Genomic DNA, 144,179 nt, shown 5'->3' with positions numbered 1-144,179 from the left:
GCAGGAGTTTAGTCTCAGTCGATTCATTCTTCGCTTTTCCAAAATAGGATCCATTGGATTCTTCGGTTTTCTTTGAGGCTGGAAATTATAGGCTATTCTGGGTTCCTCTACCGATGGAGGCTGTCCAGCACCACTCCATGCTCTGCACGCTCCCGGGACAAACTCAGTGACACTGGGACTTGCCCAGGACACAAACCAAAATGAGCTGTTTGGTCAACGGTGTGGGATAGGAGGTGGCGTCTCGGTAAAAGGCCTTGGATCCTTGCCTCATGGAGACACAATGGCGTATGGTCAGTTTGAGGGCTGAGTTGTGTGGGCTGTATGAGACACTCCCAAACCGGGACAGCTCCAGCCCACAGCTCATTTGTTACCTCAAAGTCCAGAAATGAATGAATCAGACTTTATGGGCTGAAGAATATGGAAATTGGAAGAAAATGGAAATTTGCATCCTCAACATGGCAGCCGGCCCTTCGATGCCCTTTTGACTAAGTTGTCACGTATATAAAACTCTACTAATCAGACCCTGAAAGTTTGGGTTAGGAAGGGAAAGGAGAGGTGCGGAAGAGTCACTGGGCAGTGGCTCTGGGTTGTGGTGGGAGCAGTGCATGTTGGGATAGCCCAGAGCTCACACCGGCTGAAATGGAAAAGGGGTCCCTTTGAATGATCCACGAACTCATTTTCCAGGTTTTTGCCTTCTGGTTAGGCCACATCTCATATTTTCTGTTGGATCCCAGGTTTAAATCAAGGTAAGGTCAAGTTTCATATTTGGGTGGCCATTTGCCCATTGTCCAACTGGTCCATTCCCTGTCCAGTAAAGGACATTTTCCAGTGCGCCTTTGCGTCTGTTTTTGTTGTTTTCAGGGCCCAGGCTCCCTCAATCTCAGCTCCCACCCCTGAGTCCTACAATTTGGAAGCGGTGCCCATATTTAGGGGAAACCGGGAGGAGAATTTAATGGCTTGGGGGCAAGGACCCGGGTCAGGGCTCCCCTCTGGGAACACATTCTAGTTCTTGTGGATTTCCATAAAAGATTCCATATGACATCAATCAATTGGTATTCATTGAGTGCTTACTGGGTGCAGAACACTGTACAAAGCATTTGGGAAAGGGCAATATAACAGAGTTGATAGAATTGATCCTTGCCCTCAAGGAGCTGACAGTCTACAGTTACTACCTGACAATGCATGGCCTGCATAACACAAATAATGTACCCCACACACATCGGTTGCTTCCTGGTGGACAAAGACTTCCTTTGCTGTTGAGGGCCATTAAGACCACTGTATTTCTGAGCCTCAGCCTGCCTCTTCCCCCGTAAGATAATTGTGATCTCTTTCTCTGCAGCTTGGACAGCCAGATGAATTCACTTTGCAGTAGTAATAATGATATTTATTGAGTGTCCGTGCAAACGGGGCACTGTACTAAATGTGTGAGAAACACAAGACACCTTCTCTGCCCACAGGAGTTTACAGTCTAATGGGAGAGACAGACATAGAAATAATCACAAGCAGTGGAATCAGAATAAATGAAATTGAATGTTCAGTGGAATTTCATTTCCCGAGTGGAATTCTAAGATGCTTCCTTTAAGCCTGTACAGGTAGTAAGCAGCATGATTTTGAATCACCACTGTGTGCGCAACCCTGCTGGCTGGTGATTCCCAATAATAATTACGGCGTATGTTCAGCACTTCCTATGTGCTTAGCACTAAGGTACATAAAGGCGATGGGGGTGGATTCAAGTCCCTGTCCCGCACAAGGCTCAAAATCTAGTTTATACCAATTTCACAGATGAAGAAACTAAGGGTCAAGAGGTTAAGTGGTTTGCTCGAGTCATGCAGTATGCAAGTGGCAGAGCTAGAACTCAAACCTAAGTCTTCTGACTCTCAGTTCCATGTTCTGTCCACTCTCTATGATCCAATATCACCTTCCCTCTTGTTTCTTCCTTCTAGTCCTTGCTAGACTTTCAGTTGGACTAAAAGAGGAAGGATATAAACATTGCTCAATTTTGGGTGGGGAGAAGGGAGTGAAGGATTACAGAGAATCAGAGTGGTCACTGGGTGACCATTCTGAGAACCACCGTTCCTCGTGAGAGACTCTACTTACTGTTGATGAAGCACGAGCGTTATTTCGTTATTCCAATCAGATCACCGAAGGAGCTTGGGGCAAATGGTCTACAGTGATGAACGTAATATTGTCTCAAATCATCTGAAGAGTGGGTGAGGGGCTTCGGTACAACGGTGTCAGAACGTAACTATCTTAATCCAGATGGGATCTCCAGATGGAACTGTATGAAGGATGTTTAGACCAGAAATAATAAAACAAGTTGGAACAAATTAAATAACTTGTTGGATAATAAATGTAAGACCCCCTATGTATTTTCAATATTGTATTAGGAAATGAGATTTCCATCAGTCTAATTGCTATTATGATTCAGAGCATCTGCGGCTGCCTGGAAATCCTTCATGTTGCTATGGTAATCGACAGACCTGATTGACTGCCTGAGAAGCCAATCGGATTGGATCAGCTTTTGCAAATTTCACCAGAGGTTGTCTTCTCAACTCTACAGTCAGGGTGCCAGCAGATGGTAATCAATTTATTTGGCATCCGTTAGCAAGAGAGAGAATGAAACTACGATACTTTAAAGCCATTTGTTACTTTATAGTAGACAGGGTTTAAACAAGACTGATAATTATATGATTATTGAACTAAAACATTCCACCCACACAAGTTTGCTAATAAGATGCAACTTCAAAACAAGTCTGTTGAATGAGTATGGATTTTTGTTTATTAAAATATTCATTATACTGATTACTGTATGCCATCAGATGAGCCTTTCTTCCCTTTGAGCAACAAACGAAAAATATTGGTTCTAGTCTCCTAATCTTGCCTCAATTCTCTTAAATGCTCAAGTCTCTCTTGGGATTACATTAGTTGCTTTAAGGAGGTTTTTGATGAGCTTTCAGTTGCTATGTTTCCTGTAGCAATTATGCACTAAAATCAAAGCTTTAAGACACTTCATACCATGTTGAAGTTCTATAAGACAGTTGTAGTGTCCAACCTTCTATATGGCTAAGAGGTCTGGACTTATTTCACAAGACACGACCTAGTTTCCTCATTCCTAGTTTTCTCAGTTTCCTCATCTGTAAAACGGCTATTCGATATCTGTTTTCCCTCCTGCTTAGCCCGTGAGACGCGTGTGGGACAGGGACTGCATCTAATCTGCATATATCGAATCTACTTTATCACTTAGTACAGTGCTTGGCACATAGTAAGAGTTTAACAAATACCACAGTTATTACCATTAATAAGACACAGCCAGCTCCTGGAGAAGTTTCATCAGTGTTATCCACTGGTCATTCTGAGCATCCAACAATAGTACAGGATTTGTCAACCACGAATCAGTCAGTTCTCAAGCACGGAAGCAGTGATTCACTCGTCCAATCTTATTTATTGAGCACTTACTGTGTGCAGAGCACTATACTAAGTGCTTGGGAGAGTAGAATATAGCAATAAACAGACATATTCCCTGCCTGCAGTGAGCTTATAGTCTAGATGGGGAGAGAGACCTTAATATTAATAAATAAATCACAGACATGTACTTAAGTGCTGTGAGGCCTGGAGGGGGGAATGAAAAAGGGAACAAGTCGGGGTGAAGCAGAAGGGAATGGGAGAAGAGGAAAGGAGAGCTTCGTTAGGGATAGTATCTTGGAGATGTGCCTTCAATGCTCATGGCAACATGGCTATGTGGGATAAAACATGTGAAGAGAAATAATGACAGCAGGATATTCCAGCCACTGCTTTATGGAGAATCTAATGAGAAACATTTGGAAAATGGATCTAAAATGTAATAGGAGCAATACGAGTTAGGTCAGAGGAAGAACTCCCTGGGGGTAAAGAAACTGGTTACCAAAGGAAATTCTGGAATGGAATCTCTAGTCATGGAAATGGTTGATCAAGTATAGGACCAGCACCCATCTTTCATCCCTGGAGAAAGAGGAATGGTTTGATTAGCTGACCGCTGGCACTCCCTTCCAGCAATATGAAACTATAAGGAATTGGGATTTTATTGGTGTGCAAAATGGACAAAACGGATCATTTGTTGTGCCCTATACTAAAAAGTACCAATCCGCAATTATATTTTAAGTGTTTAAACACCTATTAGGTCAACTCTGGGTTTTTATAGTAAATGTTTTTATCAAGGAAACACTTATAGGGCAGAGTTTTGTTTTTCATTCAATAATATAGTGACTGCCCCTTATGGAAGGGGTTAAATAATATTAGAATACTTTACTGAAAGAGTGACAATAGTATGCTTTACTATGCTGAAAGTTTATTTTACTTTGAAATATATGGTGAAACCAGCTAAATTAAAGCCTTAAAATGTTGTCTACCGGGGACATTCAGAATTAGGGTTTGACCTTCCTGGTAACCATAAGATGTCTTTGGCCCATGAGGACGTGAGTTCTGACCATTGGGAAGCAGCATGGCCCGGCTCCGCCACTTCTCTGCTTTGGGATTTGGGGCAAGTCATTTAGCTTCTCTGTGCTTCAGATACCTCATCTGTAAAATGGGGAATAAGACTGAATGGGACAGGGACTGTGTCCATCCTTATCATCTTGTGTCTATCCCAGCACTTGGCACAGTACCTGGCACATAGTAAGCACTTAACAAATGCCATAAAAATAATTGACTCCACTGATGGAAATGAGAAGAGACCAGGGCGGCACCTGTTTCCTGTGGATTTTCCCCCAGGTTTGCCAATCCAGCCAAGCAGTTTGCAGAGATGGTGGAGCTTTGCCTCTATGTCCATTCTGCAGGACTGAGATAGCGGTGACGTTGTCAGACCCGATCAATCAATGTTATATATTTTGCACTGTGTGCCGAGCGCTGTGTTGAGCACTAGAAGGGGCAGTGACAGTAAAGGGGAATGCAGCAGTTCTGGGAGAAGAACAAGACACCTTTGGAGTGCTTAGTACAGTGTTCTGCACCCAGTAACCGCATAATAAAAATCACTGATTGCCTGGAGCGAGGGAGAGAGTCAGGGAATTCCATGTCAACCTACTCTTAATTTTTATGGAGTCTTGAAAAGATCCTTTTTGTGTATCTCTAAGATGCCATCATGTTACAAGATTTATGCAATGTTAAGCAACGTAATTTATATCTATTGCTTCTGGGTCTAATATATTCTACTCCCTTCAGTGACCACCTTATAAGTCACCACTATGCTTAAGCACATTCCTCAAACTCAAGTCATTTTGGTACTCTGTGGATACATTGTTGTAAAATAGCAGTGGGCCAAGGATTAAGAAAACAAACCAAAGTCTACATTCTGGGCCCGCTTCCTGACCTAAATTCAGGAGATAAAAAGTGAGATCTGAAAATTGTGGGGCTCCGACTAAATTGCAGAGCATAAAACCAACCCTGGACTTTCAGTGACTTTCTCCATTTGGGACAGAATAAAGCCCCTCCTTGTGCTCAACCTTACCCAAAGTTTGGGCTCAGGTTCCTGGAAGGTTCCCTGAAGGGATTCTGACTCACCTAACCACTCCCAGTGAAGAGATATGAGTCAAAGAGAAATACGGTAAATTATTAGGCTGCCTAAGAGACTGGATGGTCATCATAGGATTTTATTATAGTCTGTCTGGAGTTGAATAAAGAATGGGTGCAGTCTCTGGAGATTACTGGGAGAAGGCAATATGATGCTTTCAGTGAGGGGAAAGTGTAGATGTGGATTTTGGAATCAAGTTCAACCATACTGCTAATACAATTTGTTTAGCGTGGCTCAGTGGAAAGAGCACGGGCTTTGGAGTCAGAGGTCATGGGTTCGAATCCCAGCTCGGCCGCTTGTCAGCTGTGTGACTTTGGGCAAGTCACTTCACTTCTCGGTGCCTCAGTTACCTCATCTGTAAAATGGGGATTAAGACCGTGAGCCCCACGTGGGACCACCTGATTCCCCTGTGTCTACCCCAGCGCTTAGAACAGTGCTCAGCACATAGTAAGCGCTTAACAAATACCAACATTATTATTATTATTATTATTACTAAATAGATCTCTTTTTTTGTGGCATTTGCTAAGCACTAACTATACGCCAGGCACTGTAATAAGCACCGGGGTAGTTGCAAACTAATCGTGTTGGACACCATCCATGTCTCACAGGGGGCTCATAGCCTTAGTTCCCATTTTAATAATAATATTGGTATTTATTAAGCTCTTACTATGTGCAGAGCACTGTTCTAAGAGCTGGGGTAGATACAGGGTAATCAGGTCTTCCCACGTGAGGCTCACAGTTAATCCCCATTTTACAGATGAGGGAACTGAAGCACAGAGAAGTGAAGTGACTCGCCCACAGTCACACAGCTGACAAGTGGCAGAGCCGGGAGTCGAACCCATGACCTCCGACTCCGAAGCCCAGGCTCTTTCCACAGAGCCACGCTGCTTCCCCAGCGTGGAATTTTACAGCAACACCCTCATCCACATCAAGGCAGTTGATATCCAATTAATTAATGGTATTTAACAATGATGGCATTTGTTAAGTGCTTACTATGTGCCAGGCACAGTACCAAGTCATGGGGTTAGGAAATTGGAAATCGGGTTCAACGCAGTCCCTGTCCAATCTCCATTTTACAGATGAGGTAACTGAGGCCCAGCGAAGTGAAGTGATTTACCCAAGATCACACAGCTGACAAGAGGCGGAGTCAGGTTGAGAACCCACAACCTGACACCCAGGCCTGTGCCACTGTTTCAGAGCACTGCGTTAAGGACCTGGAAGAGTATAACAGAGTTAGTAAACGTGATCCCTTCCGTCCAGGAACTTAACATCCACCCAGGGAGTCAGACATTTATCCAGACAGAGCAGGTATAAACAGACACATATTAACGGAGGTCTGGCCTGTCTGGTCCCCCAGTACATATCTGTTAACTTCCTGTCTCTCCCATCGATTTCCCGTGGCACATTCAGACCCTTCGTTTCGACCGCAGCGGATGGAAACCTCTCTCGGGGGTCGTCTACCTGCACTCCGGGCCCACGAAGATGGAGTGTTCCTCAGGGGGCTACCCCGCCTCCAAAATCAGCTGCACCGATTTGGCTTTTCTCCAAAACCACCCCCTCCTGGTTTCCAGCGCGGGTTGTCAAGTGCTGAAGCTGTTGAACAGTATTTTAAATAACAAGTGCACTCCACTCTGTTTGAACAGAATGGCCCTGTAAAATCACCGTCTGCTCCCATTTCAGATGCTTATTCTGTGCTTATCTCCGGCTCGGATTCATAAGTACATCCCGGATGATGTGTTCAGGCGATGGCCTCTTCATAAATTAGTTGTACAGACACCACACACTTGGTGACTGAACGTTCTTAATCCATTTGATTTACTGATGAGAAGTCATTTGTTTTAAAAAGTTGCATTAGTAATCATCCAAACCACCTATAAGAGAGGGGAAAGTAGCATTTTAATCCTGGTTGGTCCCCAGAGCTGAGATAATCAGTTCCAGTTCCTTTTAACTGACCTCAGCCAAGAAAGCGTCATCCTCTAAGTTGCCTCCGGTGCACCGTATAAGACGTGCGGCGGCGTCTCAGACGGCAATGTCTATGCCTCTTTGTAACAAAGCAGCAGTGAGGTTTGCAGTGGAAGTGACATGATCCATGAATCAAGGGGGAGATGAGGCTTGTCTCATCACAGTTGGGCTGGGAGGAACATGGAAAGAGAAATATCTGGATAGATGCTGGTCTCACGTAGTTCAATGCACTGTACGAAGCACTTGGTGAAAGAAGTGACATGTTCTCTGCCCACAAGGAACTTACACTCTAAAGGGCAGTGTAGTCATAAGAGTATTCACCAGTAGAGTAGGGAAGATAAATAATTGAACGTCCAGTTGGGTCCACACATATACAGAACTGCTGAGACTAGGTAAAAATAAGTTCAGAGGAGCTAGTGATGGCTAAGTACTTGATATCCACCTCCACTCCCAGCCTCACAGCAGTTATGCACGTAGCTATTCTCTGCCATTTCCCCTATCTGTAATCTCCTCCTCTAGACTATAAACTCCTTGTGGGCAGGGATCGTGTCTACCAACTTCTATTGTTTTGTACTTTCTCTAGGCATTTAGTACGGTGCTTTGCTTTGCACACGGTAAGCGCTCAATCAATACTGGTGATTAATTGATTGACTGATGGGATGGTTGATAAGGTTACCAAAGTACTGGGTCAGACAATAGCAGGCACAAGAAATTTCTTACAATCTCAAAAATGCCCAGTCTTAAATGCTATTTAATAATAATGGTGGTATTTGTTAAGCGCTTACTATGTGCAAAGCACTGTTCTAAGCGCTGGGAGGATACAAGGTGATCAGGTTGTCCCACGTGGGGCTCACAGTTTTAATCCCCATTTTTTTTTACAGATGAGGTAACTGAGGCACAGAGAAGTTAAGTGACTTGCCCAAAGTCACACAGCTGACAAGCGGCAGATCCGGGTTTCGAACCCCTGACCTCTGACTCCCAAGCCCGGGATGTTACCACTGAGCCATGCTGCTTCTCATCTGATTGTTCTGATCAACAGCCACAGTCAGATGATTAGATTTGAAGTTTCTTGATTCACAGCGATAATTTCTATAAATTCTATGATGCCTGGTTCAGTGTTCTGAACCAGCAGACCCACAGTCGATAGTACTGATCGATTAGATCTTCCTGCACAGGGCAATAAGGAATGGCATGGCTTTTTGGAACAGAGTCTTCAGGATGATGGTGAAACCAATACATCAGATCAAATCAGGTACCAGGCAGCTCTGGTAACTAATAATAATAATACTAATAATGGCATTTGCTAAGTACTTATTACGGGCCAGACACGGTTCTAAGTGCCGGGATAGATACAAGTTAATCAGGTTGGACACAGTCCCTGTGCCACATGAGGTTCACACGCTTAATCTTCATTTTACAGATGAGGTTACCGAGGCCCAGAGAAGTTAAGTGACTTGTCCAGGTCCTTCTGACTACCAGGCCTGCGCTCCATCCACTAAGCCACGCTGCTTCCCTAATGCAACAATCCAATAATGCGGATGATTTTTGTGCGGGTTCGATGTTTCCGGGCTCCCATGGGTGCCATCAGCCGCCAGTGAACACACACACAGATAACCTGCAAAGTTTTGCCACAACACGTGAATTCTCTTTGCATATTGGCTAGAATATTATAGGGAAAGAGGAAATGCCTGTCACCTGAGTTGAAACAGTTTGTCTGCACTTGGAATGGCGTCAGACACAATGAGCGCACACCACCAATTTTCCTTATCACGGGGTTCTGTGTGAATGCAGCCTCCACATAATAAGAAAACTGTGTGTAGAGAAGCAGCTAATATGTATATAAAGCAATAGCACTTCTCTAGTTAGTACAGTCATATATAATAATAATAATAATGTTGGTATTTGTTAAGCGCTTACTATGTGCAGAGCACCGTTCTAAGCGCTGGGGTAGACAGGGTAATCAGGTTGTCCCACATGGGGCTCACAGTCTTAATCCCCATTTTACAGATGAGGTAACTGAGGCACAGAGAAGTGAAGTGACTTGCCCACAGTCACACTGCTGACAAGCGGCCGAGCTGGGATTCGAACCCATGACCTCTGACTCCAAAGCCCTTGCTCTTTCCACTGAGCCACGCTGGTTCTGTATTGCATAGTCTTACGTAATTAATTTTTTTCTGCTGTTTCATCCTGATGTGTTCCTTCTGCTTCCTACTTAGACTCACTTTTCTTCCAGTTTTCATAATCCTTAAATAATTTCTGTCCCCCACATTAGATTGTAAAAATTAAGGTCAGGAACAGGTGATTTACTGGGTTGTGAAGAGAAGCAGCGTGGCTCAGTGGAAAGAGCACGGGCTTGGGAGTCAGAGGTCATGAGTTCGAACCCCGGCTCTGCCACTTGTCAGCTGTGTGACTGTGGGCAAGTCGCTTCGCTTCTCTGTGCCTCAGTTACCTCATCTGTAAAATGGGGATTAACTGTAAGCCTCACGTGGGACAACCTGATTACCCCGTATCTACCCCAGCGCTTAGAACAGTGCTCGGCACATAGTAAGCGCTTAACAAATACCAACATTATTATTGTACACTACCCTGAGCTTAGTACAGTGCCAGTGTTTAGTTGTTGCTCAATAGATATCCACTGATTGGCTGCCCAAGCAGATTTTAAGAACGCGGAATCCCCTGGCCAACCAAAGAAAATAATTTAGTTTTAATTGTCGATTTCTAGGAGTTGACTGAGAAAATAAGGTTATTTTATAGGCAACAAATAACGATCTGGCATGTTCAGAGCAGATGTGGGAGAATAATATTGACTTCAGAAACTTTGCTGTGAAGGGAACTTTTCCAGTTTCTAACTTATGGATATTAAGCACCCACAGAGTGCATACGTCCATGAGAGGAGGAAAGCAAGAGCACACACACCCAGTCACAGACCCAGCACACTCTCTCCCCTCTACCCCTCCCTCCCCCACCTTCAGTGGATTCCCCTTTCGAAAACTGACGTCAGTGAATGCGTTTCACTATGGAAAGCGGCCCGAGGTTTCTGGGAAGTCTGTTTAAATTGTAGCTCTGCCAAAGAAATCAGAAATGATTCTGTGTTGTAGAGAACGCAAGTTATAATTTGGGAGTTCTTCCCGGTTGCTTCACTCAGAAATGAAAACAGTGGAGAGGAAAACTCCAGAACTCTGAATAATTCATGGTGGTGTGTGGTCAAGGTATCTATTGTACAGTTCAGGATTCTATTTTGCCCCTTCACCTCTCTCTATCCTTCAACTTCTTTGTCTTTTCTTTATTTTGGCCCTAAAGGAACTCTTTTTCGTCGACCCAACTCTACACTATCTGAGTTGATTCAAGTTCAAGGCCCACAAGTCCCAAATCTCCTTGACCCATCCATCAATTGGCTAAAATGATCAAATGATTAAAATGATGATATTTAACAATTCTATTGGGTAAATCAATCAATGGGGAATGTGTCTTTTATATTGTTATAGTGTACTCTCCCAAGCACTTAGGACAGTGCTCTCACGCAGTAAGCACGCAATAAATATAATCGATTAATTGATCGAGCACTTAATGTGGGCAGAGCACTGTACTAAGCACTCTGGAGAGTACAATAAAATTGGTAGGTCCCTGAACTCAAAGAGTTTACAATTTTGCAGGGGAGACAGAAACTAAAATAAATTAGTTACAGATAGTGGAAAGCAGCGTGGCCCAGAGGAAAGAGCACAGACCTGGGAATCAGAAGAACCTGGGTTCCAGTCTCTGCTCCACCATTTGTCTGCTGTGGGGCCTTGGACAAGTCACTTGACTTCTCTGTCCTCAGTTACCTCATCTGTCAAATGGGGATTAATACCAGGAGCCCGGTGTGGGACAGGGACTGTGTCCAACCTGATTACCTTGTATCTACCCCAGTGCTTAGAACAGTGCTAGTCACATAGTAAGCTCTTAACAAACACCACAATCATTATTATTATTATTAGTCACAGTAGTAATGGTATTTATTGAGCACTTTCTGGATGAAATGTATGTGCAAAGTGCTTGAGAAGGTACAACAGAGTGAAGAGACATGGTCCTTGCCCTCAGCGAGCTTACACTTATTTACAAGAAAGCAGATCCAAAGAAGGATGATGGCGATGACATTGTCGGTTTATTTATCTAGACCCATCTGTAAAAGAGATAATCTTGAAGTTCATATCCCTAGCATAAAGCAGGTTCAGCTTGACTTCCTGCAGCAGGAAAAACTCCTTTATTCTTGACACAATGGTAGTCCTCTGACTCTTTCCAGATGTGCTTGCTCCCTTATACAATACGTAAAAAAATTTATTTTTTCTTCCTCCATCATTCCTACCTCCCCCTCCATCCCCATGCAGTACATAATCCTATGTTGGTCTCGGTTCCAAATTTTTAAAAGTTATTTCACCTTATTATACCTTTAAGCTCCCTTCTTCACCCTCCCCAGTACCCCATCCCCACCCAGTCTAGCAGACTTTAACTATCCATCTTCAAGAGAAAAGTCCCACTTCTTCCAGGAAGCCCTCCCTGCTTGGTTCATAGCACCCCAGTCAAATCAACCCAACATGCCCCCTTAACAGTCACAGCATTTTATTTCTATTCTCAGATTTTAAGTGCAGATGTATGTTTCTTGGCGATAATTTTTTACCTGTCTGTCTCACCCATTAGAGTGATAATGTACTCCTGAATTTGGGTGATAATACTAGGTTTACATGTCTGCAGGAGAGACAGGCAGATAAGACTAGACTGCACCAAAGTTCCCATTTTCTCCAAATTCAAAGGTATCCAATCGCTTATGGGGTTCTATACACTGGCAGCATGGCTCAGTGGAAAGAAAACAGGCTTGGGAGTCAGAGGTCATGGGTTCGAATCCCAGCTCTGCCACTTGTCAGCTACGTGACTGTGGGCAAGTCACTTCACTTCTCTGTGCCTCAGTTACCTCATCTGTAAAATGGGGATTAAGACTGTGAGCCCCAGGTGGGACAACCTGATTACCCTGTATCTACCCCAGCACTTAGAACAGTGCTCTGCACATAGTAAGCGTTTAACAAATACCAACATTATTATTAGGAGCAGTAAGCCAACCCAAAATGATATTAAACATCCCTGTCCAATCCAGCTTTATAATTTCCATGGAGAATGTGCCAACTCTACGGATATCTATTGGTCAGGTAATACTGTAGATCGACACCTTTCCTTGGCTGTGCCTTTTGACCGACCTGGCTCAGGTGAGTTTAGGTTGTTTCCGGCCTCCGAGTGCTAATTCTTGCAGGTGGATTACGGCATCGGCAATCAATAGGTGAACGTAAGGGTTCTCTTCCCGGATTGACAGTGTCCATTCTAGTGAAACCACCGTGGTAGCAATGGCTTCTGTTAAGCCTGAAAAGCAGAGGCCTAAGCCTCATATTCGTTCAATCGTACTTATTGAGCTCTTACTGTGTGCAAAGCACTGTACTAAGCGCTTATGTAAAGGTGAGCCAGGCCTTGGCAGTTTCATTCAACCAGTTCCCTGCTTGCGATGATATGTTAGGGAAACAGCTAGGATGGTATCACTTCATGGGTGGACTGACTCCTCTTTAGGTCTGCCAGAGGATAATAATAATAATTCTGTAAGATCATTATGAGCAGGGAATGTGTACCTTACTGTCCCAGGTGCTTAGAACAGTGCTCTGCACACAGTAAGCCTTCAATAAATGCCATTGATGATGATGATGATGGTGATAGTATTTGTTAAGTGCTTACTATGTCCCAAACACCGTACTAAACACTGGGGGAGGTAAAAGGTAATTAAATTGGGCACAATTCCGGTTCCACAAGGGGTGCTCAGTCCAAATAGGAGGGAGATTGGGCATGGGAATTTCCATTTTACAGATGAGAAAACTGAGGCACCGAGAAGTTAAATGACTTGCCCGAGGTTACTTGAGAAGATATTCTAGTGTGCCAACTTCTTTTCCAGTTCCGTTCTGGAGCTTTAAGGTTTAAATGATTCTTCTGGTTCACTTAACTAGCCTAGGAGAAAGAAAAATACCAGCCTTTATTTATTAAACATCCTCTGGAGGAAAGCAAAAAGTGTTGTTTATAGGGGAAAAAAAAAGAGACAAAAATGTGATTTACCCAGATGGTCCTGCTATGTTTTGAGCATCTGATCTGAATAAAATCTGTGTGGTAACTGACAGTGTTTTGTCCTTGAGGCAGTGAAAGAACTTATTAAATAAAATCTCAATTTTCTCTAAAGAAAAGAGACTTTTCAAAAATCACAATTCATTTCCACCCATCCCACTCCCCGAAAGACCTAAGTGAAAGTTTGGAGTGTAATGTCTTTGACTCTGTCTCTTCTTGAACTCCAAAAGCATTGTTTTACCTGATTTTCATAATGCATAAGATCAAATAAATGTTAACACTAATCCTAATCTGTGTGGTAACTGACAGTGTTTTGTCCTTGAGGCAGTGAAATAACTTATTAAATAAAATCTTAATTTTCTCTAAAGAAAAGAGACTTTTCAAAAATCACAATTCAGTTCCACCCATCCCACTCCCTGAAAGACCTAAGTGAAAGTTTGGAGTGTAATGTCTCTGATCTGTCTCTTCTTGAACTCCAAAAGCATTGTTTTACCTGATTTTCATAATGCATAAGATCAAATAAATATTAACACTAATCCTGGGTGGGAGGCCTTACAAGCCTTTCAAAAAGCCATGCTGGTTTGAAAGCCGTCCCCTAACAATGAGCTCACTGTCAAACTTAAATAACCCAAAAGGAATGAACTTAAGCAGGAAATGCTAGTAGGCCTGGCTACAAAGAAGTGTTTCAACCTCCAGATCAGCTTGCTGTATTGGAAGCACTTAGAGACAGTTTCCTCGCTGCATAGAGGCTAGATTCTTGCCAAGACCTCGGTGTCCTCCAAATTGCCTTGACTCTAATGACGAAAGGGAGAAGCTTCATTCACGTAGGAGCAGAATCAGAGTGATGGACCCGATAAGCCTGAGTGATTTTCCCCAAACAATTCCTTCTTTTTATTTTTGCCGATGTTCAGTCAGTTCATTTGCCGTTTAAGTCATGCTGTTGGTCCAGTGGATAGGGCACTGCTCTAGAAATCAAGAGATCTGGGTTGTGGTCCCTCTTCTCCCTGTAGCCGGTTAGTGTGGGTGAAGACCACGTACACCCGCTACTTTGTTGCCCTCTGTCTCTCAGAGGAAACATGGTTGGCGGGGTGAGAGAGTGGGAGAGGAGGTGGGTCAGTCACTATCTCTACAATCATTTCCTCTGGGCCGCTTCTCTACCCTAAGTTCTCAGGACTGAGGCTTCTGATGGACCACCATCCTCATAGTCAATTTGCCATTCAGCCTAGCAGTGAATTTAGGGCCCTAAAAGGTGGTACTGTGGATGGGGTAGATCCCTGTTTTTTCTCCCAAGTGCCATCATGCTGATGATCTCATTTAATAATAATAATAATGATGATGATATTTGTTAAGAGCTTACTGTATGTCAGAGCCAGATGTCGTACTAAGCACTGGGTACAAACAAGCAAATTGGGTTGGGTATGGTCCCTGTCCCACTTGAGGCTCACAGTCTTAATCCCCATTTTCCAGATGAGGAAACTGAGCCCCAGAGAAGTGAAGTGACTTCCCCAAGGTCACACAACAAAAAGGGGCAGAGCTGGGATTAGAACGCATGACCTTCTGACTCCCAGGCTCTATCCACGCAGTCAGGCTGCTTCATCCCCCTGAGATGAGGTAGGGAAGGGCAAGAGCTTTACACATGGGGAAATTGAAGCACAGAGAAGTTGAGAGATTTGCCCATTCATTCATTCAGTAGTTTTTATTGAGCACTTACTATGTGCAGAGCACTGGACTAAGTGCTTGGAATATACAAATTCGGCATCACATAGAGACAATCCCTGCCCAGTGACGGGCTTACAGTCTAATCGGATACACAGCGAGCCACTGACAGAGCTGGGACTAGAACTTGGGTCTTTTGATGCCTATGCTCTTTCCACTAGACCACACACTCCCTCCTCCTCCTTTGTCCTCATTTTACAGATCCCCTCTGATGATCTCAACATCATAGTCCTAAAACAGAAAATCCCCAAATTCTTTTCTGAGGTAGCATCCTGGATGCAATGGAAATTTGGAACCTTGCCAAGGCAGCTGAAATCTTATTAACCTTCTGTTTCTGATTAAAGTTTTTACAAATACTCAATTATTAAATCAAAGGAAACTCTCTCCCTCCCATAGTCCAAGGAAACCATCAGAGGAGATAGGAAGCACAGATAAGGGTGACCCAAATGGAGTATTGTGCTTATGGAGATTAATAGAGGTTGAAATTTTGCCTTCAATTGGCCTTCAATTGGGCATTCAATAAAATGTCCTTATTTTTATAACCCTGACAGTATTTGTGAAAATTCCAGGTCAAAATTGTTTGCTTAAGAAATAAATCACCCAGCATTAGGGCTGTAGTTAAGTTTGATCTCTCTAGTATGCCATGGACATGGAGATTTTTCAAATTTTCCATTTTGAAGTTGCAGTAGCACTCTAACAATTAGAGTAACTGCAAAATATGGCCTCACAGTGGTCGATAGTGGCATTTAAATTGCTCTAAGGATGCCCACTGTTTCTTACCACTGGTAAATGAAGTAATCTATTCACTTAGGGGAAGAATCACTCTGGCAGAAACTAGTTTGGAAAAGATAGTGGAAAGGAGAAAATTGCTATTTTTGAGACATTGGTGACCTCTTTGTTGAGAGAAATTATTTCCAAGACATCGATCAGATCATCGAGTCGATCCTGTGAATTTTTTTTTTCTAGTTAACATTTTCAGGTGAAGAAGACAATAGGGAATTAGAGCCGACTCTCCGAAGGAGGGCAAGGATTAGAGAATCATTTATAATATTATCAAAGATCTGAAACTCCATTTTGTCTATTCCATTAAGTCTAAAGTTCCTTCCTAAAATATCTTCCTTGGGTAAATTGGAGGAAGACTGTGTGGCCTAGTAGAAAGTTTCTCAAATTCAGAATCAAGAGACCAGGCTTATAGTCCCCTGACTCTGACACTGGCCTGCTGAGTGGCTTGGGATAGTTACTTCACCTCTCTCGGCTTCAGTTTCCTCATCTTAAAATGGAGATAAAATCCTTGCTTTCCCTCTCCTTCTGTGATTTTTCACCCATTTGGGGCGGGCATCTACATTTGATCTTATTGTTTTTTAACTATCACAGCACTGAGCACAGGGATAGGCTCACAGTAAACACATAATCAATATTATTGATTGATTTAGATAGGTGGTCTAACGGATTTCTGTCCTCAAATGGCTCTACACAGACAATCTGAGGATTGATGGGGGATCATTTTGGAACAGCAGGAAGCAAAGCCCTTCTTTGGAAGTTTTGTTTGATCCAGAAAAAGAAATAGATCTTTTTGGTGAAACTCTAAAGGAGAAAGTTAGGAAGTTAATATAAAGCCTGCAAAACTTTGGACCTGATCCATGGATGTTTCTCAGGGTAAAAGACTCCAAACATTTTTCCTCGGCTGAAGGCAAAGAAAGCACCTCGATTCTCGAATTTTTAAACCATTGACTATTTTTTACATTTCCTTATCCTCAGGGAGGATTCGCTCCCCTCACAACCATCCCATTTTGGACGAGTGGGATGAACAGGAAAGCATCAGAGAGGAGGGTGTAGGTCTTGAATTAAATTATTAGTGTCCAGTTATGCCTCAGTCCTAGCTGAACATCTTCATTTTCATGTCACTTTTCTAATTGTTTTTTCAGATATTGAGACCAATACTGGTTTTCTAGGATAAATAAAGCATTATAAAACCAGTAGAATTCAATTAGCCAAGAAGCAGAATAGGAATTAACCCTAACCTCTATTCCTCTCTGGGCTAGTTAAGACATTTGTCTTGATTATTCTAGTGCGTTGGGTGACTCCCAGGCACTGAATAGACATTTTGAAAATGATACTGGGGAACCACTTACTATTTCTATGGGGCATTCACTTCTACAGTCTGATCAGCTGATCTCATGGGGTTGCATGAGTTTATGCTTCTCTCCAAGGGCCTAACTCCCTAATAAGGACTAGCTACAGACACTGGGAGAATCGTGTTCAGTCATTGGAGCATCCGTTAATGACATGGCAGTATAACTGAGGATTAAACCACTTCTTTTCATGATTAAAGGTGACCACAAAACTCTTGAGCTGTAAAGCAAAAGAGCCACAAGCTATTATACCAGGTCATGCCCCTCCTGAATGAAAAGAAATGGACTATTCCAGTCTCCTCATGCTAAGTGTTAGATTCATCCCTCATTTTCCTCTTCTTATGGCTACTGAGAAGCTACAAAACCTTTCAGTTAACTGTAGCTGATGGTGGCTTAGCCGTAACATTAATTGTAGTTTGAAATCTCTCCATGATCATGAATTGGGATCCTGGTTTAGTGTTTCATTAAGATAAAAACACCACTACAAATTAATACATAGCTTTGAGTTGGTACATTATTCGGAGTCTATGGAGAGAAAAAAGGAAACAAAGAGAGGGCAAATTGTCACTCAGTGAATCAGTGACCAATCTGCGAAGAGTTTAAGAACGCTGAGTGATTCTCAATCCCCTATTCCAACCTCTAAAAACACTTGCTCTGCACTTGTCCACCCCTATTGTCTCACTTTGGAATGGGTGAACAACAACACACAAAAGAGGCTTCCCTTTGACCTTTGTTCAGTATTCAGCCCAACTCTTTTATTGAGGTTAAAAAGTATTGCCTTGATGCTTTGTTGTGCCTATCTTTGATGCTACCCTGTGCTTTCTGGTTTGGGCTAGAATCAGAAATGATTAGGCTTTGTGTTCGGTTTGGTAGCTGGAAGATTATGGACATTCAGAAAAATGAGTAATGGAACCAGTAACACTCATAGAATCGTAATGTTTCAATAAAGAACACTATGTGGCATTCCTGACCTAACCAGAATCGAATGGGAGAATTCCCGGCTATTGTATGATTCCAATTCCTTAAGTACTCTCTGCCCATATTAAAAACCAAAGAATTCTCAGAAAGTAAAATTATGCATTTCCATCTTGGGTGATTATTCACAAATTTGGGATGTTGGCCATTTGCATTATGTCTATCACTATTTTCACTTCGGAATGTGTCATTAACATCCATGCTTCACTTTATCGTGGCTCTAACTTCTGAGTTTTCTTAATGATTTAAGGACTCTTGCCCTATTGGCCTTATGCTATTCTGACAATGATATTCCTTATTATATGGCTGATATTCAAGTTTGAAAATGCCACTATTGACTGTGAGATTGTTACTTATGTGAGTATTTCAAAAAAGGGGGTACATGATAAATCTTCAGCTTGTAATCTACAACTCTCATGACAGATAAAAGACATCTGGGAAACCTTTGTTATTCAGAAAACCCCAGCAAACCCTTCCGCTTTGTCTGTGCCAAGATGGCTCCTTCCTGCACAGTTGCATTTACATCATTTTTCTCTCGCTCTTCTGGTGGCATGATCTGTTGCTGTCCCCTATTATGTTACGTCATTGAGAATTTCCTCCTTTGTGTCTTTAAAAGTGTTTTTTTCTGTCCATTCTGTTAGCAGACAGCTTATTTCATTTTGCCACAGTTGTTGGGTATCTTTTTTTATGGCATTTGTTAGGAGCTTACTTTGTGCCAGGCACTGTAGTAAGCACAGGGGAAGGTTACAAGCTAATCAGGTTGGAGACAGTCCATGTCCCACAGGGGCTCATAGTCTTAATCCTCATTTTACAGATAGAGTAACTGAGGCCCAGAGAAATTAAGTGACTTGCCGAATGTCACACAGCAGACAAGTGGTGGAGCCGTGATTATAACCCTCTCACAACCAGGTCTGTGCTCTATCCACTAGGCAGTGCTACTTTCCCAGCTGTATCCTGCTGTTCATTCACCCTACATTGGCTATTTCACTTAGTGCAAATAGGATCTGATGAGCATTGCTTTGAAAGTCACTGTGCATGTAGATAATACTCACTGAACTGCAGTGTAACAGCCCGCACCAAGGGAGACAGACACACAACATTAATACTGGCAATACAAAACAGCTGTGGCAGAATTCTGCTACCTAGACAGCATGCTAGCCAATGATGCAGTGAAACATAGGGAAACAGAAAATGAAATTAAGAAGACCAGCTGATTCTGTGGGAGACTGTCGAAAAGAGGGTGGCGACAAAGTGGTATCAAGCTTCGGAACAAAATGAAGGATGACAGAACTGTAATGTCGTCTAATGTTTTCTATGGCTGTGAGACCGGGTTTGATAGAGATGACAAAACTAGCTCCTTGTGTTGTCCCTCTAGAATCAATTATGGGTCAGACTCAATATCAGAAGACAAGACAAGATCACAAACAAAATTCTGAGGTGAAGTCAGTCTTCTGGTACAGAAGCTATGCTCATTCTAACAGTGTTTATAGTGACTAACCTTCTTTTTGGCCTGGATTTAATATAGGCATAGCATTCAACTTTTAGACCAATCCCACATTACACCTTACATCAAAAAAAAAAAAAAAACCAAACTATGCTAAATTGCCAGTATCCTTATGAATAGCGTAAACATTACCCAAAAGACATATTGCATATCTTTAAGTAATAAAAGCAACATTCTTGGAATAATTCCTCCACTGAAATAGTGTAGATATTAAGTGATAATTGTAATTTTCTGGGAAACTACAGAGTTCTCTATGCCCATCCTCTCAATTGAAAATATTATTTATAATAAGTTATGCAATTTTATTTTTAATTTCCATATTCTCTTCATTGCAGTTGGAAATACACTAGCCCTCATATGAAAATAGATCTCTATGAAAAAGGCATATCAGAACAATGTTCGAATAGTTGGAAACGGTTCAACGGTTGAAATATTTATTGGAATTTAAACTCAGAAGTATCAAGACAACCATTCACTTAGCTCTACCGAGGCAGCATTTGGAAAAAATCCAGCATGAAGGTGAGCAAAAACATAACCAAAACCGAAAGCAGTCCACACTGACTTATTCCTCGCCTCTCTTCTTTCAACTTTCCTCTGAGGCATCATGATCCCACCCACCGGCTTCGCCCTGTAAGACGGAGTCTCACCGTAGAGCAGGTCCAGTCAGTTTAGTCCTAGAAACAAGTCTCCCGCCTTGCTGAACTTTGCAAACCTTGCAAGCCTTACCAAAGGGGGAACCCTTTGCCACTATTCATTTTACAACCAGTGCCTTTGATGTCACAGCTGGCCTGACTAGCCTCATTTCCTCCCTCCACAATGTGCGTCTGATGCAATTTTGGCAAGCTCTCCCTTTATCCACTGTGGCCCGTTCTGAGCCGAGGCCAAGTGCAATGTTTAATGTGAGTGTTTGACTTGGCCTAAATTTGGCCAAATCATCTGTACTTTGTTTCACTTGCAAACCATACTTTTCCCCCTCCTCCTTCTCCAAATAGTTCAATCCATATGTTTTCAATTTATTCTTTTGTGGTCTGCTCCACCCAGTTCCTAAATCAGTAAATCATCTTCATGCTCCTACCCAAATTTAAGGCAGGCAAGTTCTTAATTAGAGGGGAATACTGGCTGTCGTTTTTCTAGACTGCATCTTTTAGGGGATTTTGGACTTCACTCACCTTTTCTTAACACAGTGAAAATCTTAAACTGTGGAGAACAGCCTGGCCTAGTAGATAGAGCCCAGGCCTGGAAGTCAGAAGGACTTGGGTTCTAATCCCTGCCCCACCACTTGTCTGCTGTGTGACCTTGGGAAAGTCAATTCATTTCTCCGTGTCTCAGTTACCTCATCTGTAAAATGGGGATTAAGACTGTGAGCCCCATGTGGGACAGGGACTCTGTCCAACCTGAGTACCTTGTATCTACTTAGAGCTTAGTACAGTGTCTGGCACATAGTAAGCGCTTAACAAATACCATTTTTTTAAAAAGGGCAGCTTATCTGAAGGCATCATCATCAGTGAAGGCATCATGGAGACATGCCATCTCAAGGTCCTAGGTTGCTAAAGATTTGTCTTCATTGAGTGTACTGACCTGCCCTGCAGAATCAAACAAGCACATCATCATCACCATCAATAACATTTATTTCTGGAGAAAATAAATCTACATCAACCAAATCTGATTTGTGAGAGAGTTAGGACAATTTGAAAGCACTGAACATATTTATCATACCTGATATTTCTACTGTGGATAATAGTTAATTATAATCATGATGATAATTATATGTTTCCTCTAGACTGTAAGTTATCTGTGGACAGGGACTGTGTCTGCTAATTCTGTTGCATATACTCTCCCAGGTGCTTAGCACAGTGCTATGCACATAGTAAATGTTCGATAAATACGATTGATTGATTGATTGGTCAAGGCTTATTGTGTGCTAAGTGGTATGGCACATAGTAGGTTATTAAATTAGACCCAGTCCCTGCCTCATATGGGGCTCACAATCTATTTTATCCCCCATTTACAGATGAGGAAATGGAGACTCAGAGAGGTGGTTAAGTGACTTGTCCACAGATATATAGCTCTGTCCAGTGGCAGAGGTGGTAACAGAACCAGGGTCTTCTGACTCACAGGCCTGAGTGTAATCTTTCTGGTAGACCACCACACCTCTGGCTGTGGACCCACAAGCCCTCCAAAAATATCAAGAACAGACTGAGAATAGGAGATGAGGAGGATTTTAGTTAGAGTGGAAGTATCCTAAGGTTTGATAGAGAATCCTGGTGAGTGTGGGACTGTACCGTTGCTCACCCCAAGTTGGGAGTTGGAGTTTGGAGGGAAACAGGAACCATACTGTGTGGATTTGGAAAGAGTGGATAGAAGAGACACATGTGACTTGTGAAGATGAGAGGAAGGAGGTGGTTTGGAGTGTGACTTGGATCATTTGGAAAACCCCATCTTCTAGGGTGTGTGATTTTCACCTCAACCGATAGCATACAAGGTCAGAATAGTGAGGTTTTTTAGGCAAATTTCTAAGTTGAAGTTTACTGAACACACTCCCCAGTTTTCCAGGACAAATCCCTGGCTTACCAACCTCACCCCCGTTGGTAGGTAAAATAGACAGCAGGTAGTGGTATTGAGAAACTGCAAACGTAGATTACAGTTTGGGGGTCTCATGAGCTATAGACTGTATCCTATGCTTGGGAATGTGGTCCAGACTATGAAAAAGTAAGCTCCTTGTGGTCAGGAAACATGTGTTGTTCTTGTGTTGTACTTCCCAGGTGCCTGATACGGTGCACTGCATTCAGTAGGTGGTCAGAAACTAAAATAGCATTATCATAATAGTTAAAAATCATTACAGTACTTGACACACTGTAAGAGCTATAACAATTCATATAATTATTACCCCTGCCATTGAGGAAGTCATAATCTAGTAGGAAAGGCAAAAACTAATATAAACTACAGGGCCATCAAAGATTGGGTGACTTTTTTTTGAGCAAGAGTATTAGAAGCCCAGTGATGCTTAGGGGCAGAGAGCAAACCAAGACAAATTCTGAAGAAAAAGGCAGAGCTAACACAGAAAACGGACTGCGTTCTCAGTGGAGATGAAATCACAGCTCAGGCACTGGTTATTTTAGCCACATTCACTCACCTACTGAGCAACATTATCGATGGCATCAAAGAGTAGTGGGAATCCATAGGAAACCGGTCACTTCCTTACCTTTCAATGGTAACCCAAGTGACAAGCAGAGTTAATTTTAATATTAAATAGTGGAATGGCTTTCAGAACTACCTTTCTACTGGTCACAAAATAAATGGGAAATAGCAAGCTCCCATCTTTTCATCTCTATCACCACTCTAAGGACTCACTTGAATCTCCTTGACCTTTGATAGAAAGAAAATCTAGACAGCCTATCTTCCCTCTGCCATGTACAGCAGATCTGAATTTGAGGGATTTGTCCTACACACAATCCCATTTTGAGCAGGTGATGATAATAACAATTACAGTGGTGGTAGTAAAAATTATGTTAAGCAGGTACTAGATATACTGTACTAAGTGCTGGGGTAGATGCAAGATAAGATAGACCAGGGTTCTAATCCTGCCTCCGGCGCTTGTCTGCCGTGAGACCTCGGGGAAGGCACTTCTCTGTGCCTCGGTTACCCCCTTTGTAAAATGGGGATTAAAACTGTTAGTCCTATGTGGGACAGGGACTGTGCCCAACCTGCTTAGTCTGTGTCTACCCCAGTGCTTAGTACAGTGCTGGCACATGATAAGAGCTTAACCAATACCACCAAAACCCCAAAAACTTGTGATTGTTTGACTGTCTTTTCTCTCGTAGTGGGAAAATTGTATTTGTTGTTTACTCTGTGCAGAGCACTGTACTAAGCACTTGGGAGAGAACAATACAACAGAGCTGATAGACACACTCCTTGCCCCCATTGAATTTATAGTCGAGATAAATATAGAAGTATTTGAAGGCTTATTAGTTGCTGATTCAAATTTCTCCAGTCTTCCAGTCTGGCTAAGACATTTTAGCCAAAAATATAAGGAGAGGCCACTCCATCAGTGCTTTAATATTTCTAATGCTGGTTTTGAGTAGAGGCCAGGAAAGAACACTCAAAACCTCACAAGAGCATGTTCTATTTTACATCTCTTGGAACATTTCTGGAAGTTCCTTATTCCTCTGAATTCCTCTGCCCCAAATCCTTTTATTTCCTCTATTATTTGGTGTCTGTCAGCAGAAAAATCCCCATTCTGTCTTCATCATTATCAACCAAGTAACTATGGTATTAATACAGGACTGTAAATGAATATTTTTCAGCAAACACATGTCTTGATCAGTCAAATCCATCAATACAGGCATTTGTCAACTACTGTTAGTCATTCTCTATTATTCTTGTGATTGGCAATCTACATATCTTGTCATTTGAAAATTAGAATGTTTCAATCCTTTCTATTCAGCTTCTGTTTTGTTTTGTCTTTTTCACAGTTTTAATTTTAGTGATGTTTGATTTGGCATGGTTATGAGAAGAATGTTTCCTTTAACTTTAGAATATCTCTCAGCTCCTGCAGAACCATCCAGTTTATGTCTGCTTTGGGTGTTTTCGATGCCAAGCCCATTGTCTGTTCTGTCATGTCTGGTAATCTATTGAAGTTAGTTGGCTTCACTTTAGTTTCTGGTGGATGCATAATCACATCATTAAAACCACTCTAGCAATTTGCATTAATAAGCAGCTTTAATGACAGCCTCCCGGGAGAAGTTAGAAATTGGAAAGGCATGGAGAATTACCCAGTTTCTTCCCGCTTGGCCTCAGCTGGGGAAACCTGAATGGACAGTGTTGGCAATATTGGCTATATATTTCTGGGGACATTCAAAGGCTTCTGATGACAGGATTTTCTGCCCAGAACTCTCCCTATGTATTCTACCTACTCCACTCTGTATGCTTGAAAATACCCGGAATGCCTGCTGAAGGTTCAGGGAAGATGCTTAAGTTGAAAGTCTCTGTCAAAGGAGTGATAATGGTTTGGAAGCCCGCTACATGGCTAGCTCCTTAAAGGCAGGAAAAACAATAATAGTAACAAGAATAATAATGATAACTGTGGTATTTGTGAAGCCCTTAATATGAGCCAAACATGAAACTAAGTATGGGATAGATCAGTGTGGTCTAGTGGATAGAGCACGTGCCTTCAAGTCAGAAGGATGTGTTCTAATTCTGGCTCTGCTATATGTCTGCTTTGTGATCTTGGCCAGGTCACTTCACTTCTCTGGGCCTCAGTTACCTCGTCTGTAAAATGGAGATTAAGACTGTGAACCCCACTTGGGACGGGGACTGTGTCCAACCCAATTTGCTTGTATCCACCCCAGCGCTTAGTGCCTGGCACATAGTAAATGTTTAACAAATACTGCAATTATTATTAGCTATAATAATGATAATAATTTGCTTGTATCCACCCCAGCACTGAGTGCCTGGCACATAGTAATTGCTTAACAAATACCACAATTACTATTAGCTATAATAATAATAAATACAGTCTTGGTCCCACTTGTGACTCATAGTCTTAAAAGGGAAGGGGAACAGGTATGTAATTTCCATTTTACAGATGAAGAAACTGAGACAAAGAGAAGCTAAGTGGCTTGTCCATGGTCAGGCAGCAGGCAAGTGGCAGAGTAAGATTTAAAACCCAGATCTCCTGACTCCCAACCTCTTCCCACTAGTCCATGCTGTCATACGGTACTTCCCCAAGGACTTAACATGGTGCTCTGCCCACAGGAAGTGCTCAGTACATCCTAAAGATTGACTGATGCCTATTTGCATTTCCCACTTCGAATGAGGATCGCATGGCCTCGCGTGAGTTATTTGCTCTTGATTGGACTAGTCTAGCCAGGCCCAAGAGAAAGATTTATAGTTCCAAGAAAACTATTAAGGTATTTGTTTGCTACCATGCCCAGTGCTTTCAACTCTTAATGAATCCCCTCTCTGGGAGAGTGGAGAGGCCAGAACATCTTGTATCACTTCAACTTAATATTCTTCATCTATCCATGCTCCATCAGTCTTGCGCTATATTTGTTTATTGAATTTATGGCCCACAATACATTATCACGAAGATGGCTTCAATTGCCACTCAGCCTCTGGACAGAACATTGTCCAGCTTCTTTACCTTAGACTTAGCCATAAAACTTTTCTGAGGGAGCATGACCTAGTGGAAGGTTCACAGGACCTGGACTCTAATCAGAGTGCAGCCACTGGTTTGCTGAGTGACCTAGGACAAGTGACAAGTCAACCTCTCTGGGCCTCAGTTTCCTCATCTGTAAAAGGGGGATAAAATACCTGCTCTCCCTCTTAGATTATAAACCCACCTGGGAAAGGAAAGTCATCCAACACCTTGCATCTAATCTTGTATCTTCCCCTATGTCTAGCATAAAATAAGCACTAAATGATCAAGATTCTGTGAGAAATTGCTGAATTTATACCCTGACAGTTTGAAGCTGGGAACGAGCATTTTAGGCAGCTAATTCTTTACCTAGAGAGGAGGTTTTGACTGTTGTGTGGGTGAGATGGATTCTGTCCTTTGCCATAAAGTAACTATGTTCTCACAAGCAATGTTAAATGTACAGCACAAAATCCAAATGGGTTGGGCATGAATTGACACTTCTGCCTAATGGCATAGGAAACTAGCCTACTAGAAGAAGCCTGACTTTACTAAGTTACTTGCCCTGGCATGAATGTGTATAATAGTGTCACATGGAAAGCAGGAAGGGAAGATAAATGATATATAGACACAGTGAAGTGCAATCTCAGATGATGCAATGGAGCGGCAAATGAAGATTCTAATCCTGGTTCTACCACATGCCTGCTTTGTGGCCCTGGGGAAGTTACTCTTCTTCATGCTTCGGTTTTCTCATTTGTAAAATGGGGATTTCAACTATACTCTCCTTCCATAGATTGGTTGTTCCTGGAAGGCCGGGATCATATAATAATGTTGGTATTTGTTAAGTGCTTTCTATGTGCAGAGCACTGTTCTAAGCGCTGGGGTAGATACAGGGTCATCACGTTGTCCCTCGTAGGGCTCACAGTCTTCATCCCCCATTTTACAGATCAGGTAACTGAGGCACAGAGAAGTGAAGTGACTTGCCCAAAGTCACACAGCTGACAAGTGGCAGAGCCAGGATATCTGCCATGTTCTGTGTTCTCCCAAGTACTTAGTACAGTGCTCTGCACACAGTTACTGCTAAATAAATATCACTGACTGAATGATTGACTAATTCAATCAATGTGGAACAAGAAATGTTCCTGACCTGATGCTCTTGAATCTAACCCAGCGCTTACTACAGTGATTGGCACATTGTCATGCCTTAAATACTGCAACTCTACATTATTAATATTAGCTAGGTATTAGCATACATAAGCATTTTTAACATATATACTTCGTAATTGCCTTCTATGAAATTCCACTCATCACCCGGGATTAGAGGGGGAGTTTACACACTAGCTTCTTTAATGTCTGGAAGTGGCATAATATCCCTTCCTATGCTTTGCACTCAGATGTCCCTATCTACCCATCACCTTTGTTGAAAATTAAACGGATGGTGATATTAAAAAGAAACACCCAAAATTTCAGGTATTCTTTTGGGAGATAGAAAAAGATTAAAAATCCCTCCCATGTCAATGACTAAAAGATTAATTCTGTAATCCAGGTGGTTATCTCTGGTTTACCTCATCTTTGCTAATGGACATCCGTCTGCTGGCTGAGGCGACTCATAGATACAGGAGCTGGCTCTAATCTTCAGTGGGGTAAATTCACAACCTGGAAAAAGCACAGACCTGCTAGATTTTCTCCAACTGCTTCTATAAGCATCTAGCTGGAGGAAGCGACCATTAGGGCCTCTTAACTAATCTTTTCCTGACTGTTTTTAAATCCATCTGATTCTTCAGCGGGTGTGAAGTTGTCTTTTTAAAAAATTTCCTATGGAGGAAAATCTTTTTAGCAGCCTCTCCTGTGAAGGAGGTGACTTTCATTTATTCAATCTTCCAGAAAGTATGAAATTAGAATAAAATGACAGGATGCCAGTTGTCTTATGGAAGATCCCTATCGACTATTTGCCTCATTTGGTTATTTATAGAACCTTTGATCAGGCCTGCAAGAGGCAACCTTTTTTCTAAGAAAATGGAAGCCAGGACATTTAATGCCCTGGGGGTTGAAAATACTCATATTAAGTAATTATCTACTGGTTTTCAGACTGCCTTGGATATACAATCAGTAAATGGGAGCCAGTGTTACGTCATGAAAGATTTGATTTTTTTCACTTAACTATAGCATGTGGATTGGGAAAGGAAGAAAGAGAAAGAATAGGGATCAGGTGTTCTTTCTATGACACCTAAGGCTGTTAGTGTTGGATAACACCAAAAATAATCCAATCAGAAGAAAAGAATCCTATCAGAAAAGATTTCAAACCCAATTTATAGGTAGATTTGGGTAAATGGTAGTGAAGCAGCATGTCTTAGTAGGTAGAGCATGGGCCTGGAAGTCAGAAGGACCTAGGTTCTAATCCCAGCTCTGCCACTTGTCTGCTGTGTGACCTTGGGCAAGTCACTTAACTTTTCTGTGCCTCAGTTACCTCATCTGTAAATGGGGATTAAAACTGTGAGCCCTATGTGGAACATTATCTCCAACCTGATGAGCTTGTATTTACCTTAGCGCTTAGGACAGCAAGTGACACATAGTAAGTGCTTAACAAATGCCACTAAAACAAAAAAGTCTTGGAGCAGCTAAAATCCCATTCTGACCTGTAAATTTGTTTAATTTGTAAAATCCAGGTGCCCATGATGGATTTCCTTATGAAGAATGATAGGTGAGGCTCAATCCTGAGATTTTAGGTATGAGAACCTGTGTGGAGCAATGGCTTATAAAGCTAGTGATTATGTATGCATACTCTTTCATCCTCACTATCTGTGTTTCTTCTGGTGCCCCCAGTGCAAAGGGATTGCTCAGAGACCTAATTTTAACCCGCCTCTTTCATTACCAACTCATTCAAGTATAACCATTTTTTTAAAGCAAGAGTTGCAACCTTCACATTTTGGGGAATCCACTGCCTCATCCAGAATGAAAGGCAGGGACAAAAGAATCCCAGTGACGCTGCAAGCAGTTTTCCTGCATGAGTCTTAGGGGGACTGAAGTCTTTGCACCTGAAGCAAAGTGAGTCCACTGCTAACAAAGTGAGACTCCAGCACCTTCACTACCTGAAGTGCCTTGCTACAACAGATAATAAATATCCATCGGTTGTACTAATCAAGCAACTAATGCCTGCAGAGAGCTGTACTAAGCATTTGGAAGAGTACAATACACAGAATTTGCAGATATTTTCCTTGCCCACCAGGAGGTTACAGTCTATTATTTGCTGCCAAACTTTTTAAAGAATTTCCAGCAGAGACCTAATGTGTGTTTCTCTCATTTCCCCATTCCTGCTTTCTGTTGGAGAGGCTCGCGAGTGGCAAACAGGTAAACAGCCCTGTAGTAATGGGTAAAAGGAAAAGGAAGGGGTGTAGATAGTGCCGAGACAATCATAGGTTGGCTGTAAAAATTAGTTTATGGCTTGGGTTTTGGGGGCCCAAATGATGCTTAGGCTCTTAGAAATCCACTGCTTGCAATGGTCTTGCCTGTTCCTTTGCTATGTAACTTACCAGGAACGTCCAAGCACTGATGCAGTTGAACAACTGAAATGATCAACATGAAGCCTGAAGTGATATGACCCACTGAATAATAATAACTATGGTACTGTTAATCACTTATTAAGTATCAAGCACAGTACTAAGTAGTAGAGTAGATTCAGTATATTCATATCAGAGGCAATCCCTGTTCCAAATGGGGCTTACAGCCTAAATGTGAAGGAGAACAGGTATTGAACCCCCATTTTACAGACAAAGAAACGAGGGCACAGAAATGTTAAGTAGCTTGCCCAATGTTACCCAGCGGGTGAGTGACAGAGTCAGCATTAGAACCCAGGTCCTCTGACACTCAGGCCCAGGCTCTTTCCACTAGACCGTGCTGCTTCTCCTGAATCCCCTTTTCAGGCTCGCCCAGTCTCTATCAGGATAGTTCAATTAGATGAGCAGTCCATTAGAGAACAAACGTTGAAACTGCTACTAAGATCGGAGAAACCTTAAAATCTTTGCCATAAGAATCATTTATCGCTCAATCTATTAATAGTATTTATTGAGCACTTACTGTGTGCAGAACACTCTATTAGACACTTAGAGAGTACAGTAGAGTTAGTCTATATGATATCAGTCTTCCAGGAGTTCACCATCTAGCTGGGGACACGGACACTGAAATAATTTACCGAGTACATGACAGGGGTGGTAATTGCCTAAGGAGCAGTTGTTCGGATTACAGATGGCTTGCCCCATCTGAACATCCTCCAGGTTGGACATCCTAAAGGGTTGATTTACAGCCAGCTAATGAGTCACGTCATCTGAATGGTTCCCGCAGAAGGGTCTGATTCGGTCGGAACATCTGCCCATCCAGCGATGCCATTTACAGTTTACAGGTAGGAGGAGGAAGAAGTGGATATGTATGTCAGAGCTTAATTAGTAGGGTGTGTAAATTAATTCATACTTAAGTGTTAGTGGAAAAACACCAGAAGATTAGGGAATTGAGATGCCCATACCCGGAGAAGATCTCAATACCTTTCCAGTGTGCTCCTGTTTCTATTAGCAGCTAATTTGATACATTCATTCAATCATATTTATTGAGCACTTGCTGTATAAAGAGCACTGTACTAAGCACTTGGGAGAGTACGATACAACAATGAACACACACATTATCTTAAACAGACCATTTCCTGGCCTCTAGACCGTAAGCTCCTTGTGGACAGGAAACGTTCCTACCAACTCCGTGGTACTCTCCCAAGTGCTTAGTACAGTGCTCAGCACACAGTAAGTGCTTAATAAATACCACTGATTTGATTCTAATGCAGGATCAGAGGGCTAATGAGGGCTAGGGAAGAATTTTTAGATTTTGAAGAATACCAGTGTGTAGCATCTGGGCTTTATTTGGCCATTCACTTAATTAGGTTCTCTTGGGTAGCGTGAAGATGAGTCATGGTATATTAGCAGGAGGAAAGACTCTGGTCTTCCCAGACAGCGATACAGCCTGGAAAACGGAAATGAGCTTCACCACAAGGAATGTTAAATTACGGACAGTGTTTGAAGGGTAAACTCCAAAAATAATATCATTTTACCATTCAAAATGTAATTTACCAAGGGAGTAATCATTCATGCTCTTCAGGGGGAACGTTAAATGTAGCAATAAGTGTGTGAGTGATGTTATGTCCTCTGAATTTATTATCATAATTAAAAGCAAATTCGGCGCTTCTCTCCTCAGCAGTCTCTCCTCTGAGTAAGGAGTCAGAATTCAACACACAGAATCCCAGATTTTTAGGTGACTCTTGTAAATCATTTAAGAAGGAGGATCTGAAAAGCTAAGAGTTTTTAAGAAAAAGAGTCTGCATGGGGAAAGAGAGAGTGTGGCCTAGTGGAAAGAGCATGGGCCTGGGAGTCAAAGGATCCAGGTTCTAGTTCTGACCCCGCCATAATAATAATAATGTTGGTATTTGTTAAGCGCTTACTATGTGCAGAGCACTGTTCTAAGCGCTGGGGGAGATTCAGGCTCATCAGGTTGTCCCACGTGGGGTTCACAGTCTTAATCCCCATTTGACAGATGAGGTAACTGAGACACAGAGAAGTGAAGTGACTTGCCCACAGTCACACAGCTGACAAGTGGCAGAGCTGGGATACGAACCCATGACCTCTGACTCCCAAGCCCGTGCTCTTTCCAATGAGCCATGCTGCTTCTCTACTGTGTCTCTACTTGTGACCTTAGGCAAGTCACTTAACTTCTCTGTGCCTCAGCTCCCTCATCAGTAAAATGGGGATTCAGTATTTGTTTTCCCTCCTACTTAGATTGCGAGCGCCATGATGGATGGGGAGTGTGTCCAACCTAATTATCTTGTTTCTATCTCAGCACCTAGTACGGTGCTTAGCATATAGAAAAAAGCACAATTTTATTAGACGGAATTAATAATTATGGCTTTTATTAAGCTCAGACTATACATTAAGCCAAGGGGTGGATAAAAAGATTTTCAGGTTGGACAAAATCCCTGTTTCATATGGGGATCACAGTGTTCAGTGCTGGGGAGAAGAGAAGCAGCGTGGCTCAGTGGAAAGAGCCCGGGTTTGGGAGTCAGAGGTCTTGGGTTCAAATTCCAGCTCTGCCACTTGTCAGCTGTGTGACTGCAGGCAAGTCGCTTCACTTCTCTGGGCCTCAGTTCCCTCATCTGCAAAAAGGGGATTAAGACTGTGAGCCTCACGTGGGACAACCTGATTACCCTGTATCTCCCCCAGCGCTTAGAACAGTGCTCTGCACATAGTAAGCGCTAAACAAATACCAACATTATTATTATATCCTTGATCCAAAGTCAAGGAAACTGAATTCAAAGGGGCTGACCTAACTTCTGTGGTAGCCTCCCTATACAATTTTGTCATAAGGTGGGGTTGGACTTCAGTTTAAAAGAAGGGGAAAGGATATGTTTGGGCCCACTTAGACCTCTTCAATCCAATCAGTCATATTTATTGAGCACTTACTGTGTGCAGAGCTCTGTACTAAGCGCTTGGGGGAATACAATATAACACTATAACAAGATTTGGTAGACACGTTCCCTGCCCACAACAAGATCACAGTCTTGGGTGGGAACGGACATTAATATAAATTACGGATATGTACGTAAGTACTATGGGGCATAGGTGGCAGGGTGATGATTATAGGGAGCAAATCAGGGAGATGCTGAAGGGAGTGGGTAAAGAGGAAAGGAGGGCCCAGTTAGGGAAGGCTTCTTGGAGAAGATGTGCCTTCAATAAGGCTTTGAAGGTGAGCAGAATTATTGTCTATAGAATATGAAGAGGGAAGGCGTTCCAGGCCAGAGCCAGGACTTGGGCAAGAGATCGGCAGCGAGATAGATGAGATCAAGGTTTAGAAAATAGTTTGGCATTAGAGGAGCGAAGGATGCAGTCTGGGAGTCTGGGGAGTCAAAATCCAGAAATGCCTCCAGTATTTCAAAGGACATACTTTTATTTCTGAATCCATGATATTGCTTCTGTATTTACACCTATTCTTGGCAGTTGGATGTTTATTTATATTTGATATATTTCTTATCATTCCCCTGATGCTAACATTTTTTATGTTTGTCTCCCCCAATAGAGTGTTATCTTTCTGTGGGCAGGGATTGTGTTTCGTGTTTCTGATGGATTTTCCCAAGCTCTCGATGCACTCAGTAGATATCAAATGCCCTTTCTGCTACTATTTCTACTGCCAAAAGTCATAAAGCCAAACGTTATAATTCTGCCTGACATATTTCAAATGAATCCTGATCTGGAGCCAAGATACTGTAGTAGATGACACTTTGAGGATGCCACATTTTTATTGATCAACCAATCAATGGTATTTACTGAGTGCTTACTGTGTGCCGCGTTCTGTATTAAGCACTTGGGAGAGTACACCACAACAGTATAACAGATGCATTCCCTGTCCACAGCGAGTTTAGAGACGAGAGGGGGAGACAGACATTAATATAAATAAATAAATTACAGATATGTACATAAATGCTGTATTTATGGAGTGCTTCCTGGGTAGAGAGCACAGTACTGAGTACTTGGGAAAGTACAATCTAACAGAGTTAGTAGAGAAGTTCCCTGCACATGAAGAGTTTACAATCTAGAAAGATTGACAGACATTAATATAAATAAATAAATTACGGATATGTACATAATGATGCTATGATTTATAATGCTGTGATTCTATGCTCAGGGGTTTTTTGTGCTGGAGAAGTCAGAGAAAAGGATAAGACAGGATCTCCTTTCCGAAAATAAACATGAATTAGAGCTCCTATTCCTTGTTACTATGGAAATATCACAGCAGAGGGCCAAGACCTATCTTTCCAAATCATGAGAATTCCCACAATATTGTTAGAGATGGAATCTGAATGAAAATACTCTTGGCTACTCCAAGATGAAGAGGATGTACTAGTCAAAGAGGAGGAATGTGGAGGCTTTTGGCTTCAACAGTGGGTACTGACCTTTCCTGGGGAAAAGGCAATGTTAGGGGTGGGAGCTGGTACAACATGACTTGTAAGAAATGAAGGAAGTGCGATAGCTTGCATTTCACAGTTTTCATACACCTGCCCACCCACCTGAAATCCTTCAACCTCACCCAGCACTGAAGTTCCTGGAACTTGATGAAATTGTGTCTTTGACCCCTCCGATCAACATGACCCAATGGGCTAGGTGCCCAAAAGCCAGGCTGGAGAACACCTCATACCATACTTCCTTCCAGTAATTCAGTGACTCAAAAATCACAATTTCACAGGGCAGAATAGACTTAAATTGATATTGGCTTCCTTTTTACTCTGATGTGGGTTGCAAAGCATTCCACTAAATACTTGGGGGAATAACACAAAAGGAAGGAACATGCTAGTTGCTGCCTTGAAGGAACTTACAGTCTAATTGAAGACACTCACTGCAAAAAGTGATTCACAGAGAATAGACTTATATTGATATTGGCTTCCTTTTTACTCTGATGTGGGTTGCAAAGCATTCCACTAAATACTTGGGGGAATAACACAAAAGGAAGGAACATGCTAGTTGCTGCCTTGAAGGAACTTACAGTCTCATTGAGGACACTCACTGCAAAAAGTGATTCACAGATTGTCAGAGCATGATGAAGACTAAGGATATAACAGGGAGTAGTAAAAGTATACCGGGAGAGAGACCTGCAAAAGCAATGGAATTTATGAACAAACATGCATGTGCTCATGAGTGCTGAGGAGAGGCAAAGAATAAGTTAAGAGCTCAGGATGACTTCTGGATAGTCAGAGACAATTCAGGGGAGATGAGGGCTTTAAAAGAATTTCCTGGAACCCTTCTGGGAAAGAGAAAAAAGGGAGACAATTTCTGCCCTGGTCCAGTCGGTTCTCAATTCTTCTGGGGTCCCACAGTAGAGTGAATTGGTGAATTTCTGGATCTCCACATGGGATTGTTGGGCTCCTCCTACAACGCTTCTTCCACAACCCAGCCCTCACACTTCGCTCCTCTAGTGCTAACCTTCTCAATTTGCCTCGGATCTTGCTTATCTCACCTCTGACCCCTAGCCCACGACTTGCCTCGCGCCTGAAACGCCCTCCTTCCTCAAAACCAACAGGCAGTTACCGTCCCCTCTTCAAAGCCTTACCAAAGGCACATCTCCTCCAAGAGGCCTTCCCAGATTAAGCCCCGGATTTCCTCTTCTCCGACTGACCCTGCGTCACGCTGACTTGCTCCCTTTGTTCTCCCCCTCTACCAGCCCCACGGCATTTATGTACATATCTGTAATTCATTTATTTGTACTGATGCCTATCTCCCACCTTAGACTGTAAGCTTGTTGTGGGCAGGGAATGTATCTGTTTGTTGTTATAGTGTACTCTACCAAGCGCTTAGTTCAGTGCTCTGCACACGATAAGTGTTCAATAAATACGACTGAATGAATGAATGATTGCGTTAGGGTGAATTTGCCTCTCCCAAAGTCAGATGAGTACAATGAGATGGTTGCTAAATTGTAGTAGGAGGTGAAAGGAAGCGGGGGGAGGAAGAGTTGCAGATGTAGTGTGAGAGTTGAATTCAAACACAATCCTAACAGGAGCAGCCCCTGTCCCAGTGGAAGAGGGGGCCTATGGTGGGAGGAGAAACTGCTGATAAGCAAAAGGAGGGAACAAAAGCCGTGTTCAACACATTTCTCTCAGTTACGTAGTGGATAGAGCACGGGCCTGGGAGTCAGAAGGTCATGGGTTCTAATCCCAGCTCCACCCCTCTTCTGCTGTGTGAATGTGGACAAGTCGCTTCATTTCCTCCGTGCCTCAGTTACCTCATCTGTAAAACGGGGATTGAGATTGTGAACCCCACTTGGGGCAGGGACTGTTTCCACCCGATTTGCTTGTAACCACCCCAGTTCTTAGTCCAGTGCCTGCCACCCAGTAAGCGCTTAACAAATACCACAATTATTATCATTATTATTACTGTATGTCTAATGTACTAAGCACCATGGAGAGTACAATTAGATGAGTAGATGCCATCCCACCCCCAAAAGAATTTACAGTCTAGCTGGGGAGACAGACACAGAATAATTACAGATTGAAAGAAAAGAGAATAGAAGGATGGATATGTGGGTGAAGTGGTTAAATAGTAGGGTGTGTGAGTCCATGTGAAAAGAGGTGCTAATGGGTGATTTGGAGTGGTTATGTACATATCTTTAATTTTTTCATTTATTAGTAGCTGCCTCCCCACTTTGACTCTAAGTTCCTTGTGGGCAGGGAACGTGTCTGACCAACTCTGTTACAGTTGTACTCTCCCAAGGGCTTAGTTCAGTGCTCTCTACAGAGTAAGCGGTCAGTAAACACCATCGACCGATTGACTGTGAGTGCATAAGTGTGGAGGTGATTAAAAAAAAATGTTGAGATGGTAATTGGGAGGATATGACCTGGGGAGAAGAAAATTAAAAAATGGACAAATTCCTACAGGTAAATTGCTGTGCAGTGTCTGAAAGTCTGATAGAAATAGTTTGGGCAGAGAAGCTAATTTGCTGTGACGCTTCGCTTCCTGGATATGACTAATGGCTGACCGACTTGGCCGGCTTGCCAACCACAGGCTTTTCAGTTTGGAGATTATCAGGACCATCATAAAGGGTGGGTGACACAGGCAGAGGGGTGTGCAGAACATGGAAGGATACCAGCTCCGCTTAACCTAAGGTCACACAATCCTTCTGCATTAGTGTCTCTTCCCACCCTGGAAGATTTGAGCAGGAGGGATCAAGGCAGAAGGGGTTGAAAAGCAGCGCTGATGGAACTTCCTGTCTTCAAACCATGACCCCCCACATTTCCTGCAGTGCAGTCCTCCCCGCCGCCCGCCAAGCTCCAGGGGAGGGAGAGAACTTCCGTGCGCTCGGACAAGGGTGGAGAGGTTACGCATTAGTTTAGCCGAGGGATGGCTCGTGACACAGTCATACCCTTCCCTGCTATCAATGTGTTACTGTCCTCAGAAAATATTTGCTGAGTAAAAGTCAGACAGACTTGGAACTTGTACTAGAGGAATTCTTTCCTTTTGCAGCAGTGGGAATTCAGTGTGGGAACACAATGTTTTCTTGAAACACTTTCAAAGCTGAAGCACATTTTAAACTCTTTGGAACTTGACATCTCGGGAAAAAGCAGCTCATCGCTTTATGTTTCCCACATCAATTACGAGGCAAATGGGAACACACCGCCCAGCAGAAAATGGAAAAGTTGTTAATGCAGCTGGATTGTGAATTTCATTCTCTGATGCTTCGACACTAGCATGATAAAGCTTGTGAGTTGAAAATGAAAACCCTGATGGACTTCTACATGGACAGAGAAATACTTGGCCTAATTAGTGAAAAAATCATGGGACTGGGAGTCAGAGGGCCTGGGTTCTAATCCTGGTTCCTTGGCTGCGGCACGACCTTGGATAACTCACTTCACTTCTCTATGCCTCAGTTTCCTCACTTGTAAAATGGGGATTCAATATCAGTTCTAATAATAATAATAATAATAACGGTGGTATGTATTAAGTGCTTACTATGTGCCAAACACTATGTTTAGCACTAGGGTTGGTCCCACCTGGGGCTCACAGTATAAATAGAGGGAGGGGTATTCTCTCTCCTATTTAAGCTGTGAGCCCCATGTGGGACAGGAACTGTGTCCAACCTGATTATCCTGAATCTATCCAGCGCTTGAGATAGAGTAAGCACTTAACAAATGCCATGAATATTTTCAAATGTAGGCCTTTCTGAAGGTTTTGCACTTAGCTCAGCGCTCAGCTCATGGTAAGTGCTTAATAGATACTGGATTCTGTTAAGTTTGCTGCAAACAACATCACAAGCTGTTTCTCAGTGAGGCAAAAGATGTCACCACATACAGCAAATCCCACATGAAATCTCAACACCTCCATCCACTGGGCATCTCTTCAGGGATGTCATAATTCTCCTCGCATTCATTTATGAATGGCTACTCTGAGGATCATCCAAGTCAACGAAACAGTGCAGGGCAGTTTTCTTCTCCAATTTCCTGGGGACTATCCCCCACAGTGTGAGAGATTGGGAAAGGTTTAGTAAAAAGCAGGAAACGCCCAAGGAAGGGCGTCTGAGTCAGGTTGATAGTGGGAATGTAGGGACGACTGAAGAGAACAGGGGATTGCTCAAGATCTTAGCCAAATCAATGGACAGGTGAACTCTTCCAGGCCTTTTCCTAAGTCTCCAAAATACTACTTTTAACAGGGAAGGGAGCGCAGCCCAGATTGATGGGCTGGGGATTTATCATTCGATCAACCGATAATATTGAGACTGAGAGTCCTTCTGATATTCAGAGCAGTGTATTAATTACTTGAGAGAATACAATTCCCCTATCCCTCCCTCCCCACATCCACCCTATGCTCTTGACTGTGTATCCCTTGGGCACTTTGATACTCACCCCAACCCCACAACACTTGGATAAATATTTTTAGACTCTATTATTTTCCCTTTGTAATTTATTTTATTGTCTTCCTCCCCCTGGAGACTGTCAGCTCTCTGTGGGCAGGAATCACAACTACTCAACCTATTTTATTGAACTTTCCCAAGCATTCAGTATCGTGTCCTGCAAATCTGGTCACATCAGTAAACACCACTGATTGATTGTTACAATAGGGGTAAAAGATACAAGCCTCATCCTCATAGAGTTTATAATCTACTATGTAATCTATAAGTCTGGGTCACAGTCTGGTTCAATAATGACTTGCACCATGCAGTAATTTCACCATCAGTAAAATAAGACTACAGTTGACTTCTACCTAATGATGGTATTAACTGCTTACTATATGTCAAGAACTGTTTTAAGTGTTGGGGTAGATACAAGTTAGTCAGGTTGGACACGGCCCCGTCCAATCCAGAACTCCTAGTCTAACGCTCTGAAAAGCCCTCCAAAATTTGTCTCAGAGGTCATCAGTGACAGAACAGAGGCAGTCGAAAAGGATGAGCTGTAGTAGTGGGAGATGCTAGTTGTGGACACGGAATGTGCCTGCCAACTCTGTTATGTTGTACTCCCCCAAACACTCAGTACAGTGCTCTGCACTCAATAAATACCATTGATTGGTAGACGGAGAAGAGGACAAGCGATATTATCTTTCACACTGATAGTGTGCCCCTGCCTGCCAACTCGCTTATTTCACCCTTTGCCTCAGCAAGAAAACTACTACCAGTTGCAAGAGGGAGAGTTAGTGAACATCGCCCAAGCCAGGAGCACTCTAATCAATTCCTCCACACTGGTTCTTGGATCCAAAATCTTCGTAACTGAACCAAGGCCTCATCCATCATTTATGGCAGGCGACTCGATCACCGTGAGAATCAGTGTGGCCAGTAAACAGAGCTTGGGCTCGGGAGTTAGAGGACCTGGGGTCTGATCCTGGCTCCGCCACCTGGAAGCTGGGTGACCCTGTTTCTATGCCTCAGTCTCCTCATTTGTAAAATGGGGATTAAATACCTATTCTCTTCCCCACCTCAGTCTGTGAGCCCCTTCTGGGACACAACCTGACCTAATTTTCTAGTATCTACACTGCTGCTTATTACAGGGCTTAGTATAGTATGAGCACTTAACACACACCACTTTATTATTACTATTATTATCATCTTCATCTCATCTCCCCCACCCAAAACGGCATCCCCAAAGAGTAGAAATGACTCCAATCAATAAAGGCAAAGAAGAGACTTTAAAGAGATAGCAAATCACTCTTCCACACTATCTACCAATGAGGATGATCATCTATGAAAAATGATTCTCCCCCCTCACTCCTGAAAGGGAGATGAAAGGCTGAAAGGAACAGAAATCCACTAGAAATTTTAAAGAACGAACAGCAGCAGTTCCCTTTTTTTCCCTCCAGGGTTTTCTCAACATGTATTTTCTCTATTTTCCCTTACTAAATGGTTTGAAATCAGACCTAAGGTCATTTCTCACACAACTTCATCGGATTTGTCAACCATTTCCTGTTACTGGTCACACAGTAAGAGAACGGGGATTGCTTGGGAGAAGTATTCCCAGTTTTTAATAAAGGGATTAAAAGAAATACCAACATTGGAACAATTAAATGTGTCCTCTGGAGACTGAGGGAAATTAAAGTTGACTCAAATATAATTTAGTAAGAGACATCCGCTATGGGAGTGTGGTTGGGTATCCTGTCTGAAAGCATCAAAAAGGATGCCTATATAAAGCCATCAATCACCTTGCCTCTTAGTACAAAGGAAATATAAAGCCAAGTCACAAATAAATGACAGTTAAGCTACCTGCACTTCTGAGGTTTATCTCTAAAGTTCTTAAGCACCGTGGCAACACTGCACAGTCGTCTGACTGTTTGTCTGAGATGTCAGGGAGACTGGAGGAGGAAAAAGAAAGGGTCAACCTGAGTCTCACTTTTGTGTTTTACAGCATTTTTCCTTTCTGGAGGTGAAGGGGAGACAGCCCTTTCTTCACTCCACCTACTAGAATCTGTCTTCTGAATAGGCAGACACCAGGGTAAAATTCACTCTCCATGTTTCCTTTCATTGAGAGTACATCTCCCCGCTTCTCCAGCCCACCGACCCCTGCCATGATTACTGATATTTTCCCACATCAAACCAATACTCTTGATAGTCAAGAAGAAGCAGCAGAAGCAACGTGGCCTAGTGGAAAGAGCACAGGCCTGGGATCAGAGGTCCTGCATTCTAATCCTGGCACTGTCATCTGCCTGCTGTGTAATCTTGGGAAACTTACTTAACCTCTCTGGGCCTCAGTGTCTTCTTCTGTAAAATGAGGATTCAGTATATATTTCCCTCCTACTATGAGTCTCATGTGGGACAGGGAAGGTGTCTGACCTAATTATGATTATCTTGAACCTATCTCAGGACTTAATATAATGCACGTCACCTACTAATGGTTTAACAAATACTACAATGATTTTTATTATTATTCTGAACTCTTCAGCAGCTCTCTCTCACCTGTCCACTCTCTTCTGTCATTACACCCCAACTCACACTTTTTGCTTCTCCTAAACTCACCTTCTAATTGTGCCTTGCTCTCAACTTTCTCACCTCCGACCTTTCCCTCAGGATGAAACTCCTCACAGCTCCCAAATCACATCCATCTCCATTTTCAAAGCCTTGCTAAAAATTTCTCTACCCAGAGCATCGCAAGCACTTAACCAATACCATAAAAAGCAATACAAAATGCCAAACAAACAAGAAGTAAAAGAGTGTAACCAGAAAAGACAAAAACAGAAGTAAATCTTAAAATCAATAAGTACCTAATAATGAGCAGGTAAATTAAAGGGAGGTGGCTAGGTGGCTGGGCTAGGAAAGAGGGGGTGGGGGATTGTTCAGATATACATCTGGGAAGGATTTGTAGCAATCTACCTCTCTTTTCATAACCAATCCACAGTGGTTTATCTCAAGTTTAATGTTAATAGTAAGTAGCAATTTGCCCATAGAACCAACTACTGCTTGGAAAAAAATGGGGACAAATATTTGACCTTCCACTTCCACCATATCAAAACCCCAGACAAGCCTTTACTCCCCCCACCACCCTCTCCCCCTAAACTCTACTTTCAGCTGTGAGATTGCTGATAGAAATGATTATCAAAGGGTTTTGAAATGTTCAAGATTCATGGCCGTCTCCCTTCAAACAAATCCATGGTAATCCACATCCAATAAAATCCCTGAATGGATGGGAGGTCAAGACAGCCACCTGTTTTGCCTCATCTAGGTTATGACACCCCAGGGAGAAGCCCACTTCAAAAGTGTCGACCACTATTTTGTGGGCCAGATGCTATAACTTTCCCTGAAGATGGTTGGCTCCTGGTTCCTTGTGAAAACACCATTTGATCTTCAGGAGGGTTTAAGGACTGCCCTTTGGAGGGTACTGCAATCTAGATCATTTCCCCAGAAAGGACCAACCTTCCTCCTGCCTCTTCCCTAAGAAATAAGATCAATCAAGAAAGCAGGGACTGAGATCAATACACATAACTTTCCAAGATTGAAAAATTGAACTTGCCATCCTCTAATGGGCTGTCAAGAGGTTATCTTGGAGATTTGCATATTTGATTAGTTTGTTAATACCTTAGCTCCTTTTCACGGCAGTTATTTGGGAATTACTTGTCCTAAACTGGTCACCCCCGGGGCCTGGCTTAACCTCTGCTTCGGAAACTAGCAAGCTGATTTCTTAATAATTTAGCCCAGAGTTCCATGTGATATCTCACATTACCTCTGCCCATTTTGTATTACTAGGTCCAAATGGAATGATCCCCATTTGAGTCATTGCTGGGTAAAAGTTGTGTATTCAGAAGGTCCTGATGAGTTTAACTCTTTGGGCCAGAGGCAGAAGAGCCCAGACACAAACACTTTGATTCCCTGATTCCCCCACACCTGCCTTTTAAGGCATAGTGTGGGGAATGGAGACATCTTCCTCTAAATCCTCCCAGCTCCCTGGACTAGCTGGGCTTAACTGATGACCTTGTGGAAAGAGCATAGGCAGGGAGTCAGAGAACCCGAGGTCTATTCCCAGCTCTGCCACTTGCCTGATGTGTAACCTTGGACAAATCATTTGATTTCTCTGTGCTTCAATTTCCTCATCTGTAAAATGGATTATATGCCAGTTATCTCCCCTACTTAGATTGTGAGCCCCATGTGGAACTAGAGCAGTTCTTAGCAAATAGTAAGTGCTTAACAAATACCACAGTTATTATCACTGTTATTATTATCCTGATCAAGGAAAATCAGTTAACTCTGTCAGGGAACAGTGGTCTCCATTCCTTCCTCCCTGCCCTCCCTTTTCCCAATCTTATGTAATTGTTAATTCTGAAAGTGAATGGTAAAGTAAAATGAGAAACAACTGACAGAAAACCAGATATTTCTTGAAGGAAATCCTTTGACCTGTACCTGAAAAACCATTTAATAGAGCATAACACATCTCAGCTGATGGAGCCTTGCACTGTTACTCCCCAGTTTTGGTTTAACAACCAATTTTCTCCATCCCCCACTCTAAGAAGGGGAAAGCTAAACTGGCAGAAACTATCTTGAGATCCTAGGGATGAGAAAGATAAATGCAACTGTGTCACCTTTATATAAATTGTGATTTTGTTTTAGTGTGTCTTTAAGAGGATGTTGTTGAAACCTTCCCACTGATATTTTGTTTTATGGGATAATAACTAGTGTCTTTGAAAATATGGGCATATTTAATGTCATTCCAGGATCACAATTTTATATATGGTTGTTCTTGAAGGCCCTATCTTTTAGCAGGTTGAATCACTCTATTATCTATCAGTTGTTTGAACAGTTCATGTGAACTAGGTGATATATATAATCAGCCTTATTTTGATTCACATCGTTGCTGCATGATAGGTAGAGAACATCTCATGTCCTTACCACTCCACCAGTGAGAACACCGGAGTGAAGGCCAAGGTCACCTTGCTTGACGATGGTTGATAGGGTCAAGGTGTCTTAGACTCCCAGTCTGATGCTCTTTCCTCCAGGCTACTCTTAGTGAACATGAATTGCTTTTTTGAAGTGGATGGTGTCAACGGAAATACCTTCTCAGGACTGAGATTTGTAGCTGCAATCCCGTGGCTTCTACCACATTTCACTTGTTGAGTTCTAAATAAAACGGATGGGAGGTATTCTTGCTAATTGCCACTTGTGAAAAGATAATTATATTTGGTGTCTTAGATAATGTACTGTGGCATTTGTGACTAGCTCAGCATGACCCAACCGACCTCTGCTGTTGTCGATTCTGGGGTGACTGGTGCGGAAAAACAAGGAGTAATTGAGCCTTCTAAAGTAGAGTGCAGTCCTTGATTCAGTCAGGTTTTTTAAAAAATGTCATAGCTAACACAAGCAATGAAAGATGGTTTTATACCTAACCTTTGCAACAGTCAGAGATGGATTCTTGGAAGGTCTTTGTCCAAGACTAGTTAGTCTTTCATTTGTTGACTACTTAATTAACTCCTCTCTCTAGTAGAATTGTCAAATTCTTTAAGATAATTATTTTGGTGCTTCATAGTAAATCTGTCATTCATTTGCCATTAGGAATACAGGGAAAGCAGCGTGGCTCAGCGGAAAGAGCCTGGGCTCTGGAGTCAGAGGTCATGGGTTCGATTTCCTGCTCTGCCGCTTGTCAGCTGTGTGACTGTGGGCAAGTCACTTAACTTCTCTGTGCCTCAGTTACCTCATCTGTAAAATGGGGATTAACTGTGAGCCTCAAGTGGGACAACCTGATTGCCCTGTATCTACCCCAGTGCTTAGAACAGTGCTCTGCACAATGTAAGCGCTTAACAAATACCAACATTATTATTATTATTACTAGGGTTGTGAAAAATAATAATTTGTGACTCACTCATTGGTTTTGTGGACAACTGTAATGATTTCACCATGCAATATTGCATTATGTATTTTTCTGGGCTCATGGGTTGCCCTGAATAGTGAAATTTGCTTTTCAAAACTCACCACACCTTCTCCCTGTCTCAAATTTCTCTACGTTAGAAAGAGGATGAGTAAGTGGAGGAGGAATCTGCTATGGAAAATGACAGAGGAGGGTTTTGTCCCAGAGTTCAGAATGGATAACCCAAGCATAGGAATTGCTGGCAGAGCAAGATGCTTGTGCAATTCCAATGACACTTTCTCAATCTTGCCAATCATATTCCTGCTGGAGCCCTGAGTGCAACAAGTGAGCAGACGGGCCGGGTGGCAGCATATCGTGAAGTGGATGTATGGTTTTGGCCCAACTTAACCAGCCAAGGGAAAAGCCAGAACTAATTAGTTAATTAATTAATGATGGCATTTGTTAAGCGCTTAGTATGTGCAGAGCACTTTTCTAAGCATTGGAACCCTGGTCTTCTTATTCCCAGACCTGTGTCTTACATCAGGGTGTTAAAATGGGAACCTCTTTACCCGTGACTTTCCAGTGTATTTCAGTCCTTAACTTCTTTATAATATTAATAATAGTAGGGCACTTGCAATGTGTCAGGAGCACTTTTCTAAGCACAGGGGTAGATTCAACGTAAGTCACATACAATCCCTATTCCACATGGATTCAAGTCTGAGAGGGAGGGAGAACAGGTATTTTATCTCCATTTTACTGATGATGTAACTGAGGCACAGAGACGTGAAGTCACTTGCCCAAGGTCACACAGCAGGGAACTGGCAGAGCGAGATTTAGAGGCCAGGTCCTCTAAATCTCAACCCTATACTCGTTCCATTAAGCACACTGCTTTATTTAAAATTAAATGCAATGTTTTTATAAATATAAATTAGACATAATTATATTATCTATTACTTGCAAATCATCCCTAAAACTTCTGTCCTGTCACAGAATATAGTTTTCCCCACTTCTCCCCTGACCCTAATCAAAGGCCCTAGGAAACAGTTTACTCCAGTCTGGCCTCTTGCTAAGGAAAAGATACAAGAGCAATTCAACCTCACCCTTAGAATCTGAAAGATGCTCACCTTAAATGGCAAGGCACCAGAAAATGTTCCCCAACTGTATTCCCATGGGCACAGCATGCAAAAGATTCCCTTTTATCCACACTCTGCCTCGTGGATACAATCTCTCCAATAGCAGAGACAGCTTTGAAACAACAGAGAGCTCAACAATTCCTTTATCTCTAACAAGGCATCATGGAGAATGAGAGTCCAACTTCTTGAGGAATATATAGCTCAATGGTAGAAATCGGAATGACAGACAAGATGTAATCACGATGAAGGGATTGGAGGTACACTTGAGGGAAAAGGGTGTGTGTGTGTGTGTGTGTGTGCCCACTTGTTCAAGCATTCCTAATTCAATTTCATCATTACACAGATCTCTTCCCAATTATTTCAAATTCTCTCTTTTCGAATTTTATTTAGTAGCAGTAATAGTATGTACCTGATGACTAAGAATATATTGTACTGTGCGCTTAAGGACAACAGGGTGTATTCCTTGCCCTCAAAGAGCTTACACTCCACAGAGGAGGCAGACATAAAATATTTTCAAGCAGTGGAATCAGAGTTCATTTATTCTTTAAATTAATTGATCATTTTACCTGAAACCTTGAAAAGATTTTAAGCCTGACATGCTTTTTTTTTTTTTTTTACATTTCTCTATTTTTCATTCTTAGCCGTTGTCTCCTTTCTCTCTCTCTCTTCTTTCCGCTGACTCCTCCACGCCTTAATCTTTCGTTGTAGATCAAGGACCCCTGATGCCTTATTTGAGGTATTATTTGAGGTCATTAGAAAGTCTCGAATTTTGATGAGGAAATTCCAGAACAATGGCTCTAACCAAAGTCACAAGTCAGCAATCTCCCCACCTTCGCCTTCTGTTGCTTTTCCTAGAGCAGTGACTGCTTCCAGCTGTGCTGCGCTAGTCTCCACGTTAATAAATAGAGAATCTGTGGGTGGTAGCTTGTACCCCGCTGACTGGTTTATGAGCTCCAGCCAGCCTCTTCGGAAACCACTTCAAAAGATGCCACCACAACAAGTAAGTAAAATCAGATGGACACTGACTCAGCCTGGTTTGTTTCAAAACAGTTCCCAAAAATCTAATCCCTTGCAAGAATATTTAAGGGTGCTGCTTCTGAAAGTCAAATTGAGTAATTATGGGGGTCTTTTATCCAGACATCTATTTCCTAGCAAGATCTTTTCCCTCGTATTTAAAGCAAGAGAAGTGGAGAGTAATTCAGTTAGAAAACAGTGATCTTTCCCTTGGGAACTCCATCAACAAATCGGTCGATGAAAATCATCTATGGAGCACCTATTGAGTAGATAGTGCTGTACTAAATGCTTAGGAGAGTCCAACAGAAGAGACACGTATTCTCTGCCCTCGGCCAATCAATAGTATTTATTGAGCACTGACTCTGTGAGGAGCACTGGACTGAGCACTTGGGAGAGTACAGTATGAGTTGGCAGACAAGATCCCGGCCCTCACCCTAGTGGGGGCCCGAGGTTGGTAGGAGGGGGGGGATGGTACCTTACAGGGGGTAGATTCCGAGTTCTTATTTGCTGAACAAGAAGTTAAGTAACCTAGCTGGCCCCTCCTCCCTCTCCCAAAGTGAATCCCATGAGATTTAAGACCTATGATTTCTCCCTGTGGATTGAGATCTTCTTAATGGTATTTGTTAAGCTATTACTATGTGCCAGGCTGTAGTCTTTGTGGGCTTATACTTTTTGGGGACAATAGACAAGAAAAAAAGCACCATCATCAAATAGAATAATTGATATCAGACTCAAAATTGTTCAAATGAGTCCTTGAACATCTTTCTTTTCTCTCTACCATAAATTGGGTGAACAGCATCAAATGTGGCTGATGTACTTTCCTCCCCAGTCGTTCCAAATTCACGTGTTTCCTGATGAAATTCACCAAGTTGGAGGAAGAATCTTTTAAGACCTTTGAATACCACCCACTGACAAGGTGCAGGCCTGCATTTCCGATAGAGGATTTTTCTCTCATTTATATAGTCACCCTTTGTTTGTACCTCCACCTTGTAATCTCAGCCCTGCCACCCCTCAAAGTGATATATGGGCATCAGTTATTCACTGGGGCGAATCGCCAGCCCAACCCACCAAACATCTGTCTTCTGAGGTGGGAAGGTGAGTGACCTGGTTCCCGAACAAAATGCAAAAGAAATGGGTAGAAATTAGAGCTGCTCTACACTCTGCCTTTCCATGAGGTGCTCTAAAAGACTGCTACATTCCAATTCCTACTTCCTCTGAAGTGTCCTAGTGGAAGGAGTCCAGTCCTGAGAGTCAGAAGACCTGGATTCTAAACCTGGTTCCACCACTTACCTGTTGTATGACCTTGGACAACTCACTTTGCTTCTCTGGGCCTCAGTTCCCTCATCTGCAAAATGGGGATTCATTTCCTGTTCTCTCTGCTTTTTAGACTGTGAGACCCATGTGGAATCACATACCTTCACAAATACTCAAATCAGTAAGCAGCAGTTGCTCTAAGGCCCTCAGGATCAATGAATTGATTATACCAGAGCTAGTCATGCCATCAATCAATCAATCAAATTTACTGAGCTCTAACAGTGGGCAGAACACTGTATTAAGCAATTGGGAGAGTACGGTATAGCCGATTCGGCAGAAACATTCCCTGCCCAGAAAGAGCTTATAGTCTAGAGTGGGGAATGAGTGCTGAGAAATCCACTGAGACACTCCAAAGGCAGCGAAGTTGGACCGTGGCTGAAGTTTACAACAGAGATCCACTGCAGGTGGTATTTCTGAATTTTGGCCAATTATTCTCCCTTTCACTGGTCCCGGGCGAGGGAGAAAAGGGGGCCCCACTTCATACATAGCCCCTGAGATCGGTAGAAGTTGGAGAGCCATTCCTAGACAGCAAGATGCCACAGATAAAATCACAGCTGGTCTGAAGCAGGCAGCACGACAGCCTCTTTGCCCTTTTCTGAAAAACACCTGTGCCTCCAAGCCCCAGGATCCATCTTCTGCAAGCTGTGAGAAATAACCATGAGAACTGATTCTCAAAACGTCCTCCTAGCTATTATCTTGACACAATCGCTGTGTTCTGGGTACTTAACTGGGGAGATTAAATCTTTATGCACCGGTGCGGAAAGATCAAATCCTTGTAATTTTTCATATATATAATTTCTCAGCTGCCTTAGCTTAAGCCTGTCATAGTTACGGCCCAACTGTAATTTAGGGGAACACTTAAAAGCGCCAGTCTCAAAGGACATCTCTGTTGAACTGCGACTGAGAATGCTGCTCTGAACAAGTGTAGTGGACTGTGGTGAAACTGATCATTCCAGTCAATTATGCTTCTTGGCCATTCACTTCTTAGTGTTCTGCAAGAGGGGAAGAAAATCATTAGGACGCTTGAACTGATAAATTTCCACCTTACTGTAGGGTAAAGAGGAGGAAACACCAAGGGGCCCATATTTTACTCCATTTTCTGCAGAAGTGAGCGAGCTGCAGGTAATTCACTTCAGACTCGTGGAAATAAATTTGGTATAAAGTGAAGGGTTGACGAGGCCATTTTAAGAGTTAGCCGTCCAGAGTCCGATAGCAGAGACGCGGAGGGCGGGGGCTTGAGGGGATGCAAACTCAGAAAGAGAAGCCTCAAAACTGCAAGAACAAAGCATGTTGTGGGGATAAAAATAGACTAGAGAGGTCGGAGAGTTAAAGGATTTGCTCTTTCAGGAAATCAGAGGAACTTTTTAGGATTCTGCCCAAAGACAGTATTTGGAGCTACAGTCACTTTAAGGAGTCTATGCAGCTTCTTAGGTACCAACTGTTTAAAGGGTGAGTAGAGTGGATATGGAGAATCTGCAAGGGACTGGCAGTCAGGAGACTGGGCTCTAGCTTCAGCTCTGCCACGGGCCTACTGTGTGACCTTGGGTAAGTCACTTAACCTCTCTGGGCCTCAGTTTCCTCCTCTGTAAAATGCTGCTAAAATACCTGCAATCCCTCCCTGACTAACCCCTCATTTCCCCACTCTATTTGCCCTCCTTTCTGCATTGCTTACACACTTGGGTCTGTACCCCTTAACACTTAAGGAGATGCTTATTCCACCTCAGTCCCACAGCGCTTATGTACATATCCTTCCAAACTGTTGTTTCCCTTATCTGTAATTTCTTTCAATGTCTGTCACTCGCACAACTCTGTAAGCTCTTTTAGGGTAAGGATCCTGTCAACCAACTCTTTTGCACTGTATTTTCCCAAGTGCGTAGTACAGTATTCTGCCCAGAGTAAGCACTCAATAAATACCGTTGATTATGATGCCTGGGTAGGACAGAGACTGTGTCTTATCTGATTTTCCTTTATATACCTCAAAGATTAACATGAGGCTTTGACAAATAATAAGCACTTATTGCTATAGTAAAAATAATGACAATTCTTGTCTTCCACATTATGACAATAATGGAATTTAGGAAGTTTATAGTTCTCCAAGCGTGATAGAACTTTCTTATATTCAGGGGGTATTCATTCCAGCTTTGTCCCCATTTCTGTAACCAGGCACTATGAGAAGCAGTGTGGTGTAGTGGAAAGATCACGGGCCTGGGAGTCAGAAGGCTGTGGGTTCTAATCCCAGCTCTGCCACTTGTCGCTGGGTCACCTTGGGCAAGTCACTTCACTTCTCTGTGGCTCAGTTACCTCATCTGTAAAATGAGGATTAAGACAGTGAGCCCCAGGTGGGACAGGGACTGTATCGAACTTGATGGTCTCGTATCTACCCGGATGCTTAGAAAAGTGCTTGATGTAATAAGCACTCAACAAATACCGTTATTATTACTTATTAAATCCATAGTCACAACTGAAATGCCACAGCTCATCGGTGAGACACATAAGTGATTTTCTAAGTAACCTTTGGCAATCCTTAGTGCCACCATGCTTAATTTTGTCACTTAAAAGTGACATCTTTTTTGAATTGCAGCTTGGTGTAGCTCGGACTGGTAGTCAGGACCCCTGGGTTCTAGTCCTACCCCTGGCAGTGGTCTGATGTGTGACCTTAGACAAATGATGTAACCTCCCTATGCCTCAGTTTCTCTACAGTTCTGGTAATAATACCTGTGACTTCCAATTTCATAAATACCTCAAAGTGATGTATAAAGTACAGATATTATAATTTATCATTTGCCCACTGTGAGCCCTTTATTGTTCTAAGCCACACAGCAGTCAGAAGTCGATCTCCAAGCATCCTTCCTCTCCCTTCCTTGGGAATTGTGTTGGAGGCGCAAGGAGCATATATAGGCAAACTTCTCTTTCAGGTCAGGTCTTGAAAGTTTGGAATCCAAAAGCCTCTTCCTGCCTCTGGATCTCTCAGAGGACAGAGGTTTTGGGATCAGCCTCTGCAATCCTGGGAGCTGATGCTAGCTTTCTGCAGGGACAAAAGGGGAAGTTAACATGCTGGAATAATCTGAGGCACTAAAGTTACAGTTGTAGACCTGAGTTTCTTTGCAAACCGCCTAGCACTGAAATCAGTTCAGTGATGGACTGCCTTTCTGAAGAGAGTCAGGAATCCCTATGGAGAAGGGTGATCTGGTTTAAATAAATTAATCCTTGCCCCAAACCTATCCTGTGGATTGAACATGTTCCATGAACTGTTCTTTTCTTGCTCAGCAAGCACTGCACTTCCTGCTGCTGGCCAGAACCTGAAGCTGAAAATTCCTAAATACTAACAGGAAGCCCATACTTGTGGTCTCCTTTCCTGCTTGGAAACATGAAAAAGGGGAAAAAAAAATACACGTGAACGCCTGTCCTCAGGGGATATCCAGCCCCGACACACAGACCGAAGAGGTTCACCAAGCTAAATCTAATTCACGTTGACCATCGTGCTTGTCAGTGACTTTTCAAGGTTAGGAAAGGCTGTAGGAATGTGTCTCCAAGTCAGATTTTGGAATCTCCTCTTCTGGATGACTTGAAAGCCAGAGAGTCTAATCTTGCAGGGTGGCATAAGTATGGTACTTCCTGAAAGCAAAGGGATGGGCTAGTTGACTTTCAAGGGTTTTATAACTCTAGTCTCATGTGCTGCTTTCAGAACACTTCAAAAGGATTATGGGTAGAAGAGAATCCTAATCGGCTGTCATACGTTCCCACTCTGCCTTTTGAGTGGGGAGTGGCGGTGGGAGGTAAAGACTGAGAGCAGAGTTTAGAACGCAAACATGTGAAACAGACCTAGCTCAGGCTTTGAAGAGCCACTGGGCCAGGTAAATCCTAATTATGAGCTTTTTCATCTCTGTATGATGAAAATTATTTCATCTGAGCCCTTACATAATTATGGTTTCTGTGAAGTGCTTATTGTGTGTCAAGCACTGTTCTAAGCGCTTGAGTAGATGCAGGTTAATCAGGTCAGAAACAGTCCCTGTTCTACATGGGTCTCACGATTTAAATAGGAAGCAGAACAGGTGTCGAATCCCTATTTCTACAGTTGGAGGAAACCAAAGTGCAGTGAAGTTAAGTGACTTATCCAAGGTCATACAGCCGGGAAGTGGTAGAGCCAGGATTAAACTCAGGTCCTCTGACTCCCCAGTCCATGCTCCTTCTACTAGGACACTCTGCTTCTCTTCTAGAGCAACTTGGAAGCTTTTGGGTCTTGTCAGAGACCTGGGGTGAGCAAGGCAGAGTGTCTCCCTGAAAACAGTCCAGGTGGGCAAAATGGCTTGGCCTCCACCTCTGGAAACCAATCAATATATAGAGAATAAAGCAGAGGCCTGGGAGTTAGAAAGATGGAGCAAGGGCTTGGGAGCCCGGGGTAGTGAGTTCTAATCCCGGCTCTGCCATTTATTAGCTGTGCCTCTGTTACCTCATCTGTAAAATGGGGATTAAGACTGAGCCCCTCATGTAATAACCTGATTACCTTGTATCTACAATAGCTTAAAACAGTGCTTGGCACTTAATGCTTAACAAATACCATCATCATTATTATTATACTGGCTTGGCCATTTGTCCACTGTGTGAACTTGGGCAACTTGCTTCTCTTCTCTGCTCCTCAGTTACCTCATCTGTAAAATGGGGATTGAGATTGTGATCCCCATGTTGGACAGGGATTTTCTTCTATCTACCCCAGGGTTTAGAATAGTTCCTGGCAAAAAAAGTGCTGAACAAATACCATTAAAAAATGGTATTTACTGAGCACTTATTGTTTATTAAGCACTTGGGAGAAGACAATACAGTTGAGTTGGTGAAGACAATTCCTGCCCTCATGTAGCTCAATGGAGGCCCCTCCCTGGAGCTGGCCTCTGGCTACAGCCCAGGGGACTTTTCACCAGTTGACCCAGCAGCTTTGATTCATTCATCCTTAGCTAGTGGTTAACAAGCACTTTGTAACTCTGGATATTACTGAAGCACTGGAGCGTGTTCTACAGAGTTGGGACAAGAAGCCATTCAGTACCTTTTTCTGGTGGGAAACTCAGTGCGTGGGGCTTGAGACTGAGTCTCCGGAAGATAAATGTGGCTTCGGGAAGCGAGATAAGAAGGAAAAGGCTATCGGTGAGCTTTAATCAGGGGATTTGGTCCATGAAGTGGTAACCATAGCGATGCAGCATAATTGGAAGGATGTCCAGTCTAGAGACTCCCTGGGTGGGTCTGTCAATGAAATGGACTTCTGGGAAGGTGAGGTGTTGCTCTGTAATTGATAATGACTTTAACACAAGGCACGGTTGGGGATTAATGGCTGCCTGGCGTGGATGTTTAGGCATCGGGCCATAAACTCCAGGCACTTATAATCCCCAGAAAATCCTTTGCCAGGAGATCAGCTCTCTTCTGGGAAGTTGAGGATGAAAAATGGGAAGACTCTGGACTACTTTCGTGGGTGGGGAGGTTTCACAGGGCATGATCAAGGCAGTGCCAGGGATTGAATGATTTGCCCAGGAAGCAACCACATTTTTGAATGATTCCCTCCCTTTTCATCTGTTTTACCCATTTCCATTATCAGTCCACACCTGTCCCCCATAAAAACAGACTGTGTCGGGTGTATTCTGCTTAGAAATAGCCATATCCATCAGCAGGAAGGGCATAGAGCATTATCCTGGGTATGTAGGGAATATATAGAATTGTTTTTGTCCACCATCCAGGCTGATGGGTTGCCCAACAGCTGAAGCCTGTTCCCTCTCCCCCGGCTTTGCTTCCCCAACGAAGGAGCTGGATTGGAGACTCTAATTCAAATGCCTACTGGGCCGTCTTCACGTTTGCTTTTCTGGTTTCTCCAACGTGAAACACCTCTTTCCTTTCTTTAGCTTGCATCTCCCCTCTCCCAAAGCTCCTGCCTATTCCCTCCAGAGCAGTGAAGCAGCAGAACAGAGACCCTGCCATTTCGATTTTGCACTGCGTGTGGAAACAACACTGAAGCAATCATGTGAAATTAGCACCAGGGAGCAGTAGTCAGCTTAGGACAATGCCAAGGGGAAGAGGTTTCCAGAGATGGAAGATACCTACCAGCCTCACCATTCATCTTTAGAACTCCTTCAATATTCTTAGCTAGGCACTACAACCAGACTGGGGACCAGGAAGCCACTGGGGCTTTACAGACAGTGATCCTGGACTGTGTTTCTCTCAGGCCGACCTTGGGCCCAGGACACAATCCCTTCCTGAAAAAGCCCTCTTACAGTTGGAAGGTGGCGAGTCAGAACATTTTTCTTTAAGAAATTGGGACTAGGTGAAGGACTGGGTCCTGAAGGAAGATACCTTTTGATCAAAATAACCCCGGCTTCTCAATCAGTCATAGATGATTAAAAGAGCTACATTAATGTATTTATCCTGGGCCATAAAGGATTCGTGATAGGGTAGCTGACTTGTATTTCATTGGAAGTAAATGGACGTCTAGATTCTTCCTGGTAATTTCTGTCTGGCAGATGGGTAACACTTCTCTCCTTGTCCCCCTCCCTGAATTTAGCCCTCTCCTTCCCAACCTTCAGGTCCACACTGGGATTGTGTCCTACCCCAACACTCAGACAGCCCCAGAATTAGGACTTAAAAGAGACTGCCGAGGTAACTTTGAATCTGACTTTTTGTAAAGCTGAACCACGGTGGGGCTAAACTTGCAAATAATAACTGTCAAGTGCTTACTATGTGCCAAGAACTCTACTAAGCACTGGAGGAGATACAAGATAGTCACATCCCACAGTCACAGTCTACACAGTCTAAGTAGGAGGGAGAACAGATACTGAATCCTTATTTTGCAGATGAGAGAACTGAGGCACAGAGAAGTTAAACAAGTTGTCCAAAGTCAATCAGCAGGCAGTGCCAGAGCTGGAACTAAAACCCAGGTCTTCTGACTCCCAAGCCTGTGTTTTGTCTACTAAGTCATTTTGCTTCTCTTAGAAATGTCCTACCAGCCTTTCACCTCAACTTGAAAAACTCTGAGGTGAAGAAGGTCTGCATTCCCATTATTCCTCAAAAGTACAACATAATAAGAGACTCAAATTAGCTCTTTCTAGTTACTGGGGAGAGGTGTGGTGATATCATTTCGTAGTGTCACGAGGGCTTTCAAATCTGACCTTTCCTAGGGAGTTTCAGATTAGAACAGGGCTAATGTGGCAACTCAAAGCCGACAGCATCTCAGAAGGCTTGCGCTGCGAGCTGGGTAACCGAAGCTCAGTATGACATTTATGCTTGCATAGCAGCGGGGACCTAGTAGATTCCATTATCACCACAAGGACATATTTCAGCCACACAATATAATTGGACACAGTTAAGGGATAGAATTTACTCAGAATCCCTGACCTAGCCAAGGCCCAGCAATGCAAAGGAAATAAAAAAAAAAGATGGAGCAAAGACGACTGGTCTAACTGCAAAAGGGTGTTTACCAAAATCCCAGCAGGGATTGTGCTCAGATACTAGTCGTGCATATTCACTGTAAACTGTAGTCATCAGAGTTGCCTGTTCTTCTATAATACTCTTGCTCTAATGCAGCTGTTTCCCTGCAGGGAACTCAAAATAGAGGTGGTGTATTTTTGCTTTAGCCATCTTTGCATCGAGAGCTGAATGATCTGGAAACGTTCTGCTCTTCACTTGGCTTCGGCTGAGAGAAGAGGGAATCTCATCTGTTAAATAACCGTGATTCCGAAGGGTTCGTAATACAGGTATGATGACCAATCTATCTTTATAGGAAATGGGCTTGGATTGCAGCCAGAGACCTGGAGAAGAAATAAAGAAGAATCCCTTGCCTTTAAGGGTAACTGAGCCCTGGAATAGGCTATCAAGGAAGGCTGTGGACCTTCAAAAAGTGGAAGTAACCATCTGTTCAGGGTGGCCCGGACTTGATCCTAGTGGGAATCGAGGAGTGCTTCCAAATCCCTGCATCTCTAATTCCATAATTAATAAGGATTGCTACCTGTTCAGATTTTGTAGGAGTCCCACTGGATCCTAGAACACATTTGACCTTCAGATGCACCTTTGGTCTCAGGAACCCCTGCTCTGGGACCGGGGGCCAAGTGCAAACTGGTAGGAACAGAAGCAGGGCCCTTTCTGGAGCCAATCAATAGCCTCCTCAGTCCCGAACTCTGACTCCTCCAGTGGCAATAAGATGTTTAGTAGACCAGTTGGTTTCTGGGTCAAACCCACTTGCGTAGTCAGTCCATCAGTCGTATTTATCAAGCACTTACTGCCACTATACTCGGTATAAATGTTAATATGTAAACATTTGAATCCACAGAAGGCAGTGAAACTTGAACTGGAATCTGAAGGAGAAATAGGAAGACTTTCCTGAAAGCATTCTCCTTCCTGGAAGCTGCACCATCTTGGTGAAATACATTGCCCAGAATCCTCTGGGAGATTGAGTCTTCTGGGTAGCAGTCTGGCTAGTAGAAGCCCTGGCAAAGCTCATCCAGTCAGCTGATTTTTTAAAATCCCAAAAACAAGAGGAATGGGAATCCCCATTTTCTCTCTTCCCCACCTTCCTTTCTTCCTGTCTTCTTTCCTCTGACAGCAGCCCCAACTGAAGGTATTTACACCCAAACACAACTGTACAGGCCCAAGAAACTGTGTTGAATATAAGTATGTATTACAGTGTTCTGCACACAGTAAGCACTCAATAGTTGTAAGAAACTGGATTTTCTCTTTCTCTGAATGGCATCTAAATTTCGAGGTCTGTCTTTTGTGGTTGATTTGAGACTGCTCGGAGCCATCCTAATTTTACCAGGGTTTCCCCACCATTAGTGGGGGATGGACTTACTCTCTCAAAATGCCGCCAGGAGTTTAGCTAGGAAGGGCCTGAGGCTGTGATTAGAGAGGTTTTTGAAGAACCCCAAGTCTAACTTAGTCACCCTCCATTCTGAAGATTATGGATGCACCTCTAGAATCCTTAACTTCTCCTAACTTTCCCCCACCTAACCCATTCAACCGAAACGTAGCACACACAAAGAGTTGGTGGTTAATCCCTTTTCCATTTGATTGAAAATGAAGCAGGAAACCTCAGAGCCGAGAAGAAACATGCGCATTTGAGGTTGACTTTATTTGGAAACCAATGTTTGCTCTCTGATACAGAGTCAGCAGCCGAGGGAGCTCAAAACAAAAGCCTCAAATGAGATTCTTTATGAGAAGCAGCATGGCGGAGCGGATATAGCATGGGTCTGGGAGTCAGAAGGACCTGGGTTCCAATCCAGGCTTTGTCACTTGTCTGCAGTGTGACCTTGAGTAAGTTATTTAACTTCTCTGGGCCTCAGTTTAAATCCCTCAAGCTCTACCCACTAAGCTGTTCAGTAGATCATTATCTGTCAATATCAGGGGAGCAAAAACGTGAGATAGAGAAAAGTAAGCACTCGGATTTTTGTTTTTAACAGTGATTGTGCCCATATGGAGGGCAGGAGGGGAGAAGGGGGCAGGGATTTTAGTGGGGATGGAGATTGAGAAGGGCCATAATTTTGGTTCTTTTTAGACATGATTGGAAACTCTCATGTCCTGCCAAAGACTTGAGATGAGTAAATCTGGGAATCCAGCTCAAATGGCACTATGGGCCATCATCTCTTTTGCCCCCCAGTGGAGGGGGCATCTAAGATCCTGCCCCACCCCACCAACTGATTGTTCAGGCCTCCCCATGGCACACATCTCAGGACCAAAAGAATTTCAGCCTCTTCCTCTCCCCTTCCTCAGTCTCTCCAGAATCACAACCGGCCTCAGGTATGGCAGTAAGCCATTCTGTGAAATTGTATCAGTATGGACCAATAAACACCTCCACTTCAGTTGAAGGGAACTGCAGGAAAAGGTTTCTCACTCTTCCACAGCAACAAAGGTTTGTTCTCAGATGTTAGAAACATGTTTCCTTTCCCCTTGTTTAGCTGATACCCATGATCCAAAACCCAAGCCCACATCTAAGAGCTGCTTGACAGGTGGACATTTATGGGCTTTTCTAGACTTTCTGAAAATGACTTGGAATGATTTAAAAATGAATTCGCACATAGTGCTGCCTCCACGAGAAAGCAGAGCAGTTTGTTTTCCTCTACGCTTGCCTGTTTGCAGAAGAAAAGAAGAGCATGTGATTTGGTAGATGGAACAAACTTTGTTAAGGGTTTGACACATAAGGACCTTTGAAATTTCTGGTGAAGGGGCTCCTTGTACCTGATGAAAAAGCTTGAAAACCAATTTTATCAACAGGCTTCGGTGCCATGCGTTTTGGTTTTGTTCTTTCATGCCTTTTTAAATGACAAAGACAGGACTATTAGCTAGCATCTGAGTGGCTACTGAGTACATTGCACTGCACTGAATGCTTGGGAGAGTACAAGACAATTAGTGTACATGATCCTTGCCTTCAAGAAGCCTGAAGTTTATTCCAACAGATATCTGGAGAGTCAGCTGTGACCTGTGATTCCTCAAAAAGATATCCTCACCAGTAAGAGCAGTGGGGCCTAGTGAAAAGAGCACAGGCGTGGGAATCAGTGGACCTGGCTTCTAATAAAGCTCCGCCACTTGTCTGCTGACCACCTTGGGCAAGACATTTGATTTTTCTGTGATTCGTTTACCTCATTTGTAAAATGGGCATTAAGACTGTGAGACCCACATGGGACGGGGACTGTGTCTAACCTGATTAGCTTGGATATGCCCCAACACTTCGGACAGTGCCTGGCCCATAGTAAGTGCTTAAGAAATACCATTAAAAATAATGAAAGAAGAAAAAAATAATGTTTCTGAAAGGCGATGGGGCTGGACAGGGACCGTGTCTAATTCCCACCTGAGTGTTCCAGCAGGCCTTCCCAGACTAAGCCCCCCTTTCCTCTGCTCCTCCTCCCCTCCCTCTCTCTGCTCTACCCCCCACCCTGCCCCACAGCATTTGTGTATATGTACATATTTTTCTATTTATTTTATTAATATGTATATATAGTTCTATTTATATTGATGCTACTGATGCCTGTTTACTTACTTTGTTTTGTTATCTGTTTCCCCCTTCCTAGACTGTGAGCATGTTGTTGGGTAGGGATCGTCTCTGTTGCTGAATTATAATTTCCAAGCGCTTAGTACAGTGCTCTACACACGTTAAACACTTAATAACCACTATTACTATTTACTACTTCTAATACTACCAGAGCTTCTCCTTTGGCAGAGAGGGAGTGGGAGCTCCCTATATTGCCTCAAAACTGTTTGTAGGAGCTTTGAATGATTTGAAGGAAAGGAACTCTAGATCTAAGAAATACTAATACCCACATCAGCCATGTACATGACAAGCTCAAAGAGCCAAATAGCAGAGGCCAGCTTTAAAGAATTAAAACAAACTGGGAAACTGAGGCCACTAGCTGTATAACTGAGAGACTGTGGGTTTCTTCCTATGGATGGTAGGCGGGGTGAGGGATGGGTGACTGATCTCAATTCTCCATTTTGTGTTTGCTGTGGGTGTTTATAGCAGGTAGAAATCACATTTGCTGAGACAGATTCCTCTAACTTGGAGAGCTTGTCTCGTCCTTGTCATCCTTGTTTATATAAAAACATCGACATTTCGTTGGGTATGAAAGGTCTGGTCTGCATTTCTTTTGAGAACAAATGGACGATCTGTTTTCTCTCCTCATTATCCTTCCTCTTAAGTTAACTGTGTGCAACTAAGTAACTCAGCCTCAGTGGGCATGTTTTAGGAACCTGCAAGGTTGAGACCACTTAAAATACTATGAAACAAACAGGACCCAGAATTAGAATGGACTTCCTGGAGAAAATGGAAATAAATCTTATTTATTGAATGCCTACAGTGTAGAGTACTGTACTAAGTGTTTGGAAGATTATAATAGAGTTAGAAGACCCAATCTCTGCCCTGGATGAGCTTATGCTTGGCAGAGAGAAGCTGGATAATTTAAAGCTAAGAAACTCTAAGTGAAGCATTGCTAATGGGATGACTGATCGGGGCTGAAAACTAGAAAATGAATAGGAGCATTCATAATCTCAAAAGTATTCCTCAACTATGATCATGGCATTATTGATAATGGATGTACTGCTAGACAAGAGACATCTTCCTTCCTTATTTGTTCCATAAGAAATCCATTATCATTATTATTATTGATATTTAAGTGGTTCCAAAGTGAAGCGCTGTTCTAAGTTCTGGTGTAGATACAAGGTTGGGTACAGTCCCTATCCCACATGGGGTCACAGTCTCAGTTGGAGGGAGGGAGAGTTAATCTCCATTTTACAGATGAGGTAACTGGGCTACGGAGAAGTTTAAATGACTTGCCTAAGGTCACACAGCGGACAAATGGCAGAGATGAGATTAGAACTCAGGTCCTCTGACTCCCAGCCAATGCTCTTTCCACTAGACCACGCTGCCTCTAGACCAACTCAAGAACTGTCACCATTCAACTAGACGGACTCCGCCAGTGGCCTGGATTTTCATCTTAATGTTTAGGAATGGACCATCTAACATCCCTAATTTTTCCTCCCTGTATCCCTACCTTTCCTTCCAGAAACCTGAATTTGGACCACTCTTCTAAAACTTTATTCAAATCCATCTTGAACCTAGTGCAATTTTCTGCCTGCACAGCTTCCGGCATTAACCAGTTCCATATGCGTACCACCCACCGTGGGAAGGAACTGGGTCAGGATGAATGGAGGGGGCTGGAGAGTTTGGCTGTTGTGAGAATCCATGTTCGTCGATGTAGGCTGAGTACCACCCTTTTGAGAATTAGTGCAGATTTGGTCACTGGTAAACACTGCCTGTTTCTGCCCCCAAGTACCCATTCGACACTAACATTATCAAATCCAGGAGCATTTTTGGTGCCAGGATTCCCTTTACAGTTACGTATTCACATGCATTTTTATGCATTTCCTTAGTCTATAAGCTCTTTGAGGACAGGAACTGCATCTTCTTTTCTTATTTGTTTTCCTGTCCTCAAGGGGAACTTACTATACTTCACTGACAAACTGCAGTAATGAAGATAAATTAAAATAATGACAACATTACTAATGCACTGGGGCAAATACATGAATATCATCCAGAAAATATAATACCGGATGTTTTGCTCTAATGCATAAGAATGTTTATTCATTCTTCAGGGTAATAAAGGATAATTAGCATTTTGTAAAATTGTTACCCACTAGCCACAAAGCTATAAAACTACCGCCTGAGATTTCAGTTACTGACTTTGAATGTTTTAATAGCTAGAGATGCTAGAAAATAAAGCGATCTACGGATTAAGTAAATAAAGTCTTAATGAAATGGGGCTCTTGTTACTTCAGAATATAATATGACCCATGTTTCCGTGGCATATCTCATGCTCTCGATGTAGAAGAGCCGTGGCAATTAATTGGAGTTCGGTCCATCAAGGAGCTGATGTTCAACAGGAAGATTGAACCCGACTGAACCCATTGTATTTTTCATTTTTCCCCGGACGCTTTTGATCCCACCAAAAGGTTACCCAGTGTAAGTGCTGCATTCTGATATTTGGAGGAAGGTACACTGTCCACTATCAATGCTGCTTTGTAGCTTAATTAGGTTCCCCTATCTTCAAGGGCCCAGATAAAGCTGCCTTCTACTCCGCAGCTGCAGCACTCAGCATCTCTGAGGCTCAAATAAAAAGGATAGCATGCTCAAGGGAAGACATACGGAAGATCAAAAAGGAGAATCATGACTGGGCATCCGTTCCTTACCACCATTAAAAAACATTTATTAAGCATCTCTCTGGTGATGCGACAAGTGATTTGAACAGACACCATTTCCCCGGGAGCTAGGACCACAAGACTGACGAACCTGACAGGTAAGTTCTGTTATTATCGCTGTTATTATTGTAATTGTTAAGCGCTTACTATGGGTCAAGTACTGTCCTAAGTGCTGGGGTAGATGCAAGTTAATCAAGTTGGACCCCGTCTCTCTACCAAAATGGGCTCACAGCCAACAGTCCTGTAAAGACACACAGACTATTGGGCAAACACTGAGTAAGGACACAAATATGAAATCATTGCCGCGACTCTCAGCAGGGCAGGTTTACCCTTAAAAATAAGGAGATAGTAAACAATACCTGAAAAGCCAAGAATCGCAGCTGCAGAATGTGTTGTTGTCCCGATGTAAATCAAATCGATCACTTTCCTAAGTCGATATGTTCCAAATTTGAAAGACTGCAGCCCTCTAGCAAACTTGTTTGTGCTGGAGAAGAGTGGAAAAGGAGTGGTGGGGGAGGGGAAGTAGAAGGGGAGAATTATAGCTTGCAGTGTTTCTTGGAATTGTAGTCCCGGGAATACCGATATGGACAAGAAGCCTCAGATTCCAGGAATACCCCTGGCAAAATCAGAAGACTAGTTAGCTTATTTGCTGCTTTGTGCCTGATGACTGACAGGTAAGATCTTTAGCAGGGATAGTTTCATCAGCGTTGGGGTGAAGCAGAGAGACTGTGTCCTGCCTGATTACCTTGTATCTACCCTGGTGCTTAGAACGGTGCTTGACAGAGAGTAAGTGCTTAACAAACCCCTGGGCAAGTCACTTCACTTCTCTGTTCCTCAGTTATGTCATCTGTAAAATGGAGATTAAAAGTCTGAGCCCCATGTGGGACAGGGGCTGTGTCCAGCTTGATTGACTTGTACCTACCCCAGTGCTTAGAACAGTGCTTGGTACTTAAGCACTTAACAAGTACCATAATTATCATTAAAAGCCTTAAGTGAGTTATGATGTTTATTATAAGCTTACTAGGCCCATAGTAAAGACAAAGTGTCTAATAGCAATTACAGCATTTCATAATTATGATTTTTATTAAGCATTATTATATGCCAAACACTGTGGCTAAGCACTGAAGCAGATACAAGATTATTAGATCAGATGTAGTCCCTGTCCCACATGAGTCTCACAATCCAAGAGGTAGGGAGAACAATCAATCAGAGGAATTTATTGAGCACTTTTGGTGTGCAGAACACTGTATTAAGCGCTTGGAAGTTAGGAGAGTTCAGAGACACGATCTGTTCCCACAGGGAGCTTACAGTCTTCAGAATGGGAGGCAGACAATAAAATAAATTGCATATAGAGAAATATTACAAAAGGCAGGTATTCTGTCTCCCTTTGAGAAATGAGGGACAAGGTTCAGAAAAGTGACTTGTGCAAGTTCACCCAACGGGCCAGTGGCAGAGCTGAAACTAGAACCTGGGTTTTCTAGATCTCAGTTACATGTTCTCTCAGGCCATGTTATTGGAAATGAAAAATGTGGTTTTTAAAATACTTTTTCACAGTCTTCCATTTCTTAATATTAGAAACAAAAGACATAATGGGGTAAAATTTTAGGTGGTGCTTTCTCACACAAGAAACCTAGTCAACCCTCTCCTTTTCGGAGACAACTATATATATATATATTATATATATATATATATATTTGTTTACGGAGTGCTATTTGTCAATCTACTAAATATGAATCACCAGGCATCACTTGTTCATAAAGGGACCCAAATGATGCAGATGCTATCCCACAGGAACATATGAATAAGTAAATATACAAAAATGGTAAAGGTATATTGTACAAAGGTTAGAGGAGACGGAATCAGAGATTGTGGTAGAGGCAGGATGCAGCCAGGAGAGAGTCATGACTTTACATGGAGACATCCCTGATTGATTTCCACCCTTCCCAGCAGCCACTTCAGGAGCTTACAATCTAGCAAAACCTTACAACTCACATTGCAGAATGGAGCAATGAGTGTCAGTCACACTGGCTCTTTACAGTTTACCCACACACGAGGATTGGATCAGCACCTGCGTCTCTCTCATTGACAGGCAGCCTTACGGACCTACGTATGTCGCTATTCTTTATCTTATGATATTTGTTAAGCACTTGTTATGTGCCAGGACCTATACTAAACACTGAGGTAGACACAAGCTAATTAGGTTAAAGACAGTCCATGTCTCATTTGGGGCTCTCAGTCTTAATCCCCATTTTACAGATGAGGTTACTGGAACAGAGAAGTTAAGTGATTTACTCAAGCTCACATAGGAGACAAGGGGTGGAGCCGGGATTAGAACTCAGGTCCTTCAGGACTTTCTATCCACTAGATCATGCTGCTTCATACCAGGCCACACTGCTTCGTGCTATCTTATGAGGAACCAAATCTTCAACCAGAAGCAAGATATTTTCAGGGTCTCTTCTGGCACCCAACCCCTCTACCTTCTACAGTGCCACAAAGCAGCAGGAGGTTGACAAAGTTCCCCAAGGCCTCAGCAGCTCCAGGCCCCACTGAGATCCTCCTTCAACACTCCCTGTAAATTTGCATGCTACTTCCGCTGGAGAAGATTGATTAGCCATGAAGTCAACCACTGACTGGACTCGCTGATTTGGGTCCCGTCATGGTATTTTTAGACTAAAAGGATACAATGCTACTGATTTAGAACATCTGCTGAGAGACGACATTCCTTGGAAGCCTTCTGCAGCAGTCATCAATAATCGTAATTGAGAAAACCATCCTCTTGAAAACTGTTACGGGGACAACTAGCTAGGATAGTCAGTTTGAAATAATAGCAAAATAATTGAAACCGAAATGTAACTAACCATAAATTGTCTCTAAATATAATGCTCAGAAAAAACAGAAGAGTTCGCTGCAGACAGCAATTCAGCACAGAGGCTTCTGTGGGCTGTTAGGCTTGGAAGAAATTATGGTGCATCTAAAAGAAATAAGGCAGTATACACATGCATTGTAATTAAAAATTTTAATTGGTTTCAAGGGCATTGGTGCAACTCCCTGGAAAGTTTATTCCTGCACAGAAATAGCATTCAATAATGGTATTCGTTTATGGTTACCACCATCAGAAGCTGTGTGGCCTAGAGGAAAGAGCACAAGCCTGGGAGGCAGGAGACCTGGATTCAAATCCCAACTCTGCCATTTGCCTGCTGGGTGACCCTGGGCCAGTCATTTAACTACTCCCTGCCCCTTAGACTCTGAGCCCCACTTCATCACTCAGTCAATAGTATTTATTGAGTGCTTGCTATATGTAGAGCACTGAACTAAGTGCTTGGGAGAGTACCAATCCTGGTGAGCTGCCTGTATTTCAGGACCTCCTTCTTACTAATCCCATCTAGCAATTTGATGTTGAGTAGGGTTTTAGGTGGTGCTGATTATATTCCTCGAGAAAGAAAATAGGATGTTTTTGGTCAATTCAGGTCTCTAAGTCATCTAGACGGTTGTGCAACACCACATCACCACAGACCTTTCATTTGGAATGATGTTTTATGTCTCCTTGTTGTCAGTCACCCAGAGGCCAAACTGGCCTTCTTTACCTTCCTACTTCTTTGTCTCTTCGTGCATCATTAAATCGTGTCCTGCCCAAGGTCAGTATTTATAAAGCTCAGGGTTGCAACCCATAATTCACTGGACAGTCCATAAATCTAATGACAGCCCCAAACACCCGGCCTGCAGAAAAGACAGGCCGCCTGTGGTGAAAACACCCACCTCTGCACAGATCAAACTAATCACCATCATGGTCCAAGACCAGGATATCTCTTAACTGCTTTACCTCTAAGATGTCAGTACACCACGACCCAAAGTCCGAATCCAAAGCTATAGAAGGATCCAGTGAAGTATGGTAACTGGAATTTACTCCTACAAGTCCATTCCCTAAAAGGGTACCCCGGGCTTGAATCCCCGAGGGCTGCGGAAGTACCTCTGGATACTTCATAATAATGATTATTATGATGTTGGTATTTGTTAAGCGCTTACTATGTGCAGAGCACTGTTCTAAGTGCTGGGGTAGATACAGGGTAAGCAGCTTGTCCCACGTGAGGCTCACAGTTAATCCCCATTTTACAGATGAGGTAACTGAGGCACAGAGAAGTTAAGTGACTTGCCCAGAGTCACACAGCTGACAAGTGGCAGAGTCAGGATTCAAACTCATGACCTCTGACTCCCAAGCCCAAGCTCTTTCCGCTGAGCCACGCTGCTTCTCTTAATATTCACCCTACCCTCAGCCCCACGACACTTAGGCACATATTAATAACATATTAATATCCATCTCTCCCTCTAGACCCACTGTAGGCAGGAAAAGTGACTACCAACTCTGTTGGTAGTGAATTCTCCCAAGTGCTCAATACAGTGCACACAGTAAGTGTTCAGTAAATACCATTCATTCATTTGAAGCCAACTAATCCTCCACCAGTTCATTTCTCCCAGGCCAAAAAGCCTCCAAAAAAGAGGTAGGATTTCCTAGAGCACGTGGTCTGGAGTAATTACAATATCCCAGGGCCAGTTCTGCCTGATGATTGAGATTTAATTGCTGATACAGGGGGCAATTGGGAGCTTCCGATGAGTATCAAGGAGGTGGAGCTGGGCATAATTGATGCCTTGGAAGGAGAGCCCAGCTTTGGCTGTATCACGTTTTTTAAGTGGTCTACTACCCCACTTAAGTCATTAACTTTTCAGGCTAGAGACTGTAAATTATATTGACTAAATTAAAAATTTAAAAACTCCCAAGCAGGGGAAATTGTATTTTTGAAGCTATCCAAGAATAAACGGCACAAGAGGGAAAATGTTGCCGCTTCTCCATTTCCTTTGTGCTGCCACACTCCTATGTATTTCCTGAATGAATCATTTCATTCTCAAAGAGAGAGATTACGAAGGATGTTTGCACCTCGTAGTCTTGCCAGTTCCATGAACAGTTCTTTTCATCTTGCAGGAAAAATGTCTTAGCACCTCATTGAGGGTGCAATGTAGCTATTAAAAGAGGAATTGACATACCATTGAATGTGTAGAGCCCTGGGCTTGGCTGAAATCCCACACACTTCAAGCCAAGCATTAAAAAAGGGATCTGAATAAATTACTAAACATCTGTATATTCAACTTGGAACCTACCCTGTAATTACAAGGGGCAATTTCCTCATCTCTGAACCATCATGTTGTTCTACTATGTATTTATCTTAGAAGGTTGCAATTTTTTTCTTTTTGGCGGTCGGGGGTGGAGGTGGCACGGAATGGAGTGGAATAGGCAGTTATTTCAGGTTGATGGAGTCTTCTGTGCCTTCTGATTCTCCCATTCTCTAGCTAAAGTTTAAGTGGGGAAAGAGTCTGCTCCTGCTATCCATTCAGCTTGTTCTGCTGAAACAGGAGCTATTTCCCAAGTGTTTAGGGATTTTTTTTTTAATCATACTTGTTAAGTGCTTATTTGGAGCCGGGCACTATACTAACTGCTGGGGTAGATACAAGATAATCAAGTTGGACACAGTCCGTGTTCCACATGGGGCTCACAGTATTAATACAGATTGAGGTAACTGAGGCACAGAGAAGTGAAGTGACTTGCCCAAGGTCACACAGCAGACAAGTGATGGAACCAGGATTAGAACCCAAGTCCTTCTGACTCCCAGGTCCATGCTCTATCTACTAGACCATGCTGCTTCTCATTTGTCAAAGGAGGTGCTGCGAATACTATTATTGGAGTCTCCCTATTCCACTGCGTCTTGAGAATGCCTGTCTTTAATTTGAGAGCACATGTTTTGTACAGGGTAACTCTAAGAACCCTCTGCTACTGTAGCCTACTCCTTCAGTGGTTGATAGAATGGCCCTTCATCTGGTTTGAAAATCAACATCTCCATTTGTCCCCTGTCCTGTTTGGATGCGACACCTATACAGATATGTCGCCATTATGCTTGATATTTTTTAAAAAAAACAGTAGTAAGTGTATTTATTTACTGACCACTGGATGCAATCCCCATTTTGCAGATGAGGTAACTGAGGCACAGAGAAGTTGTGACTTGCCTAAGTTCACACAACAGACAAGCTGAGATTAGAACCCAGGTCCTTCTGACTCCCAAGCCCATGCTCTTTCATAAATTCTGCCCTAGGTTGCCTAATTATGTTTCAAATTTTTTATACGTCATCTAATACTTCCCTCTGGAAATGGCTTTACTAGCGATAGGTCACAGTCAATGGTAGTTAAAATAGTTCCACATAGAGCATATACCCATAACATAGGGCCAAGCGTTTGCCAGTTGTCAGTACACGTGAGATAAAAATCTTTGGTTCCAGTTCACATCAACTGTGTGACCTGGGACGAGTCACTTATCAACGGTATTGCAATTTCCTCTTCTCAGCAGGGGTAAAATGTCATCAGTTTTCCCACAGGGCAACACTATAAGAATTAATCGGAAAATCTTGAAGGCTCTGGTTGCCAAGTTCCTTATTACATGGCTTGAATCAGTTCCCTGAATCGGGCATGGGCCAACAATAACTAGACAGAGTATTCTCAGAGGGATAAAAATTATCTTACGTTTTCCAATAGTATCTTAGAAATACACTTTCAAAGGTGCTGGACACATTTTCCCGGGAAATAATAGCGACGGTACTGATGGAATGGATTGTACTTCCCCCACGGGGTGGGGAAAGGCTGTCAGATTGGTGGAGGGAGGCCCGAGTCGAATGCAGAATAAAAGAGAGGGATGAGGAGGGTGGAGAAGAGGGTTGGAAGAAGATTTCTTCTTCCCGAGTGTGTGTTATCTCTCCCTTGAGTGATGCTTCAGACAAGAAAGTTAAGCTCAATAGAATTAGAATGGCCTGATTGCCTGCTCAAACAGCAGGCTTGTCAAAGAACCCAAGTACTGAGGACGGTGTACCCAAAGAATCTATTAGTAATCTAGTGCTCTGCTAAAGACCCCAGAGGTTCATCGCAAAGTCTTGCAAGGCTGATTTGCACTCAGAGAAGTTTATCTCAGCAAGACCCGGTCCACTTTGCGAAAGTTATTTTGCAATTATCTGCAAGGCAGTGGACGTTGAGAGGCCCTGAAGAGTTTAACACACCCCCAAGTGCCTAATTTATCAAATTGAGCAGCAGAACCATTGACTCAATGGTCAGAATCGGTTTGGTTGAAATCAGAGACGGTTCTTTTCTCCCCAGCCTGAGCCAAGCTATGTTATCCACTTCTTCAGGGCCCAGGGGGACAACTTCTAGGTAGCTGACACCAAAAGGAATTAGGAATTTAAAATAGTTTCCCTTGCAAGTGAACCAGGAATGAAAAGGACAGAGAAGACCCAAGGGAGCTCGAAAGCCAGAACAGCTGTTGGTTTTCCTCACCAGTGAAAGCCAAGCATCAAAGTACAGTGGGGACCTGGGGGAGTGGGGTGGGGGGAGTTGAGATGCAGATCTGGACAAAAAATAGCCTGGCTAAATCCCTGCTGCCCGAATGGTCCCAGCCAAGGACTCACTGTAGCCCTCCAGAGCGCCTAGAGCAGTACTTTGCACACAATAGGGGTCCAATAAATATCACTCAATGAACAGATACAATAATGCTGGAAAAGGGGAAGAGAGAAGCATTAGGAAATTAGAGAAACGAAGAGAGGAATGAGAGGAGAGAGGGGGTGGAAAAATGTCTTTAGATTATAGTTGTACCTGTAGCGCATTCCACAGTGAAAAGAGACATTCAGCAAAATCTAGGCTCTTTCAGAAACTTCCCTCCAAAGAACTCTTCGGGAGAAAGGCAGTGTTGTTGGGATCTAATTAACATAATACAGTAAACTAGATGGAGAAAAAGGAATGTGGCCACTTAATTATTTTGTTCAAAGGAAAAGAGGCATGCTATTAGAACTAGGTCATGACTTAGTGGTTTACTTTAAGTTAAAGAGCTTATTAGCAGCGAGGGTTTGGAAACAAATGTTGATTGATTCCTCTTCACTCATTAATTTACAAGGAATCTTTGTGCTGGTGTTAATTTGAGCTCTCCATGGGAGCCGCAGTGAAATATAAAACAGGTGTTTAAGAGGTTAAAAAGAATAGATGCCATTCTTGCTTTTCCATATTTTCATTTCTGAGACGTTTCGGGATTCTAAAATTTCTCCTTACCCCAGAACCAAATCTGATGAGTGTTGTTCACTACAGGTCAAGATGACACCATAGGGGCTGAGCCCTAATCTTGCATGGGCTACCTACTAAGTAGTCTTAGGAAAGTTTCCCATCTCTGAAGTGGGGGTTGTAACTTTTTTTTTTAACTCAGGTATATTATTATTATTATGGTATTTGCTAAGGGCTTACTTTGTGCTAATGTACTATACTTAGCACTGTGGTAGATCCTAGATAATCAAGTCAGACACAGGCCCTGTTTCACATAAAGACTCATAGTCCAAGGGGTAGAGAGGACAACTATTTAATCCCCATTTTGTACATGAGGGAGCCGAGGCGCAGAAAAGTGAAGTGACTTACCCAAAGTCACCCACCAGACAGGTGACAGAGCTAGGATTAGAACCCAGGTCCTCTGACTCAAAGGCCTGTGGTCTTTCCACTAAGGTATGGTGCTTTCTCTGGCTTCATTTATTAAGTTTCAAGTAAAGAAGACTAACTGAGGGCAAAGAGTTATTCAGACCGTGAGCCCCATGTGGGTCAGGGAATGTGTCCACCATGATCGTCTTGTACCTCTCTCAACACTTAGTTCAGAGATGGGTCCATAGGAAGTTCTTAACAAATGCTACCATCATTATAATTATTAATAAACCCTGACTGCAAAGCACACCCAATCAGGATAAGAAATCCCCTCTCCTTTCCCCGTTAGGTGAAACCAAGAGCTGTTCAGAAGAACCCCATCTCCTCCGGGTAACCTTCCCTTAATTTACAAAACCTGAGTCCCGCTGACTTCAGCTCCCACCCCTAGCCCTAAAATAGCTTATTTCTATCCTCAGCATTTATGTCATATTTATTCTTATATTCTATTTATTCAGGTATTTCATCCTTGCATACTTAGACATTTTAACTGCACTGTCCTTATATCCTTGTTCTGTCTTCTCTGTAAATGATTTTTATCTCCCCCATTATATAGCAAGGTCTATGAGTGCAGGGCAAATATGCCTTGCTTCTTCAGTATGCTCCCAAGCACTCAGTATAGTGCCGAGCACTTAGTTTTCATACAATATGGGACATGGGTTGTTTGATCAGACTCAAACATCCTCATAGTCCACAGTGTGCATTTTTTGTCCCCAGGCCCTCATTCCCACAATGGAGACCACCCCTCACCCTTCACATGACCCTGGTTCATCTAGGAATTGGCTGTCACCCAGTGAATTACAGTCAGTGGTGGGTGTTAAATTGGGGAGGATATTTTTTTCAACAAAAATCAGTATGCAACCCCTTTTGTTACTCCTCTTTTTTCCCTAGAAAAATCATTCATCTGGTGAGACTCCTGATTTCTGGTGTGCTTTCCCATTTGAATTTCCTTAAAAGCTTGGGTAGGGAGCAGAATCAAGTTACAAAAAATGACTGGCAAGCTATACGCTGAAATTGTGGGCTAAAGGCTGATGTAATTTTAAGCGTGTAGTCGGAAGCATTACATACTGCCCCGAAGTTGTTTGAAGGCAATTAAAGTGGCATGTTTTTAATGTCTTCAGCCCTGATAGGCTGAATACCATCCTAGAAATATATTCCTCCAACCAGGAACACTCCTGGCTTGTTTGTGTGGTTTTTTTTTTTGTCCAATCATCCTCCACTCCCATTCAAGTGCCTTTCAACGTTGAGTTGTGCTATATTTCCTTCCTCCGTCTTTAAATTGACTAAATTCATTCTCAGATAAAAATCGGTACGATGGAGTCATGTCTCTGTTGAAATGAGGTTTTCAAGACCAAAACTGTTAAGTAAGAATGAAGAAAGAGCTGAAAGCAAGACTGAAAGTCCTGCATCTTTCGACCCTCACTCCCCAGGAGCTCCCAGCCCGAGGGCAAGCTTCTTGAATAATAACTGTCTGTTTCATCGCCTCACAGACGGTCTGTGCCATCGGGCTGCCTGTTGTGACAACAATCTGGTCCCGGTTAGTGCTTTACGGCCTGCAGCCTCCTCTCATTGGCTGAGCGCCCCCTTCTCCAAGGTTAGCGGAGAGCAAGAGAGGACAGGAGGTCAAATCTGTTACTTTTTATAGAGGTAGAAAATGGCATAAAGTGAAAATAATTTCCTGTGAAAGCTGAGGACATTCCTTCATTAGCTTGGTTTCCTGTTCTGGGTCATGTGCATTTTTTTGAACCTTCATTTGCTGACTTCCTGTGCCTGAAGGCAGCTGAGTGATATGGTTTTTATGAGATCGGCCCACCAAGGCAGTTGCCTCCATGGAAAAGAGTGAATGAAGCCAATGTAAAGCATCCTGGGATCCCATGACAAAGGCAGCATATATTGGAGAAGGGTAATCAGACCCAAACAGAACCCGATCATCTCAAATTGGGCTATGAGCCTCGGTTGCCCGCAAATTCAGTGAGAAGAACTTTGTGGCTCTAAGCTCCTTGTGGGCAGCGAACGTTTCTGCTGTATAATCTTGGGCAAGTCTCATAACTTCTCTGTGCCTCAGTTACCTCATCTGTAAAATGGGGGTGTTGAGACTGTCAGCCCCATGTGGGACGGGGACGGTGTCCAACCTGATCTGCTTGGATCCACCCCAGCACTTAGTACGGTGCCGGACATATAGTAAGCAATTAACAAGAACACAATTATCAATATCATTCCCATTTTGGCACACTTTGTAACTTTCTGAAGAAAAATGAACTGGAATCAACCAATCAATTGTACTTATTGAGTGCTTACCGTGTACAGAGCCCTGTATTAAATGCTTGAATTGCTGTAGCCTTCATTTCTGTCTTTAAGGATGAATATTTTACCAGTCTGTGCCAAAGTGACTGGGGGGGAGAAAAACCTTAAAAAAACAGGGTCCAAGCTTTTCTCCTGGAAACCCTAATGGGTATTCATTGTGCTTTAAAGATTTCTTTCCTCTCAGTAGGAATCCACTTTGTGGTGATTGCCTCTCTGAGTGACTCTATGGCTAGAAACGAATGGCTCGCAGCTCAGGTGTTCTGCAGTACCCAGTTTATATTGGAGAGAGTCACCTGTTAACATAATTTGGCTCTCTCTGGGTTGCGTCTGAATAGGCTGACTTGCGAGCTGGGAGAAAATGACCCTGTAATCTACACTCCCATTGGATGCCGGACGAAGCGGCATCGTTTAAACAATAAGGATGAAAATGGCTTCAAATCGGGCAGAGGAAATATCGGGATATTCAAATGCTAATGTAGGACCAGCCTTGGAGAAGTGGGAAATGTGTGCCGTAGTTTGTTATACCTCTCCCACTTGCTTCACCAAAGAGAAATGTTAAGTGCCCTTGAGGTAAGCCTGATTGACAGAGTGATTATAAAAGCTGAATCTCAGTCCATTCTTTAATCTGGAATTCACATGAGGTCACATAGGAAGTCTATACTAGAGACTGGACGAATCCAAGAGAATCATCATGGTATTGATGCCTGACTACTCGTTCCGTTTTGTTGTCTGTCTCCCCCTTTTAGACTGTGAGCCCGTTGTTGGGCTGGGATTGTCTCTATCTGTTGCCAAATTACACATTCCAAGAGCTTAGTACAGTGCTCTGCACACAGTAAGGGCTCATTAAATACAACTGAATGAATGAATCAGCACTAGGCCATGACCCTCATTCTCCTTCAAGCTGGGCTGAATTTAGTATTGACATTTATTAAGACCTTATTCTGTGCTAAACCCTAGGGTAGATAGAAGATGATCAGATTGGAAACAGTTTGTCTCCCATGGGGCTCCACATTCTAAAAAGAAGGGGGAGTAGGTATCTCCCTCTCATTTTAAAGATGAAAAAGTGGATGCACAAGGTGGTTAAAAGACTTGCCGAAGGTCACACCGTAGGCTAGAGGCAGAACTGGGTTTAGAATCTAGGTCTCCTGACTCCCAATCCTGTACTTTTTCCATTATCCCACAAGCACTCTCTCTCAACTTTGCCAAAATGCTAAGTACTATTGTCCAGCTCTTTCCAGCACCGTGGAATGTCTGCTAAGTTTAGAGTTTTAAAACCCATAGTTTTTTTTGTTTTGTTGTGTTTTGGTATTTTTAAGCACTATGTGTCAGGCACTGGGGTAGATACAAAGTTGAATACAGTTGAATACAGTCCATGTACCACATTCAGTCATTCAATAGTATTTATTGAACCCTTACAATGTGCAGAGCACTGTACTAAGCTCTTGGAATGTACAAATCCGTAACAGATAGAGACAGTCCCTGCCCTTTGACGGGCACATGGGGCTCATGGTCTTAGTTCCCATTTTAGAGATGAGATGACTGGGTCACAGAGAAGTGAAATGATTTTCCCAAAGTCACACAGCAGAGCCAGGATTAGAACCCAGGTCTTTCTGATTCCCAGGCCTGTCTTCTACCCACTAGGCCATGTTACTTCTCTATTACTTATCCACAGGGTAGGGCAAAAGGTGCCTAAAAGTTTGTGCAGGACAGTTGCCCCTTTCCTGGTCATTGTGGGGAAGAGGTGGGTGGCAGAATTCAGTTGCTTCATTGCCATCCTGTCCCATAGCCCCACCCCCAATTTATTATTATTATTGTATTTGTTAGGCACTGTACTAAGTGCTGGGGTGGATACAAGCAAATCAGGTTGGACACAGTCCCCGTCCCACAGTCTCAATCCCCATTTTACAGATGAGGTAACTGAGGCACAGAGAAGTGAAGTGACTTTCCCAAGGTCACCCAGCAAACAAGTGGCGGAGCAGAATTAGAACCCATGACCTTCTGATTCCCAGGCCTGTGCTCTATCCACTACATCATGCTACTTAGTGATGTTTACTATGGGCCAAGTAGTGGGGAAAACGGAGGCTATTTAAACCAGATATGGCCTAAAACAGAGCTAATCAGTGATATTTAATGAACACTTACTCTGTGCAGAGCACTGTTCTAAGCTCTTAAAACAGTACAATACACACAATTTCTGCTCTCAGTGAGTGTGAGTCACCAATCCCTGGAAGCTCTGCTCCCAGATGTCCTACTCCTACATTTTTGCTCATGCATCCATAATTGTGGTGACTGTCTCAGATTACTAGCTCCTTGAGGCCAGGGATCTTGTCTACCAAGTCTGTTGTGCTCGCTCAAGTGCTTAGTACATATGCTCTGGCAGTTGGAAACAGGACAACTCTCTTAGAATAGAGAATTGAAGAAAATCCATCACAGATGTGTGTACATACATATACACAAATATAAATGAAGACTAGTCTAGCATTAGACTAGTTTGCATTGTTTGCATGCTCTGGATAGTAATGATAATAATTACGGTCCTTATGCCAAGCACTCTTCTAAATGCTGGGGTAGATACAAATTAATGAGGTTGGATAACAGTTCCTGTCCCACATGGGGCTCACAGTCTCAATCCCCATTTTACAGATGAGGTAACTGAGGCCCAGGGAAGCAAAGTGACTTGCCCAAGGTCTCACAGCAGATATGTGGTGGATCAGTGATTAGAACCCAGGTCCTTCTGCCCACCAGGCCCAGGGTCTATCCATTAAACAATGCTGCTTCTCTTCGTATAGAAGGGATTGTCAGTCACACATTGGTCTTATCAATAGTCGCTGTGATGATAGCATTTATTGAGCACCCCCGGGTGGAAAATACTGTGCTAGGTACTTGGAAAGTTGACAGCAGCAAGAATCAAGTTTCCTGCCCACAAGGAGCTTACACGCTGATGAGGGAGACCGATGAATTAATTAAAAATGTCACTGTCACAGTATCAATCTACATCCTTCCCAGAGAGGAGACAAGTTTCTCGGCAATCTTATCTTTGATGTGACTAGGGTTTTTCTAACATCTTTTCTGCCAAAAAAAAAAAAGTTAAGTGACTATTCTTTCATTAAGCTGCTGAACTGAAACCTCAAAACTACCATCAACAATTCTGCCAAAATCAGAGTCCGGGAGCAACTGTCATTCACTGCCATGTGCACTGCTCTGTATTCTTTGGAGAGTAGAATAGAAATGAAAAAGGGTTAGCTCTTTGTGGGCAGAGAAAGTGTCTCTTGCTTGTTTTATATTTCCCAAGCACTCAGTACTGTAGACACTCAAATCCTATTATTACCATATTGCCTCTACTTACAATCTAGCGAGATGACATGGAGAGACTTCACCTCTGGGATTAAACTGGGTTCCTGACTCCAGCGAGAAGTGTGAAGATTTTCCACAGTGGAACCAGTCTGTGTATTTTAGGAGAGTTCATCTCTCTCCTGATTAGGGTTCGTGAGTTCCTTCAACCAAAAAGGATCTGACTTGAGGTCAACAGCTGTCTACACATCTCCAGCTGGTTCTCCTCAGAGCACATTTGATATTCATACAGTACATGGGGATGTATTTGGGGATAATTGGTTGATTAGATAATTATTGAGGCTTTTCCCCCCCTATTACCACTTAAGTGGCTTTTCTGATTGTAAAACCACTTTCTATACCGAGCACAAAAAAGCAGATCCTGGCAATTAGCGTTAATTTCTTATTGTCAGTGTGTTTATAGGAAGCAGGCTGTGTACATGCAATATGAAATCTTGGGACACTGTATACACTTCATCAATGGCCCTGGAGATTGTTTACAAGCTTTATGCTTTTCACTGGTGATTATTAAAGGAACAAAAAGGAAATGAGTTCAATTCTTGTAAGTGAGCCAAGGAACGTCCCACATTCTTCTCTTCGTTCCCCCAGAAAACCACTGGCAAAATGCATCCTTCGAATTATGCTTCTTCCTTGATGAATTCCCAGCAGTCAGTAGTATTTATGAAGTGCTTAGTGTGTGCAGAGCAGTATAAGCATTTGGGAGAGTACGATAGAGCAGGAACCTGGGAGTGAGGAGGACTTGGGTTTTAATCCTGGCTCCACCATTTGTCTGCTGTGTAACCTTGGTCAAGTCACTTCACTTCTCTGTGCCCCAGTTACCTCATCTGTAAAATGGGGATTAAAACTGTGTGTCCCATATGGGACATGGACTGTGTCTGACCCAACTATCTTGTAGAGAAGCAGCGTGGCTCCATGGAAAGAGTCCGGGCTTGGGAGTCAGAGGTCATGGGTTCGAATGCCGACTCTGCCACTTGTCAGCTGTGTGACTGTGGGCAAGTCACTTAACTTCTCTGGGCCTCAGTTCCCTCATCTGTAAAATGGGGATTAACTGTGAGCCTCACGTGGGACAACCTGATTCCCCTGTATCTACCCCAGCACTTAGAACAGTGCTCTGCACATAGTAAGCGCTTAACAAATGCCAACATTATTATTATTATTATCTATCCCAGCGCTCAGTATGGTGCCTGATACATAGTAAGTGCTTAACAAATACCCTAATCAAATAGAGCAGATATGATCCCTGCCCTCAAGGAATTTACATGATGAAACACCCAAAGTTTCATCGACCCAACAACCATCTTCAGCCCTTATATATAAATCAATTACTTATTCATTTCTCATCCTGACCCACTACTATCTGTTAGGAACTTAATGTCTACCGGTGTCCCTCATTAGATAAGCCTTCTGGTGGTAAGGAATGTGATTGTCACCTCTCTGCTGATAATGGTGGTCTGCCCAACTTCCAGGATTAGTGAATTTTCTATAATATTTCCTGATAGAGATACCTCAAAAAGATTCACTTTATCCACCATTAGCTCTCTTCTTCCTACCTGCCCCCTACCACCTCCACTGTCAACAGTACAGTCTACCTAACCAGAGTTTTTTCATTTTAATCTTGCCACTTAAAAGATGACAGGACTGTTTTCATTGGAGCTCCTGTCATGTGATCAAAGCATAGTTCAGGAAATAAGTTTTTCCTCAAATGCTTTGGATTTGTTTGACTTAAATCTCTTATTACATGAAGAAAACCCTCTGCTACTTTTCTCCCAGAGGCAAATATTTCAGTTATCTGTGTGGTTTGAGCAAAGCTGAGGCCTAATCGACTTCACAGTCTGCCATAGTCAGAAGGAAATACAACATTTCTCAAGTCGAGGCTTTTCCCTATGAACTCACGACACCCATCACAATACTGTAGCAGTTCCCGCAGCCACGCTCAGGAGGGAAGCCTACAGAACAGTATCTAACAGGGATTGTAGATGGATTAACTCAGCAAATGCAAGAGGAAATAAGAGATGAAAAGCTTATGTGTTGCTGCCGTTAATTATCAAGCCTGCTTTCTTTCCTCCTCTGTCTCTCCCTCCCACTCTCCCCTTCCTGTAGGCTTATGTCCAGGTGAAGGGGAAAATGAAAAATCCTGCCTCCAAGAGCTCAAATTAAGACTCCTTTAGTCCTCCAACTCTCCCAAGCTGTTTCTTTCTCTGCTCACTGGACAATGCGGAGGCAAGTTGTCCCCTAAGTTAGACTTTTCCCACACAACACGAGAAAGGGCGCAGACTCAACATCAGGTGTGAGTTGAGCAGACTGCTTTTAGTACTGCTACTTAAAAAGATATTTATTAAGCACTTACTATGTACCAAGCACTGTGTCAAGTGCTGGGGTTGATAAGATATAAGCAGTGGGGTTTACATGGGGTTTACAGTGCCACTAGGAAGGAAGCATGCAGACCATAGACAACTTCTCTGCTGATCCTTTGCTCACAATCTTCCCGTTACCTGGAGGCACCACTCTAAACCCATCAGACTGCAGTTCTCCACATCTTCAAAGCCTTCCTAAAATCCTACCTCCTCCAGGAAGCACTCCCCAATTATTCTCCATACTACAAGTCTTGCCAACCATCCATTAATGGTATTTATTGAGCACTTTCTGTATGCAGAACACTGTATCAGGCACTCGGGAGAGTATAATATAACAGAGTTGGTGGGCATGATCCCTGCCCAAAAGAAGGTTACAATCTAGAGGATCCAAAAGTCTTAGCACTTTTTGGGGGGGATAGTATTTTTTAAAAGTGCTATGTGTCAGGCACTGTACTAAATTTTGGGGCAGATACAAGATAAATCATGTTGGACACAGTCCATGTCCCACTTGGAGCTCACGGTCTTAATCACCATTTTACAGATGAGGTAACTGAGGCACAGAGAAGTGATGTGCCAAGGTCACACAGTAGACAAGTAGCGGAGACAGAATTAGAACCCAAGTCCTCTGTCTCCTAGACCTGTGCTCTTTCTACTACGCCATGCTGCTTTACACATAAAACAGTTATTATTAATTATTTTGTAAGTGCTTATTATGTGCCAAACACTGTACTAAGCACTGAGGTAGATACAAATAATAATTAGGTCCCAAAAGGGGGTTACCATCTAAGTAGGAGGGAGAATAGGGATTGATGCCCCTTCTGCAGGTGAGGGAACTGAGGCATAGACAAGTGAAGGGCCTTGGCCAAGGTCACACAGAAGATAAGTGGCAGAGTCAGAACTCTGGTCTTCTGACTCCTTGGCCCGTGCTCCTTCCACTAGGGCAAGCTGCTTCTCTAATGTAAACTGCCTGAAAATTATTTATATGCTTATGAATATTCAGCTATACGATCCTGACACCGGTACTATTATCTATGATCTCTCTGTTCTTCCTCCTCCTTCGACTGTTTGTAAATCATCTGTGCCCATTTATTTCTCCCATTCGAATGTAAACCCCTCAAAGGCAGGGGTTTTGTTTATTTCCTTCGGCTGTCCTCTCCCAAGCTTAATGCTCTCCAGTCAGAAGGCACTCACTGCACACCGTCGATGGATTTACGCTTGCATAAAACCAAAAATAAATAAGGGGGGTTGTGTATTAGATTCATTTTCCTTTTAGTTGGGACTGTTTAATGCCTGAAAGGAATAGTGTACTCTGACTTCCTTGCTTATACTCTCTTATGATCCTCTTCTTTGTCTTAGAGTTATTCACGTTAACATTCCAAGTCATTTAACATCATCTGAGTCAGCAGTTCATCTTATGAGAAGGCCTGTCAAGCTGGATGCATAAATAAAATGGTTTATTTATGAGCTGGCTCTCACCAAGAATCCAGATTGTGTTCAAAGTCAAGTGATTGCCCCTGCCTAGGCTGGTTTAGCACAGGACAGGTTTTTTATTAAAAGGAGTTTTTCATCCTGCTTTCCCTCCTGAAAGGTAAATCCCTTTCCTTGGGGAAAAAATCCCTCTGAATCTGAGTAGCCCGTGGGTAGAGCATGAACTCCAGCTTACCGTTATTACCGGAGCCACTAAGATGTGTTAAGGTTACAATCTCCTCTCCAAAATACCCCAATCGGCCCAGCTCAACTAGTGGTCTCAAGTTTCCCCCTTGAATTGCAAGGGTCAGCTTGCCACCGAGCCTTTAAAATAAATAGGGACACTGTAGGTTGTTTTCATCTCCAGGTCATCCTAAGAGTTGCTCTCCAAAGTTGGTCTCCATGCAAACCAAGTTCTCCTCCTCCCGGGGACCAGGGTGGGTAGATTGACTTACATGACTTACAGGGTGGGTAGATTGACTTAATCGGTACATCTGTAACCGATTTGTCCATTCCAAGCGCTTAGTACAGAGCTCTGCACAGAGTAAGCGCTCAATAAATACTATTGAATGAATGCAGACATACATGAGCTTCTCTGCTCTTACTCCCCGAAATGCGTGAACCAGAGAGAGGTAGCTAGAGTCCAGAATTTGGCTTCTGCCCACCCCTTTCAAGGGCTCCAACAGGAGGTGGAACTGAGGTCTAATCCAGTCATATTTCACCTGGGCACAAGCGTCAACCAAAAAGGGGATGTGGGAAGGGAAAGTTGAACACATCATTATTTAATAGACAATACATTTGGTATTTATGTGGGGAGGAGAGGAGTTCAAGGCCTAGTAAAATTTTGGTCTTAGCATCTGGAGGAGCAATTGTAATTAGTACTATAGTACCCATGAGTGCTCACAGCTCCAACAGATAAAGGTGCAGAGGCAAGTGGTGGGGGTAGATCTGGAGATATAGTGCTTTGTTAGAAGTGGGGGTGGAGAACAGATGTTGTAGCTCCGAACCCTCCACCTCCATCGTGATTATTATTATTTTTTTAATGGAGGAATGAAGTTCTTTCTCTCCTACTTCCGGACATCCCTTCCTTCCTCATCCTACTCTTATTTGGGGTGGTGGGAGGAAGGTAGGGGAAAACCCACCCAAAAAACACAACCTCCCACCCCCAGCACTCAGTTCTATGAAAATTCTCCACCCAGTTCTTGAGTCATAGAGTCTAAGAAGAAAATCAGTGTGGTGCCTTAGTCACATAAATATATTTAAGAAACCAGCCCTACTGAGAGCTACGACAAAAGATGTGATAATCCAGAGAACCACAGGAGTCTACTCTTCTGGTACGATGACTTAGAGGTCAACAACAGAATCCCAAATTTCATCATTCTTGGCCAGCTCTCTCATTGCTGCTTACAAATCGATAAGACAGGAGCCAGGATAGCACAGAGTTATTTTTAGGAGTATTTTATTGATCTTCTTCTCTTGGAAATTGCTGAATTCTTTTACCTCATTTCCCCCTAAAAAGTATCTGGTTGCAGAATGGCCATGAAAGGAGGCTGCACTATCAGTCAATTATATGCCGGGCAGGAATAAAAAATAAATCTCAAAAATCAGACTGTTTTCAAAAGTAAAACTGCATAGCCTAAAGACTTTGATCCCAAAGATTTATATTAGGATCACTAGGGTGAAGGAACTAAAAAACTCTTTTTAGATGATAAAATAAGGAGTTGGATTATAAACTCTTTGAGGGAAGGGATTGAGTCTTTTACCTCTTCTGTATTCTCCCCAAAACTCTGAACAGTAGGTGCTCAAATACAGTCAACTGATCTTAAGTGCCTACATTTCAGGAGTAAACATCACAGGAAATGGTCAAACAATGATTTAAAAAAAACCCTCAGAGTGAATAGCTACGAAAATCAATAAAAACCCCTACAATTGATAGCATGGGGTCTGATGTAATTCTTTACCTTTTGTAAATCAGTGCTGTTTGTTCTCAAATTGGCATTGTTTGACACCATCCCTGCATGTGCAAAAGAGGCAGTTCCAAGGTGGATAGTGGGGATAGAATACGATCATCTCTCAACATATCCACACAAGTGGAAGGGATGTCATATAAAACTGAGAATAAAAATCAAAGCAAGGTAGGCAGTCTGAGCTCTGGCAAATCAGCAGGAGACAAGGGAGACTGGAGAAACCCCATGATTTTGCACCAAGAAACTACCAAGGACAAGTTACCCTCACCTCCACCAACAAGTGAAAATTTAAAAATCTGTTGCTCACAGTATAATTATTCCACCAGAGCACGGTAGTCGGTTTCTTGAGAAATCTTATATGTTTTGGAAAAAAAAAATCACCTTCCAATTCTCATCTTGATGAATGCCACATGTGCATAAACTGTCCTACATCACATGCAGTGGAACCACCTTGAGCATGATGTTCTAACCAGACAGAGGCGTTGGTGTTATGGAAAGGGCATTCAGCTCATTATGGGCAGGGACAATGTCCGCTGATTTCTCTCATATTGTACTCTCCCAAGCACTTAGCATATAAATACTACCGATTGATTCCCTAATTCTTGGACATTCTGGGCATTCCCTAGTGTTCTATCCAAGTCACGGTATATTGGAACCGACTGCCATGTTAAGGCAGATATTGGATATACAGAAGAGAGTTGAAATCCAAATACCACGGCTGGTGATTCTATCATTTGCTAGTCGGTGATGTCTTAATTCACCAACTTTTAGGATTATCGTGGACTTTTCCTTGCAAAAGAAAGCTGTTGTAAAATTTTATTCTTCTACCATGAACCATCCAGGATTTAAAAAACAAGACTTCCCTCATTCCTACAGCAGACCTCAGACAATTACATGTACACTTACTCTTCAATTTAAGAGATTAGATCTTTTTCTATTAATACAATTGCCTGAGGAGCTGCAATTTCATTGTTCGACTAGCAAGATGCCCTATCCCTCCTTCTCTCCCTTTCGCCATCATTGCTAGGGGAAAACAAGTATGAACTAAGAACCTGGGTAGGCTGAAGTAATAATATAATATCCCCGAGTTATTTCTCCAAAGTATTTTCATTATTTTAACAGCTGCTACAATAAAATAATATGCCACAGGAAATATGGGTCACCACAGAAACTGACAAAGGATAAACCATTTTTTTTTTCCTGTAACATATTTACCCAAAAAGTAGAATGCCCAAAAAGCTACTGTTTGGTGAGCTGGGACACGGAAAGTAAGGAAGGTATAGTTAACACCTTAAAATCACAATAAAAGAAAGCCTCAGACACTACTGTGTTTCAGCTGTAAATTGGGAGTCTAATAATAATGTTGGTATTTGTTAAGCGCTTACTATGTACAGAGCACTGTTCTAAGCGCTGGGGTAGACACAGGGGAATCAGGTTGTCCCACGTGGGGCTCCCAGTCTTAATCCCCATTTTACAGATGAGGTAACTGAGGCGCAGAGAAGTTAAGTGACTGACAAGTGGCAGATCAGGGATTCGAACCCATGACTTCTGACTCCAAAGCCCGTGCTCTTTCCACTGAGCCACGCTGCTTCTCCAATATCCCTATTCCTCCATTATATAAATGATTGGAATGCATGTTGGATTGTACTCTTAGTGCTTAGTATAGTGCTCTGCACACAGTAAGGACTCAAATATGATAGACAGTTTAACACAGTGTAAAGCACATGACAGAAACATTAATCCTACACTTGTCATATCTTACCTTCAATTTAATAATGTTGGTATTTGGTATTTGTTAAGCGCTTACTATGTGCAGAGCACTGTTCTAAGCGCTGGAGTAGACACAAGGGAATCAGGTTGTCCCACGTGGGGCTCACAGTCTTAATCTCCATTTTACAGATGAGGTAACTGAGGCACAGAGAAGTTAAGTGACTTGCCCACCGTCACACAGCTGACAAGTGGTGGAGCCGGGATTTAGGGTTTAGGAGACAACCCTACTACGAATGGCAATTTAATCCAGTTAGACCGGAAGCTTGTTACGGGCCGGGAACGTGTCTGCTAATGCTGCTGTACTGTACTCTCCCAAGTGCTTCATACAGTGTTCTGCACATAACAAGGGCTCAATAAATACAACTGCTTGATTAAATGCAGCTGAAATGACAGCTGCTGTCTGAAAATCCATTTGCAGAGGGATCCTCCTTGTTGACCTAATGAATTTGCTACGGAGACAAAAATAGACCTGAGTCGTGGTTTCATGGGTACCTCTGCTAGACACCCTGGGGGCTCTGCTGTTTGAATTGTCCCCTCTTTACGTGGAGCCTCAAAACCACTACCGGGATTCAGCGCCGCTGGAAGCTCGGTCCGAGGAGGGCCAGTTTAAAAGCAGAGCTATTAGAGTCAGTCAGTCAAGAGTATGTTCGGAAGCCTGCCGTCCGCAGAGCCCCATGCCAGCTGCTTGGGGCAATCCAAGAGAAGAGACAAAAATCTAGGTCTGAGGGGCCTGGATCGGCAAGGTTTTCAAACGGCTTTCCGTCAGCTATGTAGGTCAGGTTTTGAATCTGCCCCGTTAGACACACGCCACCGGACGAATGCCGTTTTAGGAAGTGGGAAAGCTTCCCTCGACTCCCTCGGAGAACACCTTAGGGAGAGAGAGAACAGATTCTCTGGCAGGTGAGATGCACCAGCCTGTCTACTCTGATTTTTCACATTAGGCACGGCTTCCCCCCCCACACACACCGCACGCCGGCTGGGAGCGAGCCGAGGCAGCATCACAGTTTCTAAGAATGCTGGAGAAGCTATACCATTCCTGCTTGTCTACTTACTAGTTCCACTCCGGACCCCACCAGGAACACACCATGGGCAGGGTTGAGAGTGCGAGTGGCATTATGTAGGCCACTAGTATTAGAATCAATTCCTCTGTGCAGGTTGGTTAGAGCACCTCTATCAGCTAACAGGAGCAGAGCAGAGGTTTCATATACCAGCAAAGGTTTGAGCCCAGATACGGTGAATTAGGTGGAGGAGACACTCTCCTGCCCAGTGTCACTTGAGAATGTCAGTCAGGGAGGCGATCTTCAGAGGAAACAGGTTCAGGCTTCTGCTTCCATGGGGCTGCTGAGCCTCTGAAAACTCGCTCTTGCCTTTCCAGAGACATTGGAGAGAGAATGAGTTCTGATTAGGGCTTACACAGCTGAGCTCTAGCTAGCTTCACCAGTTGAATCATGCATGCACCCATCTGCTGGGGTTGAGGCTGGGGTGAGTGTGACCTACTGGAAAAGAGCATGGGCTTGGGAGTCAGAGGACCCTTTTTTATGGTATGTGTTAAGTGCTTACTATGTGTCGGGCACTGTTCTGAGAGCTGGGGTAGATACAAACTAATCAGGTTGGACACAGTCCCTGTTCCACATGGGGCTCACAGTCTTAATCTCCATTTTACGGATGAGTTACCTGCCGCAGAGAGAAATGAAGGGACTTGACCGAGGTCACAGAGCAGACAAGTGACAGAGCTAGGATTAGAACCCATGACCTTCTGACTCCCAGGCCCATGCTCTATCCACTAAACCATGCTGCTCTGGACCTGAACCTGGCAGCGTGGCTCAGTGGAAAGAGCACGGGCTTTGGAGTCAGAGGTCATGGGTTCGAATCCCAGCTCTGCCACTTCTCAGCTGTGTGACTGTGGGCAAGTCACTTCACTTCTCTGTGCCTCAGTTCCCTCATCTGTAAAATGAGGATGAAGACTGTGAGCCCCACGTGGGACAGCCTGATTCCCCTGTGTCTACCCCAGCGCTTAGAACAGTGCTCTGCACATAGTAAGCGCTTAACAAATCCCAACGTTATTATTATTATTCTAATCCTGACTCCGCTGCTTGCCTGCTGTATGACCTAGATCAAGTCATTTTCATTCATTCGTTCAATTGTATTTGTTGAGCACTTACTGTGTGCAGAGCACTATGATAAGCATTTGGGAGAGTAAAATGCAACATTGAACAGATATTCACTGGCCACGATGAGCTTACAGTAAAGAGAGGGAGACATATTAATATCAGTAAAATACAGATATGTACTTCAGTGCTGTGGGACTAGAAAGGGGAATAGCAAAGGAAACAAGTCAGGGTGACACAGAAGACAGCGGGAGATGAAAGGTGGGGCTTAGTCGAGGAAAGCCTCCTGGAGGAGATGGGCCTTCAGTAAGGCTTTGAAGTAGGGGGAGAGTAAGTGTCTGTCGGATTTGAGGAGGAAGGGCATTGCAGGCCAGAGGCAGGGTGTGGGCTAGGGGTCGGCGGCGAGATGGGCGAGATCGAGGCACTGTGCGAACGTTATCAGTAGAGCAGCCAACTTCACTTCTCTGGGCCTCAGTTCCCTCATGTGCAAAATGGGAATTTATTGCCTGTTGTCTCCTCCCCTTAGACTGTGAGCCGCATGTGGGACAGGGACTGCGTGCGACGTGTCTTGTAATTGCCTTAGTGTAGAGTATTCATTCATTCAATAGTATTTATTGAGCGCTTACTCTGTGCAGAGCACCTGTACTAAGAGCTTGGAATGTACAAATCGGTAACAGATAGAGACGGTCCCTGCCCACTGACGGGCTCGGCCCATCGAAGTATAGTACAGCATAGTATAGTGCTCGGCCCATTTTCAATACTCAGTGCTACTATTATTAATTTTGTTATTAAGGGGAAGCTGTACTGGGAGCAACCCTTTACCAAGCAGATCTCTTCCTGAGTTAATAATAATAATGGTATTTGTTAAGGGCTACTATGTACCAAGCACTGTTTTAAGTGCTGGGGTAGATACAGGGTGATCAGGTTGTTCCATGTGGGGCTCACAGTCTCAATCCCCATTTTAAAGATGAGGTAACTGAGGTAAAGAGAAGCTAAGTGACTTGCCCAAGGTCACACGCAGATAAGTGGCAGAGTTGGCATTAGAACCCACGACCTCTGCCTCCCAAGCCCGTGCCGTTGCCACTAGAGCATGCTGTTCCTCACAGGCCTTCAGTCAAACCAACACACACATATACAAACACACACACCCGCCCACCCCTTGTCCCTGACTGTGCTGCACTCCTCATCCTCCCACAAGTCCCATGCTCAGCGGGCCTTAAAGCCACAGAAGTCCTGTAGATGGCTAGTGATGCCCCTGGAAAGGCGCTGCCCAGGTTTTCTTTCCAGAACAATTTCCGTGGTCCTGTTAGAGACCCACTGACCCCTCTGGAGTCCCCAGGTGGCCTAGAGCAACTCATTCAGGTGTGTGTCTGTAAATAGTCATTTCCAGGAATGGCACGGATACTGAGGTCACGGTAGGAGGCCTTCCACTGATGGTTTCCCAGAAGTCAAGTTACAGAGGTAAAGAGCATTTCATCTGGGTACACATGGAGCCCACCAGGCACTGAAAAGAGAATTAACGACAGCACAACAAGGGAGAATCTGTGTGTAAGCACATCCAGTGGGTTTCCTACTGTTCTTTTAAACCACCACACCCCCTCCCCCACCATCGCCGCTGCCTCTTAAGCAGGAAGGGTAACTATTTTGGGGGGGACAAACATCGCTAAGACTCCAGCTGTCCTGGAAGGGGAAGAAACTAGGAGAAACGCAACCCCCAAGTTAAATGTGGTCGCTTTATCCACAACAAATCATCACTGCTGAGTCCGAGACCTGTGAACAGGAGAGTGGAATTGTTTAGAAAGGGAAGTGCTGCCATTTTGATTTGTGGGTTTTTTTTTTTTTTAATTCCAGCCTTCTTTGGCTAATACATTTAGAGCTTCTTGCCTGAACCCTTCATTTTCCGGAAAGAAAGGAGGACCAACGTTACTTCAGGCCGCGTTGAACTAGCTTTAATTTTTCACAATCTACAAGCACGATTTGGGCTTCTCGGGAGTGATGCGATATATTTGATGAAAAATGGTAATGCCGAGCAAGAAAATAGAAAAGGAAAATCTATCTCCAATGTACCCCCGTAGATGTGACTGCATTTTGACTCCTGCCTCAATCACTAGATGGAGCCATACAGCAGCAGTTCCGGAAGATAAGCCGCAGAGGCAGAAGTCTTACCTAAAGGGTAAGTGCTGCATGTCACAGGCAGGGATCTTGCCCTACTAAACCCTCCCCATCATAAGCAGGGCTTTCCTAAATCTCTTCAGTTTCCCCACCTCTTCACATCAGTGGCATCTGTTTCTAGAAAGAATCCCCCTCCCTTCCCGCCCAGAGGGGAGGATGCGTGGGTGTATAGGATTGGCAGGATCTAGCAGAGTTCCACACAGATCTGGGTGCTTTGATGACGATTGTGATCGTGAACGCTTTGTGGTGGGATGTGATCACATCTTCAGTTGGATGTAAGGACTTATATTAAGAGGATATATAAGAGGAGCAGCATGGGCTAGAGGCAAGAGCACGGGCTTGAGGGTCAGAGGTCGTGGGTTCTAACCTCATTTTCACCATTTGTCCATTGTGTGACCTTGGGCAAGTCATTTAACTTCTCTGTGCCTCAGTTACCTCGTGTGTAAAATGGGGATTGAGACTGTAGACCCCACATGGGACAATCTGATTACCTTTATTTACCCGTACTTAGAACAGTGCTTGGCACATAGTAAGGGCTTAACAAATGCCATAATTATTATCATATTAATAATAATGGTGCTTATTATATCTCAAGTACTGTTCTAGGCACAAGTTACTCAGGTTGGACACAGTCCCCCTCTCTTGTGGGGAATCACAGTCTAAGTAGGAGGGAGAACAAGTATTAAATCCCCATTTTACAGTTAAGAAAAGTGAGACACAGAGAAGTGACATGTTAAGGTCATACAGCAAGTAAATGGCAAAGCCAGGAAGCCAAGGCACTTAAACCTCCACCACACATACTTTCTTATTAACAATCCCAATATCCCTTAAAACAGATGAAAATATTATCTCCAATTTTTCAAGTGGGAAGGTCGAGATCTAGAGGACTGAAGAAACAGGTTCCAGACACACAAGCTGGGGTGCTGCAAATGTGTGGATTTAGAGGGTAAATATGTCAGGGGGAAAAATCAAAATATTATTATATAAAACTGTAATATGGGAGAGAAAGATTCTGGTGTCATAAGAGTGGAATCAATATTTACTACATTCAGCAACAAAGTCCTCTCCCAAGCACAATTGTCCTCTTATAGGAATATCACCATGGGATTTCCAAGGCTGTTTCCCCCTTCTCTTGAAACTGTGCTTATGTTTCCTTCCCCTTACTTCCTTCTTCACTTGTTGTGGACAGGAAATGTGTCTACCAATTTTGTCGTATTGTAGTCTCCTAATTGCTTAATACAGTGTTCCGCATACAAGTGCTCAATGAATATCGCTGATTGATTTGCTCTCCTCCGTCGCTCATCCTATATCCTCTAGTCCCTTTCTCCCACTTCCAACTTGGTAATGAACACTGTGTAAAGCAGCGTGGCCTAGGGTTAAGAGCTCAGAAACAAGTCTGGAAACCCACCTCCCTGCGGTGTGACCTTGGATAAGTCACTTGACTTATCTGTGCCCACTTTCCTCCTCTGTAAAATGTGAAATAAATAGCTGATCTCTAACCCCCCCAAAACCTAGCCCCAGGTGGGATAGAGATTGGGTCTGATTTGATAGCATCTTATCTACCCCAACGTGTGTGTTAAACAAATGCCTTGATTATATTACGATGCTTCCCACACTTAGGAAACAGGTCTAAATTTTTTTTAAAATGGTACTTGTCAAGCTACCCATCCTTTAGAACAGTGCTTGACACATCGTAAGCAAGCACTTGGGAAATACTATTGAAAGAACAAGCTCTAGATGCCAGACACTGTATTAAGCACTAGGGTAGATACTAGATAAAAAGGTTGGACACAGTCCCTGTCCCACGTGGGGCTACAGTTTAAGTCAAAAGGAGAATGATATAATTCTCATTTTACAGATGAGGTAACTGAGGCAAGAGAAGCAAAGTGACTTGCCCAAGGCCATCCAAGTGGCAGAGCCAGGATTAAAAAGCAGGTCCTCTGACTCCCAGGCCCACGCTTTTTCCACTAGACCACGTTACAATCTGAATTGCTGGCACTGATGAAAGTGGTGATTGGAACACCGTCCTCCTCCAGGACCTCTTGAGCATATTTCTTCGTCATTAGTAGTTTTGCACAGGTCTTCCCACATCGAGCAGACACTTCTGGCCAGCAGCTATAAGACACTTAATCGGCTCTCTCCAACCTACTTATCCTCCGGTCTCTGCCACTACACCCCAACCTGAACATTTTGCTCCTCTCAAGTCCTCAAGTCAACACACTCACCTCATTTTTGCCTCTCTAGACCATTCACCTCTTGTTCATGCCCTCCATTCTGCCCAGGACTCACTCCTCCTTCACATGTGACAGACCACTATTGTCATCTTCAAAGCCTTTCTGAAATTACATCTCCTTCAGGAGGTCTTTCCTCCTGATTAATCTCACATCTCCTCAACCCTATTTCTCCCTCTCCCCACCCCCATACCACCACAGACACATGGAAACTCACCCACCCCCAAGTAGCACTTATAGTCTTTTGCTATACTCTACTACTTCCCCCTACCTGTAATTTATGTTAGTATCAGTTTCCCCTGTTAGATGATAAACTTCTTGAGCGCAGGGATCGTGTCTCAACTCCTAGCAGAGTGGCCTAATGGAAAGAGCATGAACCTGGGCTCTAATCCCAGTTCTTCCACTTATCTGTTGGATGACTCTGGGTAAAACACTAAATTTCTCTGTCCTTCAGTTACCTTATCTGTAAAATGGGGATTAAGGCTGTGAGCTCCACTTGGGACAGGAACTGTGTTCACCAGATAGTATTCCATTTACCCTAACATTTTACAGTGCCTGCCACCTAGTAAGTACTTACCAAATGACAGATGATGTGTTTTTTTAAAAAAAAAAATTAAAAAAACCCTTTTGTACTCTTCTAAGCAATTAGGACAGTCCTATGCATAGAATAAGTACTTAAACATTATTGATTTTTTTATGGTACTTGTTAAATGCTTACTATGTGCCAGGCACTGTTCTGAGAGCTGGGGTAGGTACAAACTAATCAGGTTGGACATAGTCCTGTCCCATACGGGATTCACAGTCTTAATCCCCATTTTACAGATGAGGTAATTGAAGTGTCTTGCCCAGGATTAGAACTCAAGTCCTTCTGACTCCCAGACATGTGCCTTATCCTCTAGGCCAAGCTGCTTCTCGACTGATTGATTAGAAGAGGGGTAAAGAATCACTCATGGCATCTGTTCACTAGAGCAGAGGCAGAGGACACACAGGGGTGGGAGAACTATCAGAGGAGTGCCTACTTGGCTGGGTTGGCAACTCTCGATTCTAAATCCGTTCCTTAAAGGTCACTAGAGTGAAATCTGGCTCTTTTCAGCTTATGTAGCTGCTCTCTCACCTGGCCAAAACAGGAACATCCCTGTAATCTTCCATGAATGTCAAGGCTGCTGGAGGAGGTAACCCTGGATTTCTTAGTCACGAGCATTTTTATGAACTTCTGAGACATTAAGGGAAGTGGTATGATGCGGAAGTGGTTGGAAAGATTTCCAGAGGGTTAAGACAGAAGACTTCCAATGTCCCAATAGGTCGAACTGCATCACCCTCTATTGTTCTGGGTCTCCATGGGAGACTTATACTGCGATTCTAGAGGTGGATGGAGAAAATCATCAGAGAGAAACTGGTCGTGATAAGCTTTCTATGGCTGCTTGTGTAGCAGCAGCATCTCTGCTCCAGAGCAGAAGATCTGATTCTCTTCTTGGTCCCATCCCTGCCAAAACATGCTCATGATGGCTTAGAGAAAACACACAGCAAACTGATCTCCTTCTGTTAGGACCTAGAAGAATTAGAGGAGGCCTCAGGGAAATCATGTTGAATGGTCGTCTAGATTCTGAGATCCTTGTGGACAGGGAATGTGTCTACCAACTCTATTATAATTATTGGGGGGAGGGAGGGAAGAGAATTACCCACCTCGAGGTTCTTCTTGTCCCCTAACACCCCCACTCAAGATTATGAATTACTGAGCGTTTGGCTGAATTTCCTGCTTTTGCTATGTGGCAAAGAGCTGACACCACATTAGGCATCATAAAGTAGGTGGCACATTCCTTGGGCAAAACCAAGCCATCCAAAACAAACAACACACTCAGACAAAAACAAGCCGACACCCAACCACTGCTAGATACCCGTGGACGGAGAGAGGCCGTCCAACTCAAGAAGTTGGAAGTCGTTGAGACTTAATACTTTTCTTTCTCCCACCCCAGTAATATTGGCAGACATCAGGGACATTATTTTCTGAACTGAAAGAGGAGAATGAGTTCTCAGGGATTATCTCTGGCATATTAGAAGCAGAATTAACGGCGATGGACACTCCCATCAGGAATGATCCACAAGCCTGGGGCCTGAGACTTCAGAATGGAAAATCTGCAAGAAGGAATTAATAGTATTAATAGTTTGTGTAGCTTCACTTGCACTTTCCTTTCTCTGACAGTCATATTCCTGACGAGGTACAGAGGTGAGCAGGTGTGAAGTGAGCCCAGAACCTTTCTATAAGCAGGACCCGTTGGTGGCCAAGACGCTCATGGCATTGCCATGGCCTAGAGGTCAATTGCCTCAGGAGCTGCAGTAGCCTTTGATGCATAGAATTAGAACTATTAGTCTTATGCTTCCCTTAAAGATTTCTTGTTATATCACCTAAATCGAGAGTTTAAAGTTAGATGTGGATCACTGAACGCCTGCTCTATAAACACCTTGGTGCCTTTCCTGTGAAGAGAAGGCCCGTGGAATCCAGCCAGGGAAGTAGGAGGGGGAGGAATTCATTCTTTAGAGGGGGCACAGTATTTCTGTTTACTTCAGTTAGACTCTGCAGACAAGGTTAAAACAGAATTTGTGCATGTGTCACCAAATGCAGTCCAGTTTTAAGAATTGCTGGTGAAATCAGATAAACCGAGACGAACACAATCGTCCGAATGGGAATAAGTTCGCCCAGTGGATGAGAAAGGCCACTGTGTTCATGCCAGCTGGCCACCACTTGTGCCTCGAGTTTACCCATCTGTCTTCATGCTTGGGTGAGAAGCCACTGAATAGGTACTTTTCCCAGGGGCGTTTGCGTTTCATTTGTTCCAAATTCCAAATCACTGAGGTTGGAGTTTATGTTAAAATGAATTTTGAGTACTAATAACAATGTTAACTGCCAGGGAAAGTCACATTACATACAGACACTAATGTTATTTTTCTTAGAAGTGACTAACAAAGTAACTACAGTTTGAGATGTTGTTTTTTCGTTTCCTCCACACAACGCTTTCTTTATCTGTGTTCTGGAAGGAAGAAGGCAAACCCTAAATCAAAGCCTTCTGTATTGAGTTGAGAAAGGGGAATCTGTTTACATTAAGCTCCATCTCACGCCACGTGACTTTAACTGGGACCCCATTCCCGCTCCTTATAGTGTAAGTGGTGATTTCGTGCAGGAAACTGCAATCTTAACTTCTCCCGAAAATAAGAGGCAAACACAACCAGTGTGGTGTTGGCTGAGCTGCAAACTTCTAAGGTGATTGAAGTTAAACTCCTTTACTAATATAATAACAATGATAAATATGGTACTTAAGTGCTTACTATGTGCCAGGAACTCTACCAAGCATTGGGGTGGATGCAGGCAAATCCATTGGACCCAGTCCCTGTCCCTCACAGGGGTCACATTCTACATCCCCATTTTACAGATGAGGTGACTGAGGCACAGAGAAGTGAAATGGCTTGCCCAAGGCCACACAGCACACAAGTGGCAGAGACTAGATTAGAACACATAACTTTCTGACTCCCAGGCCTGTGCTCTATCCACTATGCGACTGGAACAATCAGTCGTATTATGGAACGCTGACTGTGTGCAGAGCACTGTACTAAGCCTTAAGAGAGTGCAACACGACAATATGACACATTTCCTGCCCACGAGTTTACAGTTTAGAGGAAAATAGCATTATATATATATACTATATACATATATATATATATATATATATATATATATATATCTAATAAGCAAGTAGGCCAAATGTCCCCTTTTATTGAAGGGAGAAAGGGGAAAGGAGCAGACAAAGAAACAAAATGTTAAGTAAGGGCGATGTGGCAAAATTAAGTCCTGCAAATGGTTTTGAGGTGGGACGTCAATGGATAAGAATAGCAGATGGGTTAATAGACTCAGAATACCCATGTTAGTTTCTCATATAATCAAGATGCTTGCCTTGGTTCAATCAGTGTGGAGTAGATTTTTGGAAAAGCTGGGATTGGAAATCAGAAAGTTTCCTTTGCCTTGCTGATGATCCCCTGTATCCTTCACCCTATCAATCAGTGAATGTTTACTATTTGCACTGCACTGTATTTGGGTAAGTACAGGTCTACAGAGCTGATGGATGCAATCCCTGCCCACAGAGAGTTTACAGTCTACAGGAAGGCCAGAGCTGGAGACAGGAGGTCTGGATTCCAATCCCTACTTCCGCCAGTAGTCCGCTGTGTGGCCTTAGGCAAAATTACCTCAGTAAAATGGAGATGAGATACTTGCTTTCCCTTCCTCTAAAGCCGTGAACCCTCAGAGGCCTAGAGGCTGTGCCCGATTGATTTATCTTGTATCTGTCCCAGGATTTAACTCGTCTAAATGTCAAAAGCACACAGGAGGGCTTACTATCCTTACTAAGACAAGCAAGAGGGCTCCCTCCACAGCCCTAGCTTTCTTCCCAGGTTAACCGCTTGCAAACCTACTGCAGGACTGTCGAAGACTGTCAAGACTGCCCCGTGGTCTTTCCCCATTCCTGATCATTAACAGGATTTCTCCCACTCTCTGCATTTCTCGACTAGTCAGGTTAGGTGCAGGATGCGAGTGCCCACTCCTTATGGTTTATAGCACCTAGGTGAGAGTGGAGAGAGAAGAGAAGATAGGCAGTCCATTGATGTAGAGACTCAGACATGTGTAGTGACTCAGGCATATGTCTGGCTCTTTTCTCAGCTAATCCAACCCTAACAGAAATGGCACAACTCGGAGAAATACCCATCTGTAGTCTCATGCAAGACATTTAAAATTTCTGGGTGCATTTCCTCATTTGAAAGCCAGGGTTCATGACACTTTCCACGAGTACTGAGAAAATTAGGGAAGACGCCCACACCAGCCCATTTTACTAAATCCTTATCACTAGGTTGAGAGACCACCACATGGCTAGAGTCTTGTTCATCCATAAACACAGATTCCCATGCATTGCCAAAAAAAGAGGGAGCCAGACTTTATGGGAATTCTGTTAGGCCCATTGCCTGCCTTCATTTTAGACTCTGAGCGCGTGCTAATTGGAATGGCCAAGTTAAGTAATGGGTAATTAGAAAGCACTTTGGGAATACATCGTGCTAATGAAATGCACAGCAACAGTAATGACCCATTAGAGAGGTAGAGCAATATGGCCAGGAGACAGAAGCCACATAAATATTTAATGCACCTTATGTTTTGAGAGGACATAAACCTATTGACAACTGAGTGTGTTGTCTGGATTGGTACAATTCCATGGGCGTAATTCAAAGGGCAGGATAAATGAATGTGTCAGTTGCTAGTGCTTTGATTTTGTAAGCTTCTTATATGATTGATTTTGGCATTTGTCAGAAGAAAATGAAGAACTGGGGACTTTCAGGATCCAGGTTTCCCAATACTTCCTGAGCCGGAACTACAGAGCGCTTGAGCCAAAATTACATATATATGAAGGACCCGTGAGCGTTTTAAGAGCAGGGACCATATCACTTAAAAAAAATGGTATTTGTTAAGCACTACTAGGTGTTAAGCACTCTAAGTGCTGGGGTAGATACAAGGTAATCTGGTTGGACACCGTCCCTGTCCTACATGGAGCTCACAGTTTTAATCCCCATTTTATAGATGAGGTAACTGAGGCACAGAGAAGTTAGGTGACTTGCCCAAGATCTGTCCATTACACTTTTCTGAGTACTTAGTACGATTTTCTGCACACATTAAATGCTCAATAGTCTTGACGATTACTTCAGTGTTCAAACCCAAGACTTGGAACTAGAAGGAGACATTGAAAAGGAGATTCAGATGCTTTCTAGGACATCCAGTGAGTCAGACAAATAAATAAAGCATTAACTGAGCTGAGGGAAATGAAGCAGCATTTACTTAACATCCTTTGGTTTTCAAATGGTGAGGAAAAATGTGTGTTTCATTTTTGCCAAACACAACACTTTTGAGAAAGAGTTCAAGCTGGTTTGTCTGACATCCTGAACTGGCAGATGATCCTAGTCTCACTCCCATTTCTCCCAACCTATTTGAATTTTCAACCTTATTTGAGCTGGTAGAAGCATTCTGCCACTACCCAATTGTAGTAACAATAAAATGGCATAATAATAATAATAATGTTAGTATTTGTTAAGCGCTTACTATGTGCAGAGCACTTTTCTAAGCGCTGGGGTAGATACAGGGTAATCAGGTTATCCCACGTGAAGCTCACAATCCCCATTTTACAGATGAGGTAACTGAGGCACAGAGAAGTTAAGTGACTTGCCCACAGTCACACAGCTGACAAGTGACAGAGCCTGGAGTCGAACCCATGACCTCTGACTCCCAACCCCGGGCTTTTTACACTGACCCACGCTGCGTAGTGGATAGAGCACGGGCCTGGGAGTCAGAAGGTCATGGATTCTAATCCCGGCTCTGCTACTTGTCTGCTGTGTGACCTTGGGCAAATCACTTAACTTTTCCATGCCTCAGTTACCTCATCTGTAAAATGAGGATCGAGACTGTGAGCTGTGTTCATGTCATTTTGTTTGTATCCACCCCAGCACCTAGTACAGTGCCTGGCACCGAGTAAGTGCTTAACAAATATCATGATTATCGTTATTATTTCTCAGGTTTGGAGGGTTAGTCAAGGTTTAACCATACATCCTTATCCAAGTCCATCAAACTATCCAAAATTCCCTGTGACCTCCAAGTTGTCATCACTGGCCCCTCACCAGGGATCAGCATCACTCTCTCCTCCTCATTCCACTCTCATGCCATAAGGTGAGCAAACCCAAGCATCGACCATCAGTAAAACCACTTAGAATCTGCAGCCCCCTCTGAATGTAGATTCCCCTCACACACCAAAAAAAAAAAGGGCTTAAAGGAGAGGAAGCTTACCAGTATATTGAACTTCTCTTGCGCTGTGGCCTAATTCTCCCAAGACCTCTAGCAGTAAACATGCCACTCAATTTTATGGCTGTATCTTAACTCTCAAGTATAAGGCTAATGCCCTCTCGACCTCCTCTACTTGAAAACGATGGGCTGTGTCCTCAGCTGAAGTCCTTGAACAATCACACCAGGTGAGATGATTAAGGCCCTCAGAGGGCACTTCCAGCCTTTTTCCATTTGCTACAGTTCTTTGATTAAAGGGCGCTAGGTATCATCACCCTCATGGCGTTGTCCCTATATTTAAGGATCTCCTCAGGCTTGTTTGACTAGCTCTCCATCATCTCTCTGTCTACTCCTTGGGTGGAAAAGAAAGAATGCACTGATTCTTCCTTAACTTCCGTGAGCCCCTAAAATAGGAGATTTTGTATACTTGGGGTAGGAAGAGAGAAAAGGTATATTCATGAATAATAACAGAGAAGGAAGAGACCATCTTCCTAGACTGACAGGCAATGGTTGGAGAGAGGCAGAAAGCTTGGGAAGGGAGAGCAGTCAGTCCCGTGATCCCAAACATCTGGATCCCAAAAAGCAGGAGGTTGGGACTCAGAAGACCCAGGTTCCGGTCCCACCTCTTCCACTGGGCTGCTGTGAGATCTTGGGCAAGTCACCTAACCTCTTCCTGCCTCAATGTCCTCATCTGTCAAATGGAGTGAAGACAATGACTCTTCTTACCTCTAGATTCTAAGCTCCCCATCGAGACTGCAAGCTCCATCTTGGCAGGGAACATGCCCACCCACTCTGTTATATTGTACTCTTCCAAATGCTTAATACAGTGCTCTGCACTCAGTGCTCCAAAAATACAATTGATTGATGGAGTGATCTTAGAGCATGACTTTGATGCAACTGTGAACTTCTCTGGGCCTCAACTGTAAAATGGGGAGAAGATATTTGCTCTTCCTACTCTGATTATCTTATCCCAGCACTCAGCACAGCCCTTGGAAGATATTAATCACTTAATAAACACCTTATTATCTGAGGAAAAAAATGAATCAAGAGGATCAGTGCTTTCCAGGAAGTTTTGTGCCAGGAAGGAGCACAAGTAGCTGCCGTGATGCCCCCTAGCCACCTCATTTATTCAGAGAAATCCAGGACTGACTCAAAAGGAGACCAAAGTCCCTCTCCCCGACACCTCCCTTCCTGTGGATCCACCCTGCGGCCCCCATAACCAAGCAGAGCGGCCTAGTGCCTGGAGCATGGGCTTGGGAGTCAGAAGGACCTGGGTTCTAATCCCTCCTCTGTCACCTGTCAGCTGTGTGACCTTGGGCAAGCCACTTCAGTTCTCAGTGCCTCAGTTATCTCCTCTGTAAAATGGGGATAAAGACCGTGAGCCCCATACGGGACATGGGCTGTATCTAACCTGATACACTTGCACCTATCCCAGCGCTCAATACAGTGCAGGCCACATTTTAAATGCTTACCAGATACCATTGAAAGGAAAACAGAAAGAAGCAGCAGCCTGCGTTTGGAAGCCAGTTGGGTGTGATATATGCAGTGGTGAGGGGCTAGTGTCTCAGGGAAGGGGGGCTCGGCCAGGCCAAGGGGAAGTGAGGCTATAAAAGGGAGAGCTGCGACAGCCACTGACCTGGAAGAAGTGGTGACTACCACAGCTTCCTCTCCTGGAAGTCCCCCGTCTGGCCACCCACACACTATTGCCACAAACTTCCTAGGAGCTCAGGACTTAAGTACATATCTCTAATCGATTTATTTATATTTGTTTATGCCAATGTGTAGCTCCCCCTCTAGTCTGTAAGCTCAATGTGGGTAGGGAATGTGTCTTTATTGTTACGTTGTACTCTCCCCAACACTTAATACAGTGCTCCGCACACAGTAGGTGCTCAATAAATACGATTGAATGGAGGACTGAATGAGACCCCACATTATACACGGGGACTGAGATTTTTGCCTTGCGGCTGACTCCGATTTGATCATCTTGTATCTCCCCCAGTACTTAACACGGTCCTTGACGTCTTGAATGCGCTTAATAGACTCCTTCGTTATTACGTAAAACTATTTGAAAATTCTATGTTGTCAATATATTTCAGCCATCGCGTTTGTTATATGCTTGGCCTAATGGAAAGAGCACAAGATTGGGAATCAGGAGACCTGGATTTGAATCCCACTTTGGCCATATGTCTGCCGTGTGTCCTTGGACGAGTCACTTAACTTTCCTGCACCTCAGTATCCTCATCTATAAAATGAAGATTAAATGCCCGTTCTCCCTCCCCTTAGACTAGGAACCTGGAACGGGGAGTGTTTCTGATCTGACTGTATCGTATCTACCCCTGTGCGTGGCCCACATATGCACTTAACAAATACCACCGTTATGATGTTTATTATTTATTTGCAACTATTATTATTCAAGTCAACAGAGATAGTTGCTTATGTTTTGTCATCATCTGATAGGGTCACTCATTAGTCCGAATTGTTCATAACAATGAGAATTGCGTGCAAGATCGTCCTGTTATGGAAGCCAAATTTTTCAGTGCCCTTGCCTGCTTTTTAGGGGAACATGACCCTCCTCTGGAAAGCAAATCTCAAAATACGAGAAAGAGTTTAATGATGTATTGCAAACTGGCTTTATGCCTTTGACCGGTGAAATGGAGCTCTTTCCACTAAGCCACCCTGCCCACATCACGGAATGAATAAAGCTCCTGGCTGAAAAAGCAGATACGCTAATCAGAATTTAAGTATTAGACTACTTTGAGTTTCGGAGGGGGTCACCCCAAATTCAAAGATTGGAAACGATGATCCCTATGGCTTAGTTAGAGTTCAGCCTTGGGTTCTGTTGGAGCCAAAAGTTGCTCTGGGCATGTGCATGGAAATTCTCATTAGGCTTTCCATTTAACTTTTTTTATGGTATTTCTAAAGCATTTACTATGTGTCAAGTACTGTACTAAGAGTTGAGGTAGATGCAAGTGAATCAGGTCAGACCCAGCCCCGGTCCCATATGAGGCTCCCAGTCTTAATCCTCAATTTACAGGTGAGGGAACTGAAGCACAGAGAAGCAAAGTGACTTGCCCGAGGTCACACAGCCGTCAAGTGCCAGAGCTGGGATTAGAACCCAGGTCCTTCTGTCTCCTAGGCCCGTGCTCTATCCACTAGGCCATGCTGCTTCTCAATCAATCAAGGTAATTTTTTGAGCACCTATTGCCTGCAGAACACTGAACTAAGCACTAGCGACAGTACAATAGAAGTGGAAGACATAATCCCTTCCCTCAAGGAGTTTACAGATTAGTGGGGGAGAAAGGCATGAAAATAACTTATAGGAAGGAGGATGTAATAGAGCATAAAGAGATGCTCATAAGGAAACAAAAGGAATGCAACTGTGACTCCATTCAATATAAGCCCTGAGGATTGTTGGCCAGGTGCTGGACCCTCTGAAGATAAATAAAATTGGATGAAATATTTCAGAGCACAATAAAACTGTAAAGGAGCTGATCATTTAGCAGATTCTTAGTTTAATAGAAGCAATTTGAATTGCACTAGCAAGTTCTGGTTCTATTCCCTCTTGTGCATGATGCCAGGAGCTGAAGAGACTCTCAAATTATTATGAAGGTGGAGCAGGTTTGCTATCCAGATGTTACATAAGCATTAAAGCAAAAGGCTGGGCTCTCAGCTGGGAGAAGCTTGCTTTGCTCTGATTTTACTGACTGAGAAACGGCAGTTTACGAAGACCGTGATCTGTTCATGAAAGCCTGCTGGGGACTGCGGGAGCCAATGGATATGAGGTTTTCCTTGAGATTAACTGGCATTAGCGACGAGCCTGTTTGAGCTGAAGTGACTACAGTTTCCGGTGAAAATAGCTTGGGAGAATTTTAATTGAAAAATCTTGGGTTGTTTATGGGGATGTTTAAAACCCTACCTGTAATAATAATAATAACAACAATAACTGTGGTATTTTTTAAGCGCTTACGGTGTGCCAAGCACTGTACTAAGCGCTGAGCTGAATACAAGCAAATCGGGTTGAACACAGTCCCTGTCCCACGTCAGACTCGCAGTCTTAATCCCCAATTTGGGCACTGACTCATCGACAAACCCGGTTTTCTTTTCTCTTCTTCATTTTGTCTTCCTCCAAAGCACTTGCATTCCCATAACTACTCTAGCATTTACGTACAAATTTAATGTACTCTATTACTCCTCCATCAGTAATTTATTTTAGTGTCTCTCTCCCCCTGTAGACTGTAACCTTCTTAATCATATCTTCTAGCTCTGTTGTACTCTCTAAGAGTTTAGTACAGTGCTCTGCATAGAGTCGATGCTAAATAAATACTACTGGGAAAATAGCGTGCTTCGGAAGGGGATAAAATTCCACTCCATAGGACGGATGCAATGCATGCATAAGATTGAAAGAGTCTTTAACGATAATTTGGGAATAATGACCGCCCCCGTCTCAAAATGTGACTCTGGAAGTGTTTGTCTCCTGTCCTTCCGACTCCCAACTCATAAATGTTAGGCCCCACCTACATCAGACTTCTTTTGGCAACCCCAAGCAGATGACTGACTCTGGAGACAATCCCAGATGCTTGTCCCACACTGAATTCAGGATCGATGGAAGCAAATGGTGCTTCCATTGCTCGTTAATGTGATTCTACACTATGTTCAGATGGACTCATCCATTTGTGCTTCCATTAGATTTATTGCTCAGAACCCCTCAAATAAAGAGCATTTAGACCTCACAGGTTCTCATCAGGGGAGGAGGAAACAAACTATTCTCTGGCCTTCTCTAAATCTTCTCTAAATGTTTTGCATTTGGCAGGTCTCATAGTTCTCTCTGTCCAAGTTTTTCCCATCTTTTAAAACATGTGTATTTCAAAGGACATTCAACCCATGTGTTTCTGATTCATTTAAACTTAACTCATCGAAACATCTATTTTTTAAGAATATTTGAAATCCAATGAGCCCTGAAAATCTTTTTTGCTTAGAACCAAGAAATTCAGTTTTGCCGTCTGGGCGTCCTCAAAGATTTGAGTTGGATCCCTGTGTTCTGAATGAAACCAGTGCTTTTCAAAATCTTTTAAACTAATACTCTTCAAATAAATCGAGAGTGAGCTGTCCTTGGTTTTAACATCTCCTTTCCCTCAAACGTGTAAAGCAAATAAGGCAAGTGAACAGTGTTGTCTAGTGGAAAGAGCATGGAGCTCAAAGTCAGAGGATCTGGGTCCTAATTTGCACTCTGAAACTTGCCTGCAGTGTGACCTTGGGCAAGTCATTTAACTTCCCGATGCCTCAGTTTCCTAATTTATAAAATGGGGATTCAATACCTGTCCTTCCTCCTACTTAGGCTGTGAACTCCATGTGTTACACGGACTGTGTCCAACCTGATTATCTTGTATATACCCTAGCACTTAGAACAGTGCACAGCTGATAACATAGGGAAGTAGCATGGACTAGTGGATAGAGCACGGGCCTGGGAGTCAGAAGGTCATGGGTTCTGATCCTGCCTCTGTCACTTGTCTGCTGTGTCACCTTGGTCAAGTCGCTTCACTTTTCTCTGCTTTGGTTACCTCATCTGTAAAATGGGGATTAAGACTGTGAGCCTAAAGTGGGACAGGGTCTGTGACTAATCCGCTTAGCTCGTATCTAGCCCAGCACTTAGAGCAATGCTTGACACCTACTAAGCGCTTAACAAATTCCATGATTATTTTTATTTCATAGTAAGCACTTAAAAATCCCATAATTATTAACTGTATATCTAAGAGCGCAAACTCACTGAGGTCAGAAAACGCGCACCCTGATTCTGTTTCACTTGCTCAAGCGCTTAGAAGAAGAGTACACTGCACCCAAAGGGGCTCTCAGTAAATACTGGTACTACTTGCTCTGTATTCCACGATTTAGGCTTCAATAAGCATCCTTTTGTCAGGTTTCATGGGATTGGCAAGGTGGTGTTGCTGTACTTCGCTATGTGCATGTTGGAAGCTCGATAAAATCTCATGATGTTGACTTAGGTACCTGAGAGGCATTTAGCTCTAGCCTGCTTCAGAGAGCTTTGGAAGCTTCTTCCACTGGTAAAGATGATTCATTTAGTTCTGTTTCTTCTTCCCTAAACATTTTTCCTCAGTGCCTGCTCAAGAAGAGAAGCAGCATGACCTAGTGAAAAGCATACTGGCCTGGGAGGCAGAGGACCTGGGCTCTAATTCCGGCTCTGCCACTTGCCTTCTGTGTACCCTTGGGCTCATCATTTTACTTCTCTGTGCTTAGTTTCCTTAACTAGGAAATGGGGATTCAATACCTGTTCTTTCTCCTATTTAGACTGTGGAACAGGGACTGTGTCTGACCTAAATTTCTTGTATTTACCCCGGGCTTGGCCCGTGGTAAACCCTTAACAAAAATTCAATTATCATCATTCAACTTCATGGCTCTAGGTGGCATAGTCATTAAAGAATACAACAGATTATTGTAGATGAAGTTTACTCAGATCAACTCTCTGAAAGCAATGTCAGAAGCACTGTGCAATTTGATATAAGTTCTCACGGAATTGTAAGATCTTGGAGGACAGGGATTGTGTTTATCAACTCTATGGTATTCCCCCAAGTGCTTAGTACAGGGTTCTGCACCCAGAAAGCACTCAGTGGATATCATTGCTTGATTGATTTTCCCATAATCAATCAATGAATGGTGTGGATCGAATGCTTACTGTGTGCCGAGCATGTGTTAGGTGCTTGAGAAAGAGTACAATGCGATAGAAGTGGTAGACATGTTCCCTGCCCACAAGAAGCTTACAGTCTAGAGGGGGAGCCAGACATTTAAATTAGTAAATAAATTACAGATATGTACTTACGTGCTGTGGGGCTGAGGGTGGAGTGAATATCCTGGGACTCTCCGCAGAAGGGAGAGGGTGTAGAGGAAAAGATGGCTTAATCGGGAAGGTATCTTGAAAGAGATGTGATTTTAAAAAGTGGGGAGATTGGTGATCTATCATGTATGAAGAGGGATGGAGTTCCAGACCAGAGTGAGGAAGTGGTCAAGGAGTCATGGGCGAGATAGATGAGACTGAGGTTCGTCACGGAAGTTGGCATTAAGGGAGCAAAGTACGTGGACTGGGTTGCTGTAAGAAATCGGCAAGGTAAGGTAGGAGGGGGGTGGACTGAGTGCTTTAAAGCCAATGGTAAGGAGTTTCTGTAAGATGTGGCGGTGAATAGGGGCGTTCTGAAGAGTGGGGAGATGTGGACTGAACATTTTATTAAAAAAATGACCTCAGCAGCAGAGTGACGTGTAGACTGGAGTGGGGAGAGTCAGGAGGCAAGGAGGTCAATGGGGAGGCCGATGCAGTAGTCAAGCTGTGATATGATAAATACTTGGAGCAAAGTAAAAACAGTTTGGATGGAGAGGAAAGGAAATAATAATAGGATTTACAGCTGTGGGATGTCAGTGAGATCTAGTGAGGTAAATGTTAATCCAAAAAGCATAGTATAAATTATTCAGAGCTATGGCACTAAATCTTAATCATCCACCAAAGTGAGGTAGAATTTCCAAGAACTGCTAATATTTCACAATGGAACAGGGGCACAGTGGAAAGAACTCGGGCCTGATAGAGGACCTGAGTTCCAAATCCGGCTCCGCCACTTGTCTTCTGAGTGACTTTGGGCAAGTCACTTAACTTCTTTGTGTCTCAGTTAACTGAACCACAAAGTGAGGATGAAGACTGTCAGCCCCATGTGGGATAAGGACTGTGTCCAAACTGATTATCTTGTATCCACCCAGTGCTCAGTACAGTGCCTGGCACGTAGTAAGTGCTTAAATACCATAAAAAAAATCACATGAAAAAATCAGTAGTCAGGAGAGGAGAGTCACATCATAACACGATTCAAAAAAGAGTTGAAAAGTACCAATTTTGGAGATCTTAAAACTGGCCTGCAGATCAGCGTGACCCATATCAGAGCATTTGGAGAAAAAAAGGAATTCACCTCAGTGTCTTCGACCAACTTACAGAGAGCGTGATAGCTTGCACCATCTCATTCTAGGGTAATAGCTTGCATCATCTCATTCTACAAGTGGCATCTCGGTGGTGTATTTGTATAGGTTTCAGTGCTGCCTTCCAGTTGAGTTCTGGGAATCAGTCGTTTTAGAGCAAGCGATAATAGCACCTTGTCATCAGTGAGGAAGGAGCTCTGTTGGAGCAGATATTCTATAAGGATCAAAGAACATGGAGGCTATAGGAAACACAGCACCAGGTGCTGACAGTCACAAACATAACAGCGCAACAAGGGTCAGCCTTTGTGTGTGTATAGTATAGTTGGGGCTGTGAGCAAACACACACAAGCACACACACTACCCCTCCACCCCCAAGGTGAATTTCATTGTCCTTAGTGCCCTCTTCGAAAATGGACAACAATACAGATAGAGTACATATTTCTGTGTAGGTGTTAATTGCTGTGTGTATGCTGTACCAATGCCACATTGATAGATATTTTGAATTTCTTGTGGAAAATTATCCTATTCCATTTAGCTAGAGGAAATCTGTCAAAACTTTGTTCCTGAAGATCAAAATCCATTTCTAAATTCATCAAGAACATTTAGTATTGGGAGATGCTTAGATTCTATTAATATTGGTCTAATCTTTGGCTCTCCAACAGGGCAGTTACCCAGAATTTCAGTCTGCCGGGTCACCTGGGACATGAAAGGACAAATCCTTGGAACCTCCAGGACTCATAATGGTGCTTAACATGGATTTTTATCATATAAAACATCCTCAGTGACTTAAATAAAGTGCGGTATTTGTTAAGCGTTTACTATGTGCAAAGCACTGTTCTAAGCGCAGGGGGATACAAGGTGATCAGGTTGTCCCACGTGGGGCTCACAGTTTTTTAATCCCCATTTGACAGATGAGGTAACTGAGGCACAGAGAAGTGAAGTGACTTGCCCAATGTCACACAGCTGACCAGCGGCAGAGCCGGGATTAGAACCCGTGACCTCTGATTCCCAAGCCCACGCTCTTTCCACTGAGCCACGCTGCTTCCTAAAGCGCTTACTATATGCAGAGCACTGTTCTAAGCGCTGGGGTAGACACAGGGGAATCAGGTTGTCCCACGTGAGGCTCACAGTTAATCCCCATTTTCCAGATGAGGTAACTGAGGCCCAGAGAAGTGAAGTGACTTGCCCACAGTCACCCAGCTGACAAGTGGCAGAGCCGGGATTCGAACCCATGACCTCTGACTCCCAAGCCCGGGCTCTTTCCACTGAGCCACGCTGCTTGTATCTGAACAGGATACAGGTTACAAATTCGGGAATTTCATTCAACCTAGCGGAACGTTTCTGAAGCCAAAACTTGACTCTAGTACCTTAGTGCCCAGCCAGTATATCCCAGTCTCAGAAAACCTCCCCAAATGGGAGATACTTCAGAGACACTTTCATGATCTCCCAGTCTTGTCTATGAATCGCAGCAGAAGGGAAGAAGGAAGGATAGTAGAGAGTAAGGAGTTGAATTTGCCCGGAAGGGTAATTCTTCAGGGGGTATAATTGGTCTTTAAAGTTAGACGTGCCATTAAGGGTAGTGGGAGAGCTCACCCTTCTCGAAGTGACTGTTTGGGTGCCTATATTCCATCAGCAGGAGCCTATTGTGGAGAAACATCTCTCCAGAGATAAAGATAGAAAATTTTGATCTTTGGAATGAAGCCAAGAGAGATCTTTTATGCGTGGTTTGAAGTGGAGAAGGGGTCATCAGGCAGCTGAGTCAGGAGAGTCCCAGAAGAACACAGTCACACAATCCAAAGTCCAGGTACGTATGGGGCAACGGGGAGGTTTCGGTTCAAACCCCTGTCAACTCTGGATTATTGTGAGATGTGGGGTCATTGCACAATCCCCTTTCAGTTGCAAAGAAAACTGAGCAGAGAACAGTTTTGAGAACATCGTTCTGGATTGGTTTTGCTGTTTGTGACAATGGCTACGGAAAGGATAATTATCCCCATTTTCAGATGGTGATACTGTAGTATCAAGTAACCAGTCATATTTACTGAAAGGTTACTGAGGGGTAGAACTCTGTACTAAACACTTGGGAGAGTATAATAATGTAACCTCCACCCTAGCTCTTTCCGTTAGGTGATGCTGCCTCTTACCCTCAATTTATAGGTGGAGAAATTGAGTAAGGAGGTGCTGGATGAAGTGGTGACTATAATAATTCAGGCCTTAAGAGAGGTAGATCTAAGGAGGTCAGTAGAAGTGCAAAGCAGCAACCTGGCCTAGTGGAAAGACTATGAGCCTGGGAGTCAGAGGACCTGGGTTCTAATCCCAACCCAGCCACTCGCCTGCTCTGTGACCTTGGGCAACTCACTTAACTTCTCTGTACCTCAAATTCCTCATTTAGAGAGTGGAGACTAAATACCCTTTTTTCCTCCCACTTAGACTGTGAGCTGTGAGACAGGGACTGAACCTGACCTATTTTGTTCCTTCCTTCCTTCCTTCCTTCCTTCCTTCCTTCCTTCCTTCCTTCCTTCCTTCCTTCCTTCCTTCCTTCCTTCCTTCCTTCCTTCCTTCCTTCCTTCCTTCCTTCCTTCCTTCCTTCCTTCCTTCCTTCCTTCCTTCCTTCCTTCCTTCCTTCCTTCCTATTTATTGAGCGCTTACTGTGCGCAGAGCACTGTACTACTCGCTTTGAAAGTCCAATTTGGCAATAGAGACAATCCCTACCCAACGAGCTCACAGTCTAGAAGGGGGGATACAGACAATGAAACAAAGCAAAAGCAAGTGGACAGGCATCAATAGCATCAGTATAAATAAATAGAATTATAGATAAATACACATCATTAATAAAATAAATAGGATAATAAATATGTACATATCTACACAAGTGCTGTGGGGCAGGGAGGGTAGAGCAGAGGGAGGGAGTGTTTGGTATATAGTGAGCCCTAACAAATATTATTATTATCATTAATAATAATAATAATAATAAAGTTTCATAAAGCAACATAGGTTAGGAGAAAGATCATCAGCCTGGGAATCGGGAAACGTGGGTCCTAGTCCTGGCTCCACCATCTTTCTGCTGTGTGATCTCGAGTAGGTCACTTAACTTTTCTATGACTGAGCTTATCTGTAAAATGGGGTTTAATTACCAGTTCTTCCGCTTCCTTCAACTATGAGCCACACGTAAAATAGAGACTGTGTCTAATCTGGTTGTCTTTTATCTACCACAGTGCTCAGTACAGTGCTTGGCACATAGTAAGCACTTAAAAATGCCACTATTATCAGCCCAACTGTCCAGATATATTAGATAAAACTATTTAATTTAATCAACACACTGTCCTACCCTGCTCCCCACAGAGAAACTACAATGCTGAACTGAATCCGAGATACATTCGGGAAGGGAATGTGTCTTTGTTACACTGTACTCTCCCAAGTGCTTAGTATAGTGCTTTGCACGGGTAAGCACTGAATTAATACGATTAAATGAATGAGTAAATGAATTCTCAAGAAGTTCCAGTTCAACTAAACATTAAACCGGGCCTGGGCCGGAGGCGTGTTCTCCTGGATTTCCCACAGGAGTCCTGTCCGTCATCTACAGGTGGCGGTGGGAAAGAGAAGGGAAGGAAGGTCAAAGACTCCCGTGGGGATGGACCCATGGGCAAGCCCAGCCACGCTGAGTTCAGAAGAGAAGCCTGCTGAATCACTTTAGGTCCCGTGCGCCAGACCGGCCCGACTCCTTCCACGGTCTGGCATCGTCACAGCCAACTGACTGTCTGCAGGCTGGAGCTTGCGGGGCTACAGATGTCGAACTTGTAACTTATTATTATAGAGCACTTCGGTTCGGTTTTCATTTCGCTGCCGGTTGCCAAGGAAAAAATCCTCACTAGGCCATCTAAAGAGTAACTCTTCGACCGGAATCGGGTCTGGGAAGGTCTGGGGCTTCACCAGGATTTATCTCCTCTGCATTTCATCCCCCTTCTCTTCCTACCAAACCTTCCCTTGGCTCCCCGGCCCCCACCCTCGTACATATTGTAGATACACTCTCAGAAGCGACATGCATCCTTAGAGTCAGAGAACAAACTCAGACCAACTTTTTGATCCCAGGATCCAACTGGTCTTGGCAAACCCCACCACACCCATTGCCCCAAATTTGTTTCTGGCCCTCAGTCCCACAGACTCCAGCCCAGGGTGTCACTCCTCACATTTAATCCGACCGGTTCCTCTAAAAGCCAAACGTCATCGTTATTGCTCAACACTATTTCCAGGGGACTGAGTGCCAACCGTGACAGCCCCGTGCACATATTTATCAGATTACTCATTCCAGGCTGAGGGCCCACGGCTATCCTGCGTGCTGACTAGACAGAACAGGAGCAGGGAGAGAAATCAGTGAAGCTGAATACATTACACAACTTTTTTTTTCCCCTTGGAATTCCTGACAAGGGAGGATTTCTTTTTTTCCCCTCAAGCAGGGGAAGCTTCAGAGAAGATATTGTCCACAAGTTCAGTAACAGGAGCACACTGGATGCAGGGTGTTCTCTGAAACAAGCAGCTTTTCTAGGAAGGTTAAAAATCGAATGTGGCACAAGACCATGATCGAAAACACATTCAGGGAAATCATTTTAGATGGCAGTCATTTTGCCCATTCAAAAGTGAAGGGGAGAGGGAGGGTTGGAGTATCAATTTCCTTCAGGGATGTACTCCTCTACTAATTTCTCCAGTTGGTTTCTCTGGGAGGGGGATCATAGAATCTCACTGCTCTGTTAGCCCCCGTAGTACTTTTGTACCTACCGACTGAAATGCCCTGCAAGCATTCACTCACCCAAATATCCATTTTTCCATTTTCTTTTTCTTCCTATACTGAAGTGATTTTATTCATTCATTCAATAGTATTTATTGAGCGCTTACTATGTGCAGAGCACTGTACTAAGCGCTTGGGATGAACAAGTCGGCAACAGATACAGACAGTCCCTGCCGTTTGACGGGCTTACGGTCTAATCGGGGGAGACGGACAGACGAGAACAATGGCACTAAACAGCGTCAAGGGGAAGAACATCTCGTAAAAACAATGGCGACTAAATAGAATCAAGGCGATGTACAATTCATTAACAAAATAAATAGGGTAACGAAAATATATACAGTTGAGCGGACGGGTACAGTGCTGTGGGGATGGGAAGGGAGAGGTGGAGGAGCAGAGGGAAAAGGGGAAAATGAGGCTTTAGCTGCGGAGAGGTAAAGGGGGGATGGCAGAGGGAGTAGAGGGGGAAGAGGAGCTCAGTCTGGGAACGCCTCTTGGAGGAGGTGATTTTTAAGTAAGGTTTTGAAGAGGGAAAGAGAATCAGTTTGGCGGAGGTGAGGAGGGAGGGCGTTCCGGGACCGCGGGAGGACGTGACCCGGGGGTCGACGGCGGGATGGGCGAGACCGAGGGACGGCGAGGAGGTGGGCGGCAGAGGAGCGGAGCGTGCGGGGTGGGCGGTAGAAAGAGAGAATGGAGGAGAGGTAGGAAGGGGCGAGGTGATGGAGAGCCTCGAAGCCTAGAGTGAGGAGTTTTTGTTTGGAGCGGAGGTCGATAGGCAACCACTGGAGTTGTTTAAGAAGGGGAGTGACATGCCCAGATCGTTTCTGCAGGAAGATGAGCCGGGCAGCGGAGTGAAGAATAGACCGGAGCGGGGCGAGAGAGGAGGAAGGGAGGTCAGAGAGAAGGCTGACACAGTAGTCTAGCCGGGATATAACGAGAGCCCGTAATAGTAAGGTAGCCGTCTGGGTGGAGAGGAAAGGGCGGATCTTGGCGATATTGTAGAGGTGAAACCGGCAGGTCTCGGTAACGGATAGGATGCGTGGGGTGAACGAGAGAGACGAGTCAAGGATGACACCGAGATCGCGGGCCTGCGGGACGGGAAGGATGGTCGTGCCATCCACGGTGATGGAGAAGTCTGGGAGCGGACCGGGCTTGGGAGGGAAGATGAGGAGCTCAGTCTCGCTCATGTCGAGTTTTAGGTGGCGGGCTGACATCCAGGTGGAGACGTCCCGGAGGCGGGAGGAGATGCGAGCCTGAAGGGAGGGGGAGAGGACAGGGGCGGAGATGTAGATCTGCGTGTCATCTGCGTAGAGATGGTAGTCAAAGCCGTGAGAGCGGATGAGTTCACCGAGGGAGTGAGTGTAAATGGAGAACAGAAGAGGGCCGAGAACTGACCCTTGAGGAACTCCAACAGTTAAAGGATGGGAGGGGGAGGAGGCTCCAGCGTAGGAGACCGAGAATGATCGGCCAGAGAGGTGAGAGGAGAACCGGGAGAGGACAGAGTCCGTGAAGCCAAGGTGAGATAAGGTATGGAGGAGGAGGGGATGGTCGACAGTGTCAAAGGCAGCAGAGAGGTCAAGGAGGATCAGAATGGAGTAGGAGCCATTGGATTTGGCAAGAAGGAGGTCACGGGTGACCTTAGAGAGAGCGGTCTCGGTAGAGTGGAGGGGACGGAAGCCAGATTGGAGGGGGTCTAGGAGAGAATGGGAGTTAAGGAATTCTAGGCATCGATTGTAGACGATTTTAGTGTCTATCCCTCCCGCTAGATTGAAAGCTCCTGGTGGGCAGAGATCGGATATACTCTCCCAAGTGCTTCGTACGGTCATCTGCTCAAAGTAAGTGCTCGGTAAATACTACTGATCTATTGACTCATTATAAGACTCTTAAAATAGAGGAGTGTGTCTTCTAACTCTATCATACTTTCCCAAGGGCTTAGTCCAGTTTTCTGCACATAGTAAGTATTCAAGCAATTCTATTAGACTGTAAGCCCCTAGAGGACGGGGATCTTATCTTCTAACTCTATTGCACTCTTCCAAGCACTCAGTACAGTGCTATGCACACAGTAAATAAATAGCAGTGATTGACTGATTGATTTCCTGTAGTATATTCTTCACTTTCCTTATTCCTCTGCCTCAAGAAGGAGTGTGACCTAGTGGAAAGAGCATGAGCCTAAGACTCAGAGGACCTGACTTCTATTCCCAGCTCCACCTCTCGTTGGCTGTGAGACCTTGTACCCAGGAGGCAGTCAATAAATACCATTGATTAACTATGCTGATTGACTCTAAAGTGGCACAGTTAATCCCCATTTTACAGATGAGGGAATTTAGGCCCAGAGAAGTTAAGTGACTTGCCCACAGTCACACAACTGACAAGTGGCAGAGCTGGGATTCGAACCCGTGACCTCTGACTCCCAGGCTCGGGCTCAGAGAGTCGAGGATTAGCCACCCAGACTCTCTCTCTTCCTCCTCCTCCTTCTATTCCTCCTCAGCATCAGCTCTGCCACCTCCATCAAAGTTAAACTGGTTTCTTCCTGAGCCTCCTCCTCTGTGTGCATTTATTCGTCTGTACGAGTGTGTGCCTGTTGGTGTGTTTTGCCAATTAAAATCTCATCTTCCTGAGGCCCAGTCTCCATTCTATTTTGAGCTTCTAAAAATACGGTTTCTTTAGGTAGGGCCAGTTCCCAAATGAACCCAGTCTGGTTCAGTCCAGTCATAGGCTCCCCCATTCCAATCGGTGTAAATTAAATGATTCAAATTTACCTCTTCTCCATTGGCCACTCTTCAAAATGGTAGCCCCAGGAGAGAAATGTCTGGGTGTTTTAGGGATGAGGAGAGACCAATGCATTCGGGGGCTTGTAGTCATTCCAAAGATAGTGTGAATAGTTTTTCTGTCAAACCTTTAGTGTTTTCAAGGACTTCTAAAAGAAAGGAATCTCAACACAGTTATAAAATGATTCCTTAACATTTGCATCAGCTCCCTGGGAATGTCATGTCGCTTCGCCATTTTTGATCTCCTCCTAACAAAAATGAAATCTTATATTTCTAAGTAAGGAAAGGGAATTTCAAGCCAATAGATCTCACTTCTTAGTCTAAGACATCACCTGGTTCAGGTCACGGTCAAGAGGGGTGTTCCCAATAGCTGGTTATCCTTCAAAGCTCAAGGTGTGGCATTTTCCCTTACATAAGTTCTCCCAGAAAAATTTCCTCCACCCTTGTTGGGAACTGTTAAGAAACCTGGTAGTGACTCACAGATTGGACCTAAGGCAGAGAAGGAGAGATGTGAGATCAGAGATTGAGCCAAATCTCCCTGCTCTTGATGATGGGAGATCAGTATCTCTCCGCAGCAACGAGATTCTTTCTTCTTCACACACATCAGGCATGGAGTCACTTAGAATGGCCCAGAAGCGCAACTGCATGAAGATGTCACAAACTAAGAAATCAGATAGTTTTTTTTTCTTTTTAATCAAGATCATTTACCCCCTAAAGGAAACAACTCAGACAGGCTGTCTGCAATGCTCTTTCAGACATTGGAGACTTCTGTTTTTCACCCTCCAGTGTCACTTGTTGCTTCGATTTCCATCATCAGCCACCGCATTCAATTACCCATCACCTAGGCTGTACCCGATTCAGTAGCGTTGGTGGATGGAGCACTATTCTGAGAATCGGGAAGCTTGGCTTCTAGTCTCGGTTCTGCCTCTAGCTGGCTAATGTGACTAGAGATGGCACCTGCACTTTGCAGTGGGCAACGTCCTTGCCTGACTTCTCTGTGCGCCGGGGGAAGTAATAAGAATAATAATTGTGGTGTCTGTTAAGCACATACTATGTGCCAGGAACTGTACCAAGCGCTGGGGTGGACACAAGAAAATCGGATTGGACACAGTCACCATCTCAATCCACTAGACCACATTGCTTCTCCTGAAAGAGAATCTCTTAACTGCCCAAGGATTGGTGGAGTTTAGTCCGTATTCCCTTGAAAGTACTCAGACTTTCCTTAGACTGGGAAATAATAATAATAATAATATTAATAATTCCACATGGGAAAAGGACTGTTTCTGACCTTATTAATCTCGTATCGGTCCCAGAGCCTAGAACAGTGCTCCGCACATAATAAGCCCTTAACTGATACAATAATAAGAGAAGCAGCATGGCTTAGTGGAAAGAGCACAGGCTTGGGAGTCAGAGGATGTGGGTTCTAATCCCGACTCCGTCACTTGTCTGCTGTGTGACCTTGGGCAAGTCACACTTTACTTCTCGGTGCCTCGCTTACCTCATCTGTAAAATGGGGATTAAAAGTGGGAGCCCCACATGGGACAACCTGATTACCTTGTATCTAGCCGAGTGCTTAGAACAGTGCTTGGCACATAGTAAGTGCTTAACAAATAGCATAATAGTTATTGTTATTAATAACAGCAAAATATAATCACAATAATAGCAATAGTACTAATAAGCATAAATGCTTTCAAATATAGTATGTTGCTTTGGAGTTAGGCCTAATAGGTGACGCTGCTTAGAGAAGCAGTGTCACTCAGTGGAAAGAGCCCGGGCTTTGGAGTCAGAGGTCATGGGTTCGAATCCCACCTCTGCCACTTGTCAGCTGCGTGACCGTGGGCAAGTCACTTAACTTCTCTGGGCCTCGGTTCCCTCATCTGTAAAGTGGTCATTTAGACTGTGACCCTCATGTGAGACAGTCTGATTACCCCGTATCTACCCCAGTGCTTAGAACGGTGCTCTGCCCATAGTAAGCACTTAACAAATATCAACATTATTATTATTATTATTATTATTAAGTCTTGCTCACAGTATATCCTTAGAAACTTGCCTTATACAATAGTGAACACAAATAGAATTCCACATTTCTAGAAAGAGCTGTATATGTCTTGTTGGTGCCCTTTTGGGGAGGTAGTACTAGCGGTAATAATATTTATTGATCCCCAACAAGTGCTCAGTGCATCCCACTGCACTCCACTGCACTGAACTGGAAGAGTCAATACAAAGAAACAACAAATTCCCTGATCTCGAGGAGCATACGGTGTTCAAGGGTCTAAAGGTAGGTGTGCAGTGATCCTAAACAGAGAGACTGCCTTGGAGCAGAGACCCTAGGATGATGAGAACATCAAGAAGGAAAAACAAAAATGGTGCCCAGCCTTGTGGGTAATGAATGCAACAGTACAGAAGGGTCAACCATAGGGGGTCACAATGTGGAAGGGACTGTCATCACAGATTCACCCGTCACTTCTACACATGTGATAAAAATCTCTCCCTCAGGCTCTTCATCTCCATACTTGAAGGACCTTTACTTCAAAGCACTTGGGAAACATATGTAGTTGAAGAGAGAGCGAAAAAGATTGAGAGAGAATCAGAGAAGGTGCATATACTTCCTATTCTCCCAGATGGGTAGTATAGTGTTTTGTACAAGTAGGCGGTCAGTAAATGCTACCAATTTATTGATGTATCGATATGTACTATCAACTTTCGACACATAATAAAACACTTAGTCCCTTAGTTTCAAAATACGTTGATTCATACGTGGTTTCAAAATACGTTGATACGTTAGATGTGTTGGAGAAGCGGAAAGAAAATGGAAATTAAGAAAAAAACACCTTTAAAGCATCTAATGTTTTATAGTTTTTAACGTGAACCTTATTTAGCAATCATGACTACGAACCCGAGTGACTCATGGATAGCATGACTAAGGTAATGAATAAGCCTTTTAGAGAACAACTAGCCACTAAATTGGTCTTCAGCTTGAGGGAATACATTGACTTTGTATTAGAAACCTCAGATCACTCATTTAAAGAAAAACCACAAATAAAAAAGCTGCAGACTAATCTTGGGAGTTGCAAACTCTTTCAATTGTTCTCTCGATAGTTACATGCAGAGTTTTGTTTCCCTATAGTGGTCCCGAGTACTCTATTTCCATCTTAAGAAGTCCTTAGTAGTTGGCCCCTAAGAAAATTATCTTAAGAATAAGCTTCTTGAGGGTAGGCACGACACGATGTGTATGTTTTCTAAGTCAGGACACCTTGGAGAATATTCAGAGATTATTTAATAGGAAGACTAGTGTAAAATCCTATCCAGAGATCAAGTGGAGGCGTCAAGTTAAAACACTGGAGAATTTGGGCCCTTTCCCTGGCAAACTGTGTTAACTTTCACTTTTATTGTTCTTCGAGGTGCAGCTCAGACTCCCAAAATAGTTCCGTCCCCTCTCTCGCCTGCCAAAACTGAACATTCTGAATGGCTGAGGGATTAAGTGGATCCACTTGGGCCAGCATCCCTGCAGGAGAAGATCAGCTAAATTTAGTTCACAAGTGTCAATGGAAAGGTCACCGAAGGCTATTCACTCAATGTGGAAATGAAACTCTGCATCGGGGTATCAGGCAAGACCAGAAACCTGGGAGAACTTGGCGACAGAGTGTATGGCATGAAGAATGATAAAAAATAAAGCAACTGAAATCTAATCATATAATCAACCAAGATTCCTGAAAAAAAACACCAAACCTCAAAAAAAGTTAAAGAAAACTTTCAGCTGCTGTCTCCCTGACTTTATCTGGAGAGTCCCGGCACTTCTGGGTAAAGATTATTGGGTCCTAAATTGCTTTTCTTAAACTCCTTGTGGGCAGGGGTCATGTCTACTGACTCTATTATAGTGAACTCTCCCACGTGCTTAGTGTAATGCTCTGCACACAGTAAGTGTTCAAAAAATGCCATGGATTGAATGATTTTGATGATTTGTTATCAGACCCATTGAGGAGAATGTCCATGGGAATCTCCAAAAAAATGAGGAAAAGTCTGAAAATCCAAACGGAGAGTGAAGAGCTGCCCAACCCCTCCTGCCCTTGCCAACATTTCCACTCTGGCAGGGTGACCCATTTAAAAGAGCCAGGAGTTGAAACGGAGTCTATCAATCAATCGAAGTCCTAAATTGACCCTCAACATGGGTTTTAATCCCTGCTCTGCCACTTGTCTGCTGTGTGGCCTTCGGCAAGCCACTTAATAATAATAATAATAATAATAATAATGTTGGTATTTGTTAAATGCTTACTATGTGCAGAGCACTGTTCTAAGCACTGAGGTAGATACCGGGTAATCTGGTTGTCCCACGTGAGGCTCACAGTCTTAATCCCCATTTTACAGATGAGGTAACTGAGGCACAGAGATGTTAAGTGACTTGCCCACAGTCACACAGCTAAGTGGTAGAGCCGGGAATCGAACCCATGACCTCTGACTCCCAAGCCTGTGCTCTTTCCACCGAGCCACACTTAACTTCTCTGTGCCTCAGTTACGTCATCTGTAAAATGGGGATTAAGACTGTGAGCCCCCAAGTGGGTCGACCTGCTTACCTTGTATCTACCCCACCACTTAGTACAGTGCTTGGTACATAGTAAGCATTTAACTATTATTATTATTGTTACTATCAAAAATGCTATTCTCAGTTGACCCAGTGATATGTTTCCCTTTAAAAAATATCGAATCATTGAAATGCACCCAAGCAAAATATGCTTTCGGGTTTCCAACACATTTCAGTGCAGTTTACGCTGTCTGTTCTCTCGTACACACGCCTACTATGTAGTCCAGCCTGGAATACCCATTTCAGGAATCTGACACTTATGATCAAGCTGGGAGAGGTTGTGAGGATCATACTGTCGATGGTCCTAAAATAGACAAGGGAACCTAGCGTGTCAGCTGAGGCTATAGAGGTAGAAGTATTGCTGAATAAATCTCAACGGATGAACTCTAGCCTACTGAATTCCCAGCAGTTCTCAGACAGTGTGGCGTACTGGCTAGAGCGGTGGCCTCTGGAAGTCAGGAACTCTGTGAGTCAGGAGATGGGGCTTGTGTGTCAGTGTTCTCATTTGCTTAATAAAGTCATTTCCCATTACAATAATCATAATAGCAATGCCAAACGCTGTTCTAATCACCGGGGTAGATAATAATAAAAATGAATAATTGTGGAATCTGTTAAGTGCTTACGATGTGCCAGAAACTGTTCCGAGTGCTGCGGTAGATACGAGGTGATCGGATTGGATGCAGTCCTTGTTCCACAATAGAGCTCACCCTCTTAATCCCCATTTTACAGATGAGGGAACTGAGGCACCGAGAAGTCAAGTGACTTGCCCAAAGTCACCCAGCTGACAGGTGGTGGAGCTGGGATTAGAACCCACGACCTCTGACTCCTAAGCCCATGCTCTTTCCCCTGAGACACGCTGCTTCTCTGATCTGACTAGACCCAGTGCTTGGCACATGGGAAGGAACGCATACCATTTTCATTATCAAGTGAAGTGACTTGTCCGAGATCACGCAGCTGAGCAGTGATGGAGCCAGCATTAGAACCCAGCTCCTTCTGACTCCCAGGCTTGCGCTCTATCCACTAATCAGTTTGGTCACGGCCCCCGTTCCACACGGGGCTCGCCGGCATGGTTCCACTTCCTAAATGCAGTGGGATGGAAGGCGTATGCTCAGTATATATTTCAATCCATCCATCGGTGGCATTTATTAAGCACTTAGTGTGGGTAGTGCAGTTCCAAGAGCTTGGGAGAGTACAAATCAACCGAGTTGGTAGACACAGTCCCTTCCCACGATGGGTTTAGAGTCCAGAAGGGAGTGCGTATATGCAGTCAGTAATTAATAGTACTTACTGAGTTCTTACTCTGGGCAGAGCCCTCAACTAAGCACTTGGATGATCACTTGTAGAAGCAGCGTGGCTTCGTGGAAAGAGCCCGGGCTTGGCAGTCAGAGGTCGTGGGTTCTAATCCCGGCTCCGCCACTTTGCTGTGTGACCTTGGGCGAGTCACTTAACTTCTCTGTGCCTCAGTTACCTCATCTGTAAAAACGGGGATTCAAAACTGTGAGCCCCACGTGGGACAATCAGATGACCCTGTATCTACCCCAGTGCTTAGAACCGTGCTCGGCACATAGTAAGCGCTTAACAAATACCATAATTATTATGAGTCCAATTGAGTTAGTAGATACGCTCCCTGACCTCAAGGAGTTTACAATCTAGTGGAGTTCAATACTCAGAGGGAATGTGCCCTAGAGAAAAAGGAACAGGACTGGGAGTCAGGACGCCTGGGTTCTCTTCCCAGCTCTACTGTTGGCCTGCTGTGTAGCCTTAGGAAAGCCACTTAGCCTCTTACTCCCGCAGTTTCCTCATCTTTAAAATGGGGATAAGGTACCAGTTCTCCTTCCCTTCTAGAATGTGAGCCTTATGCGGGACAAGAACCGTGTCTGATAATAATAATATTGTTGGTATTCGTTAAGCGCTTACTATGTGCCGAGCACTGTTCTAAGCGCTGGGGGAGATACAGGGTAATCAGGTTGTCCCACTTGGGGCTCACAGTCTTCATCCCCATTTTACAGATGAGGGAACTGAGGCACCGAGAAGTCAAGTGACTTGCCCAAAGTCACCCAGCTGACAGGTGGTGGAGCTGGGATTAGAACCCACGACCTCTGACTCCTAAGCCCATGCTCTTTCCCCTGAGACACGCTGCTTCTCTGATCTGACTAGACCCAGTGCTTGGCACATGGGAAGGAACGAATACCATTTTCATTATCACCATTATTATACTCAGCAATACTTTAAGGCACATTACTTTTAATTGACATTTTCACACAAACATGACACACTGGCCGGAATAAACCATTTCTTCCTACATTTCCCCAACGAGTGCTTTTTTGAAGCTTTTTCTTGTTGTAAAAATACGATTAGTCTGTTATCACAGCTTGCAGAAAAAAAAAAGATTCACACCCAACTAAGGCCTCTAGGCTATTATTTATCCCTTTGAAGAATATGCATGTTGAGAGTCACTCTCAGATTTTTGCACGTCTTCACAATTAGCACTCAGCAATCCCCTTCTTCCACCTGTAAACAGAGTTCATTATTAAGTGATTACTTAATCAGGGCCTAGCTTCATCAGCCACTCAGTGCTACGCGAAGTAAAGCTTCAGTGAGGACAGTCAGACAAGCCAGTTGTACTTTATGGCTTAATTAACAGATTTTAAAGCCCACCCTAGCATTGAGTTAGAAAAGCTATTGTATAGGTTGGAGGAGCATTTGAGGTGCAAACCTTTAACATTCAACCAGTCCATTTACTGAATACCTACTGTGTGTGGAGCACTCTAAGGTCTTGGGAGAGTAAAATAGAAAGCACAAACCCTTCCCTCAAGAAATTGTCAATCTACTCTGTGGAGAGCACTGTACCATGCATTTGGGAGAGAACATTAGAGTTCTAGATATGATCCCTGCCTAAAATAGTACTGATAAGATTTATTAAGCACTCATTGGGTATATAGCACTGTACTCAGTGCTTGAAAGTGTGCAGAAGTGAGAATTAGGGGCTCTTAGGGACAGGAATAATGGACTTGACACCGGCGAGGGGTGTTATTAGGAAAGGAGTGTGGAGATTCTGCATATCTTTCAGGGACACTGGAATTTTTATGACCTGAGGATTTTTTGCAACCCGTCTCAAAGGTTTCCCAAAGTGGTATCTGGGGAATCTTTAGGGGTAGCAGGGGAAAAAATAAGGGTCAGACTGTGGGAAGAAAGTAGGAGGAGGGGAGGGGGGATGTTCCAGGAAGAATAGCCCGCGTATACCATATACCTGCTAGGTGACTTCGGGCAAGTTACTTTACTTCTCTGTCTTTCCATTCCCTCATCTGTAAAAGTGGAGATTCAATCCCTGTTCTCCCTCTTACTTAGACTGGGTGCCCCATGCAGGACCTAATTTTCTTGTATCTACCCCAGTGCTTAATACAGTGCTTGGCTCATAGTAAGAGCTTAACAAATACCATTATAAGAGGGAGAGGATCAAGAGAGTGTTCCCTAGAGGGAGGGAAAGACTCAAGCTGTGAGGGATGAGGAGGAGAGTAAAATGATCTGAAATGGAAGGGAATGGGAAATCGCTGCTATGACCTCTTGGAGGGAGTTAGACGACCACTCCACTGCCCCCATTATAGAAGGAAAGAAATATCTGCAACATCACTCCAGAAATACAGCCACCTTCAGGGTTATTTTCTCCTTATCTTATCTACCTACTGGCTTATTGGGGTCTGGAGGGGTATATTCCAAATACAATTTGATAAAGAGCCGGCTGATTTCACCCCATGCCTGCCCTGCACACCCAAGCACTTACTATATATAAAGCTGGCCTGCTTAAGTTGATAGCATTAGGGTCATAAATTCTCAGGGAAATGGCAGGCTAATGGAAAAAAGGTCATAAATATTATAAAACATGAGGCCTGACATTCACCAAGGACAACTGTTTCATCATAAAAGTCCAGCCTTTCCATCAGGCCCCCACAAGACATCCCGCATTGTCACCAAGCAAGAAAGAAAGACTAACCAACAACTGGGTGGGGGAAGGGAGGGAGTGATGGGGAAGAGAAAAAAGGAAAAAATTCCTGTGGTTTCTAGAGTAAATTGAGCTTCTAATGCTTTTTGACCAGTAGTAGGATTAAGAGTTCAAAAGGGCGGGTCATTTGGGGGCATAGAGGGCAAGCTAGTCCTTGCAGGGAGGTGACCCAGGAAATACTGGCAGGCTGATGTGTTATACCTCACCCAGCATATGCTACCAATTAGTATTTAATGACCAAATGCGGAATGCATTAGGACTTCTGAGCATAGAGTAGGCTTTCAAAGGAGCCGGATCTTTTCTGCTAAGTAGAAAAACATTCCTCCATGCTTTCCTTCACACTAAAGCCTGCAAAATCATCAGCTTCCAATAGCCTCAGAGGATAACTAAGTTGTGGAAATCTTGGCCATCACAGCGCTTCACCCTTCAGAGAAGATGGCCAGGGTGTTCACCAACCCATCAACCCAGGGGCCCTTCTCGGTGATTTGGGGAGCAGGACTCTCGTGTTGATGTCTACCTTCCCTCAGTCCTTTCTCACTGGATCCATTTAAAATTGACAAAGGGGCCTTGCTCTAATCGGTCTCTCATCGTGACTCAACGCTTAAGTTTGCTTCCTCGGGGGTTGGGGTGGAGAAAGGAGGGAGAACCCGTGAAAGGGAGACATTGGAGGTGTCTGGAGCTCTAAGAACACCCACTCCCCCCACGCACCCGTGCCAAATAACCAGAGTAATTCACTTTGGATGTTCAGTTTCTGCTAACTCTCATCTTCCAGGTCACGCAAGCCCAGTAGCCACCTCCACTCCACCGATCAATCAGTGTTATTGGGAGTCAGAGGTCATGGGTTCAAATCCTGGCTCTGCCACTTGTCAGCTGTGTGACTCTGGGCAAGTCACTTAACTTCTCTGTGCCTCAGTTACCTCATCTGTAAAATGGGGATTAACTGTGAGCCTCACGTGGGACAACCTGATTACCCTGTATCTACCCCAGCGCTTAGAACAGTGCTCGGCACATAGTAAGCGCTTAACAAATACCAACATTATCATGATTATTATTGAATGAGTGCTACTGAGTGTAGAGCACTGTACTAAGCACTAGGGAGTATACGAGAGAATTAGGAGACATGGTCCCTGCTTTCAGACACCTTACACACATACATGATTGATTTGGGGCCTCCCATGAGTTTATAGGTATAATCAACTGAGCAGTTAAGTATTTATTCTCATTACAGAATTTATAGTTTGTCTTCTCTGTTGGATTGTAAGTTCTGCATGGGCAGGGAACATGTCTCAAGCTCTTGTGCTCTCGCAAGTGCTCGGTACAGTGTGTTGCACCCATTTATTATTTAATAGACATCATTTGTACTAATCATTTGTACTAATCGATCAATTGTATTTATAGAACATTTACTGGGTGCGGAGCGCTGAACTAAGTGCTTGGGAAAGTTAGTAGTTAGTAGACATAATCCCTGCCTAGAAGGATCGTACGGTCTATAGAGGAAGACAGAAATTAAAATAAGTTATGGGTAGGGGAACTAGTAAAGTATAAGGATATTAAATAAGTGTTGTGGGCCGGGGTGAATATCAAAGTGCTTAAGGGGTACACAGCCCAAGTGTTTAGTTGATGCAGAGGAGAGAATGGGTGAGGGAAATGAGGGCTTAGTGAGGGGAGGCCTTTTGGAGGAGATGTGTTTTTAGGAGGGTTTTGAAGGTAGAGAAAATGGGACTATTACATCTACTTCTGTTGCCAGATGAGGAAAGTGGTGCCTGGTGCCTAACCATCTCAAAGGCAGATATAAGGGACGGTGACATCATTTTTCCTAATTGCATCAAATCCTTGAAGAATGGAACTGCATAAAATCACTGTAAAGCTCCCCTCTGGCAATATACAAATAGCCTAGGAACCCTTTATGACTTTCAGAAGCATTCATTAGGGATTTGTTATTTGAGGCACTGGACAAGCTGTATTATATTTATGGCATTTACTAAGCATTCACTATGTGCTAAGTGCTGGACTAGTTACAAATTGGTCAGATAGGTCACAGTCCTGTCCCACATGGGTCTCACAATCTAACAGGTATTTTACCCTCATTTTGTAGATGAGGAAACTGAGGCACAGAGAGATTAGGAAACTTGCCTGTGGTCACCTAGTAGATCAGTGGCAGAGCCAGGGCTAGTCAGTCATATGTATTGAATGCTTACTGTGCGCAGAACACTGTGCTGAGCACTTGGGAGAATAGAATCTAACAGATAACAATGAGCTTACCCTGCCCACAGTGAGCTTACAGTCTAAAGGGAGCTTACAGTCTAGACGTCTAGAACCGAGACCTGTGCGTCCAGTGACTGAGTATAAACAGGAGTTCATCAGCAGCAGGGTTGACTTCAAAAATGAAGGTCATAGCTATCTATTCTAAATTCATATATAAAGTATTATCCATACACAAACTGCTAACTTCATAATCAGTGCCCAGGACCTCAGGGCAGCCGAGCGTCATGGGAAGAGAAAAGAACCGGGTTAAGATTTAGCTGAATCTCAAACTTCTAAAGAAAATAATGTAATTTGAGTTTCACATCAAATTTATTTACATGGTAGCATAAATATCTGCTTTTTGTTCAGATAGACGTCTCTCCTTCTGTCCTGTCTCTTGTAATCCTTCCTGACACTCTGCTGTCGATCAGAGGTCTTTGGGCCGACCTATCAAAGACTTGAGGTCTCCTAGTAGTTAGGCCCCCGGGGTAGCCAATCGGAAGACTTAAAGCATTACACAGGAGCTGGGCAAGCCTATATCCAAGTCAGAGTCAGCAACCCGAAGAGGTCCCCCATGCTGGCCTTAGCCTTCTTTATAGATTGATGAGCCTGTCATCATGCTTAGAAATGATCTCCCAGCCGGAATCCCGAATTCCTGCACTGGGGCTCTACATGGACCATAAAACAGTCCAGAAACATCTCCTTCTACAGTGACTTCACAGTACCATAGGTCTATGCAGATCCAGCCTCCAAAATTCCCTGGGCCTAATTCATAACTCCTCCAAGGTGTGGAGTGGCCCCCCTGCAGATCCTTTGACTTGTGTTTAATTTAAATTATCATGTCACCATCTTCCTTTTCCCATTTTTCTTAGCCCTTATTCGTATGAAAGAGCCAACTCCTCTCACTGGGTGCCAGCTCTCCCACTCAAATCAACGGACATATGTCGCAGAGTGGCCTAGTGGATAGACTATGAGCCTGGAAGTCGGAACAACCTGGGTCCTAATTCTGGCTCCGCCATTCGTCTGCTGTGTGACCTTAGGCAAGTCACTTCACTTCTCTGTACCTCATTTCTCTCATCTGTAAAATGGAGATTAAGACTGTGAACCCTATGTGGGATAGGGACTGTGTCTAACCTGCTAAACTAGTATCTACCCCAGCACTCAGAACAGTGCCGGGAACATAGTAAGCACTTTACAAATACCATTAACAACCACAACAACCAGAACCACAACTTAGTCATGGAATTAAATGGAACTCAGCCATTGATCAAACATAATTCAGTAGTTTGAAAATAGAAAAATATTGGCCGGGGTATTTCATCTTGGACTCCATTATTAGCAAGGGATAAGATGTACAGAAAGGCCCCAGAACACAAGGAGGTACAAGCAGATTGGAAAATATAAGGCCTGTGACTGCTAATTTTAGCCTACCCATCAATTCACTTTCGACCTCAATCACATTGCGCAATTAATCTGAGTCTCCGTTTCCCTTATGCTTAAGGGGAGAGAAAAGGGAGTAAAGAAGAAAACAGAGTTAGGCACTACACATATCAAACATAACAACACAACAAGGGACAACATTTTTATGGGTCTAATATGGTCAGGACTGTGGTTCCACCTTTGCCCGTTAAGGAACACGTGATCTCAAGGGGGAATTTCACCAGCAGTGGTGTTTTCTTTGAGCTCCTTTATTTGTGCAAGGAGTGTGCGATAAAAACACTAAGCTATATAAATACACTGAAACTCGAGATTAGCATTATTGGAGTTTACACTTTACTGCAATTTATGCTTTTGTTTTTCAAACCTGCTGAAACTCCTAGGATGTGAATATAATGGATTTCTGTGAAAGCTTTAATGGGAAAACTGGCAGATTCACCACGTGCATTTATTTGGTGGGGTTTTGGAGGATGATGGCATATTTTTTTGGGTCAGTGACGTTGGCTCCTGAAACTTCTGCTAGTTCTTTTGTACTCATATGGAAAACAGCATAGCAAAGAGCACAGACTTTGGAATAATAATAATAATAATGGTATTTGTTAAGTGCTTACTGTGTGCCAGGGAATCAAAGAACCTGGGTTCTGACACCATCTCCTCCACTTACCTGCTGTGTGACCGTAGCCAAGTCACTTCACTTCTTTGTGCTCTGAAGTTCCCTTATCTGCAAAATGGAGATTCAATACGCATTCTCTTACTTGGAGTCACAAGCGAGACCTGATTATCATCTATCTACCACAGAGCTCAGTACAGAGTCTGGCACTTAGTAAGTCCTTAAATACCATTATTATCATTATTATTATTATATCTGGGTTATTTGGAAGGATGTTTTTTAGAAATCAGTGCACTTTTGTAGTTGTAAATACAGAGTAAAATAAAATTCCCCTTTCAGGATCACACCTGGAGTGTTTCCAGTACTCTATCTCAGTTATGGGAGAGAGCGCCAAGTAGAGGCCCACCCATTCCATTCCTAGCTTGGGCATTGGCTAGTGAGTAGAAGTCAATCTGCTACTAGTCAAAACTCACCTGTGCTGGGCAACAGCATCATGGGAGAGAGTCGAGGGTGGAGACTCAAGTTACCGTGCGGAAGAAGGCAATGGTAAAACCACTTCTATATTTTTACCAAGAAAGCTCTATGGATACGCTACCAGAACAATTGCTGGTGGAGGTGGGACATTCTGGGAGACATGTGTCCATGGAGTTGCTATGAGTCAGAAACGATGCAACAGCATGAAACAAGACAAGACAAAATAAAATCAAATGTTCCAAAAGTTAAACATGGAAAGAGGAAAAAAACAAAACCCTTTTGTTGATCATGAAATCATTTCTTTTCATTCTGAAGTACGTTGAGCAACATCTTAATCAACTCTTTAGTTTCCCACTTTTCACTTTTCTATGTGTAACGCTTCTCTCTCCTTCTTAGCCATCTCACGCCATCAAATGTGCAATTCATTCATTCATTCAATAGTATTTATTGAGCGCTTACGATGTGCAGAGCACTGTACTAAGAGCTTGGAATGTACAATTCGGCAACTAAGATTAATTAAGATTTAACTCTATTAAAATACTGGTACCTTGTGGTCTTTGAGTCCTTTAGAGGAATGGACCAATTAATGAAATCCCATTGCTTAGAAGCGTAGCTAAGTAGTTCCTGTGAAGCAGAACCGAAATAGAGAAGAATATTTGTGTTTTTCCAATTCCAACACTTTAGTCCCTGTGAATGGAGATGCAGACTTGGGATCGTGTTACCTGCCTCTTCCTAACTCTCAGGGAATTGTGAGGAAAGTATGAGATAACTGATGTGAGAACATTTGGGTCTCTAGACTGTCCTAGACTGTGAACCCGTTGTTGGGTAGGATTTGTCTCTATCTGTTGCCGAACTGTACTTTCCAAGGGCTTAGTACACAGAAAGCGCTCAATAAATACGATTGAATGAATCTGGGGACCTTAAAAGGCTTCACAAAAAGCAGGATATATAGATAATTCCATTGATCTCAATTGACACTCTCTTCCAAATACAGGAGATTCGAATATCTGCGGCTCGCCAGGTGAAGCATCCTTGCCCTTCTTTGTCTCCCAACCTCAGGACCCTAATCTGCTTGGCTCCCGATGACAAAGCTTGGGTTTAATAGTGTTAATTACTCCATTCTCATCTGGACGATGGTTGTTCGGCCCTCGTGGCTGACCACTCTCCGGACCCCCACTGCCCTGCCCCCAGTCTCGGCAGGAATAGGCTTACGTGATTACTGCAGACCGTGCAAATCAGGTTGCAGCTGGGGCCTGGCCCTGGTCAGCCCACACCCTTGCTGACAAGAGCTCTTTGTCTAAGCCTGGCAAGGATCCCGAGGACCAGAACCAAAAGAAGCCGTCTCTTTTCTTGCTCCTCTGGAAAGGAGCAGAATGGCCAAGAAGAGAGAGAGCACGGGTCTGGGAGTCAGAAGGGACTTCTCCTCCAAGAGGCCTTCCCTGAATGAGCCCTCGTTTCCTCTTCTCCCACTCCCTTCTGCATCACCTTGCCTTGCTCCCTCCTTGCATCCCCCCTCCCACTACCACAGCACTTTCGTACATATCTGTAATTTAATTATATTAAATATCTCACCCCCTGTAATGATAATAACTATGTTGGTATTTGTTAAGCACTTACTATGTGCAGAGCACTGGGGTAGACACAGGGGAATCAGGTTGGCCCACGTGGGGCTCACAGTCTCACTCCCCATTTTACAGATGAGGTAATTGAGGCTCAGGGAAGTTAAGTGACTTGCCCACAGTCACACAGCTGACAAGTGGCAGAGTTGGGATTCGAACCCATGTCCTCTGACTCCAAAGCCCGTGCTCTTTCCACTGAGCCACGCTCTAGACTCTAAGCTCATGTAGGCAGGGAATATGTCTGCTATATTCTTATATTGTACCCTTCCAAGTGCTTAGTACAGTGCTCTGCACACAGTAAGTGCTCAACAAGTATGATTGACTGAGTGAGGTGGGTTCTAATCCTAGTTCTGCCTTTTGTCTGCTGTACGACCTCGGGTAAGTCACTTAACTTCTCTGGACCCAATATCTCGTCTGTAAAGTGGGGATTGATTGTGAGCCCCATGTGAAACAGGGACTGTGTCCAACTTAATTAGCTTGTATCTACCCCAGCCTGGGACAAAATAAGTGCTTGACAAATACCATTTTTTAAAAAAAAGAAAGAAAAAGCATGGACCTGGGAGGCAAGAGACCCACATCTAGGTCCTGCTTTACCCTTGGCTTTCTGTCTGACTTTGGGAAAATTATTTAACCACTCAGGGCTCCAGCTTCCTTTTCTATAAAATGGGCATTAAATATCTGCCCTCTTCTCAGATTGTGGGACACAGACCGTCTTCAAAATGATTATCTTCTTTCTACCCCAACACCAAGCCCAGTAGAAGCTTAGATTATTATTGCTATTATTATTGTTATTATTAATAAAAAGAGTTTTGTTGGTTTGGAAGATTCGGCTCAACAAGGATGGCCTAGTGGACAGAGCATGGGCCTGGAAGCCAGGAGGTCATGGGTTCTAATCCCTGCTCTGCCACCTGTCTGCTGTGTGACCTTGGGCAAATCACTTCACTTCTCTAGACCTCAGTTAGGTCATCTGTAAAATGGATATTGAGACTGTGAGCCCCACAGGGGACAGGGACTGTGTCCAACCCAATCTCCTTGTATCCACCTCGGTGCTTAGTACAGTAACTGGCACAGAGTTAAGCGCTTAACAAATACCATTGTTATTATTATTATTATTACAATAAATTGAAGATAAGACCATCCTTCAAGAGCTCTCAGACAGTGAGTCCTGTGTGGGTCAGGTCTTATATGATTCTTGTGTATCTTATGTGAGTGCTTAGCACGGTGCTTTGGTACCAAGTAAGGGCTAAGTTAGTGTTACTGTTATTATTACAGTTATTTGAACCCATTTGTCATGAAAGCCCTGCTCCCTAAATCCAGAATCTGGTTATGGGCTTCAACCCCTCTTTCTAGGGTCTCCACTCCGGGAGATCACCCCATCCACCCACCCGTCTTCCCCCTCCCACCACGCCCGTCCACCCACACACACCCTCTCCACACACATAGACACGGGACAGGTGGAGGGATACCGTCCTTCAGATGTTAACTATTCACAAAGCCCTGCTCGAGTTCTCTCAGCGACCCGTCACCGAAGTGAAAAGCCGACTCTGAACTCCCGACAGGGAGCCAGATACGCGGATACGTCTCCGGGCTGCCGAGAGCGAAGCTTACCCAGTCCGTTGTGCGTAAATAACCACCCTCACAGCTTGGCCCAAACTGGAATATTTCCTGCCGGCAAGCAGACCTTCTAAACTCTCTGGCGTGGAGTCTCTAATTCAGGGCGTTCCAAGCTCCCAGGGGCCCCTCCCGGTCATCCCTGTGTCCGGCTCTGCTTCCAGAAGCTCCCCTGCAGGCATGCCAGCCCTGGGGCAGACCCTCTGAGCTCTCTTTGGTTGGCAAAACCCTCTGACCACCTGTTGGAGGCTGAATCACCCCTAATGACAGGATGTGCTTCAGGGAGCAGCTGATGCTTTCATTCAATGGCGGCCTGGCCTAGAAGCCTGAGCTCCTGGCTCTTATTTCACTGTCCCTTTCTTCTGGGTCAGGTGTTCCAGAAGCAGCTGGACCTGTTAGCCTGGGCACGGGCCAGAAATGTTATTAAGAATAGTAAGGTCGCTTAATTAAGGGCTTACTCTTTGTTAAGCACTGGAGTAGGTATAACATCAACAGATCAAACACAATCCCCCTTCCGTAAGGCGCTCGTCACCTGAAGGGGTGGCGGAACGAGTGTCTCATCCCCCATTTTACAGCTGAGGGAAATGAGGCGCAGAGAGGTTAAGTGACTGGCCCAACGTCACACAGCAGGGAGGTGGAAGAGCTGGCAGTGCTCAATATCCAGTGAGCACTAAGTGAAGCACTTAGTACAGTGCTTTCACACAGTAAACACTCAATAAATACGATTGAGTGAATGAATGATTGAACGTTTGATAGGACCCTGACTCCTAGACCTTTCACAAGGCCACACTGCTTCTCAGTAATCATAATCACCATCACTGCTGGCCATGGGCAGTAAGGTTAAAACCTAAATTCTTCTGTATGGTTTGCTGAAAAAATAGACTGAGTCATTCCCGATCTGAATCGCCACGTGGCTTCAGCCCAGAGACTTCACGGGAGGGTGAGTCAGGAAAAGTACAGCACCTGGCACATAGTAAGCGCTCGACAAATACCATAAAGAAAATAAAAAGAAAAGGGCAGGGCGGAACAGCAGGCAAGATCTAGTATACTGTTTTCATAGATGTTTCACAAACATTTGACGCCTTCAACGGGCTGGGGATCAGGACATAACTGAATAAATGGGGCTGCCCTGAGAAATTCAGTAATAGCTTTTAACTGTTGCATGACAGAATGGTCCGTGTAATCCACGAATAATCCCTGCTAGGCCTTCGCCCAACAGCCGATGGGGCAAAGCAGAGCTGAGCGGTTGATGAAGTTCAGTCCAATCCACTGAATGCTGCCATGCTTAAGTTAGCAACAAGAGATTTGGAAGCTAGAGCAAAAATGTGCTTCCGATCTCTCAGGAAATTCTTCCAACTCAATTGGCCATCGGAAAGACTGGAAGTCTTCGAAAGAATCTTCTAGGAGCTACTCCGTGTGGCTGTCTGTGCCTTTAAAGCGCATGCACATAAAGCGTGATTGCAAATTCCTTCGTAGGATGAGAACAGCTCTAGGGACTGAAAATAGGCTTGAAGAAAACCAAGGTCATGTACCAGCCTGTAACTGGAAAACCTACACCTAACCAGAGATTTCCATCCACAATTCAGAATTTAATGTTGCTCGATTTTTAAGATCCTTTAGGATAGATAAAGTGTTTCTTATTTGACTATGCTCCCAAGTGCTTGGTAAGGTTCTCTGGACAAGAGTAAGTGCTCAATAAAAACTATTAATTCATCAATTGTTGTCTCAAATTCTATGTGACATCAACCTATCACTCAATCAATCAAGTGTGGTATTTATCCACTGATGAAAGCGCCCCAAAGATAGGGACTGCATCTGATTTTTTTCCTGTACACGCCCAAGCGCCCGGTACGGTGCCCTGCACGTGATGGTTATTCGATCTGTGGTACCGATGACAGGGATGACGATGATGAAGTTGAAGAAGGAATGAAAATGACCCTCACTGCTTCATGGAGATTAACAGTTCGGTAATATTGAGCATCCACCGGGTGGAATGCATTAATCCAGTATTTGGTGGCAATGATGAGACATCAAGTCTCATCATACCTTGCGGTAATGATTGGCAGTAGCAGCAGTTACAACAGTATTTATTAATTCCCCAAGCGATGATAGATCTAGTCAGAATGTAAAAATAGCTAAGGGTTGAACCAAAACCCTCTTGGCCAGTTAATAATAATAATAATAATGATAATAATGTTGGTATTTGTTAAGCGCTTACTATGTGCCGAGCACTGTTCTAAGCGCTGGGGTAGACACAGGGGAATCAGGTTGTCCCACGTGAGGCTCACAGTCTTAATCCCCATTTTACAGATGAGGTAACTGAGGCACAGAGAAGTTAAGTGTCTTGCCCACAGTCACACAGCTGACAAGTGGCAGAGAGGGATTCGAACCCATGACCTCTGATTCCAAAGCCCGTGCTCTTTCCACTGAGCCACGCTGCTTCACCAATAATAATAATAATGGTGGTATTTGTTAAGCGCTTACTATGTGCAGGACACTGTTCTAAGCACTGGGGGAGATACAGGGGAATCAGGTTGACCCACGTGAGGCTCACAGTTAATCCCCATTTTACAGATGGGGGAACTGAGGCACAGAGAAGATAAGTGACTTGCCCGCGGTCACACAGCTGACAAGTGGCAGAGCCGGGATTTGAACCTATAACCTCTGACTCCAAAGCCCGTGCTCTTTCCACTGAGCCACGCTGCTTCACCAATAGTTGACCAATATCATCCACTGTTGTCACAGCTGTAACTCATTGATAAAATGTCCCAGTGATCTATTTGATCTTCTATCAATATCTTGAAATTTACTTTGATATTTGAGAATGAACCACCTCGAACATGAGAGACGGTACAAATTTGACCAAAGGAAGCGCAGAGTGTCTTACGTGTTTTTGTTGATGGAGAGGTGAGTGGTGAAGACAAGTTTAGGGAAGGGAGATTGCTCGTGGTGGGCGGGGAATGTGTCTGTTATATTGTGATATTGTACTCTCCCAAGCACTTAGAACAGTGCTCAGCACACAGTAAGCGCTTGATAGGAGAAGCAGCTTGGCTCAGTGGAAAGAGCACAGGCTTTGGAGTCATGGGTTCGAATTCCGGCTCGGCCACTTGTCAGCTGTGTGACTTTGGGCAAGTCACTTCACTTCTCGGTGCCTCGGTTCCCTCATCTGTAAAATGGGGATGAAGACTGTGAGCCCCATGTGGGACAACTGATTCCCCTGTGTCTACCCCAGCGCTTAGAACGGTGCTCGGCACATAGTAAGCGCTTAACAGATACCGCCATTATCATTATTATTGTTACAGTTGTCTGACTGACTGGTGGGAAGAGACCCAGAGAAGCAAGGATCACACATTCCACACGAAGAAGCTGTAGACTAAAGAGACTCGGGTCCCAGAAAAACATCTAGCCTCAGGTTCGGGCATGTCTAATTGACCGATTTTGAATCATTAAAACCACAATAGTTTGTATGTCTCTAGTAGTGTTCTTCCCAGGATCTCAAAGCACTTTCACAAGTATGACTTCGCCTGTCCACCTATGGGCCTTGGGAGGTAGGGAAGGTGGTATCTATATCCTCATCCAAAGCCACTCGAAAAGAGCGGAGAGTGGAGGTGATGTCTAGGAGGGAAGATTCTGGGTCACCCGATTTTTTCCGTGGGTCATGAAAGGGAAAGTGGAGGTGTCTCAGTTCACTGGGATGAGGAACGTGTCTGTCATGAATGAGGGGAAAGGTCCTTGTCTAAAGAGTGAACAAGGAAATGCGACTCGTAGCAATAGGTGGGAGGCAGTGCGGCGTAGTGGAAAGAGCCCGGGCTTGGAGTCAGAGGTCACGGGTTCTAATCCTGCCTCTGCCACTTGTCAGCTCTGTGACTTTGGGCAAGTCACTTCACTTCTCTGTGCCTCAATTCCTCACCTGTAAAATGGGGATTAAGACCGTGAGCCCCACGTGGGACAACCTGATTATCTCGTATCGACCCCAGTGCACAGAACAATGCTTGGCACACAGTAGAAGCTTAACAAATACCATCGTCATCATCATACGACGGGGAGTCGGGAGACCTGTGACCTAGCTCCAACAATTGCCTGCAGTGTGACCCTGGGCAAGTCATTTCACTTCACCGTGCCTCGGTTCCCGCCTCTGTAAAATGGAAATAAAACACCTGTTCTCCCTCCCCCTTAAACTGTGAGTCCCATGTGAGACAGGGACTGTATCCGAACCGATTATCTTGTATTTACTCCAGTGTTTAGCACAGTGTGAGCACTTCATATAAACCATCATTATTGATATGCAAAAACAGGTAGATTGTGGCCTGAGAAAAAAGCTGTCCTAGATGTCTGTGGGAAACGGATATTGAATGGTTCCTCTCACCAGTTGATCACAATCAATAAATGGTACTCACTGAGTACTTCCCGTGTGCGGGACACCGTACTAAGCACTTGGGAGAGTACAACCCAACGTGATAACAGACACATTCCCTGAGAACAACGAGTTTACCATCTCAAAATGCTAGTTGCTTCAGCAAGGCAAAAGAGAGAGCCCTCACTCTCGGCGAAAGTGGAGAGTGCGAGGCAGCAAAGGAAAAGGCCGATGTGGTGACTGTAGAGGAAAGTTCATTTTCTCCCAGGCAATCCGCCAACCAGTCTGTTCATGTTAACACTTTTCCACCAAAGCTCTAGAATAGCTCACCACAAACATGTAGATTTTTATCAGCATATGCCGGGAACAGCTCCAAACCAGGCTTTCAACAGTTTTTGAAGCTGGTATACAAAGCACAAATCAAAAGACAGACACTTAGAAGTGGAGTGTTTCAGCCACTCTTGCAATACAGGGTGCGTTTGATTCCATTTGGCCAAGGAGAGGTTCGGGGGGCCGGATGAAACGGGGAGCGACAGGCCGAGACCCCTGCCGGGCCCCTTCTTCAGTATGGAGGGAGTCGTTCGCTCCAGGGAAGGATGTGTCCATGCATCTGGTGCAGAGGCGCCTGGAGCAGTTGCTTGTAGGAGATGTGAGGAGCGGGGACACGGTGGCCTGATGGAAAGAGCACAGACCGAGGAGTCAGGGAAGTTGGGTTCAGGTGGCCTAGTGAATAGAGCATCGAACTGGGAGTCAGAAGGACCGGGCTTCTAGACGTGGCTCTGCCACTTGTCTGCTGCATGACACTGGATGACTCATTTAACTGCTCTGTGCCTCAATTGCCTCATCTGTAAAATGGGGATTAAGACCGTTAATTCCATGTGAGACAGGGACTGTGTCCAATCTGATTAACTTGTATCTACCCCAGTGATTAGAATAATACTTGGCACTTGATAAGCACTTAACGAGTACCATATTATTATTATCATATTAGTCCCAGCTCTACCACTGGCCTTCTGTGTGTGATTCTGGGCCAGTCACTTGGTTCTCCTGGGCTTTAGTATTCTGATTTGTAAAATGGGGGCAAGCTATCCACTCTCTCTCCGTTTTAGACTGTGGGCCCTGTATGGGACAGGGGCTACATCCTTACCTGATCCAGCTTATAATCCACCCTAGTGTTTGCATATAGCAAGCCCTTAATAAATACATCGGTAATTGTGTAGGTAGGTATATTTTACCACTTGCACCAGTTAGGGGTTGATTCTGTTAATCCCATTCTCTTTCTGACCTTGGATATTAGAATGGCTGGAATCAGAGAAGACTGGAAATCTCTGTACTAATCTCTCACTAGTTCAGGGAACAGAAACAACTTGGATAACTTGAACCAGTGACTTACGTTTCATGTTATAATAAGCGCTTATTATGTGTCGAACACCGATCTGAGCACTGGAGTAGATACCAGTTAAACAGGTTGGACACAATCCCTAACCCACATGAAGCTAACAGTATTGCATCCCTATTTTACAGTTGAGGAAACTGAGGCAGTGAGAAGTGAAGTGACTTGCTCAAGGTCATACAGCAGGCAAGTGGCTGCCTATCAACCTCCGCTCCAAACAAAAACTCCTCACTCTAGGCTTCAAGGCTCTCCATCACCTCGCCCCTTCCTACCTCTCCTCCCTTCTCTCTTTCTACCGCCCACCCCGCACGCTCCGCTCCTCCGCCGCCCACCTCCTCGCCGTCCCTCGGTCTCGCCCATCCCGCCGTCGACCCCCGGGCCACGTCCTCCCGCGGTCCCGGAACGCCCTCCCTCCTCACCTCCGCCAAACTGATTCCCTTCCCCTCTTCAAAACCCTACTTAAAACTCACCTCCTCCAAGAGGCCTTCCCAGACTGAGCTCCTCTTCTCCTTCTACTCCCTCTACCACCCCCCCTTCACCTCTCCGCAGCTAAACCCTCTTTTCCCCCTTTCCCTCTGCTCCTCCCCCTCTCCCTTCCCCTCCCCTCAGCACTGTACTCGTCCGTTCGACTGTATATATTTCCATTACCCTATTTATTTTGTTAATGAAATGTACATCGCCTCGATTCTATTTAGTCGCCATCGGTTTTTACGAGATGTTCTTCCCCTCGACTCTATTTATCGCCATCGTTCTCGTCTGTCCGTCTCCCCCGATCAGACCGTAAGCCCGTCAAACGGCAGGGACCGTCTCTATCTGTTGCCGACTTGTTCATTCCAAGCGCTTAGTACAGTGCTCTGCACATAGTGAGCGCTCAATAAATACTATTAAATGAATGAATGGCAGAGCCATGATTAGAAGGTAGGTCTTATGACTTCTAAACGTGGCTCTGCCACTTGTCTGCTGCATGACACCGGATGACTCATTTAACTGCTCTGTGCCTCAGTTGCCTCATCTGTAAAATGGGGATTAAGACTGTTAATTCCATGTGAGACAGGGACTGTGCCATGATTAGAAGGTAGGTCCTCTGACTCTTAGTCCCGTGCTTCTTCTACTAGGCCGTATTGCTTCTGAGACCTGTACTTCTCTGGAGGTCCGAGACATAATATCCGTCCTGTCTCCGGCCACGATCATTTCATGCCGGAGATGCTCACCTGGAGAGAGTGAGAAAAGGATCAAATGGGTTCAATTCCATTCTTCTCGAATGGACCACCTAAAAGGCATTACATGGCACTGTTTTGCCCCTTGAGGCATGGTATAACCCAGGTCTCTTCTTCACTCTCTTAATATCTTCAGTCAGTCAATCAATCAGTGTATTCATTGAGCACTTACTATGCGGCGAGCACAGGACTTAACTGCTTAGGGGAGTCCACCCAATATAATAGAGTTGGTAGACATGATCCCTTCCCCCAAGGAGCCTAAAGTCTAATGGCAGAAGAACCTTGGATTTCTTCTTTGAAATGAGTTCACTCTGCCTGCTTCCTCACCAGCCTAAAGGGATTGGACTGGAGGTGTGAGAGACACTTCAACGGTGGAAATGGGAGAGCTGACAAAGAGCAGTTGTTGAGCAAACAGCAGGTGGCTAGCTCTGAAAAGTAGCTTCTGCATTTTTTGCTTTATATTTTCAGCTGCTCTTGATCACTTAATGACTCTTGAGCTTGAAGGCTCCCTGTTCTGTTCCAAGATCCTTTCTCCAGCGAGGAGATCTTCACTGGCTCTCTCATCCGGGATGCAAACAGTGGTGTGGTTCGAAACAGAAAGCATCTCTCCGGAAGGAGAGGGGGATGATTCATCAGAAAGCATCACAGAATATGAAGCTGGTAACGCTGATGAGGACGAAGACGGTGGCGTCTCCCTTCAAGAATGACGGCCAAGCCTCGAACCAGTTAGTCGGTCAGTTATATTTACTGAGCACCTGTTGTGTGCAGAGCACTATACTAAGCACTTGAGAAAGTAATAATAATGTTGGTATTTGTTAAGCGCTTACTATGTGCAGAGCACTGTTCTAAGCGCCGGGGTAGATACAGGGTAATCAGGTTGTCCCACAAGAGGCTCCCAGTCTTAATCCCCATTTTACAGATGAGGTAACTGAGGCACAGAGAAGTTAAGTGACTTGCCCACACTCACACAGGTGACAAGTGGCAGAGCTGGGATTAGAACCCGTGACCTCTGACTCCCAAGTCCGGGCTCTTTCCACTATACATTCCACAGTGAGATTACAGTCTAGAGCTTCAGGTCAACTAGACAGGGCATGGGGGAATTGATGATAGTAATCATTCCCCCTGTTGGCTTAGCTCCAGCGGCCTACTTCCCTACTTCTGCTCGTTATGGACAGGGAACCCGTCAGCTAATTGTGTTGCATTTTACTCTCCCAAGCCCTTAGTCCAGTGCTCTGCACATAGTAAGCACTCAATAAATACCTTTGATCAACTGACTGATTGTTTCATCTCCAACCCCTTAACAGAAGGAAGGTGAGAAGATGCCAAGTGTATCGCTCCACATTGGCTGCTGTGATCCATAACTGCATTCCGTAAAGGTTCTGAGAGGGAAGAGTGTTTTGGGAAGCGTAGTTTTATTCGTGCTCAACAGAGGTGCCCTGCCTCAGCCTGGTAGACTCAGGAGGAGGAGCACCGTGGCCTACTGGAAAGAGCACTGGACTGGGAGTCAAAGGACCTGGGTTCTAAACCCAGCTCCGCCACTTGTCTGCTGTGTGATACTGGGCAAGTCACTTAACTTCTCTTTGCCTCAGTTCCCTCATCTGAAGAATGGGGATTAAGACTATGTCCATCCCAATCATCTTCTATCTACCCTAGCGTTTAGTACAGTACCTAGCACATTAACAAATAGCATTAAAAAAAAAAGGAGGTCCAAGTTCCTCTTAAACTGCCAAAGATGAGAACTGTGCTTTCTGAGATGGTGAACTCTCTTGGATGTGCTGATGAAGATTAAGATGTCGTTTGTGGACCATAAACTCCTTGTGGACAAGGATCGGGTCTCCCGATTCTATTCTGTCGTATTCTCCCAATCACTCAGTTCAGGGCTCTGCCCAGAGTAGGCATTCAATAAATGCCATTGTTCGATTGATTGACGTAATGTAAGAATACCCTCTGACGTTGACGTTAGGGCAGAATATGACGGAATGCGTTATTTGACTTCAAGAATTTCATTGTGGTGGTTACTGTGGTATATTTTCCACTGTACAGTAAGCTGAGATAATGCCTTGAAATCCAGCTACTTGCTCTCCCTGCACCACAGTGGAAAGTTTTTCATTTGGCACATTATCTGGTTGATGTGCTTTCATACACTGGCCCTACTCAAATAAAAAAAAAAAAACCTGAAAAAAATTCTCACTTTCTCCCACAGATGTTGTGCAGAGCCCAACAGGACACAGCGACATCTGGCTTACGGAAAAGAACATCATGATTTTTCTTAGGAAAGCATTACGATTTCCCTTTCAATCTTGATTAGGCACTGCCAGTATCCTTATCCTCTATTATGGTAGCTAACTAGTGCTTAGCAACACCCTTAAATACAGAGGACAGATTATATATACATAGAGAGAAAGAGAAAGAGAGAGAAAGAGTGTGAGAGAGAGAAAGGAAGGAAGAAAAAGAAGGAAAAAGAAGAGATAAGAGATAGAGGAAGCCAGATTGGGAGAGACAGAGAAAGAAAGAGAAAAAAAGGACGGGAAATAGAAGGGGTGGAACTATCAACAGTAGAGGAGAGATAGAGACAGTGAGGGAGAGAAAGAGAGGAAATAAAAGGAATTAATGAAAGAAGAGGACTTTCAAGTTCCTGTTAAGTAACCTCTAGAGAGGAGACAGAATTGAGTTATTTTGTTTACCGGAGGAGTGTCACCACAAAGTTTATGTCAGCCTTCTCATGTCTTATATGCTTCTTTCTAAACATCTCTTCCTCTTGACTGGGGAAAATGCATTATTCCATTTTCAAGTCCTAATAGCTTACATGAAGTGGTTATCATAAAAAATATCATCTGGGCCTAGGGGACCCATACTAACAAAGGGCATCAGCTATATTTTATCATCAAATGTACCTGGAAGAAAGAGCTCTATGGGACTCACTGGGGGAATGTTCCCAGATTGCCACTTGCCAAATTCCTAAGTAAAGATTTAGGTAGTCATCCCCCGAGACCAGTGGGAATGACGGAAAGCTCAAAGTCTGTTTCGTTGCTTTCGTTGTGACTAATTCTGTCGCAACGAAAGCAGTGAAACAAACTTCAAGCTCCACTTAGTACAACGAATCATCCATATGACACTCCAAAGCAGAGAGTAAGGGGCATCTGACGCGGTGTCCAATGTCCTGGCCTGATTGCTGGGCCCCAGGAAACTGGGGGCCGATGCCCGCGTCCCTGAATCCGGAGACGACATCTGGGTATTCTGGACTTATTCCCATATTTTGGATCAGAAGCAATAAAACCTTGGGGAGCCAAGTCTGAGCTTCAGTTGCCTACTGAGCAACGCCAATAGGGAGTTTATTCTCTTCCAGGTCTTGAGTAATTATTATCATTATTTTATTATGATCATTATTATTTTAATTGCTTACTAGACACCGAGCACTGGGGCAGATTCAGTATAAACAGATCAAACTGCGAGCCCCATGCTGAACAGGGAAGCTGTCTCACCTCCTTATCTTGTATCTACCCCAGTGCTTAGAATAGTGCTTGGCACATCATTAGTGCAAAAAAAAAAAACATAATAGATTGTAAACCCTTTGAGGGATAGGGCCTGGGTCTGGTTTTTTGTTTTTTTTTATGTTACTTGTCAAGTGCTTACTATGTTTCAATATTGTTCTAGGCTCTGGGGTAGGTACAAGTAAATTAAGTTGGACATAGTCCCTGTCCCACATGGGAGCTCAGATTCCTAAGTAGGATGTAGAACAGGTATTAAATCCCCATTATATAATGGAGGAAAATGAGAAGAAACAGAGAAGTAAAGTGACTTGCCCAAGGTCACACAGCAAGCAATTGGCAGAGTCAGGATTAGAACTCAGGTCCTCTCTTTCCCAGCCCCATGCTTTTTCCACTAGGCCACACTGCTTCACAGTTCTCGCCTGGGTACTCTTTCCCAGCGATCAGTATAGTGGTCTGCACTACTCTAAATTATTTTTTATGACACACAATCCCCATTCCATGTGGGGCTCTCAGAGAGGGAAAGGAAAAATAGGAATTCCAGCTCCATTTTGCAGATGAGGAACCTGAGGTACAGAGACGTTAAGTGACGTTACCAAGTGGCGAAGTTCTCCCTTCTCATTCCCGCCCTGTTTTTCCACCCTCCCTCCCAGCCCCTCCAAAAGGGCAACTGTTAACTCCACTCTAATCCAAGCACTGAGTCAATACTTGGAAAACCTGGAAGGTCATCCCCGGTGCTCACTTGGGATTCTGAAGTCTCAAGTGCGGAAAACCACAGGTGACGGTGTGTCAGTGATCAGTTCAGCTGCTGATCTTAGTCTCCAGCAACTAATGTCCAACTTATTATCACGGTGAAATCTGCCACCATCATCATCATCATCACTTGTTGGTATATACAGCTTGTATTCCCAAAACACTTGCGGGTGACTTGGCTCATTTTCGTTCTCACCGATCCTGGAAGGTAGGAAAGGCAAGTATTCTTCTTTCCATTTTATGGGAAAATGAGGCACAGAGCAGTTAAGTGGCTTGCCCAAAGTCACAGAGCCGGGACGAGACCCTGGATCCTCCAATTCCTAGAACTATTCTAGATCCATGACGCTGTGCAGCCTCTAGGCCACCCAAGGAACTGTAGTCTGAAATGAAAAGAAAATGCTCATGTCAGAGACAGGTGGCTGGGGTGGTTGACCTCTGAGGAGTTCTCCCAGTTCCACGATTCTAGGATCTGGAATGGCAGCTCTCTCTTAGATGGATTTTTTTTTTCCCCAAGCATCTATGATGCAGTACAGCTCTCTGTACTCTGAAAGTGCTCAATAAATAGGATTGATTGATTCATTGAAACGCCCCTCACAGTTTCAGAGATCTGTGGGCATCAGGAGACCTAGAAAGCGAGATGTCTCTCTCGAGGCATGTCCACAGTCGGTTCCGGAAAGGCACGTGGAATGTAACAGCTGGATGGGCACAGTACAGATAATCCTTTCCTCAAAGTTGCACAACAGCAACCTGTTTGGAGAGTGCTTTCCCCTGATGTCACCCCCAGCCACTGGAATTGGGCCCAGTTCCCCCGGTGCCTAAGTTGCGAGACAAATTTTACAGTTGAGGTAACTGAGGCACAGAGAAGTGAAGTGATTTGCCCGAGGTCACACAACAGGCAAATGGCGGAACAGGATTCGAACCCAGGTACTTCTGACTCACAAGGGGCTTGGAGTCTGAAAGAGGGAGAATAGGTATTTAATCTCCATTAAATACCAATGAGGCCACTGGGGCACAGAGAAGACAAGCGACACAGCAAGCAAGTAGCAGAGCCAGGATTAAAACCCAAGTCCTCTGACTCCCAGACCTGTGCCTTTTCCACCAGACTACACTGCTTCTAGGAGAGAAGGGAAGAGACCCGCAGGCCATTTTGGGTGAACTTAAAGCCATGTCCAGGGAATGTCTGTCTTTCAAAAATCCTGATTGTGAACTATTTTGTGGCTTCCCAGAGAACTGCAACCCATTAACGTTCTGACAGGGACTTTGGAAAGTGCTCATCAGAGCCTAAATTATCCTAGCGTCGAGGCATACGGCATTGTCAATTTTATATTTCAAATTCATCCAGATGGAGCCCACATCCAGGCCCTCATCTGAAGCCCGGGGTATTAATGAATACATGAAACCCAAAGAAGAAATGCGACATAGTTTGAAATGTAGAGCATAAGCCAAAACATTTAAAAATCATCCTCTCCCCAGAAGGCTACTTTGAGGGAAAGGAAAAAAAAAATGGTTTCCCACTTAAGAAGGTCTCGTGTTCTTCTGGCGCAGGGCAATCGTCCAGAAATTCCAGAAAATCTGCCGAGGAAAAGCGAGACTTCATTTTCTCGAAGCATTCCTTCAATTTCTAAATTCAAATGAATCCAAGATGAAAGGGCTTCTTGAGTTAATTTTAGCCCCAGCTCTTCTATTCTGGTGGTGGACTGATGGTGGAGAAATTGAGATGTTTATTCTGAAAACTGCAGGGTTGAGGGATTCAGCTTTCATCTAAGCTGTTACCTTGCAAGATTTTGGGTTCAGTACCTTCTCGCGAACTTTGCAGGACATGCTGAAGTTACAGACCTTGAATCAGGACTCCTCCATGCATGCTCAAGTGGGTAGAGTATAGGCCGGGGAGTCAGAAGGCAATGGGTTCTAATCCTGGCTCCGCCTCTTGTCTGTGTGACCTTGGACACATCACTTCACTTCTCTGGGCCTCAGTGACCTCATCTGTAAAAAGGAGATTGAGATTCTGAGCGCCATGAGGGACAATTTGCTTGTATCCATCCCAGCACTTAGTACAGCGCCTGGCACAGAGTAAGTGCTTAACAAATACCATAATAATTATTATTATTATAACCCATCGAGTTCTATTAAAGGAGAAACCGCTCTGTTGCTCGCCTGCTGTGTGACCTTGGACAAGTTACTTGACTTCTCCATGCCTCTATTTCCTCATCTGTAAAATGCATCTTGTTTAAACTGTGAGCTCCATGTGGGACAGAGTCTGTGATTGATCTAATTATCTTGTACCTTCCCCTGTGCTTACTGGAGTGTTTGGCACGTAGAAAGTCCTTAAGATAAACTATAATAATAATTATAATTATCATTTTTACCTGCAGCCTAATACACCTAGCTGAGTTACCCGCCCAGTTGAACAACGACGGAACGAGGCTCAAAATTCACATCACCTTACTGCCCAGCCCAGATTACTAGCCAAGCCTCTCAGTTACTTCTCCTCAATTACTGTATCTAACCTTGTATCTGTCCCAGTGCTCAATACAGCACATAGTAAGTGCTTAACGAATACCGCAATTATTATTATTATTATTAATAATTACTTCTCAAGATCAAAGCCACATGGAAAAATGACCCCGCTGGTGATGAGTTGGACCATTTCTCCGGAGTGCTGCCTATCACAACTGAAAGTAGAAATGCCAATATATTTCCCATATCCTCCAGATGATGATCTTCATTAATTTATGTTTTATATATCTAACAAAAAATAAACAAATAAATGATGGTATTTGTTAAGTGCTCACTATATGCAGGGACTATACCAAGTTCTGGGGTAGATTAATCAGGTTGAACAGTGTCTCTGTGCCACATAGGATTCACAGTCTTAATCCCCAATTTACAGATGAGGTAACTGGAGTACAGAGAAGTTGAGGGACTTGCCCAAGCTTCACATAGCAGATAAGTGGCTGTGAGACCTTGGACAAGTCACTTAACTTTCAATTTATTAAGCGTTTTGCTTAAATGCAATGCTTACTTACTCTGCTAAATGGTGTGGTAGATATAAGATCACCTGATCAGACCCAGCCCTTAATCCCCCCTCTAACAGCTCATAGTCTAAGAGTCAGGAAGAATGGGTGTTTTGCTCCCCAACTTTCAGATGAAGCAACTGAGGCACAGAGAAACTAAATGAGCTGTCCAAGGTCACACTGCAGGCAAGTGGAAGAGCCGGGATTAGAACCCAGGTCTGCTGAGTCCTAGGCCTGTGCTCTTTCCAGTAGGCCATGATGCCTTTCACACTTGAGTGCTGTAAGATCAATTAACCAATTGCATTTATTGAGCACTCGCTGTGTGCAGAGCACTGTACTAAGCGATTGGGAGAGTACGGCACAACAATATAACAGACACAGTCCCTGCCAGGATCAGAACCAGCCACCAATTTCCACGAACATCCTTGGGCAAGGGGGATGGGCAGTGGTAGTCAAATCTAAATCACAAATCCACACTTAACAAGTGAAAGCCAAAGGAATTAGCACCTCAGCGGTGAAGCTGTCAATCAAGCCGGTTCTCAGGCCAATGAGAAGCCTCGCTGGGGGACACCAAATCACAGAAAAAGGAACCCAGTGCCCACACGACCATAACTTAATGCATTTCAGTCATTCCCCACGCAGCTGCAAAAGAAAAGGAACAGCAAATCCCCATTTCACTAAATCGAAAACAAGGCTACTAGCAAAACCCCACGAAGAAACACATGGAATTCGGCTATTTTCTCTTTCAAGCTGACATTTGTTTTACTCCATGCGGATTCGGCCAGCGGGTTCCAGAATTATTAATAGCGGGGACCCCCTCGGAGAGTCCTTGTTGGTTTCAGGAAGCCGGTTTCCTTGGGTGGTCGAGTCTAGCCCTAGTTTCACCAAACACCAGGGCCTTCTTCATTAATCCTAACGCTAGTACTGACACTAATAATAAAATAATGATATAACTCAGTTGTATTTAAGCGCTTACTGTGTGCAGAGCACTGTACTGAGTGCTTGGGAGAGCACAATATAACAGAGTTGGTAGACACGTTCCCCGTTCACAAGGAACTTACGTGTAATTAAGCACTTAGCACTTACTATGTGCTAAGCACTTAGGGAGTTAGAAGAATATCAAATTAGGCACGGTCCTTGCTCCACATGAGGCTCACTTACAAATTCCTCCCCATTT

General features: G+C 43.8%; 1 long non-coding RNA gene across 1 annotated transcript; it reads right to left on the bottom strand.

Annotated features, from left to right (window-relative positions):
* Window positions 1–52,013: 52,013 nt before the first annotated feature.
* Window positions 52,014–96,848, bottom strand: LOC114811021. The gene is made up of 3 exons (XR_003758699.2): window positions 96,706–96,848; window positions 61,940–62,064; window positions 52,014–52,121 (listed from the first exon to the last, which is right to left on the bottom strand). It is a non-coding gene; the product is annotated as an uncharacterized LOC114811021 (long non-coding RNA).
* Window positions 96,849–144,179: the final 47,331 nt, after the last annotated feature.

This window comes from Ornithorhynchus anatinus, chromosome 4, assembly GCF_004115215.2.
Source record: "Ornithorhynchus anatinus isolate Pmale09 chromosome 4, mOrnAna1.pri.v4, whole genome shotgun sequence".
Classification (NCBI taxonomy): domain Eukaryota; kingdom Metazoa; phylum Chordata; class Mammalia; order Monotremata; family Ornithorhynchidae; genus Ornithorhynchus; species Ornithorhynchus anatinus.
This window is presented reverse-complemented; position numbering and strand designations above follow the sequence as displayed.